General features: G+C 44.2%; 8 protein-coding genes across 13 annotated transcripts in view; 5 read left to right on the top strand and 3 right to left on the bottom strand.

Annotated features, from left to right (window-relative positions):
• Window positions 1-1,962, top strand: part of klhl14 (kelch-like family member 14) — a gene marked incomplete at both ends in the record, with an annotated part of 10,949 nt that extends 8,987 nt beyond the window's left edge. The window contains 4 exons of the mRNA XM_084457990.1: window positions 21-211; window positions 1,049-1,207; window positions 1,378-1,535; window positions 1,822-1,962. Coding sequence (XP_084314116.1) covers window positions 21-211; window positions 1,049-1,207; window positions 1,378-1,535; window positions 1,822-1,962 — 649 coding nt within the window. The remainder of the gene's footprint in view (window positions 1-20; window positions 212-1,048; window positions 1,208-1,377; window positions 1,536-1,821) is intronic.
• Window positions 1,963-32,038: 30,076 nt separating this feature from the next.
• On the top strand, window positions 32,039-87,822 carry LOC311325512 (voltage-dependent R-type calcium channel subunit alpha-1E-like; the record flags this gene model as incomplete). The annotated part of the gene is made up of 46 exons (XM_084458226.1): window positions 32,039-32,352; window positions 44,370-44,643; window positions 46,594-46,689; window positions 47,024-47,163; window positions 57,305-57,408; window positions 57,571-57,729; window positions 59,811-59,998; window positions 60,249-60,352; window positions 60,658-60,773; window positions 61,651-61,704; window positions 62,190-62,273; window positions 62,386-62,595; window positions 63,416-63,528; window positions 63,728-63,840; window positions 63,997-64,128; window positions 64,536-64,605; window positions 66,436-66,553; window positions 67,621-67,688; window positions 67,796-67,866; window positions 69,435-70,223; window positions 70,346-70,629; window positions 70,790-70,919; window positions 71,090-71,219; window positions 71,311-71,370; window positions 71,513-71,619; window positions 74,477-74,591; window positions 74,709-74,869; window positions 75,913-76,050; window positions 76,323-76,524; window positions 77,102-77,266; window positions 78,428-78,538; window positions 78,653-78,733; window positions 78,957-79,076; window positions 80,847-80,912; window positions 81,166-81,257; window positions 81,368-81,542; window positions 81,659-81,786; window positions 82,256-82,352; window positions 82,514-82,619; window positions 82,778-82,885; window positions 83,088-83,188; window positions 83,291-83,397; window positions 83,598-83,700; window positions 84,457-84,595; window positions 86,682-86,851; window positions 87,331-87,822. The coding sequence occupies exons 2-46, from the start codon at window positions 44,371-44,373 to the stop codon at window positions 87,820-87,822; spliced, it is 6,690 nt and encodes a 2,229-aa protein (XP_084314352.1). The 5' UTR covers window positions 32,039-32,352; window position 44,370.
• Window positions 87,823-90,148: 2,326 nt separating this feature from the next.
• Window positions 90,149-92,557, top strand: LOC311325188 (RING finger protein 11). The gene is made up of 3 exons (XM_084457859.1): window positions 90,149-90,837; window positions 91,975-92,144; window positions 92,265-92,557. Exons 1-3 carry the CDS (start codon window positions 90,715-90,717, stop codon window positions 92,434-92,436), a joined length of 465 nt encoding a protein of 154 aa, XP_084313985.1. The 5' UTR covers window positions 90,149-90,714; the 3' UTR covers window positions 92,437-92,557.
• Window positions 92,558-95,463: 2,906 nt separating this feature from the next.
• Window positions 95,464-98,984, bottom strand: rpe65a (retinoid isomerohydrolase RPE65 a; the record flags this gene model as incomplete). The annotated part of the gene is made up of 15 exons (XM_084458225.1): window positions 95,464-95,609; window positions 95,707-95,818; window positions 95,944-96,038; window positions 96,174-96,288; window positions 96,416-96,545; window positions 96,678-96,817; window positions 96,941-97,073; window positions 97,148-97,229; window positions 97,330-97,477; window positions 97,642-97,783; window positions 97,926-98,033; window positions 98,164-98,314; window positions 98,447-98,549; window positions 98,788-98,806; window positions 98,953-98,984. The coding sequence occupies 15 exons, from the start codon at window positions 98,982-98,984 to the stop codon at window positions 95,464-95,466; spliced, it is 1,656 nt and encodes a 551-aa protein (XP_084314351.1).
• A 4,378-nt stretch (window positions 98,985-103,362) lies between these two features.
• On the top strand, window positions 103,363-110,842 carry LOC311325692 (uncharacterized protein). Of its 4 annotated transcripts, none has more exons than XM_084458430.1 (12): window positions 103,363-103,651; window positions 103,959-104,092; window positions 106,397-106,512; window positions 106,712-106,787; window positions 106,939-106,993; window positions 107,181-107,317; window positions 108,154-108,232; window positions 108,415-108,534; window positions 109,015-109,104; window positions 109,401-109,478; window positions 109,718-109,895; window positions 110,037-110,842. In XM_084458430.1, exons 1-12 carry the CDS (start codon window positions 103,530-103,532, stop codon window positions 110,223-110,225), a joined length of 1,374 nt encoding a protein of 457 aa, XP_084314556.1. In that variant the 5' UTR covers window positions 103,363-103,529; the 3' UTR covers window positions 110,226-110,842. The 4 variants fall into 4 exon arrangements, with proteins under 4 accessions (XP_084314556.1, XP_084314557.1, XP_084314555.1 ...); XM_084458431.1 differs by having other exon boundaries at window positions 106,712-106,792; window positions 106,944-106,993; window positions 109,021-109,104; XM_084458429.1 differs by having other exon boundaries at window positions 106,712-106,792; window positions 106,944-106,993.
• A 201-nt stretch (window positions 110,843-111,043) lies between these two features.
• Window positions 111,044-122,889, bottom strand: LOC311325422 (ankyrin repeat domain-containing protein 13C-like). Its single transcript, XM_084458120.1, has 13 exons — window positions 122,022-122,889; window positions 121,790-121,831; window positions 121,064-121,168; window positions 116,732-116,817; window positions 115,920-115,965; window positions 115,567-115,633; window positions 115,085-115,229; window positions 114,756-114,887; window positions 114,399-114,560; window positions 114,160-114,239; window positions 113,933-114,031; window positions 112,817-112,917; window positions 111,044-112,631 (listed from the first exon to the last, which is right to left on the bottom strand). Exons 1-13 carry the CDS (start codon window positions 122,374-122,376, stop codon window positions 112,501-112,503), a joined length of 1,551 nt encoding a protein of 516 aa, XP_084314246.1. The 5' UTR covers window positions 122,377-122,889; the 3' UTR covers window positions 111,044-112,500.
• An 824-nt stretch (window positions 122,890-123,713) lies between these two features.
• Window positions 123,714-125,003, top strand: znf830 (zinc finger protein 830). Its single transcript, XM_084458485.1, has one exon. The coding sequence runs from the start codon at window positions 123,743-123,745 to the stop codon at window positions 124,799-124,801; it is 1,059 nt and encodes a 352-aa protein (XP_084314611.1). The 5' UTR covers window positions 123,714-123,742; the 3' UTR covers window positions 124,802-125,003.
• A 329-nt stretch (window positions 125,004-125,332) lies between these two features.
• efcab14 (EF-hand calcium binding domain 14) lies at window positions 125,333-130,083 on the bottom strand. Of its 3 annotated transcripts, none has more exons than XM_084458478.1 (9): window positions 129,320-130,083; window positions 129,031-129,179; window positions 128,708-128,853; window positions 128,291-128,389; window positions 127,958-128,068; window positions 127,322-127,549; window positions 127,051-127,165; window positions 126,830-126,961; window positions 125,333-126,665 (listed from the first exon to the last, which is right to left on the bottom strand). In XM_084458478.1, the coding sequence occupies exons 1-9, from the start codon at window positions 129,493-129,495 to the stop codon at window positions 126,493-126,495; spliced, it is 1,329 nt and encodes a 442-aa protein (XP_084314604.1). In that variant the 5' UTR covers window positions 129,496-130,083; the 3' UTR covers window positions 125,333-126,492. The 3 variants fall into 3 exon arrangements, with proteins under 3 accessions (XP_084314604.1, XP_084314606.1, XP_084314605.1); XM_084458480.1 differs by having other exon boundaries at window positions 127,322-127,486; XM_084458479.1 differs by having other exon boundaries at window positions 129,031-129,176.
• Window positions 130,084-143,716: the final 13,633 nt, after the last annotated feature.

The following is a 143,716-nucleotide window of genomic DNA, read 5'->3' as shown; positions in this document are numbered from 1 at the left end:
GGCTGACACCTCTTCCTCAGGAGAGCCAGTTTCTTCGCCTGCCGCCTGGATAAGCACCTGTACGTGATTGGTGGGAGGAACGAGACAGGCTACCTCTCCAGCGTGGAGTCCTTCAACCTGGAGACCAATGAGTGGAACTACGTGTCCTCCCTCCCCCAGCCCCTGGCCGCCCACGCCGGGGCAGTGCACAACGGGAAAATATACATCTCAGGTTAGAGCTCTTCATTCTCTCTCTCTCTCTCTCTCGCTGTCTCTCTCTCTCTCTCGCTCGTCACCGTTCATCTTAAGTAAGATAATCACGGCCTCTTCATTCTGACACCAGTCTCGGCTAGATCAACAGAAGGATCAGCCGATGTTCCGTGTGCTGTACCTGCAGATGTGCAGGAGTCACGTAGCAGTGGATGCAGAGAATGCACTAATGTCCTCAGACACACTGCCGGCCCTGCTCTGACGATTTACGCTACCTTGTCGAAAAATGCTACCGTAGTGCAAATCGATAGCAAAGACCATTATTTGATAGAGGATTTTGGTCTAGCAAAATATGCTACCCCTGAAATCTTACATAAATATGTTATAATAGAGTATTAAATTATGCTCCCCATATTCTTACAGTATACATGGAGTGGTGAAATATAACATTATTTTGTAGTGGGAGCATTATTTGATGAGGATATTGGCGGGAGGAACGAGACAGGCTACCTCTCCAGCGTGGAGTCCTTTAACCTGGATATTGGTATTAGAAATAGAAGATCCCTGAAATCTTACATAAAGATGTAATCAAAATATTCTCACCACATTCTTACAGTACACTTAACCCTGTTTTTAATCAAAAAACATGAAAGATGTCATAATGCTGTTTTTCTTATCCAGAGTTATATACATGCATCTGCAAGGCCTGCTAGGTAGCACCGCACGATAGGTAGCATACATCGTCAGAACACTGTCCCTGTTCTGTCTCAGAGTGATGACTGTATCTGTTACACCCACTGCTGCAGTAACATACAGTGCTTTGTGTATTTACAGTATGTATTACTCCCAATTGTTACAGGAGGAGTCCACAATGGAGAGTATGTGTCCTGGCTCTACTGCTATGACCCCATAATGGACGTGTGGGCCAGGAAACAGGATATGAACACAAAGCGGGCCATTCACACCCTGGCGGGCCTGAACGACCGCCTCTACGCCATCGGTGGCAACCATTTGAAAGGTACAGTATGGAGCGACGAGATCCGAGAGGAGGTGGTGCCCGTCAAAGTCAATGACCCCGATCAGATAGTGAAGATATGCAGTAGCGTCTTTTAAGAGTGCAAAAAAGCACAATGATGATTCTTTTTCACCATTGTTTTCCCTTCGCGTCTCTCCCTCTCCTTCTCTCAGGATTCTCCCATCTGGACGTGATGTTGGTGGAGTGCTACGACCCTAAAGGAGACGAGTGGAACATCCTGCAGACGCCCATCCTGGAGGGCCGCAGCGGACCGGGCTGTGCCGTCCTGGACGAGAGCATCTACCTGGTGGGCGGCTACAGCTGGAGCATGGTGAGGGCCCCCTTCCCACCCTCTGGGCCTTAACTTGGAGAAACCTACTGTTTACCCACGGCATGTTAAATTGAACATATTGTGCTTGTTTGTGCTCGTTCCAGTGTGTTCAGACTGGTCTATTTGTGTCTTAGCATTAAACCTGCACCATGCATTGTAGTTGGCTAGAGCATTGAGAGATTTCAAAACAGACTTAACAGGTTTTAAGGAGAGACGGTATTTAGCAATTTAAAGTCACGGTCGATGACATTATGATATTGACAACTGGCTGTGTGCTGTGTCGCAGGGAGCCTACAAGTCTTCCACCATCTGCTACAGCCCGGAGAAAGGAACATGGACAGAGTTGGAGGGAGAGGTAGCGGAGCCCTTGGCCGGCCCAGCCTGCTCCACAGTCATATTACCTGCCTGTTTACCCTTCAACAAATAACAGCCTCCTGACCAGACAGAGGGAGAGCCCGAGAGCTGTGATGGGGAAAGGGACCATCAAAGAACAAACAGTCGTCAACAAAATTTTGTGATTGAGCCTCCAATCAGACGATGGGGTGTGTATAAATTATTTTTTTACAGGTTTGACAAGAGCACTTTCGTTATTGCCTACTGAAGGTTTGAAAAGTAATCACGTATACATGTATTTAAACTCATCTGTGTTGAACCTCAGAAAATGGTCACTTTCATGTCAGTTTTGTTTGAATGGTAGTGAGTGTTTTGACTTTTCTTGATATAGCACGCATAGTGTTGAACTGAATTATAGCTTTCAAATCCATCTGTATCTTGTAGTAGAGGCATCTATCAATCAAACAGAATGCAGTGTTGTTTAAAGAATTGACACTGGAAATAATGTGAGCAACCACAAACTGAATTAATATGGTAATTTTCTCATCAACCAAAATCAGTTTGTTTGTATACTATAAAGCAGAAATTGAGTGACTGACATGTCCGCGGCTTGATAGATACTTTTGCCTGAAGTGTGTGGCAAATGAATCATTCTTTAAGCTGCAAGCAAGACAATTGTTCTGTTCAACATGGATTCTGATTATTTGCGAAATAGCACTGAAGTGAATTATGGATGGTACAATCAAACGTTTATTCATTACTAGGCACTGGGGTGATATGTTGTGGGTTTCTTTTGTTCAATTTCACGTGTAAATGTTAGGTAGGGCTCTTTTCCCAAAAAACAATTGGAATATTTTTGTTCAATAGGTCCTCACGAAAATGAGAGATAATTAAATAACGGGCACAGTGGTCCTTCATGCACTTATGGTGAACCTTTGAATATGTGCATAGAGTGGTTAATAAAACTGTTTGTGGGATGGTCACCTCGTGTGCTAAGTTGAAAAAAGAAAAGAAGGGCCAGACTTGCTATTGAAACCTGTCAAATTATTTTGGGTGTGTTCATTGATTTTCATCCTTGTACATTATCGCTTGCAGTGGAACATTTTGTGCACTCTATCTGGGATTTATTCTCAAATCCTGTTATGTCCTTTGCATTTTAGCATATGAAAATAAAACACTTGATAAAACAGTATTTGTCCTTGGTTCTTTTTGTTGGAAACAAATTCTGTGAATGGACGAAGACCTCAGGCATGAAGTTTGTCTTGTCAGAGGAAGCTTGCTGACCGGTTCTAGACAAAGAATTAAGCATTCCCTTTCAGAATGTCAAACATATGTCTAACAGCACAGTATTGCTGTTCTTTCTTCATTTTTTACCTCCATGGGGAGAATTTGATGCGACCTGACAGCACACATACATGTCAACTTTACTCAGTAAACAATCTTACATAATAATCAAATACAAAAACAAAATCTTGCAAAAAATAATAAAAACATTTATTTGCTGTTGAATACAAAAGTAAGGATGCATAGTAAAATATATTTAATAAATAGAGATGCTTAGGAAAATATATTTTTGTGTGCAAAGGCCATTTTTGGGTTTCACCAGTGGCCTGGTCATTGGCCTTGTCATTGGCTTTCTTTTCCCAGATTTTGTTCAGGGTTTCAACTGTGTCTTCGAATAGGTACTCGAAAAGGTTGTCAGTTTTCTTAAGTTTGTACTCATCCTTAAGTTTGTACTCATCATAGGTAACTCTTGGTGCCGAAATAGAGGAGGAGAATTCATGATGTGTGTTTTTGTGTGTGAAAGAGAGGGAGAGAGAGAGAGAGAGAGAGAGAGCATGTAGTAGTAGGTGGTACGATTTGAGAAGCAACACAATATCTTACCAAAATGTTATCGACTGTCATGTTTTTTCATCTTGAGGCTGGCTCCGAAGGTCTTTCCAAACGTTTTGGTTAAATCAATTTCAACCTTCTTCAGCCCGAATGCTATCAGGACCTCCTCAGTAATTAAATCCTTCAGGAAAGAAACCAGGCCAGGTCCAGCCTGGCTTATGTGCGTTGGCTGACTTGTTTCTGTGCAGGACTGGTAGGACGGAAGCTAGTCATGCCACTGAAATAGCTGTGAATTAAAATGACATGAAATACAGTAGGACCCCACTTATCCGAACCCAACGGGACAGAAGGTCGTTCGTATCTCTGAAATGTCCGGATGACTGAAACATATGTTAAAATGCACCAAATTCAATAAGTGGTATACTTGTTTCATATAGACTCATAATAGACAGATAAATACCCTTAATTACTTGTGAAAATGCATCAAAATTGCAATCAAATAGCCAACTAAACTCATACAGCCTAGCCTACAGTAGCCTAGAATAAAATAAACGAATTTCCACTTGAGTGGATGCTTTGATCAAATACAGTACTTTATTCTCAAATGAGGCCTACAATACGCTGCATCAATAGGCTACTGTATTCGCAGAACAAAATGGTATAGCCTAAAAACAACCCAACATTAGAACAATTAGAGCAAAAAATTTAATAAATAAATAAATGAAATGACAGACAAGTTGTCGTGTCTTAGGCTATTGCAGCCTAAACAACCGATGTAGGCTAACGTGGCCTAGGCTGTAGGCTATTATTTAACAAATACAGTAGGCCTAATAGGCTAATCTACATGCTTACAACACGTCTGTGTTCCTGAAGTCCATTAACTGGGAACGAAAAATGACTCGATACTCCACTGCTTCAGATTGCTGACGCGCTTTCTGGCTACCAAGGAATGCAGCTCTCGCGCAGCAGACTCGTTTGCGTTTTGCGCTCGACATTAGAGTAACAAAGAAATTAAACGTGACAGTAGGCTACAGCCTACAGGCAACATGTAGGTCTACATACAGTTCTGTTTTTATTCACAGTAGGATACAGTACGTGTTTATTATGACAGATTTAAATGCAAGTAGGCCTACAGTACTGTAATGAAAATCCCACCAGTAACCAGATAGCAGGCTCCAAAAAAAAAAGAAGTTTTTTAAGCCTGTCCGGTAGACCGGGAGGTTCGGATCTCTGAAGTTCGGATGAATGGGGTCCTACTGTAATGTCTGATAAATAAAGATGGGTCTTGTCACCTGGACACATCAGTTCCAATGCTTCCAATTCTAATCCAGCACAATAAGGGATAGCCATTTAGCTCATGAGCTAACCAATAGAGGTCAATAGAATCGATGCATTTGACTGATGGACCTGGTGGCATCCGTAGTTCATTCTTTTGTTGCCAAAATGTGCACACTGTCTATAACATAATCTGTGCAACGTCATCATCCTGTTTCGACATTGCGCTCGCATCGCTATAATGACACCGGTCAATAGATGTATTTGATTGATCTGGACCTGGTGGCATCCGTAGTTCATTCTTTTGTTGCCAAAATGTGCACACTTAATTGTTTGGACATACTTACAACCCCGCCAGGACATACTTACAACCCGACATTGGCTCTTCTAGGTGCGCTGGCTTACAGCCAACGCACAAAAAGAAGGAAAGAAAGAAAGGCTTAGATAGAAATTAATATGCATGGCAAATCTGTTAAAGTGGGAGAAGGAGAGAGATCAACACTGATAGGCAGAAACTAAGAGAGCAGTAAAGAAAGAGAGACATGAATCTACAGTAATGCTGCCATCTCACCTGAACCTCTTGCAGGTTGTTGAAGTTGCAGATGTTGCACTTATACATGCGCTGCTTGGGCACAGCCTTCTTCCATGGCTTTGTGGGAACATCTGGGTAGATGTCCTTCAGGATCTCCCAGGTGAGGACAAACACAGCCTTCAGAGACAACAGAAAAATGACTTACGATGTCACTGTCACAACTACAAAGAGAAACCTCCTCGCAAACCCTTTAACATAACCTTTAATATACTACAGTTGCATTTTACACTGTGTCCTTACTTACTTACTTACTTACTTTTGAGTCATGACTTGTCATCATACCATACGGTAGCTGCACTTGCTGCTGGTCTCCAGGTCCTCACCCTCTGGGTAGATGCCCAGGGGGACATGTGGCTTCATGGCATCAGTGAGGACGCGGGGTCCCTGGCCCAGCTGGCAGCCACTCTGTATCTCCCTGCTGGCCAAGTGGACCAGCCTGGTCACCTCTGCCACGTTGTGTGGCATCACCAGGGGGACTTTGGCCTCGGCTTTGGGTTTGGCTTGGTTTGGAGGGCTCTCTGGCCGGCTGTTTCTTCCCCCCTGCCTTGGCCTGGGGCTGCTCCTGCTGGAAAAATTAATTGTCAGACACTTCCAGGAGACCGTCAAGCTTGTCTGTTTTCTGCGCAGTCAACGGTCCAGGGCTGAGTTTCCCAGAGGCATCGTAGCGCTACGTTCATCGTAGCGTTACGATGAACACCGTAGCTTACGATGAACGTAGCGCTACGATGCCTCTGGGAAACTCAGCCCAGGTTGGATTGGGCCTTCGGTCACCTTGACCTGGAGGGACAGGACATGGAAGAGCTGAATGCACATCGAAAGACTGTGTTATTACATAAGCTTGACATCTTAATCAAGAGTTAACGTGGGGTCACTGAGACTTAGAGTGATCAGGAAGCAGCTAACGCTGCTCACCTGGGAGGGGCTCTGATGAGGGAAGGGGGGTGAGCGGGTGCTAGAGCTGGAGCTAGTGTCCTCAGATTCACTCTCCTCAGACGACCCAAAGTCATTTTCATAGTCAGCCTCAGCCTGGAGGTAGGAATTAGACAATAATGCATCACTGCTGGATAATGCATCTTAATTTTTTTTTTTATACCTCTTCCACCTTCTCCTCCAAGCCTTCCACCAGGGTGAGCTTGAAGAAAACCTCATAGTCACCGTCATCATCCTAGGAGTGTTTGGAGGGGGACGGAATGTATTAATTGATGCTCTACAAGTCAAGATACAGAATGACTATCTTGCTTTCTCTCGCTTACATCTGTTTCGCTCTCTTTCCTCTCCTCTTTGCTCTCCCCAGCAGGCCGTTTAGCAGCCACCTCAGAGTCAACGTCGGCCTGAAGGATGACACAGCAGGAGGCAATTACAGAGGGCCTGTGACTTAGAGATGGGTATCGGGAACTGGTATTTTTTGGTACCAGTACGTCATTGGGTCAGTACCGAAATATTGATAAGCCCATGGACAAACGGTGTTGCTATAGGTATTAACTCATAAATCCATGGAGCCGCATTCGTTTCATAAATCAGCCAACAGCTGGCATCCGTCCCCTAATCATGACCAAGCTGCTGGTGACAGGCGATGATGTTTCGTTGTTATTGTTTGTCTCTCAAGGAAGTAGCCTAGGCATAGTGGCAGACAGGGCAAAACGGTACTTCATCAAATCTACCGACGGTGCTAAATGCCGTTTATGTAAAAAGTTAGTTGCGTCCAAAGGGTGTAGCACTAACTAGCCTGGTACGACCATCCCATTCTCGCAAGCTCACATTCTGTTTCACTAACGCAGAACGGTCTGGCCTTCACCTCCTCCAGAGCGATTATGCCAAAATCCAGACCATACCGGGTCAATCAGGGACTGCGTTTTAACTGCTGTCCCGCCCCACAGTGGAAAGCAGCCCTTGATTGGTTCGTGTCCCTACCACTCGCTAAACAAACATGGCGGCTCCCGAAGCAAGGAGTGGTAAGGTTAACGTTAGAAGAGTAAACTCAGCTATAAGTGCAGTTATTGCAGAAATAGACTTAACCACAACACTTAAACAAGAACAAGAGTATGCACTAGCGGAGTTTCTCGGTGGAAAATACGTTTTTGCCGTTCTTCCAACTGGATTTGGCAAAAGTTTGCTGAACGCTGATTGGCTGAAGGTGTTTGTCTGTCAAGGCAAGTACCCCCGCCCACATAATCGCTCTCTATGGGGCGAAGGCCAGACCGATATTGCGGAGCGAAGCAGTGAGCTCGCTAGATCAGGATGGTCATACCAGGCTAAGCACTAACACCAGCAACCTCACGAAACACAAGTTTCACATTCGGTAAATGTGAAGCAGTGCAGCGTGTTTGACTGCTTTAGCGAAGTGGCTAATGCTAACGCTGACAGAAGCAAGCCAGGCTAAGATGCAGGTAGGCTACTGTTAGGGCTGCATGATTATGACAAAAGATAATAATTGCGATTATTTGCTTCAAAATGGTAATTGCGATTAATAATTGTGATTAATATTTCTATATATATTAATAAGTAATGGCTTTAGCTCTGCACAGTTTGCATATGACCTGCTGGGCTTGAGCGACATCATCTTTTTCGTAACCACTCAGCGGGAACGCATGTGATTGGTCAGACAGGATAAGCGCCTGTGATTCGTCCGTGTAGTCCTAGCACACTCAATTCGAAGCAAAATGATTAATCACATTAATTGCGGCCTGTTGCGATTAGTTAATCGCGGAGGTCATAATCGCGATTTCGATTAATTCACGATTAATTGTGCAGCCCTAGCTACTGTAACACTCAACTTGATATAGTTCTCCCCCATTCAATGTTCATGATGTATAGCTTATTCAGGGATCCATTCAGATTTTTGATTTTTTTTATTATTATAGTTTTTTAGTAATTTAATTTTTAATAGTAATTTTTGTACCATTGAAATTGCTGGTGGAATGTTAAAGGAGTAGTAAAGGGGAAAATCATGTTTAGCCCTGTTTTAAGGTTACTTATGATCATATACAATGGTTCAGATCAAAAAGTTCAACATAGCACTTTTGAGAAAGTCTGATAATTGCTCTACCACCGTTTTGGTCATACAATGGATGTGGGTGGGCACCTTGAAAAATCATTTAAAAAACATGTTAAACTCTCAATTTCGAAGACAAGAAACTCACCGAGGTGTTAGTTGGCGTTCTGACATATAATTCGCCATAAAGTAAGATTCTAGTTCATCTGGAAAGGCTTTTTTAAATATTTAGCATAGAACTATTTAGTCGCAGCATATACATGTGTAAACGTCCGCAAACTAGGTAGCCTAGCAACATAAACAATAACAATAGCTACCGTAAGTAGTTCCGCTTCCTGAATCCCCTCTGCAGATTGATCTACACATCTACAACGGTCTCGTCAATACGTCAAGTCAATGGATTTCATAAAATGATCAATAAAACCCTACAGGATTCATACTTTGCGGCGAATTTGATGTCGGAACACCAACGGACACCAATTACCCCTCCGTGAGCTTCTTGTCTTTGAAATCGAGTTTAACATGTTTTTGAATGATTTTTCAAGGTGCCCACCCACATCCATTGTATGATCTAAACGGTGGTAGAGCAATTATCAACTTTCTCAAAAGTGCTAGTTTTGTCAACTTCTTGATCTGAACCATTGTTTATGATCATAAGTAACCTTAAAACAGGGCTAAACATGATTTTTCCCTTTACTACTCCTTTAACTAACTTGATATTTTGCTTTGAAAATGTAAACTGCTGGCACTGGCAGTCCTACAGTTTTAACAGCTCATACACATATAATACATCGAAATGCTCACACAATTGTGCCGATTCATACGATGTAATTATCTACAGTAAGCTGTGCAATTTATAGTTTTTGCGTTATGACCATTCGTTTGACAACCTCATCATTCAAACTAATAGTGCCCCACTAGCCCCACTGAATTCATAGGTCTACCTGTTTTCTAACCTATCACCACTCCTACAGTTTTTAAGCTAAATTGACATATTATATCTCAAAATGCTCAGCTGGTTCCCAGGATTCCTATGTTGTAAACATCTAAGCTGTGACATTAATACTTTTTGAGCTGGAGCTGTCTGAAGCTGGTCATGCATTCCCATGCAAACAATTGATGGAATGTTCAGAGTGTCGGTTGGGATTTGAATTTGGGTGCATGCACAGAAGGTACAAACAGCCTTGGACCACACAACTCAGCTCCTGAGTGGGCTAGAGACACACTACACAGTCTTCACTGGTGAAGGCAGGTGGTTGGCCAGGAGAGGTATACATGACCTGCTATGACATGAGAGGGCGGAGTCTCACCATCACGCCACTAACCACGCCACGGACCCCACAATTCAACCCCTGAGTGGGCTAGAGAGACACAGTCTTCGCCGGTGGGTGCATGGAGATTGCCCGGTCCGTAGTTGTACTAGCAGTGTCTGTTACATACAGCTGCGGCAGCTAGCCCACCTCACATTTTCTACAGGATATGTTCTTTGTAGTTATAATTATTATAAAAAAGTATGTACAGTGTTTCGCTGCCCCAGTGAGACCTCCGGAAGGACCCCTCCCCCCAAAAGTATGCCAACAATCGCACTTTTAGATCACTAACGTTTTAGCATAAGTCAATGGAGTTTAACAGCCTGAATTAGAATCTTGATAGCGCGTGAGAGATGATGAAATGAAAATATTTGGTTGCCAGAAGTAATGTCACCACAGTTTAGTCTGTCTTCTGATGTTAGTAACTGTTACTGTTAACAGTTAATGTTAACTGTTGTTACTGTAGGGCAGGGGTGCCCACACTTTTTGGGCTTGAGCTACTTTTAAAATGCCCAGCTCAACAAGATCTTCTCCAGAAGTCCATAGGAGAGCAGAACCGCTTGAGTAAGGTGATCCTACATGGAATACACAAACAACAAACACTCCGTAAACATCCAGATGCATCCCCAAAAATTAGAATATTGTGAAAAAGCTCATTACACAAAGTGAAATATTTCAAGCCTTTTTTGTTTTAATCTTTATGATTGTACAATATGTTTAATATGTTCATTTATACACTCAATACTTGGTCGGGGCTCCTTTTCCACAAATTACTGCATCAACGTTGAGCGTGGCATGGAGGCAATCAGCCTTGAAATTTCACTTCATGCGTAATGAATCTATAATATATGAAAGTTTCACTCTTTGAATTAAATTACGGACAATAAGGAACTTCTCCACAAGATTTTAATTTTTTGAGATGTACCTGTATTCTTCTTTAAAGATATGCCAGCCTTGGTTTGTGTCTCTCGTCATCTGTCTCTCTCACACATACACACACACGCACACACACACGCACACACACACACACACACACACACACGGCGCACACAGACCCAGACATACACTCACACAGACTCACCTGGAGCTCTTTGAGGTTAGCACAAGGAGTGTCACCTGACAGCTTGTCCCTCAACACTTCCCATGTATGGTCAAACACAGCCTGTAGAACACACACCACAACAACAAACAAAATACAGTCATTCAGAGCAGCCTTAATGACAAACCAAGTTTCTCCAGCAGTTCTGCTCTAAGGTTCAGTCGGCAACACAACTCACCACCCGGTAGGAGTGATGCACGCTGGTCACCTGATGGTGGGTGTCGTTGCTCAGGTAGTAGGCAGGGAGGGAGGGCTTGTCCTCCTCACCCAAAAGACATGGCCTCTGGTTCAGATCACAGGTCTTCCAGAACTCTTGAGTAGCCATCTGCACCAGCCTGCTTACCGCAGAGACCTCCTCTGCTTTGGAAGCGCTCAGAGCATCGAAGCCCGGTTTTCCAAGAAAAAGAGTAGTCAGGGAAGTCGTCAGAGAAGTCGTGTGGGTCCTCAAAGGTCTCTGTAAGGCCATCTGTCTTATCCTTCTCTCCCACCACATTGGCCTTCTCCGCAATCGCTCTGTCGTCCTCTTCATCCTCAACAATCTCCTCCTCGATTTCCTCCTCAACCTCCTCCTCCCTCTCCTCCACCTCACACTGGGCGCCCCTCCCTTCATCAATCTTGGCGTTGTCTTCGGAGGCACTCAGAGCATCGAAGCCCGGGGTTACAAGACCAAGGGACTCAGCCGACCTCTTGGGAGTGTCCTCTGGGCATTCTGTCTTGGCCTTAGTCTTCTCTTCCTCCAACGTCTCCTCAAATGTGTCCTCTGGCACCCCACCTATCACACCACTGGGGGCAGGGCATGGAGCATGGTCGTGGATGGACCGCTCCTCTAGCGCTTCCTTTTCAAGCATCCTCTTTGGCACTTCCCCCATCCTTCCACTGGCCGAGGCATGAGCAGGTGCAGGGACAGGGACAGCGGCCGGTGCAGGGAGACTAGCAGAGACAGGCGTAGCCCTCTCCTCAACTGTCTCATATGGCACCTCCCTCTTGTCATCCACAATGCATTCTGCATGGGTTGTCACTGTCAGCAGCAGCCTATAGTATAAGTTACATAAATGACAAAATCAATATCACATGAGCAGTGTGGGTAATATTAGCTACCTGTGGGTGCATCCCCCCACGAGAAAGACATACTTTTCCACCTGTTGCATTTCATACAGGATCATGACACTGCTGGTCTCAGTGACCGACAGAGCACAGGTCTGGTTGCCCTTGTCATCCATGGAACTGATAGCCATGGCTTCACGGTGAGAGGTGAGAACAGGTGCAGGATTGGAAAAGGGGGCAGGGACTGGAGCAGGGGCAGGAGCAGAGGAAGGAGCAGGGACTGGGAATGGAGGAGGAGCAGGGGTAAGGGCAGCCTTCCCCTCCTGCATCTCCTCCCCAACCATCTCCTCTGGCACCTCGCTTGCCACCTCTTCCGTCATGTCATCCAAAATCCCCACAAGGTCCACCTTCAAGCAGTGCACGGACTCCTTCATGGCATCTAGCTCACGTTTAAACGTCAGCAGTCTCTCAGCAAGGCGACGCTGGCTCAGGAGCGCCTGCGCACTTTGGCCAGGTGGCCTTAGTGATGGGAATCAGTAGAGCCACGGTCTGGGTTGCCTTCTCTGTCATGGACCTGGTACCCATGGCTCCACTGGCAGGGACAGGGATAGGGACAGGATCAGGGGCAGACGTGGCTCTCTCCTCCGACACCAGTCAGACACGGGAGGACGCCATCACGGGATGGCTGTTGAGAGTTATCCTGTTTTTGGTTGACAGGATAAAATTGGAAAGCATGGATATTGGGAGATATGACTGTCAATACGGTCACATATTGATGATGTCAATTACCAGCCAGGGTTGGCAGAGGCTGTAGCTCTCCATTCCCGGCCTAAGCAGGCTTTTGTGAACTGCAGGGTGCGGTCTATTGCCATGGTAACTGTGGTATCCATCATGCTTAGGGGGATCTGAGGGTATCTCAACTGGCTCTGAGGAAACACAATACTGATATTAACACAAACACACAAGCATGCATACACACAAACACACACACACACACAGCAACAGCATATCATTCAAAGCAGCATGGAGACATCACCACATCGTCAAAGCAAACACCAGATTTCAACCAGGGAGGTTTCCATGACACCAGGAAGGTTGCTATAGAAACAAACAATGCCAACATTATATTACATGAGCAGTTTTGGCCTATGACCAGATTTGATATTACAGTTGCATTTGCTACATGCTCTACGTCTTCTTACCCTATTAACATTACTATTAATATGGTGGGTCCTTGCTGGCCTAAGCCCTACTTCAAACTGCTCAGCTGTGTCTCTGCAGTATCTGGGGAATGGTATGCTTGGCTGGGCTTCATGTTCCTATCCATTTCACTCTATGTACTGTATTAGCATTATTTCAGAAACAGGGCACTCTTGTCTTACCTTATAGACAGAAGAGGCATGCCTTTCTTTCTGTTGGGCTAGATGAGTCTTGACCCTTGATGAGAGAGAGTATGCATTTTTTCTTTTTTGTTATTTAATTTCTTCTATGCTTTGGCAATATTTATGTAGGCCTACTGTGTTTTTTTTTGCAAATCAAGCTTGAATTAAATTGAATTGAGAGAGATTGTGAGCCTTTACTTCATAAACTAAAATAGATATTCCAAACCTGGAAATATAGGCCTAAACAACTTACTGTTCTTCTCACCCTCTGACATAAATCAAATGTGATGGTTTATCATGGTGTATCATGTTGAACCAGCCATTTAAAGTACCTATTCTGTTTGAGAGTTGGTGAGTGTGAATGCCTAAGTGCTGCTGAAATTTCCATAGTAAGTAGAAAATGTCATAATGTGATAGGATAAGTCCTCCATCTGGTGGTGAAATGAAACATATACGACTCATAATTCCATAGTTTTATGGATGCTGTTACACTGATTCTACACACATGTTTCAATCTTTAAATAGCCAGATTTTTGGTGTTTTGTGTTTTTAATTTTCAATTATAAGCCAACGCAGTTCGAAATTAGGTGAGCCTACTGCGCATGGTGCGTCAACTGAAAAGAAAGAAAGAAAGAAAGAAAGAAAGAAAGAAAGAAAGAAAGAAAGAAAGAAAGAAAGAAAGAAAGAAAGAAAGAAAAGGAATGAAACAATAGGGGTAAAGGACCCAAAGACGCCCCCCGAGGGTAAGACGCACCCCCTCCTGTAATTCCCCCTGTGAATACTAGGGGGTGCTATTTTTCAACCAAAAACATTTCTCAGATGGCACCAGGCCACCACATCAAATATTTGACCTGTCACATAGCAGTTGACAGAGTTATTCAGCAAAAACGTTTTTGAGGTAAGTTGATCTAATTTTCTGCTGTTAGAAAATAAGCATATATCATATTTTAGAAAGTTGTATATACAAGTCGTGTTGTACATGTTATCAGGGGTATTCTAGGTAATGTAATCCATTCGTTTGGTGAATTGATCTACTTTTGGTAGGTTAGTATGAATGAAAATGTCAAATGTAGCACAGGAGTGCAAGACGCCCCCCCCCCCACTAAGGCAAATCTAATTAATAGGCCTCTAGCCTATTAATATTGTTATTATTAATAATGTTATTATTATTAAATGATGTATCTATTTATTGTATTATGTATGTTCATCAACATTTTTTAATTGTAAATGTCGTTAAATTGCATTAAAATGTATGAGTAAACCACATTTCTAATGCCTAATATTATGCCAAAATGGATGTAGCCTATGCATATATTTCAAGAATGAATTAATTTAAAAATATTAATATATTTTATAAGATTGAGACTCATTTTACACTCTATGATTAATTACTTAAGATTAAAATGCAATATTCCACACTCCGGGTGGTGGAAGATGCCCGCTTTACACACTTTTTTTTTTTTTTATTAGGCTATATCATCAAAGTTTTTTTTTTTTTTACTTAAATGCTATTAAAGTGTAAAGTCTTCAACATAACTAACATGTATATACTAAATTCAGTTATAAATATGTCCTATTTAATAAGCCACAAATTGACATTGTCCTTAGGGGGGGCATCTTTGGGTCCTCTACTCTACAATTGTGTCCTATGGAAATTTATCAAATTCAGAAGTGAGACGATGGACATGGATGTCAGCTGGTGTGATCATTTAACATTTTGAAGTCATAGTTTCAGCAGGTAGCCATACAGGGATTCAATCCGACAGTAAAGACAGTATAGCCTACAGACTCATATAATAGACTCATAGAGCTCGGCAGAGAAGTAGGCTAAAGATGATTAGGATCGTTTCCATGCATATAGCCCCCATCGCCTATCCGTTTACCTTCATCTCTGCTAGGCTCAGAATCACTTCTTTATTTAGTCCCAGCAGTGATATTCACAAAAGGAATTCGCGCAAATTCACCTCAAATCATTATTACAGGAACTGGAGAAATAGGAAACCAGATTCATAACCACTTGACTATTTCAGATGATAGCCTAATAATGGAGAAAACGACATCACTTTAAGGTAATTTTTATTTTTTACTCTTTATGTGAGTTAATTGATGTTTTCCCCTGATGGTTTCATGGTCTTTTCCCGCGAGACTATTTTGGCAGCTGTCCGTAGATGTTATCTCTTATAATGGTTTTAATTGGTTCTTGTTGGTAAAGCGCACTGCTTTGGAAAACAAACATCATGTAATTTGAATAGCCTGCCATTTGGAAGCTATTATTGTTGCACATTCGCCGACCCTGATAGACGCACAAATTATAAGCGAGACAGCGTCAGACCCCGACTCTTCAGCCAAGAGATATGCTTCGTGGGCGCTCTAATTGTCTTGTGCAAGATTATGATTAATATTTAAAGAAATGTATCTATTTTAAGAAACCTTATATATATATATAAAATAATTAAAAACCTAAAGTTAAAAATATAAATACGTTTTATATATACTGGATGATATGTGTTGGATATAAGTTGCTCTGATTCACTATGGAGGCTGCAATTCCACATACATACCCCTGCTCTATTGTGTGGGTGACAGGCATGACGTGCAGCATCTGTTTGGTTGTCATTATTGATTACCATGTAACTTGCAGGTTTCTTCCATGACGTATCTTTCTGTCTTTGACCGTATGTAGTCTAGTGAAGTCATGAGGTAACATGATGCAACAGTAGCACTACAGTACTGTATACAACTGGAATAGTCCTGTGGTCTTTTTCAGTTGGTGTCCTTCAAGATAGGTATAAAGGCAAGATGCCTCCAGTCCATGTCTGGAGAGCCCTGCTGATGAGTGAGTCACTCTGCCTGTGCCTTAGCTCTCACATCCCTGTAATAATGTTCATTTCGGCCCCTGCTGCTCTATGGAAATAGCCTTGTTTCCTCTCACACAGGCTTGCATTAAACCACTGTTTTCCAGTCTTGTCTACTTAGCCCCATACAACAGAACAGACTACCTGAGAGAGAGAATCATGTGGTCCTCTGGGTCAAGGAATCGAAATCATTCATAATCTATAATTTAAAGAATAAAAGCCCATAGAATCCCTTGTGATTATTCTCTGGGCCATTCCAACCCATAACCCCCTCCCCGTATCCCCCCAGTCCTTGTTCTGTGTTCGTTATTAGCAGTGTGAATAATCCAGTCCAACCGCGGCACAAAGAGAGACAAGGGAGCATCTAGGGAGGTCAGGCTGCTTTTCTTTTCATCTGTCTGTCTGCACCAGCCAGATACATCCAGCCACTCTGCACACAAATATCAACACAGCCCAACGCCTCCAGACTGATCACTCATTTGGAACCCTTTTTATGTAGGCCTACATGTATACATCCTCACATGTCACTTTAGGCAGGGGAGGAGATGTAGAAAAGGGGGGGGGGGCAAACAAGGGAAACGGCCCCCTCCCTCGCCACAGGAATTATTCTAGTTTGGGCATATTTGCGCCTGTGTTGAATTGGAATGATGAATGACAGTGGTTTTGCTGCGGGCTTGTAGCTTGAACTGGTTTGAACCCGTTGGATCATGGTTTTGGATGTGTCCATCTCAAGATCAGTTTACGGACAGATCTGCCTGAATCCCTCCCCATCATTGTGTCTCCTTTCATTTAGTAATGCCTTACAACAGTGCACATCACTGTGTGGTTGAGGTGGAGAACTTCCTGCTTCTGCTTGGTGGTGAGGACCAGTTGAACCCCAACGGTACAATAATAACCTGCAATACATTCGACATTCAAATACTATATGTTTTGATGCATTATTTTCATTGTTAATGGACCCTTATGGACCATACCGTACATTTGTTTGGCAGGAAAACTCAGCACTAATTTTGTCAGATCAGTACTCTGGAACAGTACTTGGGCTCCGACTGATGACGTCTCACAAGTTCACAAGTACGCATGGAAAAGGGCCTGTATCTGTTACACCCATGCTGCAGTAACATACAGTGCTTTGGGTTTTTACAGTATGTATTACTCCAATCGTTAAAGGAGGAATGAGACTGACCCTTTAAACACAGACAATGGTAGAATTTCAGTCTTAAAGGTGCTCAGTTCGATTTTTTTCAGCCACTAGATGGGGCAGTGGTGCAGCGTATCAGATATAAACAAGTGGGCGTTTTCACTCCATACGGTGCCGTTCAGGGGGTGGGGCTCAGCGCCGGGCCGGCTTCGCTCATAAAAATAAATTCTGCATTTGCTCCACAGGCACTACACCTATATTTTCTGTACATATAGTTATGACTCCCCTGGATCTATTTATTGCATATATTGATTTTTTATTTATTTTTATTTTTACAAAAAGTGCAGTAAATCGAACAGAGCCCCTTTAAGTATTACTGGGTCTCAGCGCTGCATTTGACACTGTTGACCACAACATATTACTAGGCTGACTGGAAAACTCGCTGGGAATTTCTGGCACAGTGCACAGTCTTTACACTGGCTTCCTGTCTGTCAAAGAATTGACTTGAAAATACTGCTGTTGGTTTATAAAGCACTGAATGTTTTAGGGCCAAAATATATTTCTGATCTGCTCATACGCTATGAACCATCCAGACCTCTCAGGTCGTTTGGCACAGACCTGCTTTCTGTCCCCAGAATTAAAACAAAACATGGAGAAGCAGCGTTCATTTTTTTATGCTCCACATATCTGGAAAAAAATTCCAGAAAACTGCAGGTCTGCTGCAACTCTCAGTTCTTTTAAATTAAGACTTTTCTTTTTGCCGCTGCTTTTTATTAAATGAAATAATTCTTCATTCATACACTGCTCTGTAATTTTTATTCCTGTATTTTACTTTTCCTGCATTTTGTTTTAAATGTCCTTTTTTATATTTCATTTATATATTACCTTTTATGTGTTTCTTGCACTTTGTCTTGATGCTTTTAATGTCTCATGTAAAGCACTTTGAATTGTGTTGTTGCTGAAATGCGCTATACAAATAAACTTGCCTTGCCTTGCCTTACCCACAGAATATTAAGTTGAACATATTGTGCTTGTTTGTGCTCGTTCCAGTGTGTTCAGACTGGTCTATTTGTCTCTTAGCATTAAGCCTGCACCATGCATTGTAGTTGGCTAGAGCATTGAGATATTTCAAAACAGCCTTAACAGGTTTCAAGGAGAGACGGTATTTAACAATTTAAAGTCACGGTCGATGACATTATGATATTGATAACTGGCTGTGTGCTGTGTCGCAGGGAGCCTACAAGTCTTCCATCATCTGCTACAGCCCGGAGAAAGGAACATGGACAGAGTTGGAGGGAGAGGTAGTGGAGCCCTTGGCCGGCCCAGCCTGCTCCACAGTCATATTACCTGCCTGTTTACCCTTCAACAAATAACACCTTTGAGTAGAGGCATCTATCAATCAAAAAGAATGTAGTGTTGTTGAAAGAACTGACACTGGAAATGATGTGAGCAACCACAAACTGAATCAATATGTTAATATTCTCACTAACCAAAATCAGTTTGTTTGTATACTATAAAGCAGAAATTGAGTGACTGACATGTCCGCGGCTTGATAGATACTTTTGCCTGAAGTGTGTGGCAAATGAATCATTCTTTAAGCTGCAAGCAAGACAATTGTTCTGTTCAACATGGATTCTGATTATTTGTTAAATAGCACTGACGTGAATTATGGATGGTACAATCAAACTTTTATTCATTACTAGGCACTGGGGATGTTGTGGGTTTCTTTTGTTCAATATCACATGTAAATGTTAGGCAGTACTTTTTTCCCAAAAATTAATTGGATTATTTTTTTTTCAATAGGTCCTCATGAAAATGAGAGATAATTAAATAATGGGCACAGCGGTCCTTCATGCACTAATGGTCAACCTTTGAATATGTGCATAGAGTGTTATTAAAACTGTTTGTGGGATGGTCACCTTGTGTAGTTGAAAAAAGAAAAGAAGAGCCAGACTTACTATTGAAACCTGTTGAAATCATTAGAGTGAGTTCATTGATTTTCATCCTTGTACATAATTGCTTGCAGTGGAACATTTTGTTCACTCTATCTGGGATGTATTCTCAAATCCTGTTATGTCCTTTGCATTTTAGCATAAAATCAAATACTTGCTTAAACACTATTTCTCCTTGTTTTGTTTTTTTGTTGGAAACAAATTCTGTGAATAGATGAAGACCTCAGGCATGAAGTTTGTATTGTCAGAGGAAGCTTGGTGACTGGTACTAGACAAAGAATTCAGCATTCCCTTTCAGAATGCCAAACATGTTTCTAACAGCACAGTATTACTGTTCTTTCTTCAATTGTTACCTCCCTGGTGAGAATTTGATGCGACCTGTACAGCACACATGTCAACTTTACTCAGTACAAAATCTTACACAATAATCAAATCTAAATCTAAATCTTGCAAGAAATAATGAAAACATTTTTTGATATTGAATACAAAAGTAAGGATGCAGAGTAATATAGATTTAATAAATAGAGATGCTTAGAAAAATATTTTTTGTGTGCAATGGCCATTTAAGCCTATTTTTGGGTTTCACCAGTGGCTTGGTCGTTGGCCTGGTCATTGGCTTTCTTCTCCCAGACTTTGTTCAGGGCCCCGACAGTGTCTTTTAGTAGGTACTCTAAAAGGTCGTCTGCCAGTTTTATCTTACGTTTGTACTCCCCCATCGCTCCACTGGCCAAGGCATGAGCAGGTGCAGGGACAGCCGATGGTGCAAGGAGATTAGCAGAGACAGGCGTGGCCCTCTCCTCTACTGTCTCATATGGCACCTCCCTTTTATCATCCACAATGCACTTTTTGGATAAATCAACTTCAACCTTCTTCAGCCCGAATGCTATCAGGACCTCCTCAGTAATGAAATCCTTCAAGAAAGAAAAAAGAAGGAAAGAGAGAAAGGCTTAGATAGAAATTAATATGCATGGCAAATCTGTTAAAGTGGGAGAAGGAGAGAGATCAACACTGATAGACAGAAACTAAGAGAGCAGTAAAGAAAGAGGAAATGTATCTACTGCTGCCATCTTACCTGAACCTCTTGCAGGTTGTTGAAGTTGCAGATGTTGCACTTATACAGGCGTTGCTTGGGCACAGGCTTCTTCCATGGCTTTGTGGGTACATTTTCCTCTGGGTAGATGTCCTTCAGGATCTCCCAGGTGAGGTCAAACACAGCCTTCAGAGAAAACAGAAAAATGACTTACAATGTCACAAAGTGTACAAAGTACAAAGATAAACCTCCTCGCAAACCCTTTAACATAACCTTTAATATACTACAGTTGCATTTTACACTGTCCTTGGGCTACTTTTGAGTCATGACTTGTCATCATACCATACGGTAGCTGCGCTTGCTGCTGGTCTCCAGGTCCTCGCCCTCTGCGTAGATGCCCAGGGGGACGTGTGGCTTCATGGAATCAGTGAGGACGCGGGGTCCCTGGCCCAGCTGGCAGCCCCTCCACATCTCCTCGCTGGCCAAGAGGACCAGCCTGGTCACCTCTGCCACATTGTGTGGCACCACCAGGGGGACTTTGGCTTTGGCTTTGGCTTGGTTTGGTTTGGAGGGCTCATGATGGAAAATGTCATTGTCAAACTCTTCCAGGAGACTGTCAAGCTCGTCCGCTTTCCACACAGCCAATGGTCCAGATTGGATTGTGCCTTCAGCCTCCTTGACCTGGCAGGACAGGACATGGAAAAGCTGAATGTACATCTAAAGACTGTGTTATTAAATAAGCTTGACATCTTAATCAAGAGTTAACGTGGGGTCACTGAGACTTAGAGTGATCAGGAACCAGCTAACACTGCTCACCTGGGAGGGGCTCTGATGAAGGAAGGGGGGTGAGCGGGTGCTAGAGCTAGTGTCCTCAGATTCACTCTCCTCAGACGACTCAAAGTAATTTTCATAGTCAGCCTCAGCCTGAGGGGGGGAATCAGGCCATAATGCATCACCCCTGGATAATGCTTCTTAATTTTACAGTTGTTGTTTTTTTAGCCAAAGACCCTTTACCTCTTCCACCTTCTCTTCCTCCACGCTTCCACCAGGGGGAGCTCGATGGAAACCTCATAGTCTTTGTGATCATTCTAGGGGTGTTTGGAGGGGGACGGAATGTATTTATTGATGCTCTACAAGTCAAGATATACAGAATGACTATCTTGCTTTCTTTCGCTTACATCTGTTTCGCTCTCTTTCCTCTCCTCTTTGCTTTCCCCAGCAGTCCGTTCAGCAGCACCTCAGGGTCGCCATCGGCATGTGGGATGACACAGCAGGAGGCTATTACTGAGAGCGTATGCCTTCCTTGGTTTGTGTCTCTCGTCATACCTTTATGTCTGACTGACTCTGTCTCTCTCTGACACATACAAACACGGCACACACAGACCCAGACATACACTCACACAGACTCACCTGGAGCTCTTAGAGGCTATCATCTTAAGTTTGTACTTATCCTGTTGCCAATTCTGCATTTGCTGCTGCTCCATAGGTAACTCTTGGAGCTGAAATAGAGGAGGAGAATTCATTGTGTGTTTTTGTGTGTGTGAAAGAGAGATGGATAGAGAGAGAGCACGTAGCAGTTAGTGGTAGGGTCTGAGAAGCAACACAATATCTTACCAAAATGTTATCGACTCTGTCATGTTTTTTCATCTTGAGGCTGGCTCCAAAGGTCTTTCCACACTTTTTGGATAAATCAACTTCAACCTTCTTCAGCCCGAATGCTATCAGGATCTCATCAGTAATGAAATCCTTCAAGAAAGAAAAAAGAAGGAAAGAGAGAAAGGCTTAGATAGAAATGAATATGCATGGCAAATCTGTTAAAATGGGAGAAGGAGAGAGATCAACACTGATAGACAAAATCTAAGAGAGCAGTAAAGAAAGAGGAATGTATCTACTGCTGCCATCTTACCTGAACCTCTTGCAGGTTTTTGAAGTTGCAGATGTTGCACTTATACATGCGCTGCTTGGGCACAGACTTCTCCCATGGCTTTGTGGGTACATTTCCCTCTGGGTAGATGTCCTTCAGGATCTCCCAGGTGAGGTCAAACACAGCCTTCAGAGAAAACAGAAAAATGAATTACAATGTCACTGTCACAACTACAAAGAGAAACCTCCTCGCAAACCCTTTAACATAATCTTTAATATACTACAGTTGCATTTTACACTGTCCTTGGGCTACTTTTGAGTCATGACTTGTCATCATACCATACGGTAGCTGAGCTTGCTGCTGGTCTCCAGGTCCTCGCCCTCTGCGTAGATGCCCAGGGGGACGTGCGGCTTCATGGAATCAGTGAGGACGCGGGGTCCCTGGCCCAGCTGGCAGCCCCTCCACATCTCCTCGCTTGCCAAGTGGACCAGCCTGGTCACCTCTGCCACGTTGTGTGGCACCACCAGGGGGACTTTGGCTTTGGCTTTGGCTTTGGCTTGGTTTGGTTTGGAGGGCTCATGATGGAAAATGTAATAGTCAAACTCTTCCAGGAGACCGTCAAGCTCGTCCACTTTCCACACAGCCAATGGTCCAGGTTGGATTGTGCCTTCAGCCTCCTTGAGCTGGCAGGACAGGACATGGAAAAGCTGAATGTACATCGAAAGACTGTGTTATTACATAAGCTTGACATCTTAACCAAGAGTTAACGTGGGGTCACTGAGACTTAGAGTGATCAGGAACCAGCTAACGCTGCTCACCTGGGAGGGGCTCTGATGAGGGAAGGGGGGTGAGCGGGTGCTAGAGCTGGAGCTAGTGTCCTCAGATTCACTCTCCTCAGACGACTCAAAGTCATTTTCATAGTCAGTCTCAGCCTGAGGGTGGGAATCAGGCCATAATGCATCACCCCTGGATAATGCATCTTAATTTTACAGTTGTTGTTTTTTGAGCCAAAGACCCTTTACCTCTTCCACCTTCTCTTCCTCCACGCCTTCCACCAGGAGGAGCTCGAAGGAAACCTCATAGTCTTCGTCATCATTCTAGGGGTGTTTGGAGGGGGACGGAATGTATTCATTGATGCTCTACAAGTCAAGATATACAGAATGACTATCTTGCTTTCTTTCGCTTACATCTGTTTCGCTCTCTTTCCTCTCCTCTTTGCTTTCCCCAGCAGGCCATTCAGCAGCCACCTCAGGGTTGCCATCGGCCTGTGGGATGACACAGCAGGAGGCTATTACTGAGAGCCTGTGACTTTAAGTTGTATAGTCAATATAGCAGTCAACTATCGTTGACGTACCTTGTCATCGCTAACCAGCCTGTTCTCTGCCATTTGGCTGTTGAGAGTCGGGGCGTCCTTGAACAGGCACGGCGCTTCGCTCAGAGGGCCAAGCTCTCCCTCTGTTTCCACCACCTCCAGTTCCTTCTCCTCCACAAAGCCCTCCTCCTCCTCCTCCTCCTCCTCCTCCTCAAATATCTCCTCTGGGATTTCACTGTCCTCACTGACATCCTTCATCTCCTCTTCCAGGTCAGTCTCTCTCTCCGTCTCCACAACGCAGTCCACCCCCACCCTGATCTCCTTGGCCACCTCCACTTCCTCCTTCTTGGGAGTCTCTGTGTTCTCCAGAAGTCCGTAGTAGAACAGAACCGCTTGAGTAAGGTAATCCTACATGAAATACACAAACAGTAAATACTCAGTAAACATATTCTTCTTTAAAAATATGCCTTCCTTGGTTTGTGTCTCTCGTCATACCTGTATGTCTGACTGACTCTGTCTCTCTCTGACACATACACACACGGCACACACAGACCCAGACAAACACTCACACAGACTCACCTGGAGCTCTTTGAGGCTATCACAAGTAGTGTCACCTGCCAGCTTCTCTCTCAACACTTCCCATGTGCAGTCAAACACAGCCTGTAGAACACACACCACATCAACAAACAAAATACAGTCATTCAGAGCAGCGTTAAAGACAAACCAAGTTTCTCCAGCAGTTCTGCTCTAAGGTTCAGTCGGCAACACAACTCACCACCCGGTAGGAGTGATGCAAGCTGGGCCCCTGATGGTGGGTGTCGTTGCTCAAGTAGTAGGCAGGGAGGGAGGGCTTGTCCTCCTCACTCAGCAGACATGGCCTCTGGTTCAGATCACAGGTCTTCCAGAACTCTTGAGTAGCCATCTGCACCAGCCGGCTTACCGCGGAGACCTCCTCTGCTTTGGAGGCGCCCAGAGCATCAAGGCACGGTTTTTCAAGAAAAACTGAGTCGTATGGGAGGTCTTCAAGGTAACCACAGAAGTCATTAGAGAGGTTGTCAGGGAAGTTGTGCATGTCCTCAAAGGTCTCTCTAAGGCCATGTGTCTCAGCCTTCTCTCCCTTCATATTGGCGTCCTCCACAATCCCTCTGTTGTCCTCAACAATCTCCTCCTTGATTTCCTCCTCAACCTCTTCATCCTTACTCTCCTCTACCTCACACTGGGCACCCTTCCCTTCATCAATCTTGGCATTGTCTTCAGAGGCACTCAGAGCATCGAGTCCTGGGGTTACAAGACCAAGTGCAGGGTTGAAAACAGGGGCAGGGACTGGAGCAGGTGCAGGAGGATGAGAGGTGGCCTGGTCATTGGCCTGGTCATTTGCTTTCTTCTCCCAGATTTTGTTGAGGGCTTCAACTGTGTCGTCTAATAGGTACTTGTAAAGGTCGTCTGCCAGTTTCCTCTTAAGTTTGTTCTCATCCTCTTGCCAATTCTGCATTTGCTGCTGCTCCATAGGTAACTCTTGGAGCTGAAATAGAGGAGGAGAACTCATTGTGTGTCTTTGTGTGTGTGAAAGAGACATGGATAGAGAGAGAGCACGTAGCAGTTAGTGGTAGGGTCTGAGAGGCAACACAATATCTTACCAAAATGTTATCGACTCTGTCATGTTTTTTCATCTTGAGGCTGGCTCCGAAGGTCTTTGCAAACTTTTTGGATGAATCAACTTCAACCTTCTTCAGCCCGAATGCTATCAGGACCTTCTCAGTAATGAAATCCTTCAAGAAAGAAAAAAGAAGGAAAGAGAGAAAGGCTTAAATAGAAATTAATATGCATGGCAAATCTGTTAAAGTGGGAGAAGGAGAGAGATCAACACTGATAGACAGAAACTAAGAGAGCCGTAAAGAAAGAGTAATGTATCTACTGCTGCCGTCTTACCTGAACCTCTTGCAGGTTGTTGAAGTTGCAGATGTTGCACTTATACATGCGCTGCTTGGGCACAGGCTTCTCCCATGGCTTTGTCGGTACATTTCCCTCTGGGTAGATGTCCTTCAGGATCTCCCAGGTGAGGTCAAACACAGCCTTCAGAGAAAACAGAAAAATGACTTACAATGTCACTGTCACAACTACAAAGAGAAACCTCCTCGCAAACTCTTTAACATAACCTTTAATATACTACAGTTGTATTTTACACTGTCCTTGGGCTACTTTTGAGTCATGACTTGTCATCATACCATACGGTAGCTGCGCTTGCTGCTGGTCTCCAGGTCTTCGCCCACTGCGTAGATACCCAGGGGGACGTGCGGCTTCATGGAATCAGTGAGGACGCGGGGTCCCTGGCCCAGCTGGCAGCCCCTCCACATCTCCTCGCTGGCCAAGTGGACCAGCCTGGTCACCTCTGCCACATTGTGTGGCACCACCAGGGGGACTTTGGCTTTGGCTTTGGCTTTGGCTTTGGCTTTGGCTTGGTTTGATTTGGAGGGCTCATGATGGAAAATGTCATTGTCAAACTCTTCCAGGAGACTGTCAAGCTCGTCCGCTTTCCACACAGCCAATGGTCCCGGTTGGATTGTGCCTTCGGCCTCCTTGACCTGGCAGGAGAGGACATGGAAAAGCTGAATGTACATCGAAGGACTGTGTTATTACATAAGCTTGACATCTTAATCAAGAGTTAACGTGGGGTCGCTGAGACTTAGAGTGATCAGGAACCAGCTAACGCTGCTCACCTGGGAGGGGCTCTGATGAGGTAAGGGGGGTGAGCGGGTGCTAGAGCTGGAGCTAGTGTCCTCAGATTCACTCTCCTCAGACGACTCAAAGTCATTTTCATAGTCAGTCTCAACCTGAGGGGGGGAATCAGGCCATAATGCATCACCCCTGGATAATGCATCTTAATTTTACAGTTGTTGTTTTTTTAGCCAAAGACCCTTTACCTCTTCCACCTTCTCTTCCTCCACGCCTTCCACCAGGGGGAGCTCGAAGGAAACCTCATATTCTTCGTCATCATTCTAGGGGTGTTTGGAGGGGGACGGAATGTATTCATTGATGCTCTACAAGTCAAGATATACAGAATGACTATCTTGCTTTCTTTCGCTTACATCTGTTTCGCTCTCTTTCCTCTCCTCTTTGCTTTCCCCAGCAGGCCATTCAGCAGCCACCTCAGGGTCGCCATCAGCCTGTGGGATGACACAGCAGGAGGCTATTACTGAGAGCGTGTGACTTTAAGTTGTATAGTCAATATAGCAGTCAACTTTCGTTGACGTACCTTGTCATCGCTAACCAGCCTCTTCTCTGCCGTTTGGCTGGTGAGAGTCAGGGCGTCCTTGAAGAGGCACGGCGCTTCGCTCAGAGGGATAAGCTCTCCCTCTGTTTCCACCACCTCCAGTTCCTTCTCCTCCACAAAGCCCTCCTTCTCCTCCTCCTCCTCCTCCTCAAATATCTCCTCTGGGATTTCACTGTCAGAGTCGTCAGGGAAGTCTTCAAGGATGTCACCACAGAAGTCATCAGAGAGTTTGTCAGGAAAGTTGTGCGTGTCCTCAAAGGTCTCTCTAAGGCCATGTGTCTCAGCCTTCTCTCTAGCAGAGACAGGCGTGGCCCTCTCCTCAACTGTCACATGTGGCACCTCCCTCTTATCATCCACAATGCACTCTGATTGAGATGTCACTGTCAGCAGCAGCCTATAATATAAATTACATAAAAGACATAAAATCAATATCACATGAGCACTGTGGGTGATATTAGCTAATGGTGGTTGCACCCACCCCCCACCCCACGCACACACATACACAAGAAAGACTTACTTTTCCACCTGTTGTATTTTGCCCAGGATCATGACACTGCTGGTTTCAGTGTCCGGCATCGACAGAGGACAGGTCTGGTTGCCCTTGTCATCTATGGAACTGATAGCCATGGCTTCACGGTCAGAGGCGAGAACAGGCGCAGGGTTGGAAACAGGGGCAGGAGCAGAGGAAGGAGCAGGGACTGGCAATGGAGGAGGAGCAGGAGTAAGGGCAGCCTTCCCCTCCTGAATCTCCTCCCCAACCATCTCCTCTGGCACCTCACTTGCCACCTCCTCCGTCATGTCATCCAAAATCCCAACGAGGTCCACCTTCAAGCAGTGCACGGACTCCTTCATGGCATCTAGCTCGCATTCAAACGCCAGCAGCCTCTCAGCAAGGCGGCGCTGTCTCAGGAGCGCCTGCGCACGTTTGGCCAGCTGCCTATAAGTTATTATATCAGTCATTAACCCTGTAGCTTACATAATATTAATTTGCCTATAGTATGAGATGACATGAATAGATATCTTATAGAGAGGTCGCAGTAACTGCGTACACTCGCTGTCTCAGAGTAATACTGGTACTTGCTTTTCTGCTTGTTGCCTTTGCCCCGGTGTCATCACACTACAGGTCTTAGTGATGGGAATCAGAAGAGCCACGGTCTGGGTTGCCTTCTCTGTCATGGACCTGGTACCCATGGCTCCACTGGCAGGGACAGGGATAGGGACAGGAGCAGGGGCAGACGTGGCTCCTTCCTCCGAATCCAGCCAGACACGGGAGGACGCCATCACAGGATGGCTGTTGGAAGTTATCCTGTTTTTGGTTGACAGGATAAAATTGGAAAGCATGCATATTGGGAGATATGACTGTCAATATGTTCACATATTGATATTGTCAATTACCAGCCAGGGTTGGCAGAGGCTGTAGCTCTCCGTTCCCGGCCTAAGCAGGCTTTTGTGAACTGCAGGGCGCGGTCTATTGCCATTGTAACTGTGGTATCCATCATGCTTAGGGGGATCTGAGGGTACCTCAACTTGCTCTGAGAAAACACAATACTGGTATTAACACATACACAGAAGCATGCACACACACACACACACACACACACACACACACACACACACACACACAGCAACAGCATATCATCCAAAGCAGCATGGAGACATCACCATATCGTCATAGCAAACACCAGATTTCAGTCAGGGAGGTTTCCATGACACCAGGAAGGTTGCCATAGAAACAAACAATGCCAACGTTGGAGCAATTTTGGCCTATGACCAGATTTGATATTACAGTTGCATTTGCTACATGCTCTACATCTTCTTACCCTATTAACATTACTATTAATATGGGGGGTCCTTGCTGGCCTAAGCCCTACTTCAAACTGCTCAGCTCTGTCTCTGCAGTACCTGGGGAATGGTATGCTTGGCTGGGCTTCATGTTCCTATCCACTTCACTCTATGTACTGTATTAGCATTATTTCAAAAACAGGGCACTCTTGTTTTACCTTATAGACAGAAGAGGCATGCCTTTCTTTCTGTTGGGCCAGATGAGTCTTGACCCTTGATGAGAGAGAGAGAGAGAATGCATTTTTTCTTTTTTGTTATTTGATTTCTTCTAGGCTTTGGCAATATTAATGTACTGTGTATGTTTAAGCTTGTTGAATTGAATTAAATTGAATTGAGAGAGATTGTGAGCTTTTGCTTCATAAACTAAAATAGATATTCCAAACCTGGAAATATAAACAACTTACTGTTCTTCCTGCCCCTTGGCATCAATCAAATGTGATGGGTTACGGTGTATCATGTTGAACCAGCAATTTAAAGTACAGGTAGCTATTCTGTTTGAGAGTTGGTGAGTGTGAATACCAAAGTACTGCTCAAATTTCCATAGTAACTCCAAACAAACAAAAAAAGAACAGAATTGTGTCATAATGTCATCAAAGCATAGCACACTCAATAATGGACAAGCCGCTCAAATTCCATCTCAATGTTCTAGAACAGGTGGGCAGTCCCTGGTGTGAGCACTCTATGGTGTCATGTAGTCTCTGTTCAGTTCTGATTAGCTTGATGTGGATCTCTCACACACACACACACACACACACACACACACACACACACACACACACACACACACACACACACACACTTTGAAATTAAACCAGATAACATGTATAATAGTGATATTTTATTTGTTAGAATACAATTCAGTACACTGAAGGACAATTAACACAAAATCCCAAAAGACAGACTGTAATTCGTGTGTTACATATGTAACACCACAATACTTAACTGTTTTTAACATGCAATTGCTTTCATATTTACTTTCAATATTACAGTCTATCTGCACTAAAACTGGCACTGGAACTAGATTGACAGTCTTTGTGATAGGATAAGTCCTCCATCTAGTGGTGAAATGAAAAATAGACTAGACTCATAATTCCATACGTGCTGTTACACCGATCTACACACGTTTCAATCTTTAAATAGCCTGATATTTTTTGTGTTTTTAATTTTCAACTATAAGTCAACGCAGTTTCGAATCAGGTGAGCCTACTGCGCATGGTGTATCAACTGAAAAGAAAGAAAGAAAAGGAATGAAACAATACGATTGTGTCTTATGGAAATGTATCAGATTCAGAAGTGAGACGATGGACATGTCACCTGGTGTGATCATTTAGCATTTTGAAGTCATAGTTTCCGCAGGTAGCCATAGGCTACAGGGATTCAATCCGACAGTAGAGATAGTATACTATAGACTCAGTATAGCATAGAGCTCGGCGAGCAGAAATATGATTGGGATCGTTCCCATGCATAGACCCCATCGCCTATCCGTTTACTTGAATCTCTGATAGACTCCTTGGCTCAGAACCACTTCTTTATTTAGCCCCATCGGTAATATTCACTCAAGGAATCCGCGCAAATTCAACTCAAATCATTACAGCAACTTGGGGAATAGGAAACCAGATAACCACTTGACTATTTCAGATGACAATAATGGAGAAAACGATATCACTTCAAGGTAATTTTTATTTTTTACTCTTTGTGAGTTAATTGATGTTTTCCCCTATAGTGGTCTTTTCCCGCGAGACCATTTTGGCAGCTGTCCGTAGATGTTATCTCTGATAATGGTTTTAATTGGTCCTTGTCGGTAAAGCGCACTGCTTTGGAAAACAAACATCATGTAATTTGTAATAGCCTGCCATTTGGAAGCTATTATTGTTGCACATTCGCCGACCCTGATAGACGCACAAATTTAGCGATTTATCTTCAGCTAGGAGGGCTACGTGGGCGCTCTAATTGTCTTGTGCAAGATTATTCACATTAAAATCTAATTATTAAAAATGAGAAGTAAAAAAAAAAAAAGTTTTATATATCGATACTGGATGATATTTGTTGGATATAAGTTGCTCTGATTCACTAAGGAGGCTGCAATTCTACATACATACCCCTATTGTGTGGGATGAAAGGCATGATCTGCAGCATCTGTTTGGTTGTACTGATTACCATATAACTTGCAGGTTTCTTCCATGACGTATCTTTCTGTCTTTGACCGTATGTAGTCTAGTGAAGTCATGAGGTAACATGATGCAACAGTAGCACTACAGTACTGTATACAACTGGAATAGTCCTGTGGTCTTTTTCAGTTGGTGTCCTTCAAGATAGGTATAGAGGCATCCTCCAGTCCATGTCTGGAGAGCCCTGCTGATGAGTGAGTCACTCTGCCTGTGCCTTAGCTCTCACATCCCTGTAATAATGTTCATTTCGGCCCCTGCTGCTCTATGGAAATAGCCTTGTTTCCTCTCAGACAGGCTTGCATTAAACTACTGTTTTCCAGTCTTGTCTACTTAGCCCCATACAACAGAACAGACTACCTGAGAGGGAGAATCATGTGGTCCTCTGGGTCAAGGAATCGAAATCATTCATAATCTATAATTTGCTCTGTACTGCCTAGAAAGCCCATAGAATCCCTTGTGATTATTCTCTGGGCCATTCCAACCCATAACCCCCTCCCCGTATCCCCCTAGTCCTTGTTCTGTCTTCGTTATTAGCAGTGTGAATCATCCAGTCCAACCGCGGCACAAAGAGAGACAAGGGAGCATCTAGGGAGGTCAGGCTGCTTTTCTTTTCATCTGTCTGTCTGCACCAGCCAGATACATCCAGCCACTCTGCACACAAATATCAACACAGCCCAACGCCTCCAGACTGATCCCTCATTTGGAATCCTTTTCATTTGCAGAGCCTCACTGTATTGGCAGCGGTACAGACCCAGGTGAAAGATCAGTGTGTGTGAGCTCCTGAATAGGACCGAAGGTTAGAGGAGGAGATGGTGTGAAAAGGTGGACAGGCCGGGAGAATAGAGAAGCATATATGTTTAAAGTTATCTGCTAGGGGACAAAGAAATTATTTATTTATTTGCAGCTCATCTCTAACCTGCTCTCTCTCACTCGCTCTCTCTCACTCTCTTTCTCACTCTCGCTTGCACTCTCTCGCTCACTCTCTCCCTCTCTTTCTCTCTCTCTCTCTTTCTCTGTCGCTCTCTCTACCCTCCACATCTCTCCATCTCTCTGTTGCTTCAGTAGTATGGTGACACCAGCAGCCGTCCTACCCAGACATGCTCGCCAGTTCAGACCAGTCCTTCTCTGTCACGCCCTCTGACCGCTGCCCCTCGGCCAGCCCGAGGCCCAGAGGGCCCACCGCCGTCATGGGGAGCAGCGGCCGCTCCTCCCTGTCCCTCCCTGAGCCCGAGGCCTGGCGGACCCCCAGCCCGGTGGCTCGACAGTGCCTGGCCTCGGGCTCCCGCTCCTGCTCCCTGCAGGTGCCCCGCGCTGTCCCAGAGTGCTTGGGGCTGCCCCCCAGGGCGGCCAGCTTCGACGTCTCCTACGGGGGGGCGGGGGAGAGCTCCCCGGGCTCCGGGTCGGCGAGCCCCAACGTCGTGCAGCGGCGGCGTGGGGGCATCGTTGACCAGCGGGACGTCATCAGAGCCCACCAGGCCCACAAGATCCAGAGCACGCCACAGGCACGCAGGAAAGAGTGGGAGTGAGTACAAAGAGTGTGTGTGGTTTTTTAGGGGGGAGTGGATTCTTTTACATCTGTGCCATGTGTAAAGAGGCAGAAAGAGATGGCGGAGGGGTGGGGGGGGTGCTCGAGGAGAATAAAGAAATGACCCATCATATGGTTCATCAACTTGTGTTTGGCTGGATATAATATTGCAGCAGTGGCTACTGCAGCACAGTCCAACGCGCTCTTTTTCTCCATCTCAAAGACCTTGGCGGACCATGTGACAGTGAAGTGTTCAATTTAACCTGTGGTAACATCAGGTGCTGTATAATACTACATGATTATGTAACAGTGAGATCGAGCATGCATGGCTTGTGGAGCTCTGGAGCTCTGGAGCCTGCTTGCCTTCTTCCCATCACTTGTAGGGGTGGGATGTCTGCCCACCTCCCTTGTTCTCTGTAAAGCGCATTGTGTTGCCTCTGGGTATGAAATGCGCTATATAAATAAAGCTTTGATTGATTGATTGACTTGAATGTGGAGTGGCACTTCATCACTGCCGGACCCCTCCTCTCTCATCTCTCCCCATCACTGCAGACCCTCCTCGTCTCGTCACCTCCGCCCCCTCACCCTCAACCGCCCCCGTGTGCAGTACACAGGCATTCAGGGACGTACGCACACAAACAGACACACACAAGCAAACACACACACCCGTACACACATGCTTTCAGTACGCACACACACTTACAGCACACACACATACAACCTCTCTCTCTCATAAGATTTTCATTACATTACCATTATTTAGCAGATGCTTTTATACAAAGCGACGTACAATAATTTAATTTAACGTAGGTAGTCAGTGTTCTACTACTCACCAGAACTCAAGTGCATCTCCTTTCTAGATAGATGATAGATAGATAGATAGATAGATAGATAGATAGATAGATAGATAGATAGATAGATAGATAGATAGATAGATAGTTAGATAGATAGATAGATAGATAGATAGATAGATAGATACTTTATAATATATTATATTTATATTGTAGATACCTGTATATACTTTAATAATCCCTGTGTGGAAAATGTAGGGTTTCAGCAGTGGAAAAGTACAGCAGAATAAAGTATATACATATAGATTATACATAATACTGTATGTATCTTACTGTATGTAAAATATATACATACAGTATGCATAAATATACATACATACATACATACAGTCTGTATACAGTAGATACTTAAATATACATACATACTGTACAGTACATGCACACAGCCACAAAACTCAGGAACACACAGGAACACTCAGGCCCTGTTATAGAGTCAGATGGCCGCTGGCACAAAGTAGCGCCTGAACTATTCTGTATTGCACCTGGGTGGGATGAGTCTGTGGCTGAAGGTGCTCCCCATCTGCCACAGCTCGTCATGGAGGAGATGAGAGGGGTTGTCCAGCATGGACGTCAGTTTGTCGCTCATCCTCCTCTACCACAGCCTCCAGGCTGTCCAGTTGTTGCCCCACAACAGAGCTGGCCTTCCTCAACAGCTTGTTCAGTCTTTCTCTGGGGCGGCTGTAGCTCAGTTGGTAGAGCGGGTCGTTCAGTGATCGAAGGGTCAGTGGTTCGAATCCCAGCTCCGACTGTCCACATGTCGAAGTGTCCTTGAGCAAGACACCTAATCCCAAATTGCTCCCAATGAGCAGGTTAGCACCTTGCATAGCAGCTACTGTGAATGGGTGAATGAGAGGCCATTGTAAAGTGCTTTGAGTGCCGCTAAGGTGGAAAAGCGCTATATAAGTGCAGTCCATTTACCATTTCTCCCCAGACCTAGTGTTGCCTCCCCAGCAGGCCACAGCAAAGATCAGTGCTACAACAGACTGGTAGAACATCCACAGCAGCCTGCTACACACATGAAAGGACCTGAGCCTCCTCAGGATGAACAGTCAACTCTGTCCTTTCCTATAGAAGGCGTCAGTGTTGTCCATCCAGTCCAGTTTGTTGTTCAGGTGCACTCCCGGGATCTTGTATGAGTCCACCATCTCAATTTCCTCCTCCTAGATGGTAATAGAGGTTGGGGGTCTCTTGTTCCTTCTGAAGTCCAAGACCAGCTCCTTGGTTTTACTGATGTTGAGTTGGAGCTGGTTCTCCTCCAACCATCTGACGAATCTCCTGACATATCCCTGTACTCCTCCTCATCGTGTGCCTTGATGCAGCCCACAATGCAGGAGACATCCGAAAACTTCTGGAGGTTGAATTGTAGATTCGTAGCTTTCTAAGCTCTCCCCTTAACTGGCTTTTTGTGATGAATGGACTGGGGGGGTAGGGTGGGTGGAGGGGAGCTGGGGCGTTGGGCTTCCCTTTGAACTCACAGGGGTGGGTCTGTGTGTGTGTGTGTGTGTGGGGGGGATGATAGCCAGGTCAAACCGATTGAAGAAGTGGTTTAGCTCATTAGCCCTTTCTTTTCCTCCCCCCACAGCTGGGCCTGAGACACTGCCCCGTGAATTTTTTCATTCTGTCCCATACATCCTTAGAGCTGTTTGGCTCCAATTTACTCTCCAACCTTTCCCTGTAGCTGTTTTTGGTATTTCTCAACTCCCTCTTTTGCTCCTTCTGGACTAACCTGGCCTCCTCCTTATCTTTTGTCATAAAAGTCCTCCCCCTTTCTGTTGAGTAAGGCTTTAATGTCCTTGTTGACGGTTTGTTGTTGGGGAAGCAATTTACCATTTTGATGGGTATGATGCCTTCCTTACAGAACCTGATGTAGTGTGTAGTGCAGCAGCAGAGACCTTCGATGTCCTCCCTATAGTCCTCTGTGAACAGGTCCCAGTCTGTGGTCTGGAAACAGTGCTGTTGATTCTCCCCCGCCTTTCTTGACCACACCTCCATGGTCCTGGTGGTAGCCAGGGACTAGTTGTATGAGGCTGTGGTCTGATCTGCCGAGAAGAGGGAGGGGGGTGGAGCTGTATGCCTCTTTTACATTAGCAAACAGTAGGCCCAAGCTCTTATTCTCTCTGGTACTGCATTTCACATACGGGGGGAAGATTGTCAGTGTTTTGGAGAGGGAGACATGGTTGAAATCCCTACTGATGGTAATGAAAGCGCTGAGGTGTTCAATTTGGGATGCAGGGTGGAATGGATGACATCACAGGCGTGCACAGCCACAGCCAAGAGCGGAATGTAAACAAGGACGACAATGGCATGCAAGAATTCGCAAGGGAGATGGTATGGTCTCAGACCTAGCGCTAGCAGCTCAATGTCAGGAATGTTCTCCTTCACAGTTACAGTATGTGTCCGGCATTGCACCATTTCTGGAATTCCATGTCCTTCGGCAGCCTGGTAGTTGATGTGCCCACGAAGCCTCTGCAGCCAACTTCCACTGGGTAAACCTTAGCTTTCCAGCCATGTTGTTCGCCGTCGGCTGCCAGCCCAGCGTACGTTCGAAGGCCTCGTCCACAGCATCCTCCCAGAGCACTGTCAGCTCTATGATGTAGACTGGGCGAAGTGAGGTGGACCAAAGCCTTGAGGTCTGGTCTGAGGTTTGTTGTGGCGATCTCCACTGGGAAGCAAAGCTTCTGTTCCAGGACCGCCAGTAACTTACATTCCCGTGCTGCTCCCAGCTGACCGGCATCTGGTTTTGAAGTACAAGTGCGCTGCTCCGGCCCTTCATGCACAAACCTTCTTGCAGATGCAAGATAGGATGACAGGAGAGGCAGGGTGTTGATGGTTGTCTGTCTGCTCTCCAGCGTAGCTGCGAGGCACTTCAGTACCTGGTTATGCCGCCAGGTGTAATGGCCTTGTGAAAGGACGTGTCTTGCAGCCAAGAAGGGACACGTAGGGTGTTCGCCGTACCATTGGTTTAGGTTCTTGGGAGATGGCAGGACATCATATGTGGCTCGTACAATGAAGCTGCTTTGAAATGCTTCATGGAGAAGATAAATTCTGGACCTCAAAATGTCCCTTTAAGCTTGATGAGTGAGTCTAGTCTGTGACAAAAGAACATCCTAGAGACCAACACACTTTTGATTGATTTATTGCAAGCTTGCAGGTAGTCTAACCCCCAGAGAGAGAGGATCAAAATACAAGAAATACATTCAGGGACAGTTTCCTTTATAGTATCAAATGAAGAAGTATTTGCTCATGCATTGCCTTATCTTGGATGGATAAGTGTCCCATTCATATAATTCTGGGCATACTACTGTACCAGCTGTGCCCTTCTACTCATTAACTTATCTGCAGTACTACGCTCCCACCTCAAACCTAGCCTCCGGTCTTCCCTAACTTTATTCTATGCTTGGTCCTATCTGTTCTGTACTTTCTGTGACCTTTCAGCTCGCACCTGCAAAAACACACAAACAAACTCTTATCCATTATTTTAACTGCTTCTCGGGCCTTTGGGCATCTATCAATTCTATATAGCAAAATACATTTGTTAGAAATACATTTGTAGACCCCTTCACTCCCCCCTTTGCCACTACCAGTCTCACACCTTGAGATAAATAACAAATAACAATAAAATAACAAAAAGGTCACTGCCACTGACTAAGGGGAAAATAAACTAATGTGGGGGGAATGTTTGTGTGTGTGTGTGTGTGTGTAATGTAAATGGGATGTGAAACCAAATGTTAGATGCGTGCATGTAGAGTGAGTGAACATCTGGTGTTGAGAATATGGTGCGATATCTACTGGGGGAAGACTGGACATGCTGACTGGAGTCATGCAATGAGTGGTGTAAGGAATGTGTAACTGAGTGTGTCTTGCAGACTGTGTTGAGGTGAGGGACAGAAGAACAAGGCATATTGGTATCATCTTTACTCACAGTTGTAATTGGGGACCTTCTTCAACTGTGACACATGGATCCAAATGGTCTTTCCTCTGCACTGTCCCTGTAGTTGGTTTGGTCTGGGCCTGTTTCACCTGTGTATAAACAGATCTGAGATCTTTTGTTAGTCCCAACCCCCCATGATCATGAGTCACTTATACTGTAACCCAAATGCCTCCCCCCACCTTAGGTCTAGACCCGGCAAAGAAGTGAGTCTAATCCTGTGATACCCTCCATTGGGCTGAAGTCCATAGTTTGTGGGGTGTGGTACTCATGGCCATACGATTTGTGGGGATCTCTGTGGATGTTCAGTCCTCCTGAGATCCTGTATCTGATAACACTGTCTCTTATAAGAGTCTTGGCAGCTGTAAAAGTAGTTTTATTTTTACATGTAAAAACACAAAGCAATTCTGGTTATGCTCTACATTTATGGTGGTAATCTATTTGCAAATGTGCAGTTGACCCACAAAACAATGGTGGTTATGCTCTACATTTATGGTGGTAATCTATTTGCAAATGTGCAGTTGACCCACAAAACAATGCTGGTTATGCTCTACATTTATGGTGGTAAAATAATCTGTTTGCAACTGTGCAAATGGCCCTCAGGGGGGTTGTGGTGACAGCAGTGCCGGCCCTGTCCATCTGGAGGCCCTAAGCAGGATATTGGTTTGGGGCCCCTTGGACGCTGCCGGGAAAAAAATATATATATATATATTTGGATGTTTTTTTGCCAGATTTAGAGGAATATCTCATTTTAAATTAACATTAGGATTACACTATTGTGATGTCATTCAGTATTTTCTCCTTTTCTCACCACCTGCTCTCCCTTTAAGTCGTTTTTCACTTCCAACAGACAGTACCAGAGGCACTGAGCACTTTTAAATTGACATTAACTGTTTGTCCACTAGGAGGCTCCAAACCTGCAGTATTCAAACATCTACTTTTGATGTAATAGAAAGATAAAGCATTCTACAAAAGATTGTAGTTTGATGTTTATATTTATTTTTCCACATTATCTATCAAGATAAAGTATGGATGAACTGCAAAACAACATACAGCACACACATCAAGTGCTAGACCATTCAGTAAACAAAATGAACAAGAAAACAATTAGCTAGCAGCAAGCTAGCTAGCTTAGCTAACGCTAGTAGGAGCAACCACAACTATTAACAAATGTATCTCTAAAAGACACACTTGTGTCGCTAAATCCTAAATGTCCATCATCTGGTAGAAATACAGACCACTGAACATTACCTAGTGCTTGCCTCTTGCCTCTTGATTTTATTGTTTATTTTTTTCAGCGCTGCTCAGATAAATCCGTTTGGACTTGTGCGGTCTCTAACGCCTCGACTGCCATCCCACAGATGTAGTCTGCCCATCCTGCCTCGCTGATGTTAAGATCTCTGAATTGCTGCAGGAGGTCCCATGCGGCAGACACAAAATGGCGTCTCGACTTGAGACGATGGGGAGGCTCCGCTGTTGTATTGAGCCTGTCGTGGAGCAGGTCGTTAGGCTCCGCGGCCCGGCAGGCAAGACGTGCTGTGGTTCCTGTGCGGTGGAGGCCAGCGGGCTGGATGCCTGCAAGGATGGAAAGGTTGTCCACAGGAGTGGGACACAGGAATCCTGTCGGTCTAATTCCATCTGCCCGGAACTTATACTCCATGCCGCGCCTGCCTTGAAGTCCTGGTTAAGAGCGTTCCTCTCTTCCTGCTTGCGCCAACTCAAGATCCTCAAAATCTGGAGAAGAGCCCTAGTTGTCGTGATCCCTAAGCTGAACAAACCTGAAGTGGACCCCAAGAGTTACCGCCCCATCTCTCTGTTATGTATCCCCTTCAAGATCCTCGAGCATCTCATCTACGCCCGCGTCGAATCAATCATCGACCCGCTGCTCTCACAGGAGCAGGTCGGGTTCCAACACGGGAGATCGACCGTAGATCAAGTCACTTTGATGACTCAAGACAGGCTGCTCTTCATCCATGACACCATCTCTGGTTGCAGGTTCCTCTGCAACACAGGGGCTCAGAGGAGTGTTATCCTCGCTTCAGAGGTGGACATCATGAGTGGAATCTTAAGGCACTATAGATAGGGTCAAGGGATTTTAGGATAGTGGTTGAGGCATGCATGTACAAGGTGTCACCATAGTAGGTTTAATTTTGTTTCTTAAATAAGTGATATGGTGGCAGAAGGATAGATTATAGTCTAGCCAGATGTCTAAGTACTTATATCCCTGCACACTTTCTATTTCTGTGTTCTGTAGAGTGGTGAGATGTGCCAGTGATGGATCAGGGCTCTTGATGGAGAAGATCATGAATTTAGTTTTACTGGCATTTAGAACCAGTTGCAGATTTGCTAACGAGTGTTGAATGGAATTGAAAGCTGATTGACGTAGCAGGAGGGCTTTGCTGATAGTGGGTACTGTTCTATATAGAGTACTGTATCATCGGCATAGAAATTAGCAGTAGGCTACAGTTGGAAAGATTAGAAGCAATATTGTAGATGTAAATGGTAAAAAGTATGGGACCAAGAATAGATCCTTGAGGGACTCCTTTCTTTAGGGTCAGAAATGGAGATTTAAACTCATCTACTAGTACAGATTGCATTCTATTTGAAAGGTAATCCTGAAACCAGTTGCATGCTTTTTCGGCCAGTGTATAAGGTGGCGTGATCAACTGTATCAAAGGCTTTAGAGAGGCCAATGAACACATTTCTCTTTATTATCAATGGCTGAGACAATGTTGTTTATTACTAATGTGGTGGCTGATGAGGTGCTATGTCCTGCTCTGAAGCCGGACTGATGAGGATTCAAGACAGAGTTTCTAGTTAGGAAGGTGCGGAATTGGTTATTGACTAGCTGTTCTAGGATCTTAGCTAAGCAGGGATCATTTGGAGACAGAGCAATAGTGATTAACATCCGACAAATCTCCTCCTTTTAGAAGTGGGAGGACATGCACACATTTCCAGAGATGGAGAACAATGCCTTCTGAAAGGTGATAGATCATAAATACAATAGTTGTTTAAGAGGAAGGATCCTGGTAGCACTTCTTGAAGAGATGAGTTTTGAGCCTGTGCGAAATATTGGCAGCAACTCTGCTGTGTTGACGTCATTGGGCAGTTCATTCCACTACTGCGGGGCCAGGACAGAAATGAGCCATGATCGGGTTGATTGACTTTTGGGGCCAAAGAGTGACGGGGCAACCAATCGCCCTGAGGTAGCAGAACATAGTGGGAGGGAGTTGGGCTTGACCATGGCCTGGAAGTAGGAGGGAGGGTTTCTTTCATCGCCCTGTAGGCTAGAGTTTTGAACTGGATGTGAGCTGCTACAGGGAGCCAGTGTAGAGAATGGAGAAGGGAAGTTGTGTGGGAGGGAGAACTTGGGACTGCAGCTTTCTGGACAAGCTCCAAAGGTTCAATTGTTGACTCTGGGGCCCCAGCACAGAGGAAGTTCCAGTAGTCCAGGCGGGAGATGACAAGAGCCTGGATGAGCACCTGTGCTGCTTCATCAGTGATGAAAGGTGGAATCCTCCTGATGTTGTAGAGCAGGAATCTGCAGCAAGGGTCACACCCAGATTCCTCGCAGTCCAAGTTGGTGGACTCTTCCCCTCGTTCACCCTTAGTCACATCCCTACCCCTCACCCCCCATCCTTTCATGGTAAGCAATTAGGGGAGCAAACATGTTTTGCACCATTCATCAGTCAACATGCAAACTGTTAGTCTCACACTGCTGTTATTGTGATGTAGATTGTCCAGCAGTAGGGCCAAAATGAGGTGGACTTGCAGTGAACATAACTGTCCATTAGAGGACGCCACAGAATCAGTCTACAAGAAGTCATGCAAGACAGAACATGCAAGCTGCAGTATGAGGTCTTTCTTGGTGGACATTGATGGACAAATTTAACCTGTTGATGATGTTGTATGGTTGCTGCCACAGCTTTTTATTATGCAGGGGATGAACATTGCTCTTCACAATGCAACTTTGAATTAGGAACATATAAATATCATCATAATAAATATCAATGTGGGTATTGAAACCCTTCATTAGTAAATGTTAAATTGTCTAATAAACGTTATAGCTTTGACAAGCTAGCCTACCTAACTATAAAGAACTGGATAACAATAGTGTGAATGCTGACTCAGCATTCACACTAAGTAGTGGGAATATCACAAGTTGCTGGCTAGCTTGCAAAAGCTAGCCCACCTAATTACATCTGGGCTCTTTGTGAAGATGCACATGCAGAGCTGCTCTCTCCGATGTTTCTGACATTAGACACAGAGGCTTTGTTGCAACTTAAAATAATGCTTCTGTCCCCCTCTGCTGGGATTGTCTTAGGTGGTGTTACAGACTTTGGACCTCATTTGGTTTCAGTAGTTCTTTCGTTGTTCCCCAAGCTTATGACTGATGCTCAGGACTACCTTTCTGATGCTATCAGAACATCAAAACAGGCTATGATATGACCCCATTGAAAGTAGGCTACTTGTGAACTGATTATTGGAAATGGACTTGCAGCTGCTTCAATGGGTCTCTCTGTTTAGGTAACCTGGAGAGACTGCGACCCATGGTGCTGGGAGAGCAGCGCCCTTGGAGAGAGACAGATTTCGTAGGTTGCTCTATTGTGCAACACGGCTTTTGTTGGCGAACTGAAAAGGACAGCAGAAAATACAAGAGAGCTGCGTCGCTATGGAAACCTCTGTTAAGATAGAAAATAAGGAATTTGTAATAGAGATGGACAAATGTTTTTGAGCCGAGAGCGGATCTTTTTTGGGTGGCTCTTTATGTAATACGAGGCTTATGTGAAACGAGTTTCCATGAAACCTTATGGGGTATCATTAAAACATGTAGAAAATAATGCTCCATATTAGGCTATTATAGATCTCTCTCTTTCTCTGTCTCTCTCTTCTCTCTCTCTCCCTCCCTCTCTCTATGTTCTGTACACACGTACACTGACAAGATGACTAGAATGTGTAGCTCCACCCGTTTCATGTTGGTTGATTACTGTTCTGCTAAATTTGTCTATATGTCCGTTATGCCAGCATCCGCCTACATAAACTGTCACTGGAGCTGATTCACACTAATAGAGAATGGAGTATAGATTATGGAGGGCATTGTTGAAGCTGCTGTTGTGGACTACAGCAGCCCCCAAACTGTTTACTGGATAGTCTAAGATGGAAAATTAAAAGAAACCTCAAACAGCAATCTTAACTCCCCCACTGATTAAACAAGGCACTCATCTGATCAAATTTTCCTAACTATATTATGATTAAGTATATCCTCATTGCAAATGCAATGATTGCTAGTCATGGTAATGGAATTTTTAAGCGATGCTGTGTATGTGTGTGCACGCGTGCCTGCGTGTGCGTGTGTGTGTGAGAGAGAGAGAGAGAGAGAGAGAGAGAGAAAGAAGTGAGGGGGTGTTTGCTGTGAGAGAGAGAGAGAGAGAGAGAGACAGAGAGAAAGAAGTGAGGGGGTGTTTGCTGTGAGAGAGAGAGAGAGAGAGAGAGAGAGAGAGAGAGAGACAGAGAGAAAGAAGTGATGGGGTGAATGCTGTGAGAGAGAGACAGAGAAGGATGTGTGTGTGTGTGTGTGTGTGAGAGAGAGAGAGAGAGAGAGAGACAGAGAGAAAGAGGTGAGGGGGTGTGTGCTGTGGTCCTTTTGATGAGGTGGTGTCTCACACCCAGCCCTTGTAGGAAGGGATGGGAGTGACAGGAATGAGTCTGGTTGCCAAATGAGGTGTCCTTCACACTGGAGTATGAAAGCCCCCCCCCCCCCCCCCCCCCCCCGAAAAGAGAGCAGCCTTAAGATATATTCCATGATCTATTTATAATTCCCATGTTTCTCTGATATTAGCACAATGGCCTGTTTTTGGGCAATATTTTAATGATGCAAGTGGGTCGTCATGAATGAAAACATACTTTTTAAGTTCATTGGTGTGCTGTGGGGCCGTATTAATGTGGGCACTGAGTATACTGTTCATGATGAAATACCTAGGTGAGAGGATCTGTTTTGAATAACTTTGAATAAATGTTTTTCATTGTTACCTGCTCTAATTGGTGAGGAGAGCACACGACAAGTTTTAGGCTTCAGGGACGGTTCTAAAGAATGGGAGATAACTATAATAAATCATAAATCTTGACTCTCTATATCAGACCCGTGAGTAGCCTACATTTAGTCTATTTATTTATTTATTTATAGGTGGTATTAATAGGCTACATATATAGGCCTATGCATTCCACATCGTTAGCACATTTACAGATTCTGATGTCCAAAAAACGTAATTCTCCCTGATTCAGACACTAAACAACGTGGAATGGTCTATAATGGATTTCATGCCATGTCCCCAGGCTGTTTAGAGAAACCGACCATTTTAAGAAAATGTTCATCATGTAGCCTAGGCTAAAATATATATTGCCATGGCAACGGAAATGTATTTCACCCATGTCTTATTCCCATTCTGATGGATTTTGAAATTGTTATAGCCTAGCCTAAATGCAGCAGGCGTGGGAGGGGGATGCGCAGGGCAAGCTTGTGCCTGAGCGCCTGATGCGTGTCTTGGTCATTTTGAACCAGCTAATAACATTGACATCGGCTAATGCGATAGTGCGCCTATCAAATCAAGATTGTTCTCTACAAACAATATCACAAACTCGATTCGTATAGGTCTACCGTAGTGGACTAAATGAATACGAGCCGTCCGCTTACGTTTAGAAACGGACGATGTGTTATCGCTTCGGATATCCATTCGCTGATTATACGCGGTTTGTCGATGCCTAAAGTTTGTGGAGACAAACGTTCGATCAATTTGTAAGAGTAAGATGAATCAGCTCAGAATATGTCAAAGAATGTACGCCTGTTAGAAAGTTTCAAGGGGAATCTCGATGGATCATTTACCTGTTGTTAGCTGAATTTATAGGCATTGTAGGCAATGTTCCTGGTGGTGCGCTCATTTTGAACTTGGGAGAAGAGCTGATCATCAGTGCGCTTTTTTCACCCATTCGAACAGATGGATATACAACGAGGTTAAACAGTTTACATTCGATGGATTATCATCTTATTTTTTATTTTGTGAAAGGCATTTCACGAAAATCTATTCGTTGATAGGACCGCGGTTTGAAATAGCCTATATTTTGACATGGAATGACATTGCAACTTTTCAGAAATCTTTACGTCCGAACAGGTCGGTTATTGCCAATGGATTGAAACATCTAAAACATTTAGCCAGTGTTATCATCGTTTTCCTCCATAGAATGGCTCGATTTGGAGACGAAGTCCCGAACACCATGGATTCCGGAGAAGGGGATGCAGAGCGCGGGGAGGATGGCCAGGACACGGCTTCAGGTGGGCTGTCAGGGTCGCTGAAACAAGCCAAAGCGCAGAGGGCTCGCACCATGGCTCTCTATAACCCGACCCCCCACCGGCAGAACTGCCTCACAGTCAACAGGTCGCTCTTCATATTCGCAGAGAACAATTTTATTCGGAAATACGCGAGAAGGTTCATAGAATGGCCATATCCTTTCCAACACATAGAAGTTCGAGTGTCCTAATTTAGGGACTACTTATTCATTGTCTATGACTCTTAAAATTCGTTTTGTATTTTCAGAGGGTGTTTTCATTAAGTAGCATTAATGTTAATTATACGAACTGCTCTTCCAAAAGCTGTATCTTCAAGCACCGTGGAAAGCATCTGTGGCCTAGAATGCGCAGCTGACCCCAACCATTTGGAATCAGGTTGTTGCCCAAACTTAATTTTCTTTATTCTATATTTGAGATCCATTTCTGTCTCTATTTTACTTATATAAGGACATAATGACTGTCGTCTTTTCCGGTGTATATGTGAGTTCAGTATTATGTTGCATTTTCTATCACCATAAAGGGTTGCACAGAACTGATTTAGACCAATCTAATTAATTTCAAATGTATCTAAGCTCAGTAGAGCACACCACTGTATTCTTCTCAGTGTCTGTGTTTGCTGTGAATTTGAGCTGCGCTCTCAGAGGCCAACAGGTCAGGCGTATGGCGATCTCCCAAAGTAGCTCTGCACACAGTGGGCGTGGGATGTAGGCAGGCGCATCTCTTCTCGCTAGCCTTTTCTTTGGAAAATGAACTCAGCCACGCGTAGGTGTCAGTTGCAGAGACAGTCGCTTTCAGTCTCTCACTTTTCTTTCAGTCTCTATGCTGGTTTGTGCAGAGGGAGAGCTGTAGCTCTAGTCTAAAATTCTAGTGCTAATTGCACCGTTCCTGTCACAGGTATAGTGGTGACTAAACAAGTGGGTATACTCTGACTAAAGAAGTGGGTATACTGTAGCAGAAATGTTAATGTTTTTACATTAGTGGTCGCTCTCTAGACCCACTCTGATACAGCTCACACTGGTCTCTACACAGGCCTCATGGCTGTGACTGGCAGGGCCCTGGGGTGATGGAATATTAGGAGGTGTAGTCTGGCCAGGTCACAGGGGCATGGCATCCTTTAGAAGACAGGCTACCGTGACTGACCGATACCAATGTAGAGCGGAAGTCTATTGGTCTCTGTTCAGTGTGATATTTCATTTCTCACTTTTTTCCGGTCGACTTTTGGCATGGGAACATTGAATTAGTCTGGCAATCTATGAAGTTCCATGTGAAGTGGCGAGAGCGTTCTCTAGATTAGCTATTTTTAACAGTGTTTGAGAGGGAGAGATGCAGACTCGCAAATGTGAGTCACTCCGGGTCCCAGAGGCCTCCATCACAGCTCTCCACAGTGAATTAATGACACTATATTTTACTCAAGTCTAGAAATTAATAATGAAGGGAAAAAGTGTGGAGACTCATGATTGCAAAGAAAAACACACATACACACACACCCCCCCCCCCACACACACACACACACACACACACATGCACACATACACATGCACACACACACACACACACACACACTCAAGGGGCATACTGTATAATAGTTACGAATGCTTTAAAAGCCCTGATAATGTGAGTCATTTCAGTAGCTGCCATGGTAGGAGGGAGGGAGGGCTCTTTCACTGGGTTCTTCCTGAAATCCTAAATCTCTACTGTCTTTAGAGTGTTGAGTTCAAGGTTGTTTTGGCCACACCAGGACAACAGATGGTCAATCTCCCACCTGTACGCGGACTCAGAGATGAGCCTAATGAGGGTGGTGTCATCTGCAAACTTCAGGAGCTGGACGGACTGATGACTGGAGGTGCAGTTGTTTATGTACAGGGAGAAGAGTAGAGGGGAAAGGACGCAGCCTTGGTTGAAAGCGATGCTGATGGTCCTGGATTCAGAGGCCTGTTTTCCCAGCTTCACACGCTGCTGTACCTGGGAGAGCTTCATTCCATACTCATTCCACTTTCATGCTAACGTTGTCATTGATATGATCATCTTTAGGTGTCACATGGTTTTGTGTGCGTACTGTATACTGTGTGTATGTGAATGAAGCTCTTTCCTTGACTCCGGCCCTTACGCCGTTTGAGTACATGATCCTCGCCACCATCACGGCCAACTGCATCGTTCTAGCTCTGGAGCAACATCTACCTGGAGAGGACAAGACCCCTATGGCCAAAAGACTGGTGAGAAGAACCAGTCCTCCCCCGAACAAACATATACATGCAGTACACAGGCCCATGCACACACACACACACACACACACACGCACGCACACACACACACAATGACCCTGGATAGGGTTAGTTGATTACTACTCAAATGTTTATCAATCGTTAGTTAAGCGTCTACAGACCATCTTGAAGGGGCCCCTCAAAATAAAAGTGCTATTGATGATGCATATCTATGAGTCTGTCCGATACTGTGCACAACTGCACGTGTGTGTGTGTGTGTGTGTGTGTGTGTGTGTGTGTGGTTGTGTGTGTGTGTGTGTGTGTGTGTGTGTGTGCACCCTCACAGGAGAAGACGGAGCCCTACTTCATTGGGATCTTCTGCTTCGAGGCGGGCATCAAGCTGGTGGCCCTGGGCTTTGTGTTCCACAAAGGCTCCTACCTGAGGAATGGCTGGAACGTCATGGACTTCATCGTGGTGCTCAGCGGGTGAGTCACAGACCCCCCTTCCCGTCTCCCTGACCTCTGAGGTTGGAGGCTGGGTTCTTCCCAGCTACTGATGGGATCCGCCTGCAAATGCACTGCCATGGCTGTCCTTGTTACTTTGCATGGTGTTGGAAGTGGAAGTTGTTATCATCTCCTTTAGGTTAGGATGGCTGGGTGGAATTCCTATTGTCAATCCTTAGACACATGGTATGTAGCCATTCCATGCATCTGAAGGGCTAAGGTTGTATATTTGATACTTAAATGTCTGACGTTGATAGTTAACGTGTCAGTGGGAGCTATGCTATTACAGTGCTTTGGGCTTCCACAGCCGTGGTTACCTGCTCTTGACATGGTTTGTCTGAGGACCAGCATGTGTCACACTCACATCTCATACAGTCACTGGAGGAAGTGTGTGTGCGTGTGTGTGTGTGTGTGTGTGTGTGTGTGTGTGTGTTTGCCTGCGTGCGTGCTGTGTGTGTGTGTGTGTGTGTGTGTGTGTTTGCCTGCGTGCGTGCATGCGTGTGTGTGTGGTTTTGCAGCCAGTGAAGTGGTGGGTGGGTAAGTGGATTGGCAGTCGTGTCTAAAACCTGTTTCATTTTGCCTCCAGGACCTCTGTGAATTAAATGTAGAGGGAGGTCTGAAGCGTAGATGCTCGAGGAGAGAGAGACAGAGAGAGAGAGAGATAGGAAAATGGAGAGGTAGAGTGATACAGAAAGACAGACAAAAAGACTGAGGTTGACACTGTTCTTGTGTTCCTCGCAGGGCGGAATTAATTTATGCACATGTTTGCACACCGTTCTCTTTTTCATCGACCATGAAGTAAACATTATTGCCATGGGTCGGTGGCATATGGGGAAGTGTTCGCATGGCTATTCAGGGAAGAAGATATAGCTTTTGGCGTGTTGACTTCTCATCTCACCCTGACACCCACATCCTTTTCTCGTCACTCTCTCGCGCCGAATGCTGTTACATAAAAGAAACACCATCATGTTTACAGAATATTCCAGAACAGGTCCAAACGGAACAGCTGTTCCAGCTCTGTGTGACAGCTCTCCTTGGCTCTCGTGGGGTCAGAATGTGAACTGAGGTCAGAATGTGACCTCAATTGAACAAGGATGTCACCGACAGAGGAATGAATGTGGGAGGGCAGGATCAGCAGGTAGATGCCCCTGTCAAATAAAAGTTACCACGCGCTCAGACATTCTCAGATCCTCTGGCAGGGTGTTCCAAAGGCTCGGGGCATAAGAACTGAAGGCTGCCTCCCCATGCCTCTTAGTACTGCCTCTCGGAACCATTAAAAGCTCAGTGCCTGAGGACCTGAGAGACCTACACTGTACTAAGTGTATATTTTAAAAGGCATGTCTACCATGTATTTAGGTACATGCTTATTAATGGATTTATAGACTAATAAAATAATATTAAAATCTATTCTAAAACTGACAGGTAACCAGTGTAGTGATTTTAAAACTGGTGTGATGTGAACTCTCCTTCTGGTCTTTGTAAGAACATGTGCTGTAGCATTTTAAATCAGTTGAAGTTGACTAATCACTTTTTTCGGTAGGCCAGACAGGAGAGCGTTACAATAATCCAACCTGCTAGTGATAAAAGCATGCATTCGTCTTTCATTATCAGTCTGGGAGAGGAAAGGTGTTTCTTTGGTGATAATATTAGGTCCTTGTTACATTCTTTATATGGGCCTCAAATCTAAGATCTAAGTTTCTTGCCCGTATTCAGTGACTGTTTTTAAGTGCACTAATAGTCTCTCTCTTTCACCTTTTTCACCAGTGATCAATACTTCAGTTTTGTTGTGGTTTAACCTGAAGAAGTTCTGTGACATCCATACATTTATGCAGCAATACATTCTATCAAATGGTCAACTGAGCTGTAGTCGAGGGGTGTCACAGAAATTAAGAGCTGGGTGTTATCAGCATAGATAGCTAATGTTGTTCCTTCTCATGAAATCATGTAGGAGTAACATGTACAGACAGAAAAGTAAGGGGCCTAGAATTGATCCTTGTGGGACGGCACATGTGGTCACCAAGGGCCATGAAATCTCTCAGCCAGTTAAATAAGTCCTGAACCAGTCAAGGACTGGACCGGAGAGGCCGACCTAGTTCTCAAGTCTTCTAACAAGGATATTATGATTTACTGTGTCAAACGCTGCACTCAGATTCTGAGGTCATTGACAACCTTGACCAGCGCCGTCTCTGTGCTATGATGGCGGTGAAAAGCTGACTGAAAAATGTCCAGGATACAATTTTCAGCTAGGAAATCATTTAGCTGATTGAATACAACACAGCAGCCATCTCAAATTGTTTTCAGACTGATTTAGCATGCAATCTCTGGGGTGGGAGGAGCCAGGGGCCCCAGATGGTGAGGCGAAAGGCTGGTCCACTGCCCCTAGCAGTCCAAAGCCCAATAATTTTACAGTTCCTAGAGAAGTGTGCTGTTGTCTGATGAAGATATGAGTCACCTTGTGTAGTCTGTTGTGAGCGTTCAGCAAGGATTCATGTAGTGATGTAGTGCATGTGGTATGAGGTGGATCACAGAGTCGCTGTCCCTCTATTGAACATTAGCATGAAACATTAGCTGGTGACAGTGTGTGTGTGTGTGTGTGTGTGTGTGTGTGTGTGTGTGTGTGCATGTGCATGTGTGTGTGTGTGTGTGCGTGTGTGGGAATGGGACCTCAATGCACCGTAGCTGAGCAGGACTTCTAGGTCATGTTGGGACCTCAGAGAATCGCAACAGTTTTATTTTAGAGTTTCATTCTCTGACTAGAGCTAAAACTAGGAGATGTAACCTTACATGCACTTTCCACTTTGTCAGTCATACTCTAGATTCACAAGTCAGTCTCGCAACGCTGCGCTTAACTAGAGACTGAAGACAGTCATCCAGATTTCGTTGCTAAAAGTGGGTGGAAACTATTTGAGAGGTTTTCGCCACCATTCTAGCGATGATTTTCAATGGAGATGTCTCTAGACTTTCGGAGGTGGAGATCTCTGTCTGGTATCGCAAGACTAGTCTCTGTCATATTTTTTGTATTCTATGTGTAACATGCTAATGATAAACTAAAGATGTTGCTTGGCAATGCTCCCTGTCTTTAAAGCTCAATGAGATAACTTTTTTTATAGTTCAGTATTTGCCTTTACTTGCTATTAGTTTATGAATTGGCCTTAGCAAGACCCCAAAAATCGTTTTCGTGACATGAGACTGCATGAGACCCTGTGAATTTATTATTTTAGAATTTCGGTTTACTGGCTAGTACACTGGCGGGAAATCTTGTGGTGGAAGCGGAAGTGACGCGTTTTGCGTGTCACGATATCAGGAAGACAACAAGCACCCCGCAAATTTATCTACATGCACATAAAAGAAAGAAGACCGGTATTTACCTGCATTGAAGCCATCCTTCCAGAAAGTCAATTGAAGTAGCAACAATCTTCCAAAATCCAGTCTGCTCCACGTATGTTTGTTATCTTTTTTTTTCCGTCATTAAAGTGAGTGAGTGGGGAATTGTGGGAGGTGTGGTTCTTAAAACGCATTGCCGATCTTATCACAACCAGAGGGGCCGCCAAAGTGCTGAGATATCTTGTGTAGCTTTAAGAGCTAGGAGGGTTTGCAGAGTGTAGCCTTTTAGCTCCAAACGATTATCAAACATTCTAACTAGCACTTTTGAGAAAGTCTGATAATTGCTCTACCACCGTTTTGGTCATACGTAGAGCAATTATCAGACTTTCTCAAAAGTGCTAGTTTTGTCAGCGTTTTGATCTGAACCATTGTATATGATCATAAGTAACCTTAAAACAGGGCTAAACATGCATTTTCCCTTTACTACTCCTTTAAAACAGCGCTAAACATGATTTTCCCCTTTACTACTCCTTTAATCAACGTTTGGGAAAAAGTTCATTGGAGTTGAATGAGGTGTGTCAGTAACCTGATATCAGACAGAGTTGTCAAGTCGTTACACTCCGTTGGACAGTTTCGGAATCAGTCAACGTCGATGGAGTGGGCGGATTTGCAGCTCCGGACCTAGGCTAATGTGTCCGTGCTGAGTTAACGACAGGTACTATATTACAGATACTTATATAGAGAGTTAATTATAGACCAGAAATATTAGACTATATTACAGTAAACAAGGTCATTATGGCTCTAAATCAAACTCCCCCCGTACAATTCAAATTTTATGAAGGGAGAAGAGAGAGAGAAAATGGTCAGTTCTGAGGCCCAGATCCTCCTGGCCACCCTGCTGTAGGTGTACATCAGCTCAGACTCTGTATCTGGAACTTGTGTCTCATGACCTGGTTTTCTCCTCTCCTCTGACACAATTTTCCGGCGGCACACATGTTGTCCTTCTCACAGTCGACACAGAGGAAGTAAGTCAAACTTAGTAGAAGAGAAAAAAAAAGCACACACGTGTCACGGAGGCCGACTGGGAATGGAAACAAGGCCACTAGGCCAGTGCTGGCGGCTCTCATTCCCTTTTGAAATTAATGAATTGCTGGGAGGTAATCTATAGGGACGTGGAGCTCAATTAAGACTGATTAATCTGACGGAGGAGTGTTTGGTGAAAAGACACAGACGGCACCATTGACCAACCAGTACAAAATCCAATTTGATTCTCCAGGATTCCGAAGATGGACAATTATAACCCAAGTTACAAGTTTGGCACTGGTGGATTGGATGTCTTTGATTAGCATCCATCAAATTGTTTCCCAGCACATACACATCTGGATATACTGTAACAAGCCGTTAGGCTGCACACCCCTTTCACCTTTTCCACATTTTACTACATTGCAGACTTATTCTACAGTCGATTGAGGTCATTTTTTTTGTCTCAAAATTCTACACAAAATAGCCCATAATGACAAAATGAAAACAGATTTTTTGACACTTGTGCTAATTTATAAAAAATCCAAAATGTAAAATATCATATGTACACAAGTATGCACACCCTTTGATATGACACCCAAAACTGAGCTGAGCTGCATTTTGTTTCCACTGATACTGCTTCAGATGTTTCTAGAACTTAGTTAGAGTCCACCTGTGGTAAATTCAATTGATTGGACATAATTGGGGATTGCCAGCACTTGGTCCCACAGTTGACAGTGCATGTCAGAGCAAACTCCAAGCCATGGATTCAAAGGAATTATCAGCACACCTCATAAACAGGATTGTGTCAATGCATAGATCTGTAGAAAAAAAAAAATCTGCAGCTTTACAGTTCCCAAAGAGCACAGTGGCCACCCTCATTCGTAAATGGAAGAAGTCTGGAACCACTAAGGCTCTTCTTAGAACTGGCCACCCAGCTATACTGAGCAATCGAGGAAGACAGGCCTTGGCCAGGGAGGTGGGTAGGAACCCGAGGGTCACTCTGACAGAGCTCCAGCGTATCCTTGTGGAGATGGGAGAACCATCTACCAAGTGTCACGTCTGGAGGAAACCAGGCACTGCTCTTCACCGGGCTTAAACCATCCCTACAGTGAAGCATGGCGGTGGCAGCATCATGAGGCGGGGATATTTTTCAGCAGCGGGAACAGGGCGACTAGTCCTGATAGAGGGAAATATGAATGCAGCGAAGTACATCAAGATCCTTGAAGAAAACTTGCTCCAGAGCGTTCTAGACCTCAGACTGGGGCGAAGGTTCACTTTCCAAAAAGACAATGACCTTAAGCCCAAGATAACAAAGGAGCGGCTTCAGGACAAGTCTGTGAATTTCTTTGAGTGGCCCAGCCAGAGCCCAGACTTGAACCCAATTGAACATCTCTGGAGAGACCTGAAAATGGTTGTGCACGATGCTCCCCATCCAACTTGATGGAGCTGGAGAGGATCTGCAGAGAAGAATGGGAGAAACTGCCCAAAAATAGGTGTGCCAAGCTTGTAGTGTCATACCCAAGAAGACTTGTGGCCGTAATTGCTGCCAAAGGTGCTTCAACAAAGTACTGAGTACTGTAGATTGATAAGAATTAAAAAACAAAAAAACAAAAAAAAATCTATTTTGGAATAAGGCTGTAACATATCAAAATGTGGAAAAAGTGAAGGGGTGTGCAGACTTTCCGGCTTGACTGTACACCTGTTATTCCAATTATGGACCCACAGGTTCACGCTGTATGGGGCCTATTACCAGTGAAAATAAGATTTTCACACGGTTTATTTGAACCTGAGCCCACTGTGCACAGAATTTGTGTGTGTGTGTGTGTGTGTGTGTTGTGAAACCCCAGGTAAGGACAGTTGGATGGAGCACAATAAAACACAGTCCAGTCAATGGCTCTTACGTGCCATGGCGCATTAATTCCAAAAATCTCAACAGAAAATATGAAAGGTTAACAGAAAAGTTATATGTTGGGCCTGCGGGGCTCTGGGTCGTCCGGCGGAGAACCACATAGCGGTAGGTCAGGGCGAAAGCTTCGGCCTCTGTGGGTGTGAGGAAAAACAACGTAAATGATCCTCCAAACAACCAGGCCAGGTCCAGCCTGGCTTATGTGCGTGGCTGGCTTGTTTCTGTTCAGGACTGGTAGGACGGAAGCCAGTCATGCCACTGAAATAGCTGTGAATTGAAATGACATGAAATAATATCTGATAAATTAAGATAGGTCTTGACGCCTGTACACATCAGTTCAAATGATTCCAATGCTAATCCAGCACAATAAGAGTGGGATAGCCAGTTAGCTCATGAGCTCACAACAACTAGCAGCAGCTTCCATAACATTAATGGTAGCCGTCAGTGGCTAAAGCAGTTACACTGATGTTAACATAAAGTCATCCCCACTTGGTCTTGAACCCCGGTCTCCCGGGTGGGAGTCAATGCTCTCACCACTACTCTCCTTGTGCAGTGGAGATCGAGGGGTTGGTTTTGGTGTCCTTCTTCCAGTTCCTAGTGTGGGTTGGGGCTAAAATAAGGGTTGGGGTTGGGACAGGAGGCAGCATCTCCTCCGTTCGCCACGCGGCCTTGATTGGATGTTTGGTTGCAACTCCCTCTGATAGAGTGTGACACTTTGCTAAAAATGCTGCAGTTTAGCCGGGATGAATAATTGATCTGGGTGGGTGCTCTGAATGATTCATGTGTGTGCGTGTGTGTGTGTGCACGTGTGTGTGTGTGTGTGTGTGTGTGTTCGTGCGTGCGTGCATGTGTGTGGGAGTAGCAGATGACCTGTACAGTACACTGTACTCACTCACTGGGTCACAGCGTGTCCTCTCCATCCACCCCTTTGATCTCCTCTCATGTCCCTTTCAACTTTCCCTCCAATCTGGAACTCCGAGAATACTTATAATAATATAATAAGATCAATTGACAGTACACTTACTGTAGCTGTAGAACTTTTGGACCTTGAGGGCATTTTCCAAATGCTTTTACATCAGGGTTTCAGTGGTCTTGTCTCTAATCTCGCACTTGTAATTGAACTGGATAAACAATGGATTATGGTCCCTTGTGAATAGTCATTGGGAAAACAAAGGCCCAGCTATTAATTCAGTCACTAATAATGAACGAATGCCTCTCCTTTTATAATCCCTTCGGAACCATGCTATACTAAGCCAGTGTTTAGCTTGCAGACAGAGGTTATTCAGATGACAAATGGAAGGGATGTCTTACTGGCATACCATTAGGTTGATATGGGAGTTTGAATGAGTAGATTAGCTTTTCAACTCCTGATGCATGAAGTTACCAGCTCAACACTAGTAGCCTAATCAGCCTGTAACTGAAGGGACAGTGAATGGGTTTGCTCGAGAACACAAAAATAGCCCACAGCCTGTGTTTTATTTGTCCAGCATCCTGTGAGCAAGCTAGGAACCTGTCATGAACAGCCAGACATTGTGCTGTAGTACTGCTTTTGTTTAAGCTGTCATTTGCTCTCATATACGGTAGAATAATCCGGAAATTGCAGCAACATGATGTTGAGCACTATCCTCTCTATCCTCTCTCTATCCCCCCCCCCCCTCCCTCGCCCCTCCCTCTTTCTCTGTCTCTCCAGTGTGTTCAGTGTAGGTGGAAACGTGTGGGTGAGGCTGCATTCTGTTCACATAATGAATTCAGCCTCTTAAAAGTCCATTTGTACAATAACAACACCACAATGCTACACTTTGAGCTGAGGAAAGCGGAATAGCTGCAGTGACACAGCATGGAGGCAGCATATGGACTATAAACTAATTACAGTAGCTCGATGGTACTCAGTGCAGATTTGGTATAATGTATCATTCATTCAAGCTACTAAATGTACATTAATAGTGAGTGATAGTTTCTGAGAGAAACCGCGATGGTTTCTGAAAAGAATCATCCAAGGAATATTCTATTGACATAGAATCACTTTTTACCTGATAATCAACCAATCAAACCCTGGTAATATTGTCTTGTTCTTTCACAGAAGGGGCTCACCAGTTTGGAACACAGCCAGATACCGGTTACTAGTGAACAGGGTCTGGAGAGATTCTCAGCTCAAACCAGAATGCAGCCTTTTGTTCACTGTGTCCGATGGCTACAGACTCCCACACATGCTCCACGCTCTCTCTGCTTTCTCTCATTCTCTCGCTCTGCTCTCTCTCTGCTTTCTCTCTCTCTGCTCGGTCTCTCTCTCTCTGCTTAATATTTTTGCGTGGGCTCCCACTTGAGCTACTGCCATGTGCATTCTGCCCCCCCCCCCCCGCCCACACACACACCCTCTCCTTCTCCCACTCCTCCTAGCTCCCTCCACACATGTATGTGTTTGTGTGCGCTGATCCCTTAGTATGTGTTTTGAACGCATCCATTAGTCCACTAGATTACCATCAAATATTAAACGATGTTTCAAATAATCAGTGATGTTTACAGTTCTGTGGTTTCACAATGGGATGTTTCTCACAGTGGAAAGATATTGTTCACTTCACTCCTGTTGGATTGTTTATGTGCATAGGCGGTGGGCTGTCAATATGTGTGTGGGTGGATGTGAGTGGAGATATGCCTGTAAGGTGTCCGTGCTGTACTCTAGGGGTACTCTCACATACTGTACTCTCTAAATCGTACTGAATGATAGTGGCTTTCTGTAAAATGGTAACCTTTGGATGTGGAAAGTGGTCAGAATAATTAATTTTACTTCACTGAATTTCTAGGGCGTTAAATTGAGTCTTAAAAATTTAAATCAATAAATATAAATATAAATCCTCTGTCTGTCTGTCTGTCTGTCACTGTTTAATTATCAAAGTGACTCTAATCGGGTCTTAGTCTGACTGACAGTTGTAGAATCTGAAGGAAGTATACCAAGAGAACATGTAAATATTTGCATTTCTGGTCTACGTATACCATTGGTACAGTGTATGCCTGCTTGCATAGGCGATTTTACCCTCTGAGAGTAGAGGGGGCAACATTTTGACGTGAGAAAAAAACGAAAACAGTTCTGCCGTCTCGTTCCATCTATTTACAAAGAATACCAGTTGTGAACAGTATGCTAATAAGAAATCTGTATGACAATTCAATATGTACAACGCATCAAACTTCATCTAGACACCACGAGCATGTCAATATGACTTTATGACCGAGCACTAGGCCATTATACCCAACATCACAACATCAAACTGCAACTGCCTGCTGGTGCTAGCTTCCTCGCCGATGGTGATGTTGCTAGTGCTAGTGCTAGCTTCGATAGCCTCTGCATTCGATTGCACCTGCTGCGCTGTCATTTCGAGTGGTAGCTTCTTCATTAGCATTGCCAGATTTTATTTTATTTTATGAAGAAGTGGTCAATTGTTTTATAGCTCTTTTTGCCATTATGAGCAGGTTGGCTAGTTGTAGCTTGTTGAGCACTGAGCAGTACAGTCAGATCTCATTTTTTTCGACGGACGAGTTGTGCCATTAGTGGATAATGAATATATATATATTTTTAAAGGTAGCCTAGTTTAAGTAATAAATACACTTTTAAAATGAATGCTGATCTAACACAAACTGGTACAAACCACAATTATGTATTTAATAATTGTGTTAATTAGTAAAAATAAAAAAAAATAAAAAAAAATGTTTTTTTTTTTTTTTTTTTTAAGAATCTGAGCAGAGTTGGGCTGTCCAATCAGGGGGGGCACTTGCCCCCCCTGCCCCCCCTATAAAATCGCCAATGCCTGCTTGTGTGTGTGTGTGTGTGTGTGTTTGGGGTGGGGGTTGTGTGCGTGTTTGTGTCTTTGTCTACAGGATCCTGGCCACTGCTGGGGCTCATATGAACATCCAAGTGGACCTTCGCACCCTGAGGGCAGTCAGAGTCCTGAGGCCCCTCAAACTAGTCTCTGGGATCCCCAGTGAGTGATCCACCGACCTCCCACCAGCACGACACGGTCTCATTATCTTCTAACCATGTCTGCCAGGGGCACATCCATATCCCTGATGATAGTATTCTGTGTGTGTGTGTGTGTGTGTGCGTGTGTTTGTGTGTGTGTGTGTGTGTGTGTGTGTGTGTCCAGGCCTGCAGATTGTTCTGAAGTCCATCATGAAGGCCATGGTGCCTCTGCTTCAGATCGGTCTGCTCCTGTTCTTTGCCATCCTAATGTTCGCTATCATCGGCCTGGAATTCTACAGCGGGAAGCTGCATCACACCTGCGTGCCCTCAGCTGACATCCTGGGTATGGACTTACCTTACCCTCCATACACCCACACCCAACTGTTTTCCCCAACAGCTCAACTCCTTAATCTTTCTACCACCGTGTGCCTCTTCCTTCTCTCTCTAGCAGAATCTTAAAGTTGTTTGATCATCATGCTTTTATTTTTATGTTTATGTAAATATGTTTTTGGCCTGATGAACACAATATCTCAAGAAAGGCTTAACGGAATTTGTTCATATTTTGGTAAAATGTCCAGTTGGACTCAAGGATTAACTGATTACATTGTGGGCGTCAAAGGTCAAGGTTCACTGACCTCACAAAAGGTGTTTTGGCCTGCTGAACACGATATCTCAAGAACGGCTTGACAGAATTTGTACATATTTGGCCAAAATGTCCAGTTGGACTTAATTAGATTAATTGGATTTTGGTATTCAAATGACAAAGGTCAAGGTCACCATGACATCACAAAAGGCACTTTTGAACGCTAATGCTAGCTAACGATAATGCTAGCTAGCGTAAGCTAGCTAACACTAATTCTAACACTAATGCTAGCTTTAGCTAGCTAGCATTAGTGTTAGCATTAGCATTATAGTTAGCATTAGCGTTAGCTAGCTAGCATTAGCGTTAGGGTTAGGTTAGCAGTTAGTTAGGGTTAGGGTTAGTTAGGTTAACTGCAACTTGCATTGTTGGGTGGAGGCATTTCTTTTGCTACTAGGTTTTTCTAGTTTTTATTTACCACACAACTCCCATTTTCACTGATGTTACTTAAAGGACCATACCGGTCTAAATATGATTTGATCTCCATAAACAAGTCACCCAACGTATATCACATTACCGCAATACATTTTCCAAAAAAAAAGCTTACATTAAATTAATTTTGAATTTTCGCGTTTTACTTACATTTGAAAATTTAATGTGATGGCTTCAAAACATATTTTTTTAAATTGTTCCCTCGTTGTGCTGACACACTTGTCCATATCAGATTCAAATAATTTTCCAGTTTTTATATTTTATTATTTTCGTTTGAATCCGTTGAACTCCTGCGCCATATTCTCTAATCCATTTACGCTAGATTTTCTACCCAGCGTCCCTAGCAACGACTACTATGTCAACAGGAAGAAGACAGGAGTAGGCTACTACGAGTCTGAAAATAAATCTTTTAATGTAAGTTTTTTTTCGGAAAACGTATTGCGGGAATGTGATATACTTAGGGTGACTAGCTAAAAGAGATCAAATCATATTTAGACCGGCAGTCTCCTTTAAGTCTTTCATCGCCCGCCAGCAAAGGCTGGCTAATTTCTGTGTACAAGGGTTTGATAGATTGTGATATCAGCGAGGAGAAAGGTAGGCTATCATTAAAGCGGGCGCAGCCGGCAGGGATGCTGGTCTACCTTTAATTAGCTGTCAACCAAGCCTGTAATCAAACAGACCCACGGTGGTGTTTAATCCTTTCTGTGACAACAAACTAACAAAGTGGCTTAGAGAAAAGCTGCACACCCCGACAGTGAAATGTAGACTTTTCTAGATCAGAATCAGATTTTATTTAGCCAAGGAATTTGCCTTGGTTTGTTGGTGCATGACAATAAACATCTCAATGAGACCCCTTTTCCTGGTTAAATTCAGGTTCAATAAATTCAAACGTGCAGGAACAAGACAGGACATTACAAAATACAATAACGAAGTGACACAATACAATAGGCTATACAATCTACAAAAATGTACAATTAGACAGTGTCAGTGGGGGTCTCGTGCCTCATTGATGAGGCCAGCTGCAGCTGAAAAGAAACTGTTTTTGTGCCTTGAGGTTTTGGTACTGATGGACCACAGCCTCCTTCTGGAGGGGAGTGGTTTGAAGAGTTTGAGAACAGGGTGGGAGGGGTCGGCCCCAATCTTTCCCGTCTGCTTCAGGGCTCTTCTGGTCAACTTACATTCTGTATTCTTATAATTCCCACAAGTAGGGGTTTTCCTACATATTGTCTAGTTTCCAAGCATACCAAACCAGTAGGTGGAGGTTCACTGTGACCCTCCATTTTGAAACAATTCCTGTTAGTCTTTGACACCCCTGTCCCCCCCCCCTCCCTGATTGCTCTGCCCTGTGTTAGACCATGAGATGGTGGACACGGCGGAGGTGGAGTTTGCGTGCGGTGTGAGGCAGTGTCCGGAGAAGTACAACTGCAGTGACTGGATTGGCCCCAATGACGGCATCACCCAGTTCGACAACATCCTGTTCGCCGTGCTCACCGTCTTCCAGTGCATCACCATGGAGGGATGGACGGCCGTGCTCTACAACGTGAGTCTATACGCACACGTGCACACACACACACACACGCACACACACACACATACAGTACTGTACATACGCACACACACAAACACACAGACAGGCGCACGTGCACATACAGTACACACACACATACACCCACACACATACTGTACACACACAAACATACACACAGACGCACACACACACACTCTGTTACAGTTATACAGCATCGTTATCAACAGATTAAGAGTGTTACTCATCTGTTTGTTCTTATTAGACCGACGACGCCCTGGGTGTCACATTCAACTGGATGTACTTCATTCCCCTCATCATAATCGGGTCATTCTTCGTACTGAACCTGGTTTTGGGTGTCCTGTCTGGGTAAGTATGCTATGCTTTCTATAACTGGTGTGTGTGTGTGTCTGTGTGTGCGCGTGTATACTGTATGTGCATATTTCTGTGTGTGTGCACGTGTGTACATTACTGTGTGTGTAGGTGTGTGTGCACACGTGTGTATATTACTGTGTGTGTGTGTGTGTGTGTGTGTGTGTGTGTGTGTGTGTGTGTGTGTGTGTGTGAGAGAGAGAGAGAAAGTGTGTGTGTTTGTGTTTGTGTCTGTATATGCTGTGCGCTTGGATGCATCAGTGGAGTGATGGCTATTGTCGCCTGCCCACTCTGCTGTCTAGTGAGTTTGCCAAGGAGAGGGAGAGAGTGGAGAACAGACGAGCCTTCATGAAGCTGAGACGCCAGCAGCAGGTGGAGAGAGAACTCAACGGCTACCGCGCCTGGATAGACCGCGCAGGTACTAGACAGTACTGTACGGCCGTTACCAGCACCCTAATGCTACCATACTCACAGTCGTATCATACTACAGCAGTACTGAATGCTGAAACCAGATAGTGCTGTAATTGTCAACAGGCACGGTACAGACAGCAGTGCACTGGAAAAAGTGTATTTCTCAGAGTTAAAGGGCGAAAAATGAACGAGAAATGTGGAGATCTTGTGAAGCCAAAACCAAAATGTTCCGGGAGACACCTTGAGACAATCAGTCGGTGTCTCTTTTTCTACCTGCTTTCTTACTGGAAATGACTTCTTTGTTGGAGATACCAGGTGAATCTGTGACAGTGTGTGCTGCACAGCGACTATAATGACAATTTACATTATCCGTCACCCACGCATGTAGACCCTTGAGAGAAGGGTGAGACTGAATCACTGACTCAAGTGTGTGTGTGTGTGTGTGTGTGTGTGTGTGTGTGTGTGTGTGCATGTGTGTGTGTGTGTGAGAGAGAGAGAAAGAGAGAGAGAGAAATAGTGAGAGAAACAGAGAGAGAGAGAGAGAGAGAGAGAGAGAGAAAGAGTGTGTGCTTGTGAGAGAGTGAGGGAATGTATGCATTAGTGATAGAAATCAATAGGCTCTCTGAAGGGGAGTGAATCATCCTCCCCCAACAGTTGGCTGCTAGTTCTGGGCGAGCACACTGTACCTGATGAGTTTCTCCCCTCAGAGCATCAACCAGGCCAAACAAACCATTGTGTGCCACAGAAATGCTGCCTTTTATACATGAATTTACACACATACATTCATATTGCACATCATACTCAATGAATGTCAAATGGAAGACAAAACTCTGTTGACACTGTATATCTGGAGTGTGAATCAATCTTCATTTCACATTTTGCAGAGGAGGTTATGCTTGCTGAGGAAAACAAGAACTCTGGGAGATCTGCCTTAGATGGTAAGAACACACACATTCCGATGTCTGACTTTTCTTTACCCCATAACCCACAGCCACCATTAAACTCACTCAATTCCTGTACAGTACAGGAGCCTTGGCCTTGCCTGCTTTCTTTCAGAGGAGATTAATCCATTCTGACACTTTTCACTTCCATTAGCAGAAGAAAACTGCAGACAGTTTCAAACGGCCTGTGGCCTTTCCAGAGAAAACATAGCTAAACCACAGTTAATTTCCTTTGATAGCTGGGTGGACATCATTGTTGTCCTGGTACAGTGAAAAGGCTTGGTGTACACCTACAGATATAACTTGTGAAATCCGTATTTCGGTGTGTGCTTGATACGACTATGTCGGTGTGAATATGCAAGATTTCCCCTACGACTATTGGTACAGTACCTGTTTTGTTGTCACCCATGATTTGGACGGCGGTGTCATTAACGTCTGCCTTCCCATTTCTCTCTGTCTAATCCTCTGGAATGTGTGTCCAGTGCTGAAGCGAGCCACCAGTAAGAAGAACGCAATACGCAGAGGTGGTCCCGGGGACGAGAAGTATGTGGACATGTCTACCGCAGGTGAGGAAGGGACGACAGCCGGGCTTCTGTTTGCCGCCTCTCCATTTCCCTTTCGCCTGTTCTCCTCTCATACGTCTCTCTCTCCTCCTCCTCTCCTCTCCCATCTCACCAGGAATGTCTCGCACACGCGTGAATTACAGCAGCGGCAGGCGCGGCCCGGCGGCGTACATGCGCCGCAAGGAGCGCATGCTGAGGATCTCCATCCGCCGCATGGTGAAGACGGACACCTTCTACTGGACGGTGCTCAGCCTGGTGGCGCTCAACACCGTCTGCGTGGCGATCGTCCACCACAACCAGCCGGACTGGCTCTCCATCTTCCTCTGTAGGTCCTCACCGTTTGTGGTGCTCACGCCCCCGAATGCTCACGCCATTCTGAATGAGTGGAGGCCGTCTGGTGTTTCTGAGGTTCTCTTTTAGTAACCTCCTCTGGCGCCGGTGTCGTGGAGAAATCGTAAGAGAAAGAAAGAAAGAAACAGCCTTGTTTGACAGATGCACAAAACTAGTGTTTTTAATCTTATCAGTCAGAGTTTTCCAGGCCGGATAATTTTCATCAAGTCTCAAAGATTTCGGGCTCAATATATTCGGGAGTATCCAGACTGAGCTTGTGAGTCACAAGTTGTGACATCAGGATGATCTCACGAGGCTAATATAATCCTATTTCAATTTAAACAATTAAAAGTATAGGGTCAGTATGGACTGTTGTACAAATTATATTAGTTTTTGTTTTGTTTTCTTTATTTTGACATTTTTTACCTCATTGAGACACAAGGTCTCATTCCCAAGAGAGACCTGGTCAGGCAAACGGTGGAAATACAACACAAACTTACAGATAGACAGGATATTCAATACAAAGACGCAAAAAAGCTAAAGTACAAAGATTATACTAAGTACCTGAGCAAGAGCAAACCCCCACAGACAATCCAGAAAAAAAAAATGAAGATTTATAGACTGACTTCGGCAGGAAATGGTGACGATTTGGTCTCCAGTTCATTCAATTCGCAGGAAATGGTGACAATTTTGTCTCCAGTTCATTCAATTAGCAGGAAATTGTGACAATTTTGTCTCCAGTTCATTCAATTCGCAGGAAATGGTGACAATTTTGTCTCCAGTTCATTCAGTTCTGATTTTCTCCCGTCCTCCAGACTATGCAGAGTTTGTTTTCCTCGGACTCTTCCTGGCAGAGATGTTCCTAAAGATGTACGGCCTGGGTTTCCGTCTGTACTTCCACTCCTCCTTCAACTGCTTTGACTGTGGGGTGAGTTCACACATCGCCCGCTCCGACTCCCAGTCTGGGGAGGTGGAGGTTCAGTTAGGCTTAGTGTTAGCTCAACAGCAAAAAGAGAGATAAATTCTTGTTCTAACAAGGTGTGTGACATTGTCCTGTCCTGTCGCATGGCCTAATATGTTACCCTACATGTCTGTGAAAGTTGACTAATCGGTGTGGTTCTGCGCAGGTGATCTTTGGCAGTATCTTTGAAGTGGTCTGGGGCTTCTTCCGACCGGGCATGTCCTTTGGCATCAGCGTTCTGAGGGCTCTGAGACTTCTGAGGATCTTCAAGATCACCAAGTAAGTGGGTCACCAACTAGGAAGGCCCATCTGACATTCCAGCTTTTCACTCGACGAGCTGAGTTCCCTAAAAGCTTTGGAGTGCCATGTTCATTTATATGAGCAACCTGCCGCCGGCAGCAGGCTTAGAGGTGAGCCATGTTTGTTTTTGGACAGGTACTGGGCCTCTCTCAGGAACTTGGTGGTGTCTCTCATGAGCTCCATGAAGTCCATCATCAGCCTGCTGTTCCTCCTCTTCCTCTTCATTTTGGTCTTCGCCCTGCTGGGCATGCAGCTCTTCGGGGGCAGGTGAGCACAGCCACATGGGGGGGTTATCAGATACATACAGTAAACACTTGGAGATCTCAGATGCGTTGCTCCTTGACGTTGGGTAACAACTGTAACACCCATAATCACAGGTATCAAGTGTATCCATTGGCTCTTGGGTGTACTTTGACGAATGCGCTGGATTTGCCATTAAGTACTATGATTCATCATCATTCATCATCTGTCAAGCGCAATGTATGTATTCATGCTTTGCACTGGAGATGGAAAGGGTGCATCTGAAATAGAACAATAGACATGTCAGCGATGTATTTGAAAGAGAGGGGGAAATAAATTACACATCTAGACAAAAATAGCTCCAGTTCTTTTTTCCTCATCCTCCTCTCCCTATCCCTGGTCACATGACATGCCCCTCTGTTCCCTCCCTCTAGGTTCATCTTTGAAGATTACACTCCCACCAACTTTGACACGTTTCCAGCTGCCATCATGACCGTGTTTCAGGTTTGGCTCCGGCAGACCAATCGCACTCCAGCTCTCCCGCATGACACGTTGCACCCTGGGATATGTCTCACCCAAGGGCGAAGATTAAACATCTTGGCTCGATCGCCACCCCCATCCTCTGCTTACTACCCACCCACGCATCCACTCACACATTATGCACATGAATGTCAGACTGAAACATGAAAGAGTGTGTGCACCATATCCAGTACAATCCTCTGCAACAGGGCTTCCGGGAATAGATCAAGCGTGAAACGTTTCTTGCACAGACAGAAACATGTGTTCTTTACCCTCTCTAAACAGTGTCAAAAATGCTGCCATTCATGACTGTTTTTGTTACTGCAGTTGAAACTAGATGAGTGTAATTTTAATAGAGCAGGGCCCTCTAATTAGACCTGTAACAATTATTACATAATCACCAAACCGCAATTTTGTGACATAATTGCAATAATTTTTTGGGACCGTGATTATGCTTCTTTTTTTTATTGCTTATGTTTAGACCGAGCACTAACAGTGTACAATTTCATAATGGTTGCACTTCCGGACAGTGGCTGTTGTGTATGATGGTTCTAGAACTCACTCACTCACTCACTCTCTCTCTCTCACTGTCCTCACTCACTCACTTGTTGAAGTGTTAAAAAAACACATCAATAGCAAGAATAGGCCTGCTGTAGTTCCCCTGTATGTTTTTAACATATAAATCGCCATTGCTCAAGAACCTTTCTGGTACCTAGAAACCTCCCACCAGGGCATGCTTTGCAAGGCAAGGCAAGGCAAGTTTATTTATATAGCACATTTCAGCCACAGGGCAATTCAAGGTGCTTTACATGAGACATTAAAAGCATTAAAACAAAAAGCAAGACATTATAGACATTTAAAACAAAAGGCAGGACAAATTAAAAGCATTAAAACAAAAAGCAAGTCATTATAGACATTTAAACAAAAAGCAGGACAAATAGAATACAGGAATAAAAGTTACAGTGCAGTATACTGATAAACATAGCTCCTCTTAGCAAGCGCAGCCCACTAAAAAAAAATCGCTAAAAGTCACGCAGGTGCATCAGGTCGTCTACTCAGCGTACAAAGAAAAAATCATTTTTTTATGCCTCCGCCAGGCGATAGAAATTTCCAAAATTTCCAGTTGGACTCAAGGATTAACTGATTACAAAGGTCAAGGGTCACTGACCTCACAAAAGGTGTTTTTGGCATGCTGAACATGACATCTCAAGAACGGCTTGACAGAATTTGTACATATTTGGTCAAAATGTCCAGTTGGACTTAATTAGATTAATTGGATTATATTTTGGTATTCAAATGTCAAAGGTCAAGGTCACCATGACATCATAAAAGGCACTTTTGAACGCTAATGCTAGCTAACGATAATGCTAATGCTAGCTAGCTAATGCTAACGCTAATGCTAACGCTAGCTAATGCTAATTCTAACACTAATGCTAGCTTTAGCTAGCTAGCATTAGTGTTAGCGTTAGCATTATAGTTAGCATTAGCGTTAGCTAGCTAGCATTAGCAGTAGAGTTAGGTTAGCAGTTAGTTAGGGTTAGGGTTAGTTAGGTTAACTGCAACTTGCATTGTTGGGCGGAGGCATTTAGTCGCTACGCGGTTTTTCTAGTTTCCAATTATGTTATTAATTGCTATTATTTCTGAGACAATTAATCGTCTAGAAAAATTTGTAATCGTTACAGAACCTACCTTTAATACAATGGGAATCTTTCAAGGTATGCTTGTGTAATTGCTCCTGAGTGGCAACAGAGCACTCTTTCTTTTGTCATTGATTGGGTTTGTAGGCTTGACTGACGGAAGTATATTTGTCTGCAGATTCTGACAGGCGAGGACTGGAACGAAGTGATGTACAATGGGATCCGCTCCCAGGGAGGCGTGCGGTACGGCATGTGGTCCTCCATATACTTCATTGTGCTGACCCTGTTTGGAAACTGTATCCTTGCTTAACCTCCTGGACAATGCAACCCACTCAGGGCAACTTAGCACAACTTAGCTTAACTTAGATCCTAGATTGTGCACACACTAAGCAATATAGGGAGGTAAAAATAAATAACCAAAATAAATAAATTCAAGAGAAACAATGGGTTCAGTATTTAGATACAAAATACAAGGTATATACATATGTATACATGAAAGGATGGGGTTTTGGGGGAGTAGGTGAGGTTGTGCAGTTGGGTTAGTAGATAGGAAGGTTATTATCTATAGTTTATTGATATGTATGTTCAGAATGTAGATATGTATATTCTACTGAGTATAAATATAATATATATATAGTGCAGTTGTGCTTAGTGTAGTCCAGAGTTCAACAGGATCCTCATTTAGGGTCCCGATCGACTGAGGGAAGAAACTCCTTCTGAGCCTCTCTGAAGAGTAAGCGGTACTTCCTTCCTGACCTGAGCAGAGAAGAGGTTGTTATTCAGGTGACTGCGATCCTTCAGGATTCTCCTGGCCCTGGTACGCACCTCTTTGTGTAGATGTCCTTGAGATGCGGGAGGGACACCCCAGTGATACGCTCCACTGACCATATCACTCTCTGCAGTGCCTTCTGGTCTTGCATGGTGCTGCTCCCATACCAGGTGGTGATATTGCCAGTTAGGATGCTGTCAATAGTGCATGTGTAGAAACTCCTGAGTATCTGGGGAGACGCTCGGAATTTCCTCCGACGCCTGAGGTGGAACAGCCTCTGCCTTGACTTCTTCACCATTATGTCTGTGTTTTGGGTCCATGATCTGGACACCAAGATACTTGTATGATGCAGATGTCCACCTTCTCCACAGGAGTTTCATTGATGTTTAGGGGGTTGAAGATCCTCTCCTGCTTCCTCCCGTAGTCCACTATCATCTCTCCTGTCTTATTGACATTCAGATGGAGGTGACAAGTGTGTGTGGGGTGTTATGGTTTTAAAAGCTGAACTATATTTAAATTAGCCTGTAGGTATAGTGTATGAGAGTGCAGTGTTGGGTGTTAGCTGTTTGGACTCCCTGACCAGACTGTGAACAGACACGCTGCTCAACGTCTTCTTGGCCATCGCTGTGGACAACCTAGCCAACGCGCAGGAACTGACCAAGGTGTGTGCGCTTTCTCGGTGTAACATACGAGAAATTAAATCTTTTACTTTTGACAAATTACGTCAATAACATAACGTGTGTGTGTGTGTGGATCTCCCCTTCGCCAGGATGAAGAGGAGGAGGAGGAGGAGTTTTTCAACCAGAGGTACGCCAGAGCCAGTGATGGCCTAATGTCGGAGTAAGTCACCTGTTAACATCCACCAGAATGACACCTCCGTTCGTCACTGTGCTCATGCTGCCTCGTTAGTACTGATGAGATGTCAGTAGGAACTGAAGAGGGAACATTCAGCTACCTTTTTAAAAAAAAAAAAAGGAAATTAATGGATAGGTCCAGCATGGGCCCTTCCTTGATGGAGGGTTCCTTCTTGTTACCTGCCTCTGGTACAGAGATGGCTGCATGTCGGGTTTATGGGTTCAGAAGTGGCATGCCTGGAATGAACGTGTACCTGCCTGTTGAAGAAAAGCATGGCACTTGAATGACTGACAAGACAACACCTTTGATAATAGCGTAGGGTGGCATTTTTCCCTGAATTGGAGTACAGGTCACCCCACAAACCCGTCTATTTCTCACTCTGGTCTACTGTCCTGCATTAGCCTCCCATAGGGAATATTATCTGATGGAGAGACATTGTAAAAGATAGTGGGAAGCAGAAGGACATGGTTTGTGTGTCACTGTAAATACGGTATGTGTCCTATACAGAGCTACAATCAGTGTGTGAGATTTTGGCTAAGGCTAATTCATCTAATTTTACTCTACAATCCAACTGGATCTGCCAGAGTAATGTTTTGCGTTGGGAAGGGAAAACGATAAAAAAAATAGCCAGATGTTTTATGGTTTTCAGTAGGACAGGTGGAAAGAAAACGACATGCATAATGTTCTAACTGATGGTCACCATGAACAGTGACACTGAATGTACCATTTGTTTGTCACATACATGAGTGTTAGTCCTATATGTCCCAGCGTTATCAGGGTGGTGCTCTTGACACATGCTCCGATGTAATGCTGCTCCCATCACATTGTCTTGTTATTATATGCCTGTTACGTGGCACTGACCAATTTCTTATGTATGTGCTCAAGTTCAAACTAAATCACTACTCAAGTTCAAAATAATTGCATATCGATAGATCATTTCTCAATATGCACCTTCAATTAATGTGTCAATCACTGACATCAGTCCTCTATTTCAATTATAACGGTATCGACATAGTACATACTGGGCATTTCCAGTATTTACCTTTGGACTTGTTTTGGAAGGTGTCACAAGGAATGTTCGGTGTCTGTTCAAAAACACTAATGTCTTGTTTTCAACCAATCACTCATTGATTACATGGACAACAAAAGAGTCTGAACACGAGTAAGTAAAGTTGTCTGTACCCTTGTCTCACTTAATTCTCCCTTTAGTTTCCTTTATCTAATTAGAAGAGTTGATTTCTAAACCTCACAGTTTCCCTACTTTGATCCTGCACTCTTCCTTTTTGGTTTTTGTGGCTTTTGATTTTAATGTCTTTTCTTCCGAGGTATTTTCATCTTTCTTATATTATTTTGATGTGATAAACAAATTATTTTAACATTTACATTTTAAACCAATTAATATCTCTTTATGAGCAACTGGTAGTGATGAACTATGAACTACTAATACTACTGATAACTTACTGGCCTTTTCTCTCATATATACAGTATATGCGTTAATACTGTATGGACGTGGTGCTGCCCTCTAGTGACGGCAAGTGTGTTCTACTCTACAGGAGGAGGAGGCGCCCCTACCTGTACAGGAAGCGGGCCATCCACCGGGGCCGACCCACCCTCCCAGAGGAGGAGGGGAGCCCCGGGGTGGGAGGCGCAGACGAGCAGCCCCTCAGCGGCTCCAACGCCTTCACCAACCGCCGCGACAGGAGGCGCAAGGTCCACATGTCAGTGTGGGAGCAGAGGGCCAACCAGCTGCGCCGGCGCCGTCAGATGGCCAGCCAGGAGGTGCTGTTCGGCAGCCCCACGGAGGATACCACCGACACCCCCACCAGTACCCACCACGCCCCGGGCCTCTCCCCGGGAGCCAGCCCAGGACACCAGCCCGAGTCGCCCATGTCCGTGGCCATGCCCCTGCCCGAGCCCCCCATGTCCGTGGCCGACCCGCTGCCCGAGCTCCCGGGGGCTGACCCTCTCCCCCTACTGACGCTCGCCGAGGAGAGGGGGAGCGGCGGCGGGGGTAACCACCGCGGCGTCGGAGGAGGGGGGGGGGGCAGGCACCGGGCGGCCCGCAAGCTAAGGTCCACCTCCGGGGCGGAGGACGGGGCACGTGCGAAGAGGCACCGGCACCGCGAGGCCCGGGCCGAGGCCAGGAGCAGGGAGTCACCTCACGGGGAGGCTGGCCACTCGCTCAGCCCAGAGAGGAGGGTCCTGGACGAGAAAGAGGAGAGGGAGGAGAGAGAGCTGAAGGAGGACACAGAGCGAACGGAGGCAGAGGGAGGGTCGGGCCTGGATGAGGGCGGAGCCTGTATAGCGAACCCTTACACGGATATGGGAGAGGAGCGTCGTCGGTAAGAGGGCTGTCATGCAATTAACCATTGTTTAAGGGGACGTGGATGATGTGTTGATGCCGGGATTTAAAATATGGTCCGTGAGACGCCGTCAGTTTGATGCATAAAACCGTCTTCTCCAGGTCGAGCGCACCCTGCGCAGACGTCCTCGAGCCCCCGCTGTGCGAGGACCTCCCCGGGTCTGCGCCCCCGGCGTTGCCAGGCTGTACCCAGACGGAGCAGAGCAAGCCGGGGGAGCCTGGCCAGCAGGAGCCCTCATTCCGGAACCAGGAGCCGGAGCCGCCGCCGCACTCCTCCGCCTCCAAGAATGACCCCGCCCCCCCGAACAGAGAGGGGGCGGGCCCAGAGGACTGCGTGGTGATCGAGATGCAGGTCCGGCCCCTCCTGGAGCTCGCCCCGATGACAGGTACGGCGCCTCGGGTGACCCGCGCTCAGCTGTTCACCCCTGCGATATGTTATTCATGTTTATCAGCGCCATTCGAGGTGGGGGCGGCACATTGTAGGTTAGTTCATTGCATGGCGTGGCGCCTGACATCTCTTTTTTGCTGCTGCATGGCGTGTTCCAGCGAATAGCAAGAAAAAGGAGGCCCTCCGGTCGGAGCAGAGGGAGAAGGAGGAGACGGAGGAGGACGAGATGCCCAGCGTCCCCAAACCCAGCATCCCCGACAGCATGTTCATCTTCAAGTCCTCCAACCCGTAAGTGACCAGGTCCTCATGTGAATCCCGTTGCAGCATTTGGACGAGCTCAGACTCCTCCGGTCGTGTTCTGAACTCTGTTACAGTAAAAATCAGTTCAATTACTGATCGGTGGCGGTACGGTAGATATGTGTCTGTGTGACAGTGTTGACCCCTGTGCTGACCTGCAGGATCAGACGTATCTGTCACTATGTGGTGACGCTGCGCTACTTTGAGATGACCATCCTGCTGGTCATCGTGGCGAGCAGCATCGCCCTCGCCGCCGAGGACCCTGTCTGCACCAACTCCGACAGGAACAAAGTGAGAATGGCGTCCGTGAAGATCACGATACTCACGTCAGCGTGCGTCGGTGTCTGTTGTTTTCAAAAGTTTTTTTTTTTTGCTGTCATAGGTCCTCCGCTACTTTGACTACGTCTTCACCGGTGTCTTCACATTCGAAATGATCATCAAGGTGGGAGTTTTGAAGAGTAAAAGTAACGCGGCAAAGAATCCATCCGCGCTAACGATACAACGTTGTTTCGGCTTGTGCGTTTGAGTGTGCCTCCCTGGGTGTGTGTGTATCTGTGTGGGTGCGTGGCGTGTGTTTCCTCTAGATGATAGACCAGGGCCTCATCCTGCATGACGGCTCCTACTTCCGTGACCTGTGGAACATCTTGGACTTCATCGTGGTGGTGGGCGCTCTGATCGCCTTCGCTTTGACGTGAGTCACAGCGCCGTGACTAACAACCCTGCTGACTCACTGCAGCATTAACGCAGTAGCATGAGTGACCTTCACTACGAGGGGTGGCCAGTGGGAGGAATGCCAGGCATTTCATGTGAGGGACAATTCACTCCTAAGATTCGAAGTTTGTCATGCTGTTTGTTTTCGGACCTTCTTCTGGCAGTGGTCATACACATGGGAGCCTAGTTTGAGTTGAAAGTGGGGGTGCAGAGTTGGAGAGTGGAGAAAATGTTTTTGCACGCGCAGAGCAAAATTGGGGGAAGGAATTTCCCCTGTAGTTATCGTACACATTAAGCTGACTGATATTTCCATTACCTGTAACTCATGGGTCCTCTGCTCATGTCTGCTGCCTCCTCTCTCTCTGTGTACTGTCACTTCAACATTGTACATTAAGCAGAGCAATACACTTGAATGAATCAATGAATAGGCTACACTGAACTGTTTTGGACACAATCGTTATGCTACTCTGTAACTCTTGGGTCCCTTGCTCATACAGTATCTGAGGCCAACTCTCTCTGTGTACTGTCACTTCATCATTTTACATTAAGGAGAGCAATAAACTTATGAATAGGCTACACCAAACTGTTTTGGACAAAATCTTTATGCTTCTCTGTAAAGAAAGGGTGCGGAATATGATACAAGTATTCGTGGGTTATAATTCCATTACCTGTAACTCTTGGGTCCCTTGCTCATGTTTGCTGCCTCCTCTCTCTCTGTGTACTGTAATTTCACCATTTTACATGAAGGAGAGCAATACATTAAGGGTATTAATAGACTGTACTGTACTGGTTTGGCACTTTTAGTCCCCAACATATTTTGTGATGTTATTGAAATTAGATAACAGCTTTTCCATTCAACTCCTACCTAAACTGTAGCCTATTTCAATTCTCAACATTAGCTTGCACACCAACAAGACCTGACGTTATAACCGTGGCTAACAATTCAAGCAAGCTAACGTTAGCTAAACAGTGTGCAGGCTAGTTAGCAACCAGACTGTCTTTCTAGCTCTGACATCAATCCAGTAAACCTATGTCAATTCACTTAACTTGCACACCAACACCAGACCTGACATTATAACCTTAGCTAACAATACAAGTGAGTTAGCTAAACCGTGTACAAGCTAGCTAAGCTAACAATTTTTAGTGTTTAGCTAGCTAGCTAATGTTTTCTAGTAAGCTTCAAAACTTTTAAAGCAGCCCAACGTAGGATGTGGTATTTTTGTGATTTGGCGCCCCCTACAGGTTCACTTTTGCACAACCGTCGTAAAATTGTTCAGTACAGCTGCACGCCTGCATTTGTGAAACCAGTCCCCAAACACCCACATGAGACAACAGAAAACAGTTGATAGCTGGAATAAAAAGGCCTAGTTAGTATAATATATATATATATATATATATATATATATATATATATATATATATATATATTCCTAGATATAATGTATGTGATAGTCACAACTAATGTCGGTCTATTGACAGCCTCATTGGCCCAACTTGCAACAGTAGCCTACACACACACACGTGCATGCATCCATCTCTAAATGCGGTAACTACAAATCATACAATGCTGCACTTCATGGCTCCTGACAATCCGTGTGGCTAGCCAACTAGTCATAAAATGCTGCACAATGCTCCTGACAATCCTATTGTGTCCCTAGCCAACTAGTTCTGTACTAAGTTACCTAACAAAACTAACTCAATTCCACATACATACCACACACTGTCAGATCGCCAACTCTAACTCAACTGTTACACTAGCAAGCAAACGTCAGCCTAACACACACAATGTAGTCAGCATGCATCCTCAGACATTCACAGCTAACACAGCCAAACGTCAAGTAATTCTAACAACATAAGACTCATAGCCAGACTCATAACCTTTCATTACACTTCGTCAGCACACTAACTTGCTACCAATCAGTCTAAAAAGTTACTACACTACCAGATTGAAGTTTAGCTCGGGAACATGGTGCCCCAAGCTAGCTAGATTACATGCATCCTCATACTGTACATTCACAGCTAGCACAGCCAAACATCAAGCGATTTCAACATAAGACATAGCAAGCTAGCTAGCCTATATTAGGCTAGCTAACAATAGTACTGTACTTACAGTACAAGTTCAACAGCAGAGGCCAGCTCTGCGTCAGTCTTGCAGCCTCTCAACCAGCTCTGCGTCAGTCTTGCAGCCTTCCTTTGTGAAGCTCCCGCCAGCAAGTAAAAGCCAGTTAGCTAGTTGGGCTTCTGGCTTGGTCTCTTTCTCTCGTACTGTATAACTGGGTCTACCGGACACAAGTCATAGGAAATTGACCTGTCTTGATGTTTGACCACATCCAAGGGCCACCAACAAACGTGACAAACCTGAATCTCAATGTGAACTGTCACCTGTGAGCTGCTATGACTTTGATGAGAGCCTGTTGCTTCCGCCCTTACCTTGCTTCATAAATGACTTGTGTGTTGATTTCTCTGTTGTGGATATAGCTGTGATCCTCTGAGCTGTGCTCACGGTGTCTCTTTTTCTCTGTTGTTCCTGTGGATTATGTCACTGTTGGGGGCTTCCAGGAATGTGATGGGGTAAAGCAGACACTTCCCATACACTTCTCTTTCACTATGACCTATCAGTCTTAATTCTGGTTGCTCGGCTCCTCTTAGCTCCAGCCTTCTCATGCTCTCTCTCTCTCAACTCTCTATTTCAAACACATTAAACGCATTAAAGAGAAATGTCTTTATCTTCTGACTTTTAAGAAAAAATGTTTGGTAAGAGTATGTGTGTGTGTGCGTGCATGTATACATTTTGAACGTACACGTGTCTCCCCTGAGTGTGCCCAGTACATTCATAGGACTGTCCACATCAACAGGAACAACAAAGGCAGAGACATCAAGACCATCAAGTCCCTCCGAGTCCTAAGAGTCCTCCGACCCCTCAAGACCATCAAGAGACTTCCCAAACTCAAGGTACTTTACTTCCATCCACCCACTCCCAATGTCGCCTATTTAACAGTGTGGTGTGTTTTATCTTACGCAAGGCTTGGATCTTTGTGCTGTTTGTGCTGCTGTCCTCCCCCTCCTCAGGCGGTGTTTGACTGCGTGGTCACTTCCCTGAAGAACGTCCTGAACATCCTCATCGTCTACCAGCTCTTCATGTTCATCTTTGCGGTCATCGCTGTCCAGCTCTTCAAGGGCAAATTCTTCTTCTGCACAGACGGATCCGTGAAGACCGAGAAAGAGTGCCAGTGAGTGGCCGCCCGGCACACACACACACACACACACACACACACACACACACACACGCGTGCACACACAAGCAAGGGCGTAGGTTTGCGTATGGACGGTTGGGACATTTGTACATTTTTTTGAATACATCATTGAATAGGTGAACACTATGACCAATTATGTGAACCAAAATGGGACAGAATGTTTTTTTCATTTCTGTGCGACTTTAACGTTACTTTTATGAGGAGTTTTTCTTTATACAAGCCCATCCCTGTGTAGCCTGTTTTCTTACAGTTATTAGCTAACGTATACTTGCTAACTGGAATCTCATAATTTTCCTCTCATTAAATTGGCCGGAGGGTGTTTTAAATAAAGTAGTGTACGTTGAAGTACATGGGATTTATTTTTTCCAACTATGGTATCGAATTGGGTATCCAGGATTGTGGAATTTCAAAATTGTCTACTAAATGCCTGGAACATGTTACAAAATGATCTCAAACTTGAGGAGCAGGTCTCAATAGATGTTTTTAAATCCACTATGACGGTTTTAGAGGTGGATTTAACAGTATGTTCATGTTTTTAACTAGCGTATTGCCATGTAGCCAAATCACTGAGTCACGTGTGTAAACTATTGCTGATGTGTTTCTGTTATATTTTTGCGTCTGTAACTCTGTTTGGATTGCACTGCTGCCTATCTTGGCCAGGTCTCTTTTGAAAAAAATATTTTTAATCTCAATGGGACTTTTTCCTGGTTAAATAAAGGCTAAATAAAATAATAATAAAAAATCACCTGCTTGTTACCACTTGTAGCCCACACACTCCAGAACAAACATGCACTTCACACCAAGTAATCTTGTTCTATGTCACTCCAATCTATGTATACTGTAATGTCCACTCATATGTACCCACAATGTACAGTACCAATGCCCTATTCTGACTTCCTGCCCCAAACATTCAAGTGGAATGCTATGCATAAGCAATAGCCTATAAAAAGAATTTGACCTTTGTGAATGGGGTAATCTGTCACCTTGGGGCTGTCTCTCTCTCTCCCTCTCCCCAACAGAGGCTACTACATCGACTACTCCCGAGACAGGAAGGAGGTGAAGAGGAGAGAGTGGAAGAGACACGAGTTCCACTACGACAACGTGTGCTGGGCCCTGCTCACCCTGTTCACCGTGTCTACTGGAGAAGGCTGGCCTCAGTGAGTTACCTCGCACCTTGCACCCCGTTCTGCCCCCCCCACTCCCACTACCAGCGTATCCATCTACCTATAGATAGAGCATTGATATGTTGTATCGCACTACCCTTCTGTAGCTGTGTTTCTGAAGTTCTGAATTTCTGAAGATAGATGCTGTAAACTGACAGTGTATTGAGTGAATGTGGCTGAAACAGGAATAAATCCCATAATGGTTTGTTGCTTCTCTCCTTCCCTCTCTCTCTCTCTCTCTCTCTCTCTCCCCCCCGTGTCCCCAGGGTCCTGCAGCACTCTGTGGACGTGACAGAAGAGGACCGGGGGCCCTATCCGGGGAACAGGATGGAGATGTCCGTCTTCTACGTGGTCTACTTCGTGGTCTTCCCCTTCTTCTTCGTCAACATCTTCGTGGCTCTCATCATCATCACCTTCCAGGAGCAGGGGGACAAGATGATACAGGAGTGCAGCTTGGAGAAGAATGAGGTACCAGTACATGGCGATAGGATACACACACCTCTCAAAACAATGTGTTCAGTGCAATATGAATTGACTTTTCTCAGACATAATTTCTTCACTTAGTTTTAAAGAACCAATGTGCTCACCACAAAAAATAGGCCAGGTCCAGCCTGGCTTATGTTCAGGACTGGTAGGACGGAAGCCAGTCATGCCACTGAAATAGCTGTGAATTGAAATGACCTGAAATAATGTCTGATAAATTAAGATGGGTCTTGTCGCCCAGACACATCAGTTCCAATGCTTCCAATGCTAATCAAGCACAATAAGAGCGGGATAGCCAGTTAGCTCATGAGCTCACAAAAACTAGCGGCAGTTTCCATAACATTAATTGTAGCAGTCAATGGCTAAAGCAGGTACACTGATGATTCCTGTAACGTTAGCTATTTTGCTGCAATTGGTTCAACTTCTGTTTCTGGACAAAAGTAAGGGATAAACCCAGATAACACAAGGCTAGTGGACCTACTGCGGGTCCCCGATGGACAAGTATTTATGGAGTCCCTGCCGTACTTTGACCGATGTCGCCTGATCGTTCTCTCCTTCTCAGAGGGCCTGCATCGACTTTGCCATCAGTGCCAAACCCCTGACCCGCTACATGCCCCAGAACCGGCAGACCTTCCAGTACCGACTCTGGCACTTTGTGGTGTCGCCCTCGTTCGAGTACACCGTGTTGGTCATGATTGCCCTCAACACCGTGGTGCTCATGATGAAGGTAGTGTTACCATGGCCTAACAGTAGGCTGCATGCCATACCAATGTCATTCTCAGTGCTACAGGGGACTATACTTCCCCCACAGCCCGGTCTAACCACTTCCTGTGTCCTGCTCCTTCCTGTGCAGTTGTATAGGCTACTATATGTGTACTCCCTGACTTATACACTTGTATACTTATATTTATACAGACTGAATATATGCAGGTACATATATATCTTATTCTATTCTATACTGCACAGTTACTGTATATATGGATGTATATAGTCCTCTATGCTGCTACCGCTATGCTACCCCTATGCTATATTTTCTATGCTCAATATTTAAAAAAGCATTTCCAGATGAACTAGAATCTTACTCTATGGCGAATTATATGTCAGAACGCCAACTAACACCTCGGTGAGTTTCTTGTCTTTGAAATTGAGAGTTTAACATGTTTTTTTAATGATTTTTCAAGGTGCCCACCCACATCCATTGTATGACCAAAACGGTGGTAGAGCAATTATCAGACTTTCTCAAAAGTGCTAGTTTTGTCAACTTTTTGATCTGAACCATTGTATATGATCATAAGTAACCTTAAAACAGGGCTAAACATGATTTTTACCTTTACTACTCCTTTAACTCCCTTGTCAACTACGTGCCTTCAGAACACTGATCATCCACTGCTGGTCTACGAGAAGTTCCCAGCAATAGTCGGAAGAAGATCGGGAGTGCAGCCTTTGTCAATTATGGCCCAAAGCTATGGAACACAATACCTATAGATATCAGGGAAGCCAACTCACTGAATAGTTTTAAAAGAAAGCTAAAAACGTATCTCTTCACTTTAGCTTTTAACTAGCTCTTTTTGCACTTGCGGGCTACTGTACTTTTCTTTTTTTATTCTTTTTTTTTTATGTATATCTGCAGCATAACATTTTATTAAATTGTAATTTTTACACTGTATTTTAGTTGATTTCTTATCCTTATATTTTATTGTGTTTTATCTTCCATCTTATTTTCCTGTTTTTTGTTTATTTTATGTCTATTTATGTGAAGCACTCCATGCATGTACACTCTCTGTTGTAAAGCACTTTGAGCTGCATTTATTTCTATGAAAGCTGCTATGCAAATGAAGTTTATTATTATTATTTTTATTATTATTATGATGATCTTATCTTATCTTAGTACCACTCGGCCCCCGCGATGTATGATGCCGTCCTGAAGCACCTCAACACAGCCTTCACCGTCCTCTTCTCCCTGGAGTGCATCCTCAAGATCATGGCCTTTGGATTGGTAGTAAGCCAGAAAACAGCGTCCAAGATAATGGGGAGGGTGAACTGACTCAGTGATATGGTGGATCGAACTCTTCCCCCCTCATCTAATGATGATGCCTTTCTCCCCTTCCAACAGAATTACTTTCGAGACACCTGGAATATTTTCGACTTCATCACGGTGCTCGGCAGCATAACAGAGATCATTGTGGATTTGCAGGTGAGATGCAGTGCTCTGTCGCCGATTCACTACTATTCTTCATGAGCTGGGGTTGAAGGGAACTTTTAGTAGTGGACATATTATAATTAGTTATTCTATTTTCCACTCTCGTACAGTATCGTACAGTCTTTGCCTTGATCATCCACTGTCCCCCGCTCTTTCCCCCGGACTCTCTCCCTCCACCTCTTGGTTCCCGTTGGCCGGCGCTCTTTCTCTGCCTCAGTCCGTGAACACGATCAACATGAGTTTCCTGAAGCTGTTCCGTGCCGCCCGGCTGATCAAGCTGCTGAGGCAGGGCTACACTATCCGCATCCTGCTCTGGACCTTCGTCCAGTCCTTCAAGGTCAGACATGTTCCAGCCAATGTAGTCCCACTTTGCAGGGCTCTAAGCTAACATTTTTCACTAGGAGCACATGTGCTCCAAAATGAAAAAATTTAGGAGCACAGAAAGACATTTAGGAGTGCAACGGAAAATTTGAAATAACACATTTTTATTAGCAACACACACATTAGGTCTACTGCCAACAACAATAAACAATAATAACCTGCTCACCATAGGAGCTCTCATCCTCTCCTACTATACTATTCCCACACTTCATCAGGTGCATTGGTCCTAATGAAGACTATACTATCCCCACACACTTCATCATGTGCATTGGTCCTAATGAAGACGATAGCCTACTATTCCCACACACTTCATCAGGTGCATTGGTCCTAATGAAGACTATATTATTCCCACACACTTCATCATGTGCATTGGTCCTAATGAAGACTATACTATCCCCACACTGCATCATGTTCACTGGCCCTAATGAAGACTATGGCCCAATCCCAATACCCCCCCTTAGCCCTAGCCCTTGGCCCTAACCCTACATTTTGCGTGTTCACGCGTAGGGTAGTGTGTCTCATTCCTTTTAGCTTCTAGGGCTAGGGAGCATATCGAGGGCTAGTGGACGTTCAAACACTCCTCCAAAATGAGGGTTTTCAGATGCTGACTTGAAACCGAGGGGTAGATGAAAACACACAATGCTTTGCGAACTTAGGCAGGGATATGAAACATAGCTGCTGGTGCTGTGAAAAAACGTTGGAAGAAAGCCCAATATCTTCATAAAATTCAAATAATCATTAAAAAAAAAAAAATCTGTGGAAAAGCTTAGTTTAATGTAGATGCAAAGGAACATGTCATTGGATCGTTATGACACGCATTTCAGGAAAAACACTTTTTACGATGTCGGCATTTCATTGCGTTTTGATGTGGATCCAGTAAGTTACTGGTAGGCTACTACGGCAATGTTGAATCTAATTGAATCAATAGAACTTTGTGTAAACAAAGATTTTTGAGTGACGGTTGATACAACTCCCCCGTTATCTCACCGAATTCCTCTCTCTCCTTGGTTCCACTTTGCCTGGCAAAATACGATTGAATGGACTTCATTTTCTTCATTTTGTTAACGTTACTGGCAGGGGCATTTGGCGTCTGCACAGTCGTTTTTGAGTGAGGGCAGCTGAGCTGTCATCGCGCGTCATTGCGCATTGCAGGTTGCAGTCGTGGGACTTGTAATAAAAAATAAAAATAAAAAGTTGTGGGACTTTGTATACGGGTGCGCGAAACTTTGACTAGTTTGATCCAATTTGCATGGATTTATTTTAGGCAAAAAATGTGAGTGAAATAGTTGAAAACAGTACTCGCACAGTGTGCTCCTAAATTATTTTTTCTGATCGCACAAAACTATTTTTAGTTGCAAATGCGAGTAACCTTAGAGCCCTGCCGCTTTGGCAGCTTCACTATACTGTACGTGTAAATAGTACGTACTATTCCTTGATTTTTGGAGCGCCGATTTTGAGTGGAATGTCTTGCTTACGGAAGAGCATTAGGGCCAACAACTGAGTTTATTCTTTTTTTAAGCTTCTGAGTTTAAAGTCAGAATTTCTGAGAAAAAAGTCAGAAATAACTTCTGAGATTAAAGTCAGAATTTCTGAGAAAAAAGTCAGAATTTCTGAGAAAGAAACTCAGAAGCTTAAAAAAAAAGAACTCCGCTGTTGGCCCTAATGCTCTTCCGTACTTGCTCTTCATACAACCTATTTTCTTTTTTTGTGTCTGTCCGACCTGTAGGCTCTTCCGTACGTCTGTCTGCTCATCGCCATGCTCTTCTTCATATACGCCATCATTGGAATGCAGGTAAAGTCTAAACGAAATAAGGACAGAATTGAGCTTGACGGGGAGTGGTAGAACAACAGTCCATAGAAAAACAGAGGGGCATTTCAGTTTACGAAGCAAAGTGGATGCAGTAGGCAATTGTGATGGCGAGCCGAGCAGAAGGACGGTGTTGTCAGCGAGCGGCGCATCTCAGGCGGGGACTCAGAGAGCTGGATGTCCTATTTTACTCCGTTGCCTAGCAGCCTAATTGGGTTTCTCTCCTGACCTACTCAAGGTGTTCGGGAACATCAAGCTGAACGACGAGAGCCACATCAACCAGCACAACAACTTCAAGACCTTCTTCAGCGCCCTGATGCTGCTCTTCAGGTGGGGGGCCACGCCACAATGACACCGTCAATCTATCGGGGGGTCGATGCGTTGATTTTGAACGGCGTGATTCTAGTGATTGACGCATCGAGTTGGCGGGTGATTGGCAGGAGTGCGACGGGGGAGTCGTGGCAGGAGATCATGCTGTCGTGTCTGGGGGGGCGGGAGTGTGAGACGGACCCCTCCATCTCCCCGCTGACCACGTCCCCGGACCACGTGGGAGGCTGTGGCACCGACTTTGCCTACTGCTACTTCGTCTCCTTCATCTTTTTCAGTTCCTTCCTGGTAAACACACACACACACGTGGTGCACACATAAGCCCGCACACGCACACACAGACTATCCTCTTCGATGTCTCTTTATTTACTGAATCTCTTTCCCATTCCCTGCGGTGAGTCCAGATGCTGAATCTGTTTGTGGCGGTGATTATGGATAACTTTGAGTACCTGACGCGAGACTCCTCCATCCTGGGTCCTCACCACCTAGACGAGTTTGTCAGGATCTGGGGAGAGTATGACAGAGCAGCAGGGTGAGGGAAACACATACACAACACACACTCTTTTTAACACCACCAACACGCTCTACCACGCACTAGAGCACTAGAGCTCACAGACGTTATCAGCGTGCTCTTTCTCTAGTCTCCAGCAGAGGGCAGTATTGTATGTACTGTAATACTTGAAGGTGAAAAAAATGACCTCATTAAAAATATTATTTGTTCCTATTCAATAACCTTAGAGGATGTGACTGAATTAATTGTTTAGATAGTGCATATGTTTGTGTCAGCGGTTGACGAGAACAACAGGGAGGATTACTAATAAATCTACTCTTTGTACAGTGATTTTCGTAGTGGCCGTATAAACTACACAGCCATGTATGAGATGCTGACCCACATGTCTCCGCCCCTGGGCCTGGAGACAAGGTGCCCTGCTAAGGTGGCCTACTAATAAATCTACTCTTTGTACAGTGATTTTCCCTCCTTCTTGCCCTGTCTTGCATAGTGGCCGTATACACTACACAGCCATGTATGAGATGCTGACCCACATGTCTCCGCCCCTGGGCCTGGGGAAGAAGTGCCCTGCCAAGGTGGCCTACAAGGTACGGGAGAACACGTCCCTACGGGAGGAATGCGTTCTTTGCTTTGCAGAGAAAACTGTCTCAGTCTCCATTGATGATACCTTATCTGATCTTCTCTCTTTCTCTCTCTCTCTCTCTCTCTCTCTCTCTCTCTCTCTCTCTCTCTCTCTCTCTTTCCGAAGAGGTTGGTGTTGATGAACATGCCGGTGGATGAGGACATGTCCGTCCACTTCACCTCCACCCTAATGTCTCTCATCCGCACCGCCCTGGAGATCAAAATCGCTAGAGGTCAGGGGTCGCTCCAAGCACATGATCGACTGCATTCTTGGAGTCGTAGTTCACATACAGTAGTTGTAGTTCACATATTACATAATGTGATCTATGGTCCACTGGAGCTGTGTAGCGAGAGTTTATGAGGTGCATTGCCGCTGGTGTGTGTGCTCCAGGGGGGGAGGACCGCATAGCGCTGGACATGGAGCTGCAGAAGGAGATCAGCGTCATCTGGCCATACCTGCCAAAGAAGACCCTGGACCTGCTGGTGCCCATCAACAAAGGTGGGTGTCACACCCTCCGACACGTGGGAGAAGGTGGAACTGAGATAAAGTCAACACCGAGTGATATACCCCTCGCCTGTGTGTGTGTGTGTGTGTGTGTGTGTGTGTGTGTGTGTGTGTGTGTGTGTGAGTGAGCGTGCATGTGCCTGTGCGTGTGCGTGTGTGCGCTCGCCTGTGTGCGTTTGACAAATTCCTCTTCCAGACACCGACATGACAGTCGGTAAAATCTACGCCTCCATGATGATCATGGACTACTTCAAGCAGAACAAAGCCAAGAAGCTGCGACAACAATTGGAAGCACAGGTCAGCTTCTATCACACTATCGGGAACACTAATTAGGACTTAAAGCACACTTTGGCATGGCATGACAAGGATCTGACGTGTTGCTCGGTCTCTCGTCTGTAGAAGAGCAGTCTGATGTTCAAGCGTCTGGACGCCTCCACCCTCCCTGAGGACATCCTGTCCGACACCCAACCTCTCTCCCTCATGCCCCACTCCGCCGGCTCCGCACTGTGAGTCCACACGCGGTGTGTGTGTGCGTGCGTGTGTGTAACTGTGTTTGGGGGTGCATACATGAATGTGTGTTAGTGTTTGTTTGCGTGTGTGTGTGTGTGTGTGTGTGTGTGTGTGTGTGTGTGTGTGTGTGTGTGCGTGCGTGTGTGTGTGTGTGTGTGTGTTTGTACATTACCCTCTATTTCATGTTCCTCTGCAGGACCAGGGGAGGCTTCGTGGCGTTGAGTCCCATCTCCCCCCAGGAGCTGTTCGTGGCGCCCATGACCACTGAAGAAACAGACGCCAGCCAGGAACACTCCAGGGTGAGAACCAGAGCCCAGCCCAGTCAGACAAACAGATCCCCCAGTCACCCATACTGAGACCCAGACAGACAGACAGATACTCTAGTCACACGTACTGAGACCCAGACAGACAGACAGATACTCTAGTCACACGTACTGAGATACAGACAGACAGACAGATACTCTAGTCACACGTACTGAGACCCAGACAGACAGACAGATAGACAGATTCTCTAGTCACCCGTACTGAGACCCAGACAGACAGACAGACAGATACTCTAGTCACACGTACTGAGATCCAGACAGACAGACAGATACTCTAGTCACACGTACTGAGATCCAGACAGACAGACAGGTACTCTAGTCACACGTACTGAGATACAGACAGACAGACAGGTACTCTAGTCACACGTACTGAGATACAGACAGACAGACAGATACTCTAGTCACACGTACTGAGATCCAGACAGACAGACAGGTGTCCTCGTTGTTTCTCTGCGCTCAGTGTCGGAGGCGAAGTGTGAATCCCGCCGGGTTTGGCAGGCCACCCCGCTGTCGTAGGCATTGCTGTGCTGTCTCTGACTGTACTGTCTGGTTGAACTGGCCTGCAGTGTTTGCCCTGGGAATCTATCTATCTATCTATCTATCTATCTACAGTATCTATCTTTTACGGTATTTGTGGGTATATGTGTTTCTCTCTCTGTTTGCACTAATGTGTGTATTTTGTGTCTCTACTGTATGTATATGCGTGTGTGTGTGTGTGTGTGTGTGTGACAGACGGAGATGACCAGTGGTTCCATGAAACGCTCCGTGTCCACTGTTGCTGACCAGCAGACGAACAGCCTGTGGCAGGAGGAGGAGAAGAGCAGTCCCGAGAGAGTGTATCGACCACGCCACAGGAGCTACAAGGCAGCAGGTTAGTTCACACTCGACTCTCACCGCTGCCCCCTGGAGGTCAGGCAAACAGAACGGAGTTTTCATGGCAAGTTCAGAATCAGAATTTGTTTTATTGCCATGCAGTTTTTCAACGTATTAGGAATTTGCATTCGGTTGTGGTGCATAACATGGAGACAACATTGGACAGGGTGCAGGAACGAGACAGGACAGTGCAAAGAGCAAGTACAAAATGCTAGTGCAAACCAGGTCCAGCCTGGCTTATGTGCATGGCTGGCTTGTTTCTGTTCAGGACTGGTAGGACGGAAGCTAGTCATGCCACTGAAATAGCTGTGAATTGAAATGACATGGAATAATGTCTGATAAATAAAGATAGGTCTTGTCGCCTGGACATATTAGTTCCAATGCTACCAATGCTAATCCAGCACAATTAAAGTGCTGGAAAAGTATGGCTGCTGCGCTGTGCTTGCTATGGTGACAGTTCACAGAACTTAAATGTAGGCTACATATTCTTGAGCTAGCTGTGACTGCTAAAAAGATGTTGGTGGCTTGTCATTGAAAATCTATTCAATATCCTGTTATAGGTGTCATAGTACACAATAACTTGCATCAGCAACTTCATTAGTCTACTTGAATTCTAACCTTATTTGTACTGTAACACTACTTGAATTTTATAATCCTTCTTCTACTTTAGTACCAGTAGTACTAACTGTGGAAGGCTATTTATAGTAGTTTATGGTAGTTTATTAATATTTTGTTATATTTATTATTATTGGTAGTGCTAACAGTTATATTTGCAGCTATAATAGTAAAAGCAATTGAGTTTATAGTAGTTATATATACAGTAGTTATAATAGTACTGGCAGTTATAATAGTACTAACTACTGTTAACCCTTACACCACTGCAGTGATGATCTGTTAATGTAGGGTAATCCTCTCAACAGGCATCCTTTTTATAACAACAGTAGTAGCATACACCTCAACTTCCATACCAACACCTCCAACAACTACTGTGGTAGCATTTGTATTCCTACCTTCCTACCTTAGGCTACTAACTTCCGTCCTTCCATCCTACCTTCCTTGTATTCAAATACATATTCAGAATGATATTCAGACTGTGAACTAATATTTATACCTTTTTTGAGCTATTGAGCTTATTAAAACGATGTGTCATGAGATGTCAAATCTATTTTTGAGTGTATTACAAGCAGTAGTTTTTTATATTTATATTGAAATTTATTTTGTAGTATTGGTAGTGCTAACAGTTATATTTGTAGTTATAATAGTAATAGCAATAGTGTTTATAGTAGTTATATTTACTGCAGTTATATTTATAGTAGTTATATGTATTTACAATAGTTAGTTATAATATTATTGGCAGTAGTTGTTACAACCAGCTTCAGCAACTAGCCCACCTCACATTTTCTCCAGGAAATTTATTTTCTAGTTTTGGTGTGCTGAGACTACTGCCTCTTGTGGTGGCAACATAGAATTGCAGGTCAACAACGGGACGGAGGGAAAGAGGGGAGGAGGGAGGGAATGACAACCAGACAAATGCTATCTATGGTGCGCTGGCTTACAGCCACATACAAAAGGATAAGCTAAGAAAGAAGACAATATACAAAAAGTAGTGCAGTCAGTGTGTAAAGGCTACAGTGAGTGAGCAATGTGTATATGTGTGTCTGGCATGATATGTGAGTGTGGTGCGTCCTATACAGTACATTCAGGTGATGCGCATGTGTCTCTCAACCGTATCTCTCAACGGTGTCCGTGGTGGGGCAGGGGGGAGTCAGAGGGGACACAAGCTTTGTTGATGAGGCTGATGGCCATGGGGAAGAAGCTGCCTCTGTGGCGTGATGGACCGCAGACTCCTGCGGGGGAGGGGAGTGGCACGAAGAGATTATGGCTGGTGTGGAAGGGGTGGGCCGCAATCTTCCTGACCCGCTTCAGGGTCCTGGAGCTGTACAGGACCAGTTTGCGGCCGACCCAGTGACCACCATGCTAGTTGTTCATGACCAATGTGGATCAGACGAAATAAAAAAACTAAAATGAATACATGAACAGTCCCTCTGTTGTCCCCTGTCCTCCCCCTCTGTGGATTGCTGCAGTCTTGCGGTCTGACCGTTGGCAGCAAGGAGACAGGGAGAGAGATCGCGGGCGCTCCAAGGAACGCCGTCACCTCCTCTCCCCGGACGCGTCCCGCTGTAACTCGGAAGAGCGGAGTCTGCAGCCGTCGCGGTCCTCCAGTGCGGAGTGGACGCGCACCCTGGACAAACAGGTAGGTCCCAGGACACGCCCCGTTACGTCTCGTTCGCCAGTGAAATAACCTTGAGACCAAGACAAGCATTAACATTCTTCAAATGATAGAGCATTGCTGTTGTCGTCACGTTGTACGTGTACACGGCATCACAATATGTGCAAGTTGCTTGTCCTTTCTTTTCAAAGTGGTCCCACACAATGCTTTGCCTGGCCCGCTTACTTTTTCCAAAATATTCCGCTGTTGATTTCTCTGCTTTTCTCCCAAGATGGCTGCTTTGCTACCACGTTTTTTGATAGTAGATCGAGTAAATCTCACATGCTCGAACAAATCCTTAACAATCAATGAATCGATTTTCGATTAATTGTTTGCATTCCTAGAGGACACAGGTTTAATAACGGGTTTGATTAGGATCCACATGCTGTGTATATGCCGACTCATATCGTCACATTCATTCTGTTGAAATTGTATTCATTGTTTTCTGACTCCTGCTTCCCCAGGGCAACAGTTCAGACAGCCCGGTCCCCTCCACATCTGAGTCTAGCACCCCTAGTGGCCGACAACCCTCCCGCCCTCACGTCTCCTACTCCCCTCTGGTGTGTCGCACACACCCCTCCATGGAGGAGGACGAGCAGGACAGCCCAGAGACCCAGAGGCGTCGGGAGCCCTCCTGGGGGGCTGGAGAGGGGGCCACAGGGGAGGGCCAGAGTGGGGCGGGCCTCCAGCACTCCCCCCTTCGCCGCTATCCCTCAGAGCCCTACCTGGCCCCGCAGGAGGGCGACCACAGCCCGGACCCCTCCGGCCCCATGGAGACCCTCACCTTCGAGGCCGCTATGGCCCACAGCCTGGGACGCTCCAACACCATCAGCTCCGCCCGCCCTCGCTCGCGGACCGGCTGGCAGGTCCCCAACGGACACTTCCGGAAGCGCCTGGCGCAGACGGTCTCTGTCACAGGCCCACTCAGTGACACAGAGGAGGACGACAGGTGCTAGGGAGAGGAGGAAGGGGAGGAGGAGGAGGGACAGCTGTGCTATAGAGGGGATGCTGTCACTGTCTTATATTACCACTGCAAACGTTTGTGGTTCCAATATTTGATCGAATGTGAGAGGATAACAATACATGAACATTATGGTATCCACGTCTTGAAAATGGAATCATGTTGAAGTTTACAAAGAACACAGGCAATGAAGGACAATTTATTTGATGACTACACTGTACATATAATAAAAAATAAATAAAAAAAGTAATAATGAACCTCAAATAGCCTTTGATATACTAAAAGATGTTATGAAAGGATTGAAATATGTTGTTTGTGTCAGTAGGTATTGTCATTTCTGAAGGTGTATCTCTGACATTGATTCAGTGTTGCTCTTAACAGTGTGTGTGTGGGTGTGAGAGTGTGCGTGCGTGTCTGTGGGGTGTGTGAATATGTAATGTGCAAAGTAAGGAGGCTCAATATCTTTTAAAGCCATAGTTTTGTAAATACATGTCATTTGCCATAACCTGATAGAGCCAACCTATACAGAGTTTCATACCAACAAATAACATGCTATCATGCTGATTCACTGTTTAATAATACTATTTGTGAAGCCTGTTGGGAGCACAGTCTGACGTTGTAGTCCCAGTTTCTGTTTCTGCCTAGCCCTTTGCTCTTGTCATTTCTCACAAAAAGAATTTGGTCAATGTAGAAACTGATTATTGTGAATATTGGAATGTTTGACAAACATAGTCACTTATTGACTTCTTATCATCCTTGTCATACCAGCTTTAGATTGTCTGTCCTCTGTCTAGATTGTCTGTCCTGTCTTATCCACCCCCAATTGGATCATGTAATAGTGTGATTGGCTTCCATAGTGGTGCATCATCAAAAAGGAGAATCTAAACTGTGATTCGCTGTTCTTTGTCATCAGCTGGAACAGGGGACCAGATGACATCACTGCCAAACAAAGGGTCTGAAAGCATTTTAGGAGCCATCTGACAAGAACAAGCAGATTTGTGGCTGTACACAGTGTTATTTTTGGTTTTTCCATTGGTTATGTTGTCCCTTATTCTCTACATAATCTTTAGTTAATCATTGAATTGTTTCATCAACAATTTAAAAGGACATTTTGACAGCTTAACCATACATATTTGTGCAGTGTAGCTGTCCATTTCACTCTTCCTTTGTTTGAGCCTGCATCATTCTGGTCAATATCTTTCAGCAGCTGTTCATCACCCACTATTATTCCACATGTGAATATACTGTATGTTTCATCACACACAGCGACTGTAGAGATGAACACAACGCGTTAAGAGAGGGTTTATTAATGTACAGTATATGTATATCATGCTATAAGATGTTGAAGAAAAAATGCTCACTTGCCTGGAGAAGGAATTTGGGATATCTGGAGTGTTAATTGAATGTACTTGTATGTGTTTTATTTGCCTGAAAAGGGTGATTGTGAAACTCACTTAACCAAAAACATGAATTGAATCATATGTTCCTGGAATGCAAATAGTTGTTTGGTTTCTGTGTGTATAATATTTGTATATATTAATAAAAATGTGTCCTCAAATTGCACATTCATATGTGGGTGAATGTCTTCATATCCAATATCAGTGTTCAGTTCTTAGACCTTGTTATACTGACTAAATTCAGTCTGACAAAATAATTTTATCTCATTGGATCATATAGAAGAATAGTAGAACAGTATTAGGTGCTAGAAGGTACAGACCCATTTAGCTACATGCCATTCCTGTCCATTTCACTTTACCCCTTCAGACAAAACACAGCTTGCTATAATGTGGGGCTGCAGAGCTACTGTAGAAAAGCACACAGCTGCACGCTGAGCCTGGCTGGGGAGGTAGATAACATTTTATGTAGACAAATCATTAAAAACAAAGGCTTGTGAACCTAATCGTCATTGGCATACAGCCTTGTTAAATGTGGGAACCAAAAACCAGCTCAGACATATCAGACAGAGAAACACAACACACAGCATTCATTTCAGACTCGGCAAAATGTTTAAAAAGTGTGTGTGGGGGGGGTCTGTGGTGGTCTGTGGTGTGGGGGTATGTGCCACACTTTTGTATGTTTTATCATACATGTGTATAAAACATGCAAAAATCTGGGACGTCCAAGCTTAATAATAGATGAATGGATGTGTAAACCAGCGATTATGTGGTAGCCACCATGAAGAGCGTTACATATTTTTTGTATTAATTTTGGTGACACGTGTTGTTGATGTGACGTTGCATGCATCCATCCAATGGAGCTGCAAAACTACCCTGACAAACACAACAGCATAACACCATTACGTCATATCCAATGGACGCAGAGATGTCCTAAGGTTGAAAAAGAGCAAATTCCTTACTTTACTTTATACACGCTCGCAAACCCCGAGATGCTGGTAGAATCCGCAATTTCCAAGGCTTGATGCTGTGAAATTGATGCTATTCGGTGAATGATTTCGATTGGAAGTCGTAGACCGAGGAATGACTGACACCAATCTAGGAAGTGAAAAAGTAACGTTAGCTGCCAGCTAGCTAACGTGATCGTAGCTAGCAGGGTTCTTTGTTTTCAGGTGGTCTGTAGCTAGCTAGCTAATGATGTTGTTGTTAAATAGCTTGGACAGCTGATATGACTCTAGATAGTATTCGTATTCATATGTATAGGATCTCTTAGTAAGTTGTTAAATAATTGTAGTCATTGCAAAATACATAAAAAGGAAAGGAATATATATTAGCTAGCTAACATTTTGCCAGCTAGCTAGCTAGCTGCCTAAACTAACAATAGCAAGTTTTCCAAGCTAACGTGACTGTAGCTACTGCTAGATAACGTTAACTAGTTAGCTAGCTAAGCCTAGTTCTAGCTGAGCAGAAACACGGGCTTAGGAGAAGAGGAGATGGGCAATTGTCTCAAATCTCCGACGTCGGACGATATTTCTTTGCTTCACGAATCCCAGTCAGACAGAGCAAGTTATGGTGACGGGACTGACCCGGACCTGGAGCCTCCTCCACCATACCAGGTTAGACTTGAACTAATGGTGCGTTCGTTTATAACTGGGAGGTGGCAAATTGCGACTTGCTACTAGGAATGATTAAATAAAACACCTCATGAACTCGCACTTCCTCGTCGCAAATTCGGATATGTTTCTCAGCCCCCAGTTGCTCGAATGCACTAGATATAACTAGGTAACTGTGATATAATGGTATATAGATATAACTAGGTAACTGTGATATAATGGTATATAGATATAACTAGGTAACTGTGATATAATGGTATATAGATATAACTAGGTAACTGTGATATAATGGTATATAGATATAACTAGGTAACTGTGATATAATGGTATATAGATATAACTAGGTAACTGTGATATAATGGTATATAGATATAACTAGGTAACTGTGATATAATGGTATATAGATATAACTAGGTAACTGATATAATGGTATATAGATATAACTAGGTAACTGATATAATGGTATATAGATATAACTAGGTAACTGTGATATAATGGTATATAGCTGAATGCACACAGGTAGGAGGTAGGTATTTTCCCACTTGCGACTTGCCACCTCCGACCACAAACGAATGCACCATAAAGTTACCAGCTGCTAGGTTAGCTAGCTAAAGTATATTGTCTAGTTTTTTTTTTCATATTTTACAAGTATATTGCAAATCGTACAATTTGAGTCCTAGTCTTCACCGAACCACAGCTGCACATGTCCAGTCACAAAGAGAAATCACACTCAACTTCTTGTGTGACCTAAATGCGTTATTTACAATCTCACAAAAAGAATTAAGACTTGCCAAGAATGTCCAGATAGGGACGTTTTTTCTTCCCCCTGGTTGACAGGAGTGCTTTAATGGGTGTGTGCTTTGGGCTTCCTATTATCTAGAATACCTCACGCTTGATGAGAATGGACCTCTCACTTTCTCCTAGCGGTAGAATTGCATTATAATGAATGCCATTATGTGGATCACCAATGCAAGTCTGTCACATTACAGACGGCACTACAGTAAGGACACACACTTTGTCGCTCCAGGATGTGTGCGGATTTAGCTAATCATTGAGGTGCCACTCCAGAAGGTGTTTGTCTAATGCTGTGATGTGATGTGTTTGCGATGCCCCCGCCCCCCTTTGTGTCTGGTTCTCCAGGAGCAGGCCCACATGCCTATGTTCCACCCCACCCCTAGTCAGGCGCGCCTGGCCACTCAGCTGACGGAGGAGGAGCAGGTCCGCATCGCCCAGCGAATCGGCCTCATCCAGCACCTCCCCAGGGGCGTGTACGACGGAGGCAGGGACGGCTCCGAGAAGAAGATCAGAGAGTAAGCATGGCCCCGTTTTTGTTGTTATTACTGGTATTGCTGTTTTTATATTATTGTTGTGGGACATCAGAAGCAGGGCCACCCCCCTGACCTGTTCCTTGTTGCTTTGCCTCCCGGCAGGTGTGTGATCTGTATGATGGACTTTGTGTATGGGGACCCCATCCGATTCCTGCCTTGCATGCACATCTACCACGTGGACTGTATAGACGACTGGCTGATGCGCTCCTTCACCTGCCCCTCCTGCATGGAGCCGGTGGACGCCGCGCTGCTCTCCACCTACGAGACCAATTGAGGCCCCGCCCACCTGGGCCCCGGCCACGCCTTCACCAAGCCCCCTCCCGCCACCATCCCACTCACCTACCCCACAGCCAACAGGGGCCCCCCGACGGCAGCACACAGCCTGCCCGCCTCTTCCACCTTCCTCCGGGTTGGGGGGGGGGGGGGGTACGGCATGTCAACGTGAGAGAGACTAATGTCAACACTCGTGATCAGCAGAAGAGACGGAGCCCGTAGGGCAGGTGCTGGATAGGCCAGACTGGTCATGATAAGACAATTGTCAATTTAGGATGTGCGTACGTGCGCTTGCGTGTGTGTGTGTTTGTGTGTCTATGTGGTTGGTTCTAGCTATAGTAGATAGAACTGGTTGATGTGTTGGCGGGGGTGGGGTGGGGGGGGCGCTATCTGGGGATGACTTGGCATTTCCACTTGAGCAGGTCTCAGTGATTTTCCATGCCAGTCAATCATTGTTCCATCAAGATGAGTAATTGTTATTGAGCTAATTGTCAATCGTCTGAATTTGGCCATAGGGAAGTCCCAACCAGATTTCTTTAGAAGCCACGAGTGGCAAAAGCAAAACTAATGTATACTCATCAGCAAAGATAATATTCCCCTCGAAAGCCTTCACGGTGGAGACGAGTGTATACAGACTGAATATAACCCTGTGTCAGTGTCACAGTGGTATATAAAGAAGTAACAACTTGTTATATAAATACTGCAAATAAGTATGCACACTACAGAAATCACCCAAAGTCTATTGTGTTTAAATGGGAGATATTCACAGACATTAGCTTATTGTTTTCGGTTTTCCATCGTACCACAGTGGTTCCATTGCTAGCCAAATGGCCAGAAAAGGATCACACGTGTGTGAGGTTGGTATGATTTGCCGTAAGTGGAGTGAAATAGCTATCAGCCTGTTGTAAAGGGCTCATTTGTGCATGGGCTGGAGGATCAGTCTAAAGTTAGGAATGCTTGCACACACATTTATCTGATCCAGAGATTTGCACTTTACTTATAGGACAATAACGGAAATCTTATATTAATATATATAACTATAACCTTGCACTATCAATATTCTTTCTTTCTTTTTTTGCAATGTAGAAGTTACAATTGATAATGCTATTATCGATGCTTACCATTGGTCACTTGTTCACTTATCACATTGAAGTAAGCCTGAATATGTACTCATAAGTTGTGTGACTCAGTTGTGTGGCTTTTGTTTGTTTTGCTTCTTTTAATCCTCATTTTTGTGGAAGTAAAGGGACAGAGGTTGGCCCCAGATTGGCCGAGGCTGTAGTTTAGAATACAGATCTAATCTGTTTCAGTATTTACTTATTTTGACTCTTCTACCATTGTCTGTCACACAACCTTCTCGATATGTTTAGAAAGACTCTGTTACAGTACATCTAGTTAATGAGGCATTAAGCGTTTGTAGTGTCTTAGTTAAGTAGGGGCACACCTTTCTTTATTTCCATTTCTCTACCTCCTATCTTAGATTTCTTTTGATGTCATTGTGTAATGTGAGATTACGACCTTAGTTTACACTGTTTTGAGCCCGTGTCTGCAAACCTCTGTCCCAATGCTATTCCAGAGTGAGAGAGATGTTTCTCTAATTGTGACAGTGACATCAGAGATAACACACCTTCTTCCATTGAGATTTTTTTGCAGTGTTTTTCAACTGTTTTTTTTTTTCTTTCAGCACTCTGAAAATAAATGTTATCTCCTGTAACTGTAATCTTTGTTTTTGGGAAGGCTCACCAGCCCCCATGTAAAGAAAACAAATAAACTAGAAAGCACATTGTCTCATCCTTGTGTCAATGTTCATATTCTGTATGTAAAAAAAAAAAACATTAACAAATTAATTTAAATAGGCCTATAGGTAACTGTGTATGTCATAAGTCACTTTGCAACAATGTTCCTGTTAGACAATAGGAGGAAATCACATTGCCTTTCCTCATCAGCCTTATTGACTACACACTTCGAAAGTTCTGTTGATTCCACTGCAGTTATCCTGTTTGCTCAGTAGAGGGTTGTCCAAATCTGTTATCCCACTTTTCATCCTGAATCAGTCAGTATAGAATAGTACAGTACAGAATAAGTACTGATTTGTTTTATTGGTATAATCATGGCCATAGTGGTGTCATGGTGATGGGTCAAGTGTTTCAAAGACTGGTCACATTGCAAACGTATGTATGGATTTAATACCCAACATGATCTGTCTCTTGTTACTGGTGATTAATTGCAACATGTTTTCTTGTTCCCTTATCCCTGTGATTAACCAGTGACCCATGTAATCAGTATGATCAGCTTAGAAATGCTGCAATGGCCTGATCACCTGCTTGGTTGGAGGCAAGATTACGATGGAACAACTTTGAAAAAAAACAGCAGGAGCAGAAAGCTCTGAAGGCCCAAGAATGTACAAATGCCTCTTGTTTCAAAAGGAAACATAATCCGATTTTCCATGGCGACACATGTGACCATCTCAGTAAGGTTCATTCACAATGACAAAGCATATAATAGGTATTAGTGTTCATTCAAATCTTACAACTGCACGTGCATAATTCAACAACAAAAACACGTGCAACGAACAGGACATTGTTTTGATTCTTTGTTATTATTCTACACCACAAGTACTCAAAGATGGTAAAGTGTGTGAACAAATCCATTGAATTCCTTGAATGGCACATTGATCAGTCTGACTGGGGCGCTGATGTTCGTATGGAGGTTGGTACACTGACAAATCAAAAGCCAACCAGAACTGATACCAGCATGCTCCATTCATACGATGTAGCTAATGACACATTTAGATGATGGATTCTCCAAACAACACAAATCACAGGCTGCACAAAATGACTTAAAATCATGTCAGGTGATCAGATACTTTTTTCCCTGATATGCTGAGGGTTGAGGCAAGTTATTTATTCACTTTGTTAATTTTTCGTTCTAATACTGAATGAGTTGATACTCTGACTGCCCTGGAATGGTGACGACTCGCTGTGCCCTGAGAATAGCCAGGTTTAGAGTTTGTTTCCGCATTATATCTCTACGGTTTGTACATTCCGTGGAAGGTGACAGGCATGGTGCACTCCACCTCGGCTCTGGCCACCTCCGACAGGTCCTTGGCGTTGAGGATCAGCATGTACCCTGGTTTCGCAGCGCCAGGGGCAACCACGATGGTCAGCAGGACACCTGTGGGGAAACGGCACCAGCCTCGGGTTACAAACCCACACGCAGCACGTTATTATAACCCAGCCCACATCCCTACGTTACGCGGCGGAGGACGTACCATCGTCCTCATCCACGGCGTCTGGGGTCGGCACGAACAGCGGCTCCGACGGGTAGGAGTCCGGCTCTTGCCACACCCAGGTCTCCTTGGTCTTCACGTTCAGCTTGCAGATCTGCAGTTGGGCAAAAGCCAAGGTCACGGAAGTCACAACATCATTCTCCAATATCAAAGGCTCCCCTCCATTCAGTAATAGGTATCGTTTATGGTCAGATAAACATGCCTCTGTCTTTAACTTACCCTGTCAGGGATGAAGTGATTCAGACCCAGCGCGTAGGCATAGGTGTAGTTCTTCCCACTGTACTTTCCATAGTTGATCTGAGGGAACTCAAAGGCTAAGAAAGACAGGGAAGAAATAGCAATGGTGGCACCAATTACCTGTATGCTAACACACTACTGTATAGCACTGATCATGATGTAGATGTTATAGGCTCATGAAGGTTCCAGCGTAGGGTTTGTGTTCTTCTCACCTTGGCGAGGTCCAGAGAACAGCACCTCAGGCTCCAGCCAGATGGTCCCATCAGAGCGCATCACCGCGGTGGCCGTGGTGTACGGCAGGCTGATCAGGTTCTTCCCCTGTTCCTCCTGTCAACACCAGAGTGTGTGTGTGTGCGTGCGTGTGTGTGTGTGTGTGTAAGGGAGAGATTCTGATCAGTAGTTGTTGGGTGCCACGTAGCATTGTAGCGTACCAGGTTTGTAGGGTGAACCTTACCTTGTGGATGTCCAGTGGGATGACGTATCTGCGCACCTCCGGCTGAGGCGCCATCATGGCTGCCTTCTTCACCTCCTCCCAGTTGGCCCTCAGGTTGGCCAGCCACAGGTAGTTGTACACAAACTCAAACCTGCAAGCCAGAGACAATAAGAAATAGGAAAGTCATATCGGCTTGAACTATATCAAATCATACAGTAAACAGAACATATAGACTTTATGAAAGTGATAGAATTTAAAGACAAATAATTAGTCGTTTGATTACCCTTTCCATGCGCACAGGTCAACAACAAGGAAGCCTTGATCCTCGTAAGTATTGATGTGATGGAAGATATTAATGGCAGCACCCCTAAACTTGTGATCAATGTACTCTCCAGGCTCTTTCTTGGCAATATGGAACCATGTCTGTGAGATATATTGTAAAAGATATGCCATTTAACCACAACATCTGTTTGCTGGTAATGTATGGCATTCCAGTGTTTGTATAACTAAAAGACACCACTAAACCCAGGTCCTCAAAGTGCTTACCCCAAGGAGTTCGTTGGACTCAAAGCAGTCCATGTAGTTGGAGCCACGGATACTCCAGGCACTCAAGAACTTCAGCAGGTTGATTTTCACCGGGGTCTCCACAAAGACAAAGTAGTTGTCCGTCATGCCAAAGCTGAGGGGGACATGCAGAAGGCTTATTGATCTGATCACTCGGTTAACATGATGGATGTGAAAGAACCAACATACCTGTGCACGTAGGAGGGCTTGAACCTCTCCGCGCTGGGGAACTGCACCACCACCTTGCACTTTTCAATGGGGTCGGACTTGTCTGAGGAGACACAATCCGGGGGGCGCGATGGGATTTCCCAACATTGTCCAAGAAAATGTAACAATTCAACACAACACCTCCTCTTACATGGTCAACCCACCTGGCTGTGTGGGAGGAGTTTTGACAATGTTGTAGGCCAGCGTTGCACCTTTCCCCATGCAGTTTCCAATGTTGTAGACTGTCCCATCTGGCTCGATGTGTGGGTGGGCTGTCAATCCGTTGATGTTAACATAGTTGCACAAGTCAACCTGTGTAAAGACACAAGGAATCCATGGATGAACAGGAAGATAATAAAAACTGTCCCCCGGATATTTTGAATATACTGTACATGCAAATGGAGATTCAGTCTGTATGCGAGATTGTAAAGACATACAAGGAATGTGTATGGGCCCTTCAATTCCAAGGAAAGTACCTTTTTCAGTGTTTCCAGGGTGTCCGGGTCGACTTTGGTGATGTAATTGGTTTCTGTGACGGCATAGTAATCTTCACCAATGGGGTAAACATTCACCAGGCAATTGTCCGTCACCTCAACACCTTTGAAGTATGAGAAAAACCTGTCCATAGAGGGAAATGTGCATGAAAACACAATAATGGGTAAAAATGAATGCAAATGTTACTGTAAACTTTAAATTTAAAATGCAATATGAGCCATAATATAGAGAATCACATAGGGAAGTGAATAGTGAGGTGACAGACCTGGAGAAAATGTTTTTGCATGGATCTGGATAAGCAAAGGTGCCAAACTCAGTGATCACCACACGTTTCTCTGTAATGGCTCTCACATAGGCATCTGTTCTGACAAACCTGAGCAAAAGGTAAAGATGGTGAGGACATTGGAGACCATGGGGTATAGTTTTCTAAGCATTTGCAGAATATTGAGATGTGCTTAATTCACAAACTTAATGAGGGCTCATACAATTGTATATGTTCTTACTTGCGGAAGTAGGTGACCTGTCCATTCTTGAAGTCAAATTTGTGCATCAGGGCCTGGCCATCAAAGAGGTGGTAGAAAGGCTCATCCCCAACCTCAAACAGGCCAGGGCCCAGGCGGAGAAGACTTCCCTTCAGAAATGAAGGAATCCGACCTGTAGACACAAAGATTAGGCTTTACTTTAGCAATCCAATAGTTGATAAACTTCCCATTAATTGGAGAACATTTCTCAAATAATAATTTATTCTGAACTCTGAACATTATTAAGTAGAGAATTCCACCACACCTATGATTGTAGCAGGAAGAGGCTCAGCTAGGTCCTCACATGTCTCAAAGATCTTCTTGTAGTTGCCAGCAGGGTGTTCAAATCTAGAGGCACATAGAGGATACTCAATTTAGTGAGCAAATCCAATTCATAAGCAATTATTACCTTTATAATCATATATATATATATATATACATTTCTGCCTTGGATATGTCCAATCCACTCCCTCAAAATACAAACAAAGACATAGTTACTCTTCATTAGGCATGTTCAATGGCTTTAGAATCATGAATCAAGTATTTATTCACCCTGACTGATAGGTTGTGAATTCAGTTATTAAGAGAAAACCATGCATGACTCACCGGCTGACCATGTTTCCTGCTGGTTGTGGAAGCACACAAAGACACACACAGAGGTGGCCTAAGTTCTGAGCTGGATGTCTTCTAACTCCCAATGTGTTTGGGGTATTTATATGTGTAGTCAAGTTCTGCGTCACTGCTCTGTGTACCCTAAACCATTCCCCTGACCAATCAGCTCGCACAGTGAACAAGAATCCCATTGTAGCAATATCCTTAGCATGCTCTCTCAATTACTACCCTCTGAACACGGATTTATTCCCCAGAACATTTCACAGATCAGAACTGTCAGGCATGTGTCGCAATAATACAAATGATTGTAAGAGTTGAGAAGAACAGCATCAAATAATGGATACATTATTAAACATATGTGATACTTTATATTATAACTTGTCTATGCTTTTTTTTTAAACCATCAGTAGATAATTAACTATAAATGAATCACTTATAAACAGTTCTAAATGACCAGTAAATGATGATATGATTCTATATAGATAGAACTTATGTATGAGGGTAGGAATCAAACCCATCACACAGATGGAGCTTTACAAACTTTGCTAACCCTAATCCTAACCCTAATAATACATTTGCTATATCAGTGCATTTATGGGAATCACTGTAGGGAGGTTTGAGTTTGGATATGCTTCAGCCTCAGAACCTCATGGTTCTGTGTATACATAATAATTTATTGATCACTTAAAATTATTTACAGACATTATTCAATTATCTATAAACTTAACAAATAGCGTAGTATTCAGTACATCACTATGGTTGTTTGGGGTGACTCTGGTGCATTCACAGTATGGTCTTTAAAAAATGCCAGCCATGTAATCCTTTTTTCTTAGAATATAGCTCAAACAGATGTTATTCAAAACTATAGACTTCTCGTTCATCATTTTACATTTCTAAAAAACAGAGTTGGGATGTTTCAGCCTTTTCAAATGTGTTTACTGTGTTTCTTTGTTGTTACTTTATGTGTGGTAACTGGATGTTCACTTGCCAGTTCTCTGGTGCCTCTTCCAGTCCAACGCAGCTATAATCCAGGTTGGGATTACTGTGGGTATGGGCTGAGGACAAACACCACATTGTTTCTCAGTCCCTTGGGAAAAAGTCAGGGCAAATGAATTGAGTGTCATAACCAAAGTTCAGAATGACTCACCCAATTATTACAACACAATTGGACTCAAAAATATTGTCAGAATTATGGACATTTGATTGACATTCACTGTAATTTATAGTTTATTTATGATTATACCTATTGTATCAAACATGTAGGCCTATTATTAGAGGTAGAAGAACATTTTCAGGGGGAAATTATCTTGACGAGACAGTTTGGGAAATTGTCAGACAGTCCCGAGGCTATAGAGAATAAACCAGGCCAGGTCCAGCCTGGCTTATGTGCATGGCGGGCTTGTTTCTGTTCAGGACTGGTAGGACGGAGCTAGTCATGCCACTGAAATAGCTGTGAATTGAAATGACATGAAATAATGTCTGATAAATTAAGATAGGTCTTGTCGCCTGGACACATCAGTACCAATGCTTCCAATGCTAATCCAGCACAATAAGAGATGGATAGCCAGTTAGCTCATGAGCTCACAACAACTAGCAGCAGCTTCCATAACATTAATGGTAGTGGTCAGTGGCTAAAGCAGTTACACTGATGATTCCTGTAACGTTAGCTATTTTGCTGTAATTGGTTCAACTTCTGTTTCTGGACAAAGGTAAGGGATAAACCCAGATAACACAAGGCTAGCGGACCTTCAGCGGGTCCCCAATGGATGAGTTGGTGGACCTCCGGCGGAATATAATACAAGGCTAGTGGACCTACAGCAGGTCCCCGATGGATGAGCTGGCGGACCTCTGACTGAATCTGCTGGCGGGTTCCTGGCCATTTGTGGTGAATAAGTAGACCAAGACACAGTGGGTTATCTGGACATCTACTTGATTGAGTCAGCAGGTAGAAAAGTTGATTGTAAATAGTTAAGTGTTAATAGGCCTCCTTTTACTATATATATATATATATACATATATGCTATTGATATTATATTGATATGAACATATGAAAGTAAAGTTAAGTATTTGCCCTTAGAAGTAAACTGTAATTAAAATGGTTCTTAGCTAAGTAACCTAAGTGTAGGCAGACCAGAAAGCCCAACCGTAATAATATCACAATTGAACAATTCTAAACATAGTACTGAACAGAATAGGTAATACTCAAGTCTTGATTGAAACTTTTCTTAAATGCTTTATTAAAGGAGAATGCTCTTTTTCGACAACCTTATTTATGGCATATTATAAGACGTTTGACTCACCAAGATAACTTTGGTGTAATTCGGAGGCCTGTAGAAGAAATTTAAAATCCAGCGCGAGCCAAGTATATCCATCTAATGGCGGCAGACGGGGCACCGAGAATGCAGCTTCTAAAAAATGTATTTTCGGCCGTGAAACGGTTTTCATCAATCTATTTTTATGAATCGCTAGTTGTGCTTCCATAGAGCGAGGGCATGTTGTGGTTTTCACATGCCTCTGTAATATGATCTTTAGAAACGTCTAATAAAGCTTCCCCATTTGCTCCAGCATGCATGCGCACAAAGCGCAGACTGGCTATTCTCCGTCTGTAAGCTACACTCACGGCTCACATTCTCTACGCTACGATCGGCTTCCATCATATTCTAAGTCATCTTCTATATCATCAAAATCTGATAATTATTCAGCCATATTGCACACAATATTGCAGGCACCAACAAGCCGATCATAGCGTAGAGAATGTGAGCCGCGAGTGTAGCCTTTCTGATGATGTCCTCAGTCCAGTCCGTACGCTTAATGGCTTGTAGCCACAGGCGACTCCGGTTCCTCTGAAAAGGCCGGTTTCCTCTTGAAACGAATAAAGTTTGAATCCACTAGAGCGCCGATTTGTACACCCGTAGACGCAACAGCCAGACATCTTGATGGTATATAAAATACTAGTCTTTGCACTAAAAAACTGCTCTTTACTGCTCTTTGCTCTGAATTCGTCTGTCTCCCCCTGCTACTGTTTCAAGAATGTGTGCGCATACTAGTGCTGACATAGGCTGTAAAAGGGTCTATAATTAACAAATATCACCCACGCTTGTTTATTTATGGACAGTGGCTCTACCACATAAATTCAATAACTGACATAGAACCACCAGGTAACCACATTTTTACATAGCTTCTATAACATCCAGTGACAAAATACTGTCCACACCAAGGTTTGAACTCACAACCTTCACAACCAGCACAATGCGCGTGCATACTTGTGCTGACGAAGGCTGTAAAAGGGTCTATAATGAACAAATATGACCCCTGCTCGTTTATTTACCACATAAATGCAATAACTGACATAGAACCACCAGGTAACCGCATTTTTACATAGCTTCTACAACATCCAGTGACAAAATACTGTTCTGTCAGGGTTTGAATCCTCAACATTCAGTTTGAGAGATGAACTACCTAACCACCAAGCCATTGAATATCTGGGAAACATGAGGTGTCATAGATCTTTTGATGTTCTGGGACCACTGCCTCTTGTGGTAGCAACATAGAACTGCAGGTCAACAACGGGACGGAGGCACACAGGTAGGGAACCAGGGAGGAAGCCAGGGAGGGAACCAAGGAGTGACAACTGCTGGACATTTGCTATTCAAGGTGCGCTGGCTTACAGCCACGCACAAAAACAGGGCCCACGCAGTAAGCACTAAACGTCATCACAAAGCTTTGGTGAGAAAGATAAGGCCTATTGCTTTTGACACACTTAAAAGGATCACTTTGGTTCTACACAACATTCCAGCAAAGCTTTGCATAAACCACTTGGCAGCCTTGCAACACAAATGCTGGAGTATTCTATAAATAAAATAACAGCCAATACCCCTTACAAAGTTAGATGAATAATAGCCAACTTGGCATCCAAGCGACTTTCAAATTAGTGACACCAATCTTTCAGACCCATTGGTCAGTGAGGTGTCACAAAGACCCACGTTTAACATGAGCAGTAGACAGCTGATTATAACCATAATATTTATTGAATGCCAACTATTACCTGACAGACAAAAAAATACATAGACTGGCCTATTTGCTTTTTCAAATTAGGCTACAGGCTATTGTATCAACATAATTGTATGCCCAAACTACACACTGAGGACCAGGCTGCCTAGACCTGTCTTTATTTCAGAAGCCTAATCAGTAGGCCTAATCATTCTTGACAAAGGTTGTATCAGCCTTTTTTGTTTGTTTTAGAGTTAGACGTTTTAATGTGTTGAGTTTTCGGTTGGAGGTTGACCTCTGTTGGCTGCCACCTGTACCTGCATATCAGTATGTCTATCTAAATAGATTCCTAAATCCACGGTAACATAAATTGCACAGTGAATGTATTTAATTGTTTCTTATTGAAAACATCAGCCTCGGAGACAGACGTGTTGGGAAATCAAGCTCTTCTCGGTGACTGGGGAAGCGGAATAGAGATCAGGGACAAGGAGAAAGCAGCCTCGCTTGAGCTGCAGACAATAACTAGTGCGCATGCGCTTTGGTAACGCTAGCCAGCTACCGATGTTAGCATCCGCTTTATGCTAACTCAGAGTAGCTAGTCGGTCTGGAGCTCTCTGGTTGAGCTATTTAACTCATGATTTAACTAGTTATTGTACCCGACCTAGCTGAGTCTACATTTCCGATATTACATCGATTATAGATATTCAGTCGTTTCTTTATTTGATTAAACAAATTTATTTGGTAAAATGAATTGCACAACGAACGTAGTTCAAGTGACCAATGTGTCGCCAAGCACAACATCCGAGCAGATGAGAATGCTGTTCGGGTTTCTTGGAAACATTGAAGATCTCAAATTATTTCCACCAGAGTAAGTTGCTCATTGGCTATTTTATTCAAATATATAATGTTGTTTGTAAATTATGGCGGTTATTCCGTACACAGGTAGTAGGTCAGAAATTAAATGGCTGTCGTTAGCTTGTGTTCGCTTCCTAGCTAACTGAGCTATAGTTGGGCTTTGGGCCGCCCAGGGCATTTCACGTAACCTTATTTGCTGTGGGGCCCAAGCCGTTTGCAACCAGTCGGGTTTTAGTTTCTGCTACCTACTAGCTAGCTAGCCAGTAATTCATCTTTCTAATCTGAAACCGTTTAAAACTAACATTTATAATTCCCTGCAGTGAATCCCCTCTACCGGTGACGTCGCGTGTCTGCTTTGTGAAGTTCCAGGCGAGCGAGTCCGTGGGAGTGTCCCAGCATCTGACCAACACTGTCTTCGTGGACAGAGCATTGATAGTTGTCCCTTTTGCGGAAGGTGCGTGCCATAATGTTTCTTATCATGTATCAATGGTTGTTGATTGTATGTTCTAAGGCGGGAGAGTGAAACCCCACTGATCACAGAAAAAGATGGAGAGATACTTGTGTCTTTTTGGCCAGTTTATTTCCCTCGCCTCAGCTGGTGCCTACCGATGATTCGATTGGATGTCTTGTTTTGTGATCAGTCTCACTCTCCCTCTGCTTACGTTCCCATAGAGAGGGGTGTTGGCGGGCACGTCAGCCGAGACTTTTGGTATACTGTGGTCCCACCATGCGCCATAGCGGTGCTCGCACCCGCTCACCTCCAAAGCGTTCAAGAACTGGTAACTCAACTAGGCTACAGCCTAATTTTGGCTCTCATTAAGACACAAAGCTGTCACGCCCCTCACAGTTATCATGGTATACCAAAGTCTTTTTTTAAGGACCGGGACCTGACCGACACACCCAATACATGGGCAGGACGAACCTAAAACGGGGCAGAGGTGAACTTGACTGTGTAAAAGTTTAACCATGCTTTTTATTTTCTCCCCCATATCGGACTATCCTTCATTAAATTTCTCTTGTTATTTGTGTGTGTGATTTTTGTAGTGGAGAAGGCAAAAGCAGAGCCCCCTCCCTGATGGCTGAAAGTGGTCCTCTGCCTGCCAACAGGGGGACTGTAGACAATTACAAAAGGCCAGCAAGCATTCAAGCCCCCCCCCCCTATCTCTCTCTTTTGTGTGTCAACTCTTCTTTCTCTCTTTCTCTCTCATTCTCTCCTCTAGGTATTTTAGTGCAAGTAGAATGCAATCGATACACTCTGTTAGAGGCGTCATCATCACTGCAATGTCAGTCTATTTAACTAGTCTGATTTATAAGTGAAAATATTATGAGAATTTACCTTTTACAGTAAGATTTAAGCCAGTGTGTTTATAATCAGAGCTGTGTAATTGCCAGTCTGTTTTTTTTCTATGAATTGGATCCAAATGGTAAGAAGAGTACCAATACAATGAGTCACTCAGAAGATATGGCGGCACACATTTGTTCCCCTTCATATCGAGACACTTCCTGGTTAAGGGATATATTTTGGTGAAGCATTCCTGCCAAAACTAGATCCACCTACTGTTCACCCACTACCTCTAACATGACACGCTACCTCTTATAAGCTAGGCTACCAGTCTGTGTTTTCTGTGTTAACAAGTTGCTGTATCTTGTTGTTGATTGTCTCAGATATCCACTCCACATAACATGACATTGGTGCAGTACTCTCTCTTTAACAGTGGTCTTTCTTTTTTGTTGTTGTGTTTTACAGTTCTTTTTCCTGGCTCTGCCAGTCCTGTATACCAGGCCCTGCTGAAAATGCCACCCAACCGTTTTGTCTCCTGCAGCTAAATTCTCTCACCCATGTCCCTTTTCTAAATGTTGTTATGTTGCTGTGAGTGTGGAATGTATGTGTGTCCTCTGTTGAAAAAGCAGAATTTGTGTTAAGGGTAAATTAATTGAGATTCTGCTTGGGCATTGCATCCTATTGAGATGTTATGTCACAGTTCTGTGATTTTTTTTTACTCAGCTACAATGAAATGAGAGCTTTTGGGGCTTTCAGTTGTCTGAGCCTGTTCTAACTTACTATCAAAGCAAAACGATTCTAAACATTCAGTGACTATTATGCCATACTTGATTTGTCTCAAAAGGCAATGGTTATTGGCATTGGTTATAAACTGACTGATGCAGTGACAGGTAAGCTACTTAGAAACAGTCTGCAGCACTTGATGAGAATTTTTAGAAAAAAAATATTCAGTGTTGTTTTCCCTCTGACAATTGTCTTTCTGGTAAGTAGAAACTCAACCTGTACAGTATTACTGCCAATTCTCTGAAATTCTTTGTTTTGTGTATCTCGATTTTTCTCTGTGTGATTTTAGTAGCGAAGCCGGCAACGTGAGTCGCTTGTTCTGTAAGCATCTATATGAAAATTGAGAGCACACCCCACTGGAGAAGCCGCTGTGCTTGCTAACGTTTGGTTCATGACTTAAAAAACAAGTTCAGGTGATAACATCTTGGCAGTGTTTATTGGAGTAGTATTTACTGTGATGTTACCCCAACGTAGTCATTCTACTACCATGATTAAATGAATAAAGGGAATTCTTCATAGATCTAGCAGCTATTGAAGGTAACCGTAGTAAGACCACAACAAATGATTGTCTTTTTCGGTGTTTGCCTTGAGAAAGTCATCTTTTCTTTCTCTTTTTGCAAAATGTCTCTCCTCTCAAGTTGAGTGTAGTGTGGAAGTATTTTTCTTCTCCTAACGCGTTTTGTTTTCCCATAGGCGTTATTCCAGATGAGGCTAAGGCTTTGTCACTGCTGGCGCCAGCAAATGCTGTTGCAGGGATACTGCCCGGGGGAGGACTTCTTCCAACACCAAACCAAATGGGCAATCCATCAGTACGTTCACAACACTGTCCTACCTAAATTCTCCTAAATTGATTAATTTTAATGTTATATTATATATTCTGTGCATTGTTTTTCTTGATGCATGGAAGATAAGTTCTGAATGCCTGTATTAATAATAGGTAGCTATCATAAGAACACAGAAATCTGAACCCAATGCGAGGGCTCTCTGATCTGTTTTGGTTCTCTGCAGATGGGAGGCAATCCTTTCTGCGGACCCAACATGGACCCCATGGCTGCTTTTGGATTCCCGGGACCCAACATGAATCCCCAGGTGACTGCTTACTGGAATTACATTTTATGTTGGTAACTTTTAGTCCCTATACCCTATACCCCAAAAATGTAAACCGTAGGAGCAGTCTACTGCAGTCAGTACTTGTACTGCTTCCATTTTTAACTTATTCTATTCTCAACATTCATAACAGTCTCTGGCCGCTGATCAGCTGTTGAAGTTCATGACGTCTGTGGATCCAAAGTGAGTCATTTCTTAACAACCGAAAAGTCCCAGTCTGCAATATGTTAGTTTGATGTTATCTAAGTATCTTTATATTTGCTCTGACAACTTACTGTATACATGAAATAATAGAAAATATGTCTCCAGTGATCAGACATTTATTTTGTGTTATCTTCTAGTCTAATGTGTTGACTTTCCTCCTCTTCAGACTGAATCACATGGCTGCAGGAATGAACATGAACATGAACCCATGCATGAAGCCGGACCCCAATAAAGAGATCGAAGAGGCCATGAAGAGAGTCAGAGAGGCCCAGTCCCTCATCTCTGCTGCCATCGAGCCTGGAAGTAAGTGGCTACAGCTTGTTTATCATTTTTGTTTTTGTAATAACTAGGGCTGTCAATTTTACGCGTTAATTAGGATTAAAGGACAGGTTCGAAATTTATCATTATAAGCCATGTTATAAGGTTATTTAAGATCATACACAACGCCCAATATCAAAGTTTATCAAACGGTGCACTCGAGATATAACCCGTCGCCACTAACACACTCAATGGATCCATAGGTGCATAGAAAAAATCCCTAAAAACACCATAAACTCTCATTTTCAAAGACAGGAAACTCACCGAGTGGTCACTGGTGTGCATTGATGTTCTGGCCAAAAAATGGCCACAGTTGTTTATTGATCATATTATATCCATTGATTTGTATTAACAACAAAGCCAGAGATGTTTAGATTCATCCGCGTCCCATATTTGTTTGATCAACAAACACTTCTTCCTAACATCAATGAAAAACCAGCTGCAAAGCAATCCTAGGCTTCTCATGTCATTGTATGTCACACAAAAGCATCTTTGCCTTCAAACAAACTCGTGAAGGCAGATAATCAGACTTTGCTTGGCCCTCTAAATGGAAAGTTTACTTTAAAAAAAAACAACTCCCAGATGGGACAGTTGATGAGAGCGTGGTCATGTGCAATATCCAAGTCTAAAGCCGCGGTATACTTGCTTTTAACTACGCGTCTGCCACACGTCTCTTGCATTCCTTTGGAGAATTGACTGCGGTTGGCTGTTCAGTTCCTCAGAAATTAACGCACAGCAAAATATGCACCTGTCTACATTGTACAGTACGTGTTGTTAAACCGTTAGTATACCGCAGGCTTAACTCTTATGTGGTTCTGCAGATAAGGAGAGCAAGAGGAAGCACTCCAGATCCAGGTCCAGGTCCAGACGGAGAAGATCCCGATCTCGCTCCAAACACAGGTGAAACATCCATCCTATACTCCAGTCATGAACGATTGTCTTTGAAAAAGTGGTCGCAGGAAGATTCCAGGAGTCATTGGGCTCTACATTTTGGGCTTGATTCGAGGTAGCCCTGAATGTGTGTATTCAAGTTGGGGGCGGTTGACCTATATATGTGCGTGTGTGTGTGTCTGTGTGAGCAGGCGCTCAAACAGCAGGTCGAAACGGCGTTCACACTCTCGTAGCAGGAGGCGCTCCAAGAGCCCGCGCAGGAAGAGGTCCCACTCCCGGGAGAGAGGCAGACGGTCCCAGAGCAAGTCCAGGTGAGCCGTGTTTCACAAACTGTCACTGTCACTCTAAGGGGGCGATCACACCTGGGAAAGACGCTAGAAACGAGACGCTAGTAAAACCATTGATTTCCTATGAAGCGGCGTGTCTGACTGGCGTTCCGGCGTCTTTTTCGACGGGCGTCTTTCAAGCGTCTTTTCTTGGAGGCGCGTCAGTTTTGACGCGCGTTTGTAGACGCTGAATAAAAAAAAAAAAGTTGGAACTATTTTCAACTTTTTGAGCGTCAGACGCGAGAAGCGCCATTTCGTCATCGTCATATTTGGCCCAGGCGTTTCAAGCGTCTTTGAAGCGTCCGCGTTTCCAGCGTATTTTCCAGGCGTGATCGCCCCCTAAACTCTGATGACCATGGGAACTAGGCTACATTTAATCCTTATCCTCAAAGCATTTTCACTCTAGTCTAACAGAGGGGATGGTTAGTCCAGCACAGGCCTTAATAAGCGCTTTCTGATTCCCAGAGACAGAAAGAAGGAAGAGAGGGAGAAGAAGCGCTCCCGAACGCCGCCGAAAAGCTACAGCACCGCCAGGAGGTCCCGGAGTCCGAGCCGGTGAGTGCACTTTGGGTCACCGAGCAGATGGCTGGCTGCAGATCGCGGCTGACTACTTCCCAGCGTTTGTAGGGAGGCCAACAACCTGTCCTTGAGTGGCCAACATTTCTATTAGTCCAGGGCTGAGTTTCCCAGAGGCATCGTATCGCTACGTTCATCATAGCGCTACGGTGACCGCCGTAGCTTACCTATGAACATAGGTTCCGATGAACGTAGCGCTACGATGCCTCTGGGAAACGCAGCCCTGATATGTCGAGGTCTCAGCCTGACTAGTTCCTCTGAATTCTGTTGGACAGAAGGCACAAGAGGAGTGCCAGCCGATCCCCTAAGAAATCCCCCAAGAGGAAGGTCTCCAGGTCTCCCTCTCCAAGGAGGTCGGTCTCTTCATTCAATGTATTTCAGGGTTGTAAGGGTGTAAGCTGGTACACATGCCAATATTTTGCCCATACAAGAGATCCAAATAATCACATCGCAGTTGTCGTAAATAAAACGTACCGATGCTGAAACTGCTCAGACTGAAATGTAATTTCGTCAACGAGTGTCAAAGCCATGCAAATGGCCGACTGAGCGTTTGTATTGAATGTTGTTGAGCGTTACCCCACTTTGTTTACAGACACAAGAAGGAGAAGAAGAGGGACAAGGAAAGAGAGAAGGACCGCGAACGCAAGAGCGACAAAGAGCGCAACCGTGAGGAGAGGGAATGTTCCATGAGCAAGAAGAAGAAAAGCAAAGACAAGGAGAGAGAACGAGAGAGGGACAGGAAATCTGACGGAGAGAAAGGAGATGTAAAGGTTTGTGGTAATTACTCAAAATATGATGTCCGGCAGGGTTTGAATGACTCACTAAAGCTAGGAGTTCTACCGATGCCGTCAGGCTATTTGTGTCCAGTGGTGAACCCAGGAATCTGAAAGGAGCTGCTCTTCTTTGTCCAGGTTACGAGGAACTATGACGAGGAAGAGCAAGGCTACGACAGCGAGAAAGAGAGGGAGGACAAGAAGGATTCCGATGATTCGGCCGTGTCGCCTCACTCCGTGGAGGGCAACGGTACGGACCCACCGGTGAGGGCGGCCAAGCTCAACGGAGACGATCACCGCGAGGAGGACATGGATGTCAGCGACTGAGCCGGCCGCCTCACAAACGTCCTGAAACACAGTCTAACGTATTGCCATCCATTAATCTGTCACCGCTCATTTAGTAGAGAAATTGATCAAATAGATATACTTCAACCTTTACTGTTTTCTCCCAGTTTTGGCATTTTCTGTGAATGTTGTGTAAATTATATTTTGAGCAGTGTGGTGAACAGATGAAAATGTGAAAGTGGTTGGAAGATCATGTTCTGTAATTTTACATGAAAGCTATTCTGGTTGTGCTGCTGTTCTTTTTTTAGCATAAGCTTGCAACTTGATAGTGGAATATGTCTATCTTTATTGTTTATCGAAATTCTACAGATTACTGGATAGAAGCCAATCGTTTTCACCACTTTGAAAATGTAACGTTTGTTAATTCTTTAGTTTTTTCCTTAGATTACATGGTGGCTAAAATAGCAGTTTGCTGTGGGTTTTGCTTTTCATGCTTGAATTTGTGTAGTCAGCTCTCTTCACACTCCTCCTGTCCCTCATGTACATGCCATCATGTACATATCCCGTCCATACCAGTGATGTGTTGTGGCGCTATAGCCCATCCTCTCCCACCTACTCAACCTATATTCTGTAGATCTAATGCTTATTGTGAATATGTATTGTTACCATTTTTTTATACAATAAAGCCTGTTTTGGTGAAAATGACTGTGATGGATCTCATTGACACCCAGGTACTCTAATTTAGAGAAATATACTGTTAAAGATGGGACCGTTTCATCTCCCGTTCCATTTCAATGCAAATCAAAAATACAATGAGTGGTCACAGAAACAGAGTGTTGTAACATGGTGCTGGTGCTTTATTTAAAGGGATGTCAAGGTTGGTAAAGCTGTTACATTATAGAAGACCAGCCAGCCCAAGCCAGACATCTTCATGAGCCAAGTCATTACTGCAGGACAGCTTTAGAACATATCGCAAGATTGATTTCACAGTATAGGTTTATAAGCTCTAACTGAAAATAAATCTGGTTGACTAACGACAGAAAAACAATCTGTAATGTGGAGTCTCTACTGAAGGGGCATTGACTGAAAATGTTGCTGTGTTTTGGTCTTTTGAATAATCTGCCTATACATAAGGTATACTGTATAACAAGTAAGAAATATAGCTTGAGGATATATTAGTAATCCACTGGGACAACCATAGCATGCGTTAAATATATTAATGTCAGTGCAGTATCAAACTAGAACAGTTTTCCTGATACCCCATCTGGGCTTGCACATAAACACGCGCACGCACATGTACGTACATACACATACACACAAACAACATAAATACAGTATAACAGCTCTCACACAGAACAGATAGATTCACATAATCAATTTGAACAGACTGTGATAGCCAGGACGGGAGGTAAGGTGAGCTAACCTGATTTCATCCTGCACTACAAAAAAAGGCTTGGGCTTTGATGTGGAAGAACACAGTTTTACACCATTCTTTCTCCCACCTTGTTAAAAACATTCTTGTGTATTGGAACTCTATTGCTACACAGTGTTGATCCTTTGACTATACATTAGGTACATCATTTACACATGAAAAAGTAAGCTCAGTTCCATATGGTATATCTATTTCTAACAATTTTCATGAAGTCATATCTAGTGATTTAATTACAGACACCAAGGGTCAGTGCACTTCCAAGAGTACAGTACTACAATGCATTGTGAAAAGACCAGCCTCCAAAAGAGCAGACAATAGACGAACAAGATGAGATAAGGGCTTTCTTGGTACACTAAGGGGAAAATTAGTACACTGAGGAGAAAAGGAGTACACTAAAGGTAAAAGGAGTACACTGAGGGGAAAAGGAGTACACTAAGGTTAAAATGAGTACACTAAGGGGAAAATGAGTACACTAGGGATTCCAAGATGAGTCAACTGCATCACCGTTCAGAGGAAGTGGCTGCTGCGCACAGCAGTGATCGTGTAGCTCAACAAAGCTGTAACTAGCGACAAATTATTATTGTTTCCCTTCAACGTCTCCTTTAGAATCTGATCTTGTGCATGTCATAGTGCCCTTCAATACCTGTTTGCATCGATTTGCTAGTTATAGCCTATCTACAAAGTAAAACAAAAAAACTCTGAACAAGAGACCATTCCCTTTTCATCAGAACACACAGACATAAAACATAACATGACATTTCTCTTCTTCCTTTTTTGTTTTAACTGTCTTTAGTTGGTTATTTCCTTTAGTGTAGAAAGAGTTCCTCTCTCTGTCAGTTCTGAGGGGGCGTCCTCGACCTCCGTGGCTTCGTCAGCTCCGCCAGGTCAGAGGTCAGGGAAGCGACTGGGGTCCTCCTTGTACTCTGCCGGGATGGAGAAGATGGACTCCTCAAACTCGCTGTAGCGGAACTCCTGGAAGGTGACCGTTGCCGTGATCGTGGGGAACACTGGGATGTCTGAAACACGGGAAATATGTAGAGATGTTCAGAGAGTGGATTGGTCATCTGGTTCTGGCTTTAAGCAGACACAGATCTGAATGCACTTGTTGTAAGTGGCTTTGGATAAAAGCGTCTGCTAAATTACTGTAATGTAATCAATCATTTTTCACATTGGCTTGTTGACGGACATTGCACACTCGTACCAAGTTTGACTGGAAAGCCGGGGGGAAGTTTCATCTGAACAAATTCTCTGAGTTTGTTGAAGTGCTTGAACGGAGCGATCACCTCCAGCACGTTCAACAACCTGGTAGCAAGATGGAAAACAAAGGGTCAGTCCAAACTCTGAACTTAAAATAAACAAAGCTCTTTTCCAACTTGTTTCATTTTTATGCAGTGTTTCCCATAGCCTATGGTTGGGTGATCTGACAATAGTCTCCTCCACTGCGCATTTCTCTGTGTTGGACAGCAGTCAACAAGGAAAGGTTTTGGCTGTCACTAAAGCATTTTCACGGACGTTAGAGCTCTGTCTATGGGAAAAAAAATATCCATCGGATATCTTAGTCAACACAAGAAGATTGATCTAGGAAAGCAGTTTTGTGTCGACATATTTTGTTTGGGAAATGCATGTGATTGCTGGCGCACAGTAGGCTAGGCACACAGCGGAGGGGAGAGGGGTCCTCTGTCTTCTTTCCTCCACTATATCAATCTAAAGTCTCCTTTTACTGCACAATAAATAGCTACAGTAATAGCCTAGGTCTAAAGCGAATGCTTGGCCTGTCCTATATAAATCACCAGGCAGGTGAGTGGTCTGTCCTATATAAATCACAAGGCAGGTGAGTGGTCTGTCCTATATAAATCACAAGGCAGGTGAGTGGTCTGTCCTATATAAATCACAAGGCAGGTGAGTGGTCTGTCCTATATAAATCACAAGGCAGGTGAGTGGTCTGTCCTATATAAATCACAAGGCAGGTGAGTGGTCTGTCCTATATAAATCACCAGGCAGGTGAGTGGTCTGTCCTATATAAATCACAAGGCAGGTGAGTGGTCTGTCCTGTATAAATCACAAGGCAGGTGAGTGGTCTGTCCTGTATAAATCACAAGGCAGGTGAGTTGTCTTTAGCCCACCAGCGCATCTTGACAGTGGAGCAAAAAAAACGACTGCTCGACTTAAAAAATCTCAGTCGACTTAAGGGTGTCCAACTGATGATTCGAGTCATCGACTTTCAGGGAGCAACCCTACATATATATATATGTATAAATATATATAAAATATGAAAGATATGAAAAAGCTAAGGTATACAGTACACAATAGTACGTACGACTCAATGCCCAGGGGGAAGTCTTGGCTCATGGCGACGGTGGCTTTGAAGTTCTTCTTGCTCTCCTTACACACCAGATCTCTCCCAAGATGCGGTGGCCTGCGGGGGTGCGGGGGAGACACAGACACACGTTAACGCTTCCTTCGGCGCCAGCCGTGCTCTGAAACGCAGCTTCCATCTAGCAGGAAGCTCCGGTGCTGGCGTGCGGCGAGCGAGGCGGGACTTACTTTCCCTGCTCGGCGGAGATGTACTCCTCCCAGGAGATGGTGTTGGACGCCGGCGCCGTGAGGGACTGCCTCCTCGCGGGCTGAGGGACACGACAGACACATCCGTGACCGCGCCATTCATCCGACTACTAAGCGGTCGTCCCGTTTACCCACGTTCATCCAAATCTTATCCCTCCCTCTCTACCTCCCTCCCCAGCTCTCTTCCCCCCTGTGCCAGACCCCCCCCCCCTGCTGCTCACCTCGTAGTTCTGCTCCACCAGGTTTCCCCCCTTGCTCAGGCTCTCCATGATGGCCTTGTTCCTCTGGATGTCCTCCTCGCTCAGGTGCTCGCGCCGCTTCCTGGACTCCAGCACCAGGCCGTTGACGGAGTAGAAGTCGGCCAGGAAGTTCCCCACCCTCTCCTGCGGGGGGGAGAACGGAAAAGAACCGCGGGCCGCACGTTAACGCCGCGTCATTTCACCGGCCTTGTCTTACGGGTCAAGAGGGATTCGTTTGACGTGACTTCTCTAGGAATACGGGCGTGGCCCCGGGTCATGTGACTGCACAAAGGGCAGCGTGGGGGGGTGAGGGGGGGGCGTGGTCATGAAGGGTCTCACCGTCTTGTCCTCCCTGAACAGCCAGCCGATCTGACTGCGGGAGAAGGTGATGGACTTGGTGGAGAGCGTGGCGGAGTAGACGTCGCTGCTCATCAGGATGTCCACCTCCTCCTCCGTCTCCATCTCGGACTCCTGCGGGCGGAGGCAACAGCAAACAGAGTGAACGGTGCCCCTGTATGGACGTGTGTGTGTGTGTGTGTGTGTGTGTGTGTGTGTGTGTGTGTCCGCGTGCCTGGGTGTGTCTGCGTGCTCTAACACCAGTCATTCTCTCGCTGACGGAGCCCTGAGGCTGACAGCGAAGCTGGACGCGCCCGGCGCCCGCCCCTCACCTCGTGGTGTATTCGCTGGTACACCTTCTGCTCGTTGTCCAGGACCACGAAGGACTGGGCGGGCGGGGCGTCCCCTGTGAAGATGAAGCTGAGGTCGCCGCGTTGACACTTCATGTCCGTGAAGTCGATCAGCGTGGTGTCCAGTCTGGGAGAGGTGAGAGAGAGAGAAGGACAGAGAGAGAGTAGCAGAGAAAGAGAGAGAAAGAAGAGAGGGAGAGAGATGAGAGAGAGAGAAGGAGAGAGAGAGGAGAGAGAAGGGGAGAGAGAGAGAGGGAGAGAGATGGAGAGAGAGAGGGAAGGAGAGAGAAAGGAGAAAGGAGAGAGAGGAGAGAGAGAGGAGAGAGAAAGAGAGAGAGAAAGAGAGATGGGAGAGGAGGAGAGTGATCATTCGGCGCGGCGGAAGGCTGGAACAGCGCTGCACACGGAGGAGGAGGAGGAGGAGGAGGAGGAGGAAGGTCTGTCTGAGGTATTAAATGACCCACCTGATGTTGATGCCCTGCTTGTAGATCTTACAGGCGTCGGACGGCAGGATCCGAGAGAGCAAGGGCACTGTGGGACGCAAAACGCTTGTTCTGTAACGTCCCATATTGACTTCCAGACAACTGGGTGGGTTGTTAATGTGACATAAAGGAACATGGCTGCCGTGATTAGGCTCTAAACGCGCTTTAACAAATCCCCGAGACAAGGGAGCAGCAAGACCCACAGGGCAATTAGCATGTCCCAGGAATACAATGGGAACGGGACAGACTATAATTAGTTTGGAGAGCAGAATTTCGGTAATGTGTCCCAGACTAAGAATAAAAGCAGTCTTGATGATCACCGGGAGGAAACTCACCCCAGCTCTGGAAGTCCCAGTGAAGCTCCAGGTAGAAGTCGCCAAGCTATGAGAAAAAGAGACAAGATAATTTTCCATATAATAATATGCCTGCATATTCACTGAGTACACACACGACTGGGTCTAGTGTTCGTCTATGCTAATCAGGTTACATAATAACAGTCGGTTTCAAGTGGGAGACTTGTGTGTGTGTGCGCTCAGTAAGCAGGGGGCTGTTGTGGCTCGGTGTGGATGGAGGGGACAGGTATGGATGGAGGGGACAGGTATGGATGGAGGGGACAGGTGTGGATGGAGGGGACAGGTGTGGATGGAGGGGACAGGTATGGATGGAGGGGACAGGTATGGATGGAGGGGACAGGTATGGATGGAGGGGACAGGTACGGATGGAGGGGACAGGTACGGATGGAGGGGACAGGTACGGATGGAGGGGACAGGTTTGGATGGAGGGGACAGGTATGGATGGAGGGGACAGGTATGGATGGAGGGGACAGGTATGGTTGGAGGGGACAGGTATGGTTGGAGGGGACAGGTATGGATGGAGGGGACAGGTATGGATGGAGGGGACAGGTACGGATGGAGGGGACAGGTACGGATGGAGGGGACAGGTATGGTTGGAGGGGACAGGTACGGATGGAGGGGACAGGTATGGTTGGAGGGGACAGGTGTGGATGGAGGGGACAGGTACGGTTGGAGGGGACAGGTATGGTTGGAGTGGACAGGTGTGGATGGAGGGGACAGGTATGGATGGAGGGGACAGGTATGGACAGACGGACGGCCGGGAGCGCAAGAGCGTCGGGCGCCGCAGGGCTCACCTCTCTCAGGGCTTTCAGCAGCTTGGGCCTCTTGTCGTCCACGCTCTCCCTGGACTGCTGCTTCAGCTTCCTCAGGATGGCCGTGACTGGCGGAGGGAGGACAACAAAGGCTGGCGGTGAGGCAACCAGACGACGACGACGCGCCAGCCTGGGCCAGACACCGCCACGGCGCGGCGCGCATCCAGGCCACGCATATATGACACCAGGGTTCGTAACAGGGGCAGTTTATGCAGTGAGCCTGAGAGGACGTGACGGGATGGGCCTGTGTTTAGTAGGCCGAACAAGGATCGTTTACCCGTAGGAAACGGGAGAACTGTAGTCGGTAAACAATCTGAGAGCAGAGCCGTGTCTCGGGAGACGGGACGGCTGGTGGCCAGCCCGCAGGAACCTCGTCTCCGGGTCTCACGTCACGTCTCACGCGTGTGTGCGTGGCGTGGATGCTCGGTGCTGCTACCGCACGCCGTGAGCCGGGCCTCCGCCGTGGCAGACCCACACCGAATTGATAAGCGGACCCCCCTTAATGACGTCTCTGATGGATTGCGAAGACTATACGGTGCGAGGCTCGGGGCCGCGAACAGCCAACGGCGCAGCGCTCCCGTTATCTTCACCATCGGCAGCGGCGTGTCGGGAAGGGAGAGAGTGGGAGAGAGAGGGAGAGAGAGAGAGAGAGAGAGTGGGAGAGAGAGGGAGAGAGAGAGAGAGGAGAGAGAGGGAGAGAGAGGGAGAGAGAGGGAGAGAGTGGGAGAGAGTGGGAGAGAGTGGGAGAGAGTGGGAGAGAGTGGGAGAGAGTGGGAGAGAGTGGGAGAGAGAGGGAGAGAGAGGGAGAGAGAGAGAGAGAGAGAGAGGGAGAGAGAGAGAGAGAGAGAGTGGGAGAGAGAGAGTGGGAGAGAGGGAGAGAGTGCTGACGGAGCTTTTCACTGCAGGGCCAGCGCTGCACTGTAGAGTGAGCCGCTGTCGCAGAGTGTGTGTGTGCGTGTGTGTGTGTGTGCGCATGTGTGTGCATATGAGAGAGAGACGGAGAAGCAAAAGGAGAGACAGAGAAAGATGGAAACACTAGCTGGCTTATATTCTACAAAGAAACCCTGAAAAAAAACATCCTTCCCCCTTTTTCAGATGTCAACACTTTCTTTAAAGGTCAGGTTCAGAATTTATCATTATAAGCCATGTTATAAGGTTATTTACGATTATATGCAACGGCCGATATCAAAGTTTCGTCAAACGGTGCACTCTCGAGATATAGCCCGTCGCCGCCGACACACTCAATGTGTCAATGTGACACTCAATAGGTGCATAGACAAAATCCTCAAAAACACTATAAAGTCTCGTTTTCAAAGACAGGAAACTCACTGAATGGTCACTGGTGTCCGTTGATGTTCTGGCAAAAAAATTGCCACAAAGTATGCTTCCGATCAGGTTTTATTGATCATATTATATCCATTGATTTGTATTGACAATAAAGATTAGAATAATCTGCGTCCCATATTTGTTTTGATTAACAAACACTTCTACCTGACACTATCAATGAAATACCAGCTGCAAAGCATTCCAAGGCTTCTCAACTTGTTGTTGTTGTTGTTGTGTAGACCTGTGAACCGGAAGCTGCTCTTCTTCTATGGTAGCCTCCAAACTCAGTCAAAGTTCAAGCGGAAGTTTACAAGTATGTACTGCGAGTGACAATAGTTCTTTGCTAAATAATAAAACCTGATCGGAAGCATATTTTGGGGCAATTTTTTGGGGTCAGAACATCAACAGACACCAGTGACCACTTAGTGAGTTTCCTGTCTTTGCTTGTTTTCAAAGACAGGAAACTCACCAAGTGAGCACTGGTGTCCGTTGATGTTATGACAAAAAAAAAGGCCCAAAATATGCTTCAGATTGTTTTTATTTATTATTTTATAGTTAATGGTGTTTTTGAGGGATTTTGTCTATGATCCATGGAGTGTGTTAGTGGTGACGGGCTATATCTTGAGATTGCACCGTTTGACAACTTTGATATCGGCCGTTGTATATGTTCGTAAATCACCTTATAATAAGGCTTATAATGATAAATTCCGAACCTGTCCTTTAACCACCAGGCCAGCTTTGGCGAAGCTACATTTCCTATCGCTCTACAGTAGGACCCCACTCATCCGAACTTCAGAGATCCGAACCTCCCGGTCTACCGGACAGGCTTAAAAACCTTCTTTTTTGGGGGGGGGGGGGGGGGGGGGGGGGGCTGCTACCTGGTTTCTGGTGGGATTTTCATTACAGTACTGTAGGCCTACTTGCATTTAAATCTGTCATAATAAACATGTACTGTATCCTACTGTGAATAAAAAGAGAACTGTATGCAGACCTACATGTTGCCTGGCTGTAGCCTACTGTCACGTTTCATTTCTTTGTTACTCTAATGTCGAGCGCAAAACGCAAACGAGTCTGCTGCGCGAGAGCTGCATTCCTTGGTAGCCAGAAAGCGCGTCAGCATGAAGCAGAGGAGCATCGAGTCATTTTTCGTTCCCAGTTAATGGACTTCAGGAACACAGACGTGTTGTGAGCATGTAGATTAGCCTATACTAGGCCTACTGTATTTGTTAAATAATAGCCTACAGCCTATGCCACATTAGCCTACATCGGTTGTTTTAGAGACTTTCTTTTAGGCTACAATAGCCTAAGACACGACATCTTGTCTATCATTTCATTTATTTATTTATTATCTATCTCTAATTGTTCTAATGTTGGGTTGTTTTTAGGCTATACCATTTATTTCTGTGAATACAGTAGCCTATCGATGCAGCGTAGGACTCATTTGAGATAAAGTACTGTATTTGATCAAAGCCCACACTCAAGTGGAAATTTGTTTATTTTATTATAGGCTACTGTTGGCCTATTACAGGCTAGGCTATATGAGTTTAGTTGGCCATTTGATTGCAATTTTGATGCATTTTCACAAGTAATTAAGGGTATTTATCGGTCTATTATGAGTCTATATGAAACAAGTATACCACTTATTGAATTTGGTGCATTTTAACACAAGTTTCAGTCATCCGGACATTTCAGAGATACAAACGACCTTCGGTCCCGTTGGGTTCGGATAAGTGGGGTCCTACTGTACTTCCCCTCCAGCTGGAGTTTGGCTGCCTGTGAGTGTCTTTGCCGTACCATTTTGGATGTGGCCAAGCAGCTCTCTCTGCTCCCCTCCCCACACTGTGACATGACCTTCCCATGGCTGACCTCCGTGTGCCCTGCCAGCCATCCAGCTTCCCTATTGCTGGAGTGGCATACTAACGAGAGGTGTGGGATTGTGGGCCATCTCCCTAACTGTTGCGGACGCTGCGCAGAAAAACAAATGATTTGTCTCGCCATTTCCGTCTCTGCCTTACCAATATAGGCCTACGTCCAAGTTCAACTGGAAAGAGTTAGCGGGCTGAATGACAAGACCTGATCCGCCATACACGGCACGTCTGTTCCGTGACCCACTGTCCAGCCTGCCAGGGCCGACACCGAGACTGCTGATGTACAATGACGGCGTCAGTAGTCGGTATCAGCGTCGGCAGAGGGAGCAATATGGCCAGAGAGCCACGAGCTTAAGCCCGCCTCACCCTAAGCCGTGCTCCAGGCTGCGTTCCAGCCCGTCTGGATCCCGGCCGCTCGGAAATAAATCCTCTTCCTCTCCTCTCTAGCAGCACGGCTCCAGCTGGGACAGCCGCCACGTCGGAGAGCAAACACTGTCGACCTACAGTCTCTGCAATCCCTAATCACTCTGAAACATCTGCCAAACAGGACACACCGTTTGAAAAACGGATTTCCAGAGAAGAAGAAGCAACGATGGTTGAATCTATCAACGTTTCAATGAATATGACTGCCAGAGAGATGAAAAAGAGATAGCAGCCCAAGCATGTGCCTCCACCTTTAGACTTGATCACATGCGTTGAAGTTGGTGTGCGAAGGCAAGCAGTCACGTCACCTCTCTTGTTGTCCAAATGAGCAACATTTTCCTCCTGCTACTTTGTATATTACAAGTGTGACAGTTTTATAATGTTTGTCCAGTTTGTACTGGAGCGGAGTATTTTAATGTTTTAATCATGTGTTGGCTGATTTTATCATTGTTTATTTAGGCTTGTACTGTATGTGTAGCTGCTACAACTTGTTTTGTACAATCTAGAAGAACCCTTTTGAGGATCTTGCTGAGCTGGTAATTTTAGAAGTAGCTCGCAAGCCAAAAAGGTGTGAGCACCCCTGCTCTACATGATGGAAAAAAACATTTTTAGCTTGCCAACTCCACATGGGTCTGCATTAATAGGCGAAAACTCAATGAGGAAAAAAGACCGGAACTAAACATCAGAGATCACTTACTCATTTGTCTGTCACCATAGCTGATGGCCTCAGCCAGAGGACTCCATCCCTGTGCATTCTTCACCTTGACAGGAGCATTATGGGCCAGGAGCAGGAGGGCACACTCTGCAACAGAAACCCAAAAATGTAATCAATCAGGTTACTTTTTAACATGGCACAGTTATATCACCCAGGCAAAGAGCTCCATCTGCAAGATCTAGCTGGACTTAAGTATATTCATTCCTTGTGTCTGTGCCCTTCATGTAAAATGCTTTGCATTTCAGTAGCCTAATTCAGTCAGGCTCATCAGCAAGTTTAAGCAATCCCTACAGACCTCTCCCATCAGTCTGACTAGTAACGCGGCAGAGGTCAGATAGGACAGCAGGGTGTATGAGAGCAGGGTGTATGAGAGCGTGTGTGTGTGGGGGGGGGGGGGGGGGAGGGGGGGGGTAGTATTCCAGGCCACTGGTGACTGGATTTACAGAGGTGGAGAACATGTTGCACATGGCCTGGCAGATGTGACAGCCTGTAGCACAGAGCCTTTGGCATAATTTCCTGACCTTGTATGCAAAGCCCAGAGGCGTACAGGTGATAATCTGATACAAAAATCCTACGAAACCTCTGTGCCTTGAGCTGGGAAATATTCAAACAGGCCTTTGTATTCAAGTATACATACAGTACAAACGTACACAAAGGTAATGTTTTGAATGCATGCATGATGTTGCTTTGGCTAGATGAAGACCATACCTTTGTGGCCCAACATCACAGCTAAGTGGAGCGGTGTGTTCCCTGGAAAGGAAAGGGGGAGATGTTTAGAACTGCACAACACATTTTCTCTCCATAATGCAGGCACTGCTAAACATGAAGACACAACACTGACTTGTACAACTGGCTGATGGAGGAAATGACTTTGACTAGCTTGATTTGGATGCAAGTCTATCTCAAAAAACCAATGAGGTGCTATTACCTCAAAACTCACCATGTACATCTTTCTGAGAGATATTCTGGGTCCTTATGAGCGAAGATAGGCGACGCACATCACCTTTAAACACGCATTCGTGAACAGGGAACTCCAAGTCCCCGTTTGTCAGAATGATGGGGTTCTTGTTGTTATCATCCACGATGGAGCCGACAGGCGAATTTGCGTTTAAGTTGTTTGCATTGATATTTGATAACTGTTGCTGCGATTTGTTATGGTATTGCTGAAACCCCTTGTTTTGTTTGTTTGCATTACTGGTCCCGTTTGAAGACGCATCACAGGATTCCATAATATCCTCATTTTTATTCGGCTTGTTGTGGTCTTTCCGCAACGTACGAATCTTCTCCCCAGTCATGATGTAACGTTAACGTTAGCTAACTACTCCCTTCACCAGGCTTCCAATAACAAAACAGTATGATTTTGTAGAGCTGTCTACTAAAATAGCTAGCTAGTGTAGAAAGCTAGCTAGGCTAACATTAGCTAGCCTACAGCTAACTAGCAAGCTACACTGCCAAAAATGAATGTGGGTGCGGCGTTATGTTCTTAACAAAAACGCCACGTAAAAATACAAATGCACAAACTTGTACTAGCTAACATTCGGTTAAGAGCGTAAACACCTGGTTACCGGTGACATCGTTATACGTATATACTTATATATATATATCCCGACTAGCTACACTTGTTACAAAATGTCCCCGTTAACGTTTCCTTGCGGCAGAATTTATTTGCTAACGTTTAGCTACCTCGACTAGCTAGCATTAGTTAGCTTGACAGGAGCGAATACCCTACAATGCTACAGCCTATTGAAACGGTTGCCTATTTGGGAAAATCTACAAGGATCAGAAAGACATCAATGATTCAATCTCAATTTAACTTCACTCCCATTCTAGAAAAAGTAGAAAATAAATGTAATTCTTGGTTACTGAGAGATCTTTAACTGAATGGGCGTGTTCTTATTTCTAGAAGGGAGATTGGTCGACCAATCATTAATATTGATGATAAACGTGTATTCTCTGAAAATGATTCAAAAATCTTTAAACCACAATTTCTGGAAATGCCCACGTTAGTACATTTTGAATGGATTTACCAATTTGTATTCTTAGGAAAACTCTTTCAACCTTTCAATTGCATCCTGCAAACATGATGTTTGTTATAAATGTTGTAATGATTCTTGGCAGATTCTTCGTGCATAGGATGAAATGGGGTGGGGTGGGGGTTGATTTTTATTCTTATAGGCATGCAAAACTACACCAAGTTATGTAAAAACTAAAGGAATAATTTAACATGTAACTGATTGTACCCTGTGTTCTATATTCAGTTTATGTATGTTTACTGTATTCTTACAGTAATGTTTGTACTGCAATGTTGTAAATTAATTTTGTAATGTTTACTTTGTCGATTTATAAATAATAAATAAAAAGACCCTTGACAGACGGAAATTCTGCCATTTCACTCGCCTGACAAGTGGTGCATGATCGTAGAATGTGCACCAACTTGATGCACGACCAACCTAGATGTGCAAATATGAATGTCAATGAATTGTACATGTCAATAAATTGCACAGTCGGAATTTGATGAAAATAGATGTATTAATGCGTTGTTTATAATTAATCAGGCAATATTGGCGACGCCTAAAAGCTATAGAAAGGGTCCGTCATTCCGTCATCTTCCTGAGACGCATCTTTTTTTCTCCCTCGCCTTGATGAGCAGTTGCAACAAGAATGGCAACTTCTAAGACGAACAAGGGGAAAAAGATAATAAATCAAGAAGAACTTCGACGGCTGATGAGAGAGAAACAAAGGCAAACAACGGATAAGAAAAAGCGAGTCGAGTCCCCTTACGCCAAGTACAACAGTCTTGGGCACCTCAGTTGTGTACTGTGCAATGTCCAGGTGAAATCTGAATTATTGTGGCAGACGCATGTCCTGGGGAAGCAGCACAAGGAGAAAGTTTCAGATATCAAAGGTTCGAAACCGTCGAGTTCTCAACCAGCCCAAAGTCAGGCACCGCAGCCTTCACCACTCTTGAAAAGGAAAGCATTGGATTCTGAAGACACCAATTGGAAAAAGCCTAAATCTCAGTCGTCCGGCAACACTCAACCAGGACTGCCTGCAGATTTCTTCCGTAAACCCGATAAGCCAACTGGCTACGCACAGAAGAACTCGGGATTGAGTCTTTTGTCTGGAACATATGACGACGATAATGAAGAAGAGGAGGAAGCTGACACCGGGGTAACCCCAGGTTCCCTTGTACAGAAAGAAGTGTCTGCACCTGGACTCCCAGCCGACTTTTTTGACAACTCCATCCCACCCGTTCCAGCTGCTTCTCATTCAGGGTCAATTCTGAAAGCAGACGAACCAGAGAAAAGCTTGGAGAAGAAAGACAATACAGCAGAGGCATTACCCGAGGGCTTTTTTGATGACCCAGTGAGAGATGCTAAAGTCCGCAATGTTGACGCACCCAAAGACCAGATGGACAAGGAATGGGAAGAGTTTCAAAAGGAAATGCGCCAGGTGAACACCAAGTCAGAGGCCATTGTAGCTGAAGATGATGAGGAGGGTCGCCTGGAGCGTCAAATTGATGAAATTGATGAACAAATCGAATGCTACAGGAGGGTTGAGCTACTGAGAGATAAACAAGATGTAGTGAAGGGCCGGCCTGTTCAGGAGAAGACGCAGGGGCTTGGAGCCTCTGGGGGAAGTGATGAGGAGGAGGAGGACGAAGAGAAGTTGCTTCACCTGCTGTCAAGGGACTGGAGGGCAAAAGGGGCCCTTGCATAAAATCCCCAGGAGCCTGACAACTATGGACACTGGACAGGCCTTTAACTGTCCCCAATGTAAATAAAAGTGCAAAAATTTAACAAAGCAAACATTCTTGGCCTCAATTAGTTTAAAAGCTCTGGTATTAAATGTGAAAAAGTGTAATGTTATATTGTATTGTGGTACATGTTGCCTTTTATAGTGTCAGTCAAACCAATGCAAATTCCCAAACATCAATGCTTATGCGATTCATTAAAAATAACATTTGAAGCCTCCATGTTTTCTTTCCTTTGGAGAAACTGCTTCATCTGTGAGGGACAGAATGGATCCCCTCCCCAAACACATGTATCACATTGAACACACTATATAGGTTGCACAAACATAAATGTACATAGCTGGTTTAAGTTTGTGACGAACATAGTCCAATGTTTTTCTTCCTAGAGTAGTCCACCATGCAATCTCTATTCAGAAGCAAACATAGCCTCAAGCAGTGTGAATGAACCATCACTTAAGCCATATGGGTACCATAGTTAAGACAATTTACACCTTGTATATTCATTTATTCATTAGTGCCCATCCAAAAAAATAAATCCCCACAACACAGCATTGAAGGGAAAAAACTACTGAAAACAAAATGACTAGTTGAATGTTTCTCACCCCAATTTTGAATTCCAGTTCACCAAACTGCTATCAAATAATTCTAGTAAAATGATAAATTAGACATTTATTCATGTTATAAACAACATGCGCAAATCACAACCTAATAAAAATAATCCTCAAAATAATGAACAATGCTGAGAGTGGCTCTCTAAAGACCTCCCAGACAACCCCTGTATCCTGCCCTCTAACCAAGTATGTTTCAGATGCTATGTTAAAAAAGTACATATTTACATAATACTAGTGTTGAGTAATTTGATGTCCTGATTTGTATATACATTGTTTCATTCTTAACGCCCACAGAAGGACTGAGAATCAAGTAAAGGTGATCAGTGCTTCTCTTACTACCTGTTATACATACATGTCCGTGTGAGTCAGGTGGTCATTCTGTTCATTTGCACTAAACACTACTGATGTAATTTGAGGCAAGCACAACTACAATCCTTTAAGCCAATTGATTTCCGTGTTATTGCTACATTATATGCTATAGGAGTTACCTTTATAAAGTGATACTTTTATCAAGTGTGTATTTATAGCCCTTCAAATCGTATAGACTTTGAAACTGTCTAAACAATTGTATAAAGATAGTTGGCAATCTAAGTGTACAGGCTACATGAGTAAAGTGATCATATAGAGACAGATCTGAACCTGACTAAATGTGAGAAATAGTTTAACAATTTAACAATCTTACATAAGCTATGACAAATGACAAACACGTCGACTATATATGGTAAAATTTTGCCATTCTATAACTAATTTCACAGAAATAAAGGATTTTGAGGGAAACAAATTTGACAGTTCCGTTTCTAAAAAACTCAATTTGTAAACAGTTCAGTAAAATGAGAAACTTGAAATTGTGTGTAGGATAGATAACATCCTGGTCTGCAGGCTCAATGAAGTGTGTTGGGGGCATGCCAGTGCCACTGTTCCACAATAAACATGTTAATTAAATATTCAGTTCCCCAAAAAAGTGCAGGCATCACTGGGACGCGCTGCAAACACCAGAGATGTACCCCTCCATGTTGAATACTGTTCACTTCTGTCATCCGCTGCCCTCACAAACTAAGAGCAGCTTCCAGCTCAGCCAGTGAGTACCTCCCGTCCTCATCTTTGTCATAGCCCTCCAGGGTACGGGCATTTGATGCACCAAAGAGTTTCTTCAGGTCCTGGTACGACATTCCCTGTGAAGTGGCACCAAACCTTGCACGTTGGAAAAGCTCCTCAAGATCTGTGGAGATAAGAGCCTAGTCACTTGTTTACTGCAATAAAATACAATTCTCGAACTCAAACCACACTCTACCAAACTCTGCCAAGACTAAATAGGGCAGCTAATAACGAAATCTAGATTTCAGGCAAGGAAAAAAATATTAGACTGCATAACAAAAAGTGCACCTTTCAGAGAGCGGACCCCAGGCAAGGACAAAGTCTTTGGGTTTCCTGTCCCAGTGTCTCTCTTGGAGCGGTTTGGAGTCAAAAATCGTGGCCTTCTGGTCGGCTTTGAGCCCGTAGATGAAGCAGATTTTGCTGAGGGACGGTTAAAAAGAATTCTGTTAGGAGCAAAGCGGAAGACTCAGACGTCTGAAGACCACGTGCGTGTCTGTGCATGTCCATACCAGGTGTAGCATCAGTTGTTGCTCCATCTGTGTTGTCACTGGACGTCATCACAGTATCTTCAACTACTGCCGTATCTTCACCGATGGTCTCACTCTGAACTAAATCCACAGGGTCCTTCAATTTGTTCAAAGGACAGTTTTGCTTAAAGTGAGGTTTGCAAGCTTCAACAACTCAATTTCTTATTGGTCAGAGGGAATCAACTGCAATCAATGTCAGGGTGAACCATATTGTTGTGTAATTTTTAAAAACAAAATGGTTCCCAGAACTCACGCTGTGTGGAGCTGTTTCGGCAGAACCTTGTTCCAAGGTGGACACTCTCTGAGTGAGGTTGGAGACAGCAGAACGGAGAGTGAGGAACTGCTCTTCAGACCAGGAGTGGTACAGCTCTTGGGTCTTGTTCACCTTGCCCACAGTTTCCCTCAGGTCCACCACGTCCTGCAGAAGAACATCAGGAGGAGGATGGAGAATGGCTAATTCTGGTTCTTTATTTCCATCATCCTATTTCATCCATGGGGAATAAAGTCAAATAAATGTGAGCCTTTAGCTGTTGTCTCGCTGCTATCTGACTCAGATGTAAACTGAGCTGTTTGAGATCCAGAAAAAATAGGTCAGCAAGGTTTCTAATACTGATGAAATCCATCTCTGGAGTACTCTATACAGAAACTCAGAATTATTGGACAATTAGATAATAGATGTAATAGAAATGAACTAGAAAAAATAGAATCTCAAAACTAACTGGCTAGGACATAGGAATTTGAATGGTGGATGGATTAGTGCACTAACCTTCTCCGTTACTACTGTATACAGTGTAAATGTCCCATTCTCAATAATGTACTTCAAAAAGGCTCCAATGAAAAACAGATTAAATTGATTTTCCATGGAGGGAGGAATATAACTGTATTTTACCGCTGTCTTTTTCAAATGATCCGTTTCTTTCTTCTGGTCCTCAACAGCTGTCTGCATTGTCTTCACATCATGCTGGACACTTGTTAAAGTGCTTCCAATTGTTGCCACACTCTGCAAACAAAAACAAAGTCCGCCAGCTTTAAGTATGCATCTGTTGTATTAATGCTGCTCTGAAGTCTGGGGTACTATCAGAAATGTGTACTTGTAATTGTGAAATGTATATAGTATAAATCAATGTAGCTGTCGCTAAATGACCATCTAACATGTTTCAGTTAATGCAATATACATTAAAGGCACAAAGTGTACATTTCTCTACAATGTTCCCAGATTTACCTTTTGGAGTTCCTCCACTGTATTTGGAAGGTTGATCAGATCTGAGGCTGATTTGATGTTGGCTTTCAGATGGTTCACTGCAGAGTCCAGTAAACTGATCTGGAGGATGCCCCACAGCAAATGATCATCAGTAAAGACAACAATTGGAAAACACGATACACCTTCATTTTGGGACAAGAAATTGCAAACTGTTTGCCATGGTATCATGACTATTTGTATCTCAACTCAACTCAAACCTTTTTTATAGAGCACATTTCAAAACAACTGTGGTCGACCAAAGTGCTTTACAGGTAGGCGAAAATAAATTACAACAATAATACTTCAAGACACAACCATACACACTAACACAACAATACCCACAACGACAATCCCAGACCAAAAGAGACTACAATGATCGAGCAGGAGCAAGAGCTTTACCTTTCTGTTCAATTCTGTGAGGTTGGACCAAAGCTTGCCAAGACCCCTGTCACCGCTTTCAATATCCTCAAGCTTTCTCTGCTTGGTCTTCAGCTCCTCACTAAGCTTTGGGATCTCATGAGATGAGGCTTTTTGGCTGGTTTCCACTGTGATAGGACCACAAAAAAGTACATCAAGTTAACAACACAGACCACTTAAAAAGGTTGACCCTGTATTGCATGATTACAAAACTGAGCAATAAAGCACTACGTTCCTTCACCTCTTGGGCACCAAGATACTGTTGTTAAGAGAAGGGACATGCTGTATTTCTATAGATGACTTACTTGTGTGCAACTTCTCTTTGAGGTTGTCAAGATCCTCTTTAAGGGCAATCTGCATCCATATCAGTCCAGCACAGGACATAACACAGGCAGCCAGGATTATGAACAGGAACAGGGGGTAGCAAATATTGCAGCACTGGGTGTAACTCCTTCTATGATGGAAGACAAACACATAGACTGGTTATCTTTTTAAGTTCATGCATCATTGATGAATACTGTCTTTGAAATGACGGTTGTAGGTGTCAGCTCAAATGCAATGTTTATGCATTGAGTGCTAATTGATATCACTCACTTCCCAAAGGCAGCCACAGTGCCTAGGTTGTTGAACTCGTCATCGTCTGAACTGGACTCGGATTCTGTGCCCGGAGGCTCAGTTCGAAGGAGCCTGTGGCCGGACCCTTTCTTGGTCTTCTTCCTCTTGCTCTCGCCAAGTCCGATCAACGCATTGAGCTCCTTCCTCTTCTTCATTTTCTTCTGAGGGGTCAGCGAGCCCGCCGAGCCCGACTTAAAGCCGACTAAATCCAACGTTTTATCCAGTTTGTTTGCTTTCAGCAGTCTTTCTTCGCCAAAACTGGTTTCTGTCCAAATGTATCTTGCTAGCTAGCTGAACATAAGATGAGTGTTGAGTGTGCGCATATAGCTAGCTATCTAGCAAGCAACCTTCCACTACCTACCAGGCCTGTAAACCTGTTGGATAGCTGACTGACATAACGTTACTACCAAGTATAATACCAATTAGACTGACAACCGAGTTAGCAAGCTGCCAGACAGACGATATCAGATGGCAAGTAATGTCATTATAGCTAAGCTTGCTAACGTTATTTGACAGTTCACGGCGTTAGCCACTCGACACCGGTTTCTAGCCCCACACATCAGTTAAAATGGCGTTGTCGAGCTTCAAAGCCAGCGATTGTCTCTTTGCTAGCTATATTCTACAGGATAACTCACTTCTAAATGCTCGAATACGGCAGTATAAAAACTCACAACACTTAATATGTCCGAATAATCATAAAAAATAGGCTAGCAAGCTAGCTCACCACAATGTTGTTTTGGTGGTGTACATCCGAAGGTGTCGTAATAAACTGTCATCTGATTGGTGGAAGGTACTTTTCCCTTATGAGCTGCAACAGTGCCACCATCTGGATCTGTACAGGAAAATAAATTGCACAACTGTACAGGAAAATAAATGAGATTCAGATGATATATTATTGGATGAATAGATAGATAGATAGATAGATAGATAGATAGATAGATAGATAGATAGATAGATAGATATAGATAGATAGATAGATAGATAGATATTTTAGATTTTTATTTATTTGCTTTTGTATACAGAGTACAACAACAACACCAACAGAAAATAAACAGATTGTGCAGGTGAACATCTAGAAAACCCCAAAGGGCTTTTAAAATTGATGTCACCTCAATAAATCATTGGTACATACATAGTCATTTGGACACTAAATTACCAAAAATACAAATAAAACAGAATAAAGAAAAATACATTAAAAGGTGTGTGTGGGGGGGGGGGGGGAGTGAGCGTGCACAAGCGAGTGCATGTGCACAGTAATGCATGATTTATATTGCATGAAAGAAAGTTTAGCAGACGGATACCAACGTCAGGTTGGTATTAATATTGTTCCATAACTGAGCCCCCCTGAATCTAATAGCACTGACAGAGCCCAGTGCGGTACAATGGGAGGTGCAGCTACTTGACATGTCTCGTATTGAAGATGTAAATACAAATACAAGTTAATATTTAGTTAGTATTTGTTTAAATTAAAGACAGTTAAAATATTTAACTGATTAAAGAGAGGAGCTGAATGATCAGTCCAATCACTAAATGTTGTAATTCTACAAAATATTTTTTTTGCAATATATGAAGCTTATGTAGGTGTGTAGGATAAGTAGCTCCCCATATGATATTGCAATATGTGAGATATGGGTAGATTAAACTATAGTAAAGAGTTAATAGACACTTCTGATGAACCAAACTTTGAAATTTACAAATTATACCAATAGAATTGGGTATTTTGTTGCATACAAGATGAATATGACTCTTCCAGCTTAAACCTTCATCAACCCAGACAGTGAAATTAAACACGGCGCAGTTGAAATATAGGGGGGGGGGGGGGTACGGTGGTGTGAAAGCGCTAATTTACCTGATCCTCCTAACTATTTTAAAGTACACTGGAGTAGGCCTACATCAGCAGAATATCTCAGGGGAATGCCTAAGCCTAGCTGCTACTTTATTAATTATAAAGGTTGACTCCAGGGGTCGACGGAAAGGTCATAGTGTCTCCAGGATGCTGTCCTCTGAATTGCTCAGCGATACCTCTTATTTCCATATCGATACTCAACTCTGTGCTTGCTTGTCGTAGGGTATTAACAGCGAGGAACCCACTGTGCGAACACAATAGGATCCAGCTGCGACATCTAGGTGGCATTAGAGGGAAATTCAATCATCTGCGCTCATCTCTACGCAGGGGACACATGTCACGCTGAGGATCTGCACAAAACCCCCCAGCATGAGGCTGCGATTCAAAGCATCCAAGATGTTTCATCTGCGCACGCTGGATTCTCAGTGTATCATTCTGGGTTAAGACGGAGAGCAGGGCACGCCGCCGGCTCGTCACATCCGCAGCCATGAGGCAGGGAACGGGGGCATTACCCGTTCACGGCTCTCTGATTACAATAAAATACTTGTTTTCACACTTTGTTCACAGCAGGGGCAGTCATATTCGCACCAGGACCGATCCATTCAACGGTCTGGCTGCCATCTCCTGTGCTGGGAGAATATGTAGATGGTCGTGGCATGAAGGGAAATAGGCTACTGGTAGAATTGAATACTAATTGGATGCTTTCATCTGACATGACAGAGCCTTTGAATACAGATTAGCATCATCTGGAGGCTCGGCTGTTCTTGGAATACCGATACCCCCCTCGCTGGGGGCATTCTGGGAATTCTAACGTGTAGCATAGTGTAACTGAGAGCCTTTACGTTTAATGACTGTGATGATAAATCTTCATTGTGAAAGATATCACGGTTGTCTTCACTGTGGGTTGAGGACAGGATAAATTAATGGGGACAGGTAATAATATTCATGGGATGTCAAAAGCCGTGTGATGATCTATGTGTACTGTTCTGCTGGTGTGTGTGTGTGTGCATGTATGCGTGCGCATGCGTGTGTGTGTATGTGTGTGTGTGTGTGAGTGAGTGCACACATTGATGTGTGTGTGTGTGGGGGGGGGGGTTGTATGTTGGGGCGGCATGTAGCTCAGGAGGTAAAGCGGCCGGCTGGGGATCGCAAGGTCCACGGTTCGATCCCAGTGTCCAGAGTGTGCCGAAGTGTCCTTGAGCAAGACAACGGAACCCCAAAATCACTCACGTGCGTCGCCTCACAGCAAGAAGGTCTCCGGGCCTTTCTGTGTGGAGTTTGCATGTTCTCCCCCTGTTCTCAAGGGTTTCTTCTCTGAGAACTCAATAGGAAAAACATGCAGAGGAACAGATCACTTACGTTGTAAATCCCTGACCAAGACGGACAGGAGCATTTGGTCGGTCCCTGTGGCGCGTCCCCTGCACGCTGCCTACTGTCTGCTCCAGACTGCCCTTGGAGGAAGGACGACGGGATGGGTTAAGAGCAGAGGAGAATCTCATCAGTGGACACCCCTGTCTCTGTGTGTGTGTGTGTGTGTGTGTGTGTGTGTGTGTGTGTGTGTGTGTGTGTGTGTGTGTGTGTGTGTGTGTGTGTGTGTGTGTGTGTGTGTGTGTGTGTGTGTGTGTGTGTGTGTGTGTACTGTATTTCGCGATTGACGCCCCATCACTGTGCAACCACTGTATGACAATAAAAAAAAGTTGTTTGTTGTATACAGGTCAATCCAAAGACAAGGCTAGACTGCAGCGCATCATCCGCTCTGCTGAGAAGGTGATTGGCTGCAACCTGCCCTCCCTCCAGGACCTGCACACCTCCATGGCCCTGAAGCGGGCAAGAAAGATTGTGGCTGACCCCTCCCACCCCGTTCACAATCTCCTTGAACCACTCCCCTCCGGCAGGAGGCTGCGGCCCATCAGGATCAAAACCTCTCACCACAAAAGCAGCTTCTTCCCGACTGCTACCAGCCTCATCAACAAAGCCTGTCCCCCCCTCTGACTCTCACCCTGTGACTCTGACTCTCCCCCTGTGACTCTGACTCTGCAGCACTACTTGCACATCTCCCTTTGATTGTACTATACATAGGATCTCACTGCACATACATAAACACACATATTGTGTGTAAATACATTGCACATACATATTTGCCTTTTGCTTCTGGCGCTACTATTTATTTTGCACTGTTCTGTCTAGTCCTTGATCCCTGTCTATTATTGTCTATCCATTAGTGTTATGCACCAACTGACCAGAACACATTCACAGTAAAATAAATTCTGATTCTGAGGTCAACGACATGCAATACAATACAATGAAATATACCATTCCATCTTGTCCATCTTCTGTCATCCTTTTTTGTGCGTGGCTCTAAGCCAGCACACCTAGTATAGCGTTCGTCCGGTTATTACTCCCTTCGTCACTCCGGACAATGTTGGCCTGCATTTCTCTGTTGGCACCACAAGAGGCAGTGGTCCCAGCACACCAAAATAAAGAAGGACACCAAAATCAACCCACCGAGCTCCACTGCACAAGTAGAGTAGTGGTGAGAGCATTGGACTCCCACCCAGGAGACCGGGGTTTAAGACCCGGTGAGGATGACTTTATCTTATCATCAGTGTAACTGCTCTAGCCACTGACCGCTACCATTAATGTTTGGAAGCTGCTGCTAGTTGTTGTGAGCTCATGAGCTAGCTCGCTCTTATTGTGCTGGATAAGCATTGGAAGCATTGGATCTGATGTGTCCAGGCGACAAGACTATTTCAGTGGCATGACTAGCTTCCGTCCTACCAGTCCTGAACAGAAACAAGCCAGCCACACACTAAGCCAGGCTGGACCTGGCCTGGTTTCTTTCTCTAAAACCTTTTATGCTTTTGAATATGTAACACAACATCAGCAGGGGGCAGTATTTCCCTATTGAATAGTATCCAAGTGGGTGACTTAGTGTAGTGAAGAGCTGGCACTGAAAATAATGGCAGCTGTGCACATACTGATTCGATCAAATGCTTATCAACCATTTCCATAATAACTAATCAATCATTAGATGTACAAACACCACAGGAATCTATTACACCAGAGATTTGACATGTGCATTTACAGATTTAGAGATACTGATGTAAATGATAGGTACCCACTTCTTTATCCAAAGACACAAAGTATACACACTCTTATCCAACACTGAACAATTTCAGAATATTTGCTGTTATAGTATACCCTCTTCTTCAGTCACTACTAGGCCTACACCGCTGGCTATAGACCACAATCACACTGTCACGGCAAAGCTTTGGTTTCATCGCGGAGAAAGATAAAAGAGAATAAATTAATAAATTGAGCAAATGAAAGAGGACAGGGAGGGAGAGAGAGAGTGGGAGGGAGAGAGAGAGAGAGAGAGAGAGAGAGAGGAGGCAGGAAAAAGCTCTTTTAATTCCATTTCCTAATAAATGGCATTAGTAAGCTCATCTATGTTTCATTACATATAATGCACAATGGAACTTAGTTATTTCTGCGCTTCTTATTAATCAAATGTTAAAGACTATTCTGAGAAAGAAGAACCTGCAAATGTACAAAACATCAGCTCACCACAAGCAATGTGGTCTCCAGGATATAGCACACTGTACGCCAAATGTATTTCATTCACTATTTGAGACCTCCAAATCATAGTCACAGTCATCAGACTAGTTAATGCATCCCCTCACTGGCAGGACACTATAGACCTGAGCCAGCTTGGCGTGAGCTAAGATGGTCGCTCTGGCGTCAGTTGTGTCTTGTTGGTGTTAGTAGTAGTTATTAGGTTTTTTTAGTATTTAGTTATTAGTCAGTTTACTAACTTACTGCTACCAGCTTCCTCAGCTCCACTATGGGCCTCTATTGTTTTACAAGTCTTGCACACACACACACACACACACACACACACACACACACACACACACACACACACACACATACATACATACATACATACATACATACATACATTTCCATGCCATTGTGCCTTTTGATATGTTATTGTATGGTATTGCATTGTATTTTTTTATTTCTGTTTTTTACTTCTTTATCTTTTTGATGTGCTGTATTTTACTGTTTTTATTGTGATATAGATACCCCTGGGTCCGAAAGAAAGAATTGAATTGAATTGAATATTGTTGTATGCCGTGTGTACCTTTTGCTGCTGCAAACAAAGTGAATTTCCCTTTGGGGATAAATAGAGTTTATATCAATCTTTCTATCTATCTATCTATCTATCTATCTATCTATCTATCTATCTATCTATCTATCTATCTATCTATCTATCTATCTATCTATCTATCTATCTATCTATCTATCTATCTATCTATCTATCTATCTATCTATCTATCTATCTATCTATCTATCTATCTATCTATCTATCTATCTATTCTATGATTAATAAACTACTGGCAAAGCACAATGGACATGTTACAACGAACATGTCATGACTGCAATATATTTGCAAAAAGAAAATCATGAAATGTACAGATATTAATTTTGGTCATGGACAGTCCTGTTATCAGGAAACAGTAAATAAATACATAAATAGACATAAAATCCATTAGTTCAATATGGAGAGATTTAACATGGAATTGTGGTGACATCCCTGTTCCTAAACACTGTTTACCTCTCTAGGTCCCTACTCAGTCCATTCAGGCCTTTCTGCTTATCAGCCTGACCGCTCTTCCAAAAACTGCTTAGCGATGGGGCAGGGGCCAATACTCCCAGACAGAAACACACACTACACTGAACACTGTGAACAGTTACAATCCCAGCAAATCAGGGTTCTATTTGAACATTTGAAGTAGCATGGTATGAATGATTGCTACTTTGCAGTGTTAATTCTTAAGTGATAATGACAATCACCAACAACCAGTACTATGAGGTATCATGGTAACACATCCAATATAATAATGTCTTTGGCATTAAGACTCACCTGCACTAGTTCAACACATTTACAATCTTGGCACATTCATTATTTTGAGCCAGCAGGAAAGCTGGTATGAACACCAATATATAAACCTCATGTGAAACATCTTTTGTATAATTTCGGAATAAGAAAAGGGAAAAGCCACGGGGATAGAGGATCACGGAGGATGCAGAGGAATGTGTTCGGTTTCCCCGGTATACAGACCAGTCACAGTCCACCCCTGTTTTGAATAGTAATATATAATAAGACAAAAGCCACAACAACACATAACCCAACGGGTCTTCAAAAGTTAGAGGCGGATCATGGCACAGGAAAGGGTTCTGTGCAAGCAGGATCTTTGCTTAGCAGATGCCTGCTGAATGTAATTTGATACTCTGCATTGTTGAAGTTAGAGGCATCTCTGTTTGGGCCTTTGTGTTTGACTGTATTCATGTACTGTGGTTGATCTAGGATTCTCTTTGTACAGGCTTTCTCCCTGTACAGAGCTCAACAGGCCAGACACAGAGAGAGAGAGAGAGAGAGAGAGAGAGAGAGAGTGAGAGAGAGAGAGAGAGAGAGAGAGAGAGAGAGAGAGAGAGAGAGAGGGACCTTGATGAGGTGCAGGAGAGGGAAACCAGCACATTTGGGTATAATGGCCTTCAAAGCATTCCCAACCAACTGGATAATTTATACTGCTGCTAAAAAGAAGGAGCACAATGTATGTTGGAAGGGATATACCATATTTTGTGTTCAATCTTGAAGTGTGGTGACTGACATCGCACAAAATAAAGTTTGAGTTTGCGGCTTTGGCCATTTCTAAATGCAGGGATATCTCCTCTCTAAACGACATGGAGAGAAGGAGGCTTGAGTGGGGTAGAAGAAGTGAGAGGATTAAAGGTGAATATCCCTCCCACTAGGACCAGGAAGGCATGCGGGGAAGTTCCCTGTGGACAGCAGAACATGGGGAGTGAGGAATTTGATCAGATCGGGCTGTTTAGAATAGAAGTGATTGACAGACTAGGACGGGGGGTGGAGAGAGGACATGAGAGAATGTCAGCTATCATGGTGATGTGATGGTGGTGGAGACGAGGAAGCTGACAGCATTAACAACCGTATGATGGATAACAGTGCTGGTACTGTTGCCACACATTGTGCTGCCGAAGGTTAACATCAGGGGAATTATGTTTAAATGTATTCTATAGCCTGAGCTTGAACATGTGTTGTGAGACATGACTTGTCTTTAAATACTGTAGTTGCTGTGCAGAGAAACGCTTGAAGCAGTCTCAGCCTTTCATACTATGACTACTAATAAGAGATGATGACATTTTTGCTCTTCTGAACAATTGCTACATAGAAACACATAGCAGGCTTTTAAATATTCATGAGATGTTGATGGTAATCACGTAATCACAGTCAAAACAAACATTCAGACCATCATTATTGGTTTCCAAATTACACTGCACCAGGAAATGTAACCAAACCACTTGGCAGCAGATGGACTCCGGTCAGCATTGTGCAAATTTAAGAGCAAAACTATTTTGTGGAATTGAGAGAATTATAACTTTTTTTAATTTGTTTTTTATTCATATGCATCTGAACACTGACTCATACTTATGATGCTGCTTCTATCTGCCTAAAAGGATTTTAGCTAACTGTGGTCAAAAAATTACTTACAGAGATCAGTTATTTTACAGTATACCTTCAGGCATGCAGTTCATAGCTAATCAAAGTCATAAGATTACTAATCAACAGTGATGCCAACTGCAGTGGTTCATCGACATCACATGTGTGGGTTAATTTGCAGTATTTGTAGCTCTGTGTTGAAAAACAGGTGGTTCTGTCTCGAATTCAACTCAGATCAAATGAAACAAGTATGATGAAAAGAAAGTATTTTGGCTTGCTTTAGAAAATGTCACAGGGAATAAAAATGTACTGGAGTGCTGCTCAAAAATGAAACAATAAGCTAGGAGCTTATTACTGAAAAATAAGCTAGCCATCAGACTATTGAACGCATCCCCTCAATGGCAGGACACTATAGACCTGAGCCAGCTTGGCGTGAGCTAAGATGGCGTCAGGCGTCAGATGTGTCTGGTCAGGACAGCTACAGTAGTAGTAGTTATTAGGTTTAGTAATTAGTCTATTAATTAACTTACTGCTGCCAGCTACCTCAGCTCCACTATGGGCCTCTATTGTTTTACAATTCTTGCACACACACACACACACACACACACACACACACACACACACACACACACACACACACACACACTTTTTTGGATACATTTCCATGCCACTGTGCCTTTTGATATGTTATTGTATGGTATTGCATTGTATTGTTGTATGCTGTACTGAACTCTATCTATCTATCTATCTATCTATCTATCCATCTATCTATCTATCTATCTATCTATCTATCTATCTATCTATCTATCTATCTATCTATCTATCTATCTATCCTATATTAATAAACTACTGACAAATCACAATGGACATGTTACAACGAACATGTCATGACTGCAGTATATTTGCAAAAGGAAAATCATTAAATGTACAGCTAGTGATTTTGGTCATGGGCAGTCCTGTTATCAGGAAACAGTAAATAAAAATACATGAATAAATAGACATAAAATCCATTAGTTCAATATGGAGAGATTTAACATGGAATTGTGGTGACATCCCTGTTCCTAAACACTGTTTACCTCACTAGGTCCCTACTCAGTCCATTCAGGCCTTTCTGCTTATCAGCCTGACCTCTCTTCCAAAAACTGCTTAGGGATGGGGCAGGAGCCAATACTCCCAGACAAACACACACGACACTGAACACTGTCAACAGTTACAATCCCAGCAAATAAGGGTTCTATTTGAACATTTGAAGTAGCATGGTATGAATGATTGATACTTTGCAGTGTTAATTCTTAAATGATAATGACTATCACCAACAACCAGTACTATGAGGTATCATGGTAACACATCCAATATAATAATGTCTTTGGCATTAAGACTTACCTGCACTACTTCAACACATTTACAATCTTGGCACATTCATTATTTTGAGCCAGCAGAAAAGCTGGTATGAACACCAATATATAAACCTCATGTGAAACATCTTCTGTATAAATTTGGAATAAGAAAAGGGAAAAGCCACGGGGATAGAGGATCACGGAGGATGCAGAGGAATGTGCTCGGTTTCCCCGGTATGTACACACTCCTCGGTAGGAGGGATTAATGGGACTGGAAGAACGTTTATGCCATCCAGTGCATGTCTCTTAAATAATGGCTGGGTCATTTCCAGGGGGAAAGTGGGCCTGTGGTGTGTCTAATTCTGTTATAATACCTCCAGAAATAGAGAAGCTCTTCTTCCCAGGCACCATCCCAACGTTCCTTTGTCTGCAGGCTTTCTGTGAAGAAAAATTGCTTGAAAACTTTTAAAGCCCCATGGCTTTATGTGTATTCAATCAAACCTGCAAAAAAGAAAGATATATTGTTGAAGCATTGTAAAGACTGCACCTTTTCACTGAGATCAGTTTTATTCCACCAAATACAAATTCTCCAAATAATAAAATAGCCAAAAACAGGTTTATAGGAATAATGACAATGCTATTTTCTGCACTCCCGGACTGATTGATTGCCTTGGTTTGACTGACAATAAAAACTTTAAAAAATCAATAAATTAAATTAAATAATGTTCTTGTAATGCAAAGAAACAAGCTACTGAATTATCTCTTACAGGGATTTCTCTGTATTCACTCAATGAGATGATACGTTTTGACATAGGTTAATATTTGAATAAAATATGTATATGTATGACTACACACAAAAAAGTGGATTAATTCAATGATTGCATATGCTGGTCTTCTATTCTTTCTAAACCATTAAAGGATAAAGCACAAATGTGTCTATACTATGGTTCAGAATATAGTGAATGTCTAGGTTTATGTTGTGGATCAGATTGAAATGTCATTTGTTTTCAGTGCTGTCATGACAAACTTTCTTTAGCTCAGCCAAAACCCCAACATGCTCATATAAACTAGGTTATACAGGGGATGTGAGGTCACTTTCACATCTTTGCAGACAGTGACTATGCCTATAGGGAATTTTAAAAGCTCTTTGGAAGGCTGTCTGGAAAGACATTCTCTCAGTTGTCAATCATACCAAGACTGACATCAATTTGTCCTATCTAGACCTATGCATTATTTTCTTCCATTTCTATAATGCATGTCAAATGGCCTATATTTTAAAAAACCTATTAAATTATTTAACCTTTATTTGGTCAGGAGAGGGGGATGGTAGGGAATCATATCTTTGTTATCCTGCATTGTTATCTCACATGTTTTGAACATCACGACCTAGCCTACCTCTGTTAGGAGGTATATGCTTGAATGTTTCAAATTGATTAGAAGTTTGAAGAACTGCAACGTTACCTGGAAACCATAGATACTGATAGGATACAGAGTTCATAACGTGTGCGGCGTTTTCCTATAAAGACCAAGATACAGGCCTCTGCTTGGGTTTCCTGTGAGAAGAGGAGGGGGAATCGATTCCTCAGAACCAGGGCAGAAGATACACCAGTGATAAAGCAGCTAGCTCAAATAAAATAAAATCTAGTATCACAGTTCACTGTTTAAGTCATCTAAATTAAGGTTAGAACCTGTGCTGGATGAGAAAAGCGTATGGCAAGCTCCAGCTTTTATTTAGTAATTTGCTCCCTTTATGTCATCTTTGATGTTTTATCATTAATGGCCGTAGGCTACTCAGACTTCTTTTTTATTTAGGCCTAAAGCATTCCATATCAAATATATATATATATAAAAAGAAACCTTCTTTTGCACCCAGCTAAAACAAACTGCAGGGCTAATCAAGTTGGCCTACTTTTCCAGCTCTCCTGACAGATTCTCTTCCTGTCTAATCCACTGAATTTGCATAAGGACCACATCCAGCTGTCACTTGGAGTCATGCATTAAATTTAGGTGGGTTTCTGGCAACACTGAAATTTTTAATGAAAATACCATGAATTTTATGCAACACGTAAATATTCAATGGCATGATGGCATTTATGCTGAGGAATCAAGATACATATTTTTCAGTGAGGACAGTGGGAATGTGAGGACGGCTATCCTTGTCTTTGGGTTGAGTATGTACGGAACAGATGAAATGGTCCATTATCAGGTGTGTTTTTATCTAGTCAGTCTTAACTTTGGCCAAAACTAGAAAGACTTTTGTCGACAACTACCTACCCAGTTGAGTAATGCGACACTTGGGCGCTAGTGGAGCGGCGACCAAAAAATTCTAATTGTGACTCAAATGCTTTTTGACATCCATCTTGTGTTTCAGGGACTCCAGAAGTGTGGGGCATGCTCCCTCGCTGGCTTTCGTCCTTAAACAACTTGGTCTTGAATAAATCCCCTGTGCCCTTCGCCAGCACGGTACTCTATGACATGCTCATCACGACACCGCGCATTATGTCAGTTCACACCCTCCATCTCCTCCTCGCCATCAGCCTGTGTTTGGATAAACATTCTGAGTTCCTGGGCACATGGAAATACAGCTGTCAGTGCTGCAATTATGTTGTGGCACACAGCAGCAGCAGTGTTCACTACACTGCTCAAAAACACAACATGTTTGCCAAGTCAGGAGATAAACTGTGGTTGAACAGTAACACGATAGGGTGAATGTCACAACAAAATGCCCAATTGGCTTATATTAGTGTCAGGTCCTGTGTCAACACAAAGCTGAATACTGCAGCTACCTGTACAACAGGCCATGTAAAAATGTGCCTATCGTTGCTCACTGGTAAATATCCTTCCCAATGAGTAACATTTGGATAATGGTTGCCAGCTCTCTGGATGACTGATATTGAGATCATTATATGGAATGCTTGCACAAAACTGTGATGGACTTGGGTCCGTGGTATTCCCTCAAATCCATGTTGATAGGTCCATTATAAAATCTGCTTGTGCCTCCTGTAAACCTATATATATATAATAAATCATGCTAGTTATTCTGGTTATTCAAGCCATCATCTCAAATCTCCACCATCATCATCAGTGCTCCTGTTCTACTTGAGACAGAATGATGGGAATGAGGAAATAGGATGTTAGCTGGGCCGCTGTCTGGGGTAATACGATATTAGTTCGAGAGAATGGAGTCCGGCACCAGATAGCTAATCCTCAGTACATGAAATCCAAATAACGGTAAAATATCAGGTTGAAACAGTTGACTGTAAGAGAAAATTAGGTAATAACAAATATGGGAGGGCCTTGTGTTCTGCACTGCACTGGGCAGTCTGACGAGAAAACACATTTCCTAATCAGATAATTGAGCCCAGTAAGAGAGGGAATGAATTCCCTGCTTGTTGATGTCACAGCCAATGATAACAATTTAATTTGGATTTAAAGGCATAAAACCCGTCTGTCTGGAGGATCTGCCAGTCAGACCAACCTTTCAATCAGATAGAAGTAGCATGCAGTCCGGAATGAGCCATATTACCCAGAGATAATGAGGGCTATCTGTTCATAAAGTGCTCACACTCAGATAACATTGACAGGTTATGGTTGATATGAAACATAATTTGACAACTCATATCAGTTTCCCAGCAGCTTAAAGTTATTTCAAGTAAAACACACTTTTCAGTAAAATGTCTACTATGGCCTTTTTATAAATGTCATCCCAATGTCAAGAATAAGTAAGAGGGATTACATTATATAGTGTAACATAGTTACACATTAGTATCCATAGTCCATACTTATTCCTGTATTATGTTGCTGTATACATATGAGCTATCATTATCTCTTATTAAACCAACTGTCATTCTCCCTTATTAACCAAGAGCAGACCCAATGATAAAGTACGTTCAGGCATGTATCGTCCAAAGATGGTTGCCATTGACAGAGAAGTTGCATGTGTTCAAGTGAAGATCTTTGGGAGAAATACCAGGGGGAGAGATTAGCCCTGGCCTATATGCCCTTTGATGTGGTGGTTTGATGTAAAGAGCCATGGTGAACTGAAAATCGAGTACACACACACACACACACACACACACACACACACACACACACACACACACACACACACACACACACACACACACACACACACATCCATACTAATGCAAGGGTCTGCAAGAAGCATGCAAGTAGGGCCTCTGAAGTATTCACGTTGCAAGTCTTCTTAATATTTTCCAGCCAAGGATGATGTCACTTCTTGCCCTGCAGAAAAGTGATCTGTCTCCTGTTTGCCTGAAGGGCCCCTAAGGAGAGATCAGCATTTGATAATATAGTCTCTGTAACACCAATGCAAGCCTGCTATGAGAATTTAAACAAACATATTTCTGCCATTAAAACGAAAGAGTATGTTGAGGCCTCCTGGTTATGTGTTCCAAGTTTGTCCAGATAGTATCAAAAGAGACAAAATGCTAACCATGCATGAAGTTACATGATGTTAGGCCTAGAGCTGACTCTTAAGACACAGATGCACAAACACACACACACACATCCACCCACACACATACACACGCGCGCTCATACACACACATGCGCACACACATACACCCACACATACACACGGGCGCTCACACACACACACACACACACACACACACATACATGGCTCAGCGTGCCACTTCCTGCTA

The sequence above is a fragment of the Borostomias antarcticus genome, assembly GCF_949987555.1.
Source record: "Borostomias antarcticus genome assembly, chromosome: 24".
Taxonomy (NCBI): Eukaryota; Metazoa; Chordata; class Actinopteri; order Stomiiformes; family Stomiidae; genus Borostomias; species Borostomias antarcticus.
This window is presented reverse-complemented; position numbering and strand designations above follow the sequence as displayed.

Coding starts and splice junctions, on each gene's coding strand:
- LOC311325188 (XM_084457859.1), top strand. CDS start 90,715: ATGGGCAATTGTCTCAAATCTCCGACGTCGGACGATATTTCTTTGCTT. Junction 90,838..91,974: donor AGCCTCCTCCACCATACCAG/GTTAGACTTGAA, acceptor CTGGTTCTCCAG/GAGCAGGCCCACATGCCTAT. Junction 92,145..92,264: donor TCCGAGAAGAAGATCAGAGA/GTAAGCATGGCC, acceptor GCCTCCCGGCAG/GTGTGTGATCTGTATGATGG.
- LOC311325692 (XM_084458430.1), top strand. CDS start 103,530: ATGAATTGCACAACGAACGTAGTTCAAGTGACCAATGTGTCGCCAAGC. Junction 104,093..106,396: donor AGTTGTCCCTTTTGCGGAAG/GTGCGTGCCATA, acceptor GTTTTCCCATAG/GCGTTATTCCAGATGAGGCT. Junction 109,479..109,717: donor AGGTCTCCCTCTCCAAGGAG/GTCGGTCTCTTC, acceptor CTTTGTTTACAG/ACACAAGAAGGAGAAGAAGA.
- LOC311325422 (XM_084458120.1), bottom strand. CDS start 122,376: ATGACTGGGGAGAAGATTCGTACGTTGCGGAAAGACCACAACAAGCCG. Junction 121,832..122,021: donor CTCTCAGAAAGATGTACATG/GTGAGTTTTGAG, acceptor TTTCCTTTCCAG/GGAACACACCGCTCCACTTA. Junction 112,632..112,816: donor CGGCTTTCCAGTCAAACTTG/GTACGAGTGTGC, acceptor CCCGTGTTTCAG/ACATCCCAGTGTTCCCCACG.
- znf830 (XM_084458485.1), top strand. CDS start 123,743: ATGGCAACTTCTAAGACGAACAAGGGGAAAAAGATAATAAATCAAGAA.
- efcab14 (XM_084458478.1), bottom strand. CDS start 129,495: ATGAAGAAGAGGAAGGAGCTCAATGCGTTGATCGGACTTGGCGAGAGC. Junction 129,180..129,319: donor ACTGTGGCTGCCTTTGGGAA/GTGAGTGATATC, acceptor CTTCCATCATAG/AAGGAGTTACACCCAGTGCT. Junction 128,390..128,707: donor TCACAGAATTGAACAGAAAG/GTAAAGCTCTTG, acceptor GGCATCCTCCAG/ATCAGTTTACTGGACTCTGC.